The sequence below is a fragment of the Equus quagga genome, chromosome 11, assembly GCF_021613505.1.
Source record: "Equus quagga isolate Etosha38 chromosome 11, UCLA_HA_Equagga_1.0, whole genome shotgun sequence".
NCBI lineage: Eukaryota > Metazoa > Chordata > Mammalia > Perissodactyla > Equidae > Equus > Equus quagga.
The window spans coordinates 93,060,905-93,199,872 of NC_060277.1; the positions used below are offsets into that span (position 1 = coordinate 93,060,905).

The 138,968-nt window shown below is 56.7% G+C and overlaps 2 protein-coding genes across 14 annotated transcripts in view; one reads left to right on the forward strand and one right to left on the reverse strand.

The window, feature by feature from the left end:
* Positions 1-1,729: 1,729 nt before the first annotated feature.
* ARHGAP23 (Rho GTPase activating protein 23) lies at positions 1,730-70,627 on the forward strand. Of its 3 annotated transcripts, none has more exons than XM_046675308.1 (24): positions 1,730-1,847; positions 26,231-26,392; positions 29,076-29,103; positions 30,369-30,464; positions 30,666-30,744; positions 30,909-30,963; positions 33,970-35,137; positions 37,375-37,533; positions 37,761-37,872; positions 38,076-38,133; positions 39,373-39,516; positions 44,605-44,922; positions 45,987-46,048; positions 46,324-46,454; positions 47,052-47,173; positions 47,537-47,692; positions 50,929-51,007; positions 53,573-53,646; positions 53,918-54,007; positions 54,670-54,795; positions 61,293-61,334; positions 61,835-61,931; positions 64,054-64,085; positions 68,087-70,627. In XM_046675308.1, the coding sequence occupies exons 1-24, from the start codon at positions 1,785-1,787 to the stop codon at positions 69,131-69,133; spliced, it is 4,500 nt and encodes a 1,499-aa protein (XP_046531264.1). In that variant the 5' UTR covers positions 1,730-1,784; the 3' UTR covers positions 69,134-70,627. The 3 variants fall into 3 exon arrangements, with proteins under 3 accessions (XP_046531264.1, XP_046531263.1, XP_046531265.1); XM_046675307.1 differs by lacking the exon at positions 1,730-1,847 and adding an exon at positions 22,230-22,587; XM_046675309.1 differs by lacking the exons at positions 1,730-1,847; positions 26,231-26,392; positions 29,076-29,103; ... (1 more) ...; positions 30,666-30,744; positions 30,909-30,963 and adding an exon at positions 32,711-32,894.
* An 11,441-nt stretch (positions 70,628-82,068) lies between these two features.
* SRCIN1 (SRC kinase signaling inhibitor 1) overlaps positions 82,069-138,968 on the reverse strand; it is a 56,911-nt gene continuing 11 nt past the window's right edge. The window contains exons 1-23 of one of the 11 annotated variants that reach the window (XR_006890841.1): positions 136,208-136,226; positions 122,928-123,229; positions 119,697-119,795; positions 113,092-113,115; positions 109,255-109,450; positions 108,430-108,628; positions 107,899-107,992; positions 106,517-107,391; positions 105,327-105,419; positions 105,045-105,088; positions 104,567-104,754; positions 103,373-103,548; positions 98,522-98,652; positions 98,221-98,368; positions 97,637-97,883; positions 96,934-97,168; positions 95,175-95,329; positions 94,682-94,834; positions 93,971-94,093; positions 91,095-91,667; positions 90,019-90,165; positions 89,105-89,198; positions 87,291-88,079 (exon numbers count right to left, since the gene is read on the reverse strand). Coding sequence is in view for 7 of the 11 variants with exons in the window: in XM_046677561.1 (XP_046533517.1) it covers positions 90,756-91,667; positions 93,971-94,093; positions 94,682-94,834; positions 95,175-95,329; positions 96,934-97,168; positions 97,637-97,883; positions 98,221-98,368; positions 98,522-98,652; positions 103,373-103,548; positions 104,567-104,754; positions 105,045-105,088; positions 105,327-105,419; positions 106,517-107,391; positions 107,899-107,992; positions 108,430-108,628; positions 109,255-109,450; positions 113,092-113,115; positions 119,697-119,795; positions 122,928-123,206 (4,371 nt within the window). In the remaining 4 variants the exon portion in view is untranslated. Of the gene's footprint in view, positions 83,143-87,284; positions 89,199-90,018; positions 91,668-92,729; positions 94,094-94,681; positions 94,835-95,174; positions 95,330-96,933; positions 97,169-97,636; positions 97,884-98,220; positions 98,369-98,521; positions 98,653-103,372; positions 103,549-104,566; positions 104,755-105,044; positions 105,089-105,326; positions 105,420-106,516; positions 107,392-107,898; positions 107,993-108,429; positions 108,629-109,254; positions 109,451-113,091; positions 113,116-119,696; positions 119,796-122,927; positions 123,230-136,207; positions 136,227-138,945 lie in introns of those variants that run through there. The other 10 variants (XM_046677558.1, XM_046677560.1, XM_046677562.1 and 7 more) reach the window with 10 other exon arrangements.

Consider the following 138,968-nt stretch of genomic DNA (forward strand, 5'->3'; position numbering starts at 1 on the left):
TGCACATGACCTTGATGAAAAGAGGTGGGAAAGGAAAAGGAGTCATTAACTGCCACTCCATCACTGTAAAAGCATCCTTTTCCATTGACTTCCAGGGGATTTGAAATAAATTAAATAAAGCATAAGATTTTAAAACAAGTCAGTATCTCCTTCCTCAGGCTCACAGGAGTAGGGTTGGCCTGGTGGGGTCTGGGCCGCTCTGCCCCCTCCAGGACCTGAGTCCCTGATCCTGATCAGAGATGAAGGGGTGGGGGTCTTGGGCTGACTCACTGTCAAGAGTCTGGGTGGTGGGGGTGGGGGTGAAACAAACAGGTTTTCCAAGGTCTCCTTGTCCCAGAGCGGGTGGGTGACTCCAGTACATGGCTGGGCTTCCCACTTTCTTGCCTGCCTTATCTGAAACATAGTTCTTTTTTTTTTCTTTTTTTGAGGAAGATTAGCCCTGAGCTAACTACTGCCAATCCTCTTTTTGCTGAGGAAGACTGGCCCTGAGCTAACATCCATGTTCATCTTCCTCTACTTTATATGTGGGACGCCTACCACAGCATGGCTTGCCAAGCGGTGCCATGTCTGCACCTGGGATCCGAATTGGTGAACCCCAGGCTGCCGAGAAGCGGAAGGTGCGCACTTAACCACTGCGCCACAGGGCCACCCCCAAAACATATTTCTTCTATCTGTGGCCTCTGCCTCCCTTTCTTCACAATCTGGGTGAAGGAATACAGGAGCCATAACACTTCAAGAAGGCCTGGGAAAGAGGTGAACATAGGCTGTAGGAAATAGGAGGTAGGAAGGGTGTTAGATCGCAGAAAGAACTTTTCAGGAGAAATGAAGGACTGAGGGGCTGTCCCTTCCTGGACTGTCAGAGGATGGGCTGGAAGGATCCTGCTTGGGAGCAGGGAAATGAGGAACTGGCTCAGGACCCCGGTGACTCTTTGGGCCCAGCTCAGAGTGAAGCTGAGAAGGGAGCTTGTGACTGGGAGGCCTGGGGGCGGTCTCTGCTCTCACGGCCACCCACTACAGAGCTGGTCAATGGGCTGGTCCAGAGGCCTGAGCCACAGGCTGGCTGGTTCGGAGACTGGTTGGGGTACCTGCCAGCCTCTCTGGTCCAGCCTCCAGTCTCCGGCCTCTGCCTGGGAGGGGGGCCCTAGATGGAGGGGTGCTGAGCCCCCATAGGCATCACCATCTCTGCCCTTGTCTCAGCTTCCGTGAGTCTCTGGAAGGAAGGCTCCCTAAGCCTTTTTCTTCCTTTCCCTGTCTTCCATCTTGGATCTCTTCATCCTTCTCTCTGACTTTCTCTGCTTCTGTCTACTCTATCTCGATCTTGTCTCTGCCTCTCCCGGGCTTTCTGTGTCTCTCCAGGTCTGTTTCGGACCATCTCTGGCCGCGTTTCTCTCTGCTTCCCTTTCCCTTCGTCTCTTCCTCTCTCTGCGCTAGTTCTGGTTTTTGGCGCCCTTGTCCCCTTTCCTCGGCCGGCCCGGGTCACCGTCTATCTGGGCCGGTCCCCTGGAGGCCCCTCCCCCTCCAAGATCACCTCTCTTCCCCAGGCTGTGTTCTGCCCTCTACTCCGCGGCGAGCGCAAACCCTTGCCTCAGCCCTCTTCCCGGGTCTGCTGCCTTAGGGAGCAGCGGCCAGCGCGCCCCGACGGGAGCGCGGCGGGAGGAGCGAAGGGGGCGGGCCCCGGGGAGGAGGCCCCCAGGCTCGGCCCCGCCCCCTCCGGCCCCGCCCCTCGCGGGTCCCAGCCTGCGCCCCCAGCAGTGCCCTGGCCGCAGAGCTGCCGCTGCCGCCCGATGAATGGAGTCGCCTTCTGCCTGGTCGGGATCCCGCCCCGCCCGGAGCCCCGGCCCCCCCAGGTGAGGGCGCTGGGCCAGGGGAGGGGGCGGCTCCAGGCTCTGCCGGGGAGCTGGCGGCAGGGCCGGGGTCGCGGCGCCCGCGCTCGGCGGGCACAGCCTGGGGCGCACGGGGCGGACAGCGCGGGCACGCCTGCGGGGAACATCGGCTGCTGGCGAGCTGGGGAGGGGGCCAGAGCGAGGGCTGCCCTGGACAGGGGAGTGGGAAGGAGGGAGGTAGGCATGGGGCCGGGACGCTCACAGGGTTGCCAGGGCAGGGGGCACCGACCGGGGCGGCGGTGCCAGACCCCCGGGGGCTGGGCAGCGGGGGCGGGAGGCCCGCGCCTTTTGTCCGGGTTTTTCAGGCGGGGCGCCTGCCGCCGTTTCCTCTGCCCGAGTTTTCGTTTTCCGTTGGCGAGGCCCCGGCACAGCTGGAGGGAGAGAGAGTGGGGGAGGGGGTTCCCGGAGAGGGATGTCCTTGGCCACAACGGCCGGACACCTACCTCCCCGCACCACACTCGCCCCCTGCCGGGCCCGACCGCGCGACGAGCTGCGGGACGCGGATCCGCCACCCTTCTGGGTCCCGGGGAAGAGAAACAGGCCCGGCACCTCCGGCCCTGCAGGCGCAGCAGCCCTCCCCTCTGTCCCCTCAGGCTGGCTGTGGGTGGGTCTGGGCACGGGGTGCCAGGGGCATTACTCAGCGCTGGGCTGCTTTGCTTGGGTCCTTTCATCTGCCAGCTGCTGAGGCTGGGGAGGGGCCAGCAGGGGCCTCGGAGCCCCATGGGGCCAGCCCCCTACCTCTGAGCCTGGCTGCCCAGTCCTGTTGGAGCACCCCAACACATACTGCCCCTTCCCAAGTTGAAAGATGGAACACTCTCAGGCCAGTCGTTTTCTCAGCTTGGAAAAAAAGTTCCCTGGGGGTCCAGGTTGGGGTCAAGGCCTGGGCTGAGGCCTCCTCCTCTTTTGACAGTGCTGGAGGACTTAGGAATGCTCCTCCCCAGCCCTCCCCCCAGTGCTGGAGCTGGGGTCTGGTGCTTTGTAACCTCTTCCTGACACTAGTGTGTTTCTCAGGAGCTGGCTGTATGCTCAGCTCTCCCTCAGTCTGCATCTCTCTCCCTGGATTCCCTCTCCATCTTTCAGCCAAAGCGTTTCCTAATTACAAACTTGAATTTCAAGATGGACAGGGGGTGGGGGTGGAGGTCATTAAGCCTGAGTCTTTTGGATTCTCCCCCCAGACCAACACATACCTCATCTGCAACCCCCACCCCCACCTGAGGCCCTGCTGGGGGTGGATGCATTGGGTCCCACGTGGTTCTTCCCCTGGCCAGGGCAACAACCCCATTCCCCAAAGTGGCAACTCTCACTGCGATGTGCTCATTGGCATGCAATTTGAATCTCGATTACATAACCCATCATTTCGCCTCCAAACACAGCTCACAGGCCCCCAGCCCCAGCCTCTTCTTCCACTTGCTCACAAGGTGGTTGGGTCCACCCCTAGGTGGCTGAGAGCTCCAAGTTCCTGCATCTGAGACCCCACCCTCCCCTTGGGAATGATGAGAACAGTAAATTCCTGACCTTCAATGCTGGGTTTGTGGGCCTCAAAAGCCCAGTGAGTGGGCAGGGGTGGGGGTGTTGGGGGAGCTATTAGAGTCTGAGACTACACAGAGATCGTGCCAGGGCTGGAACCCGGGTCTCCTGATAGGAGTCACAGTACAAGATGAAGCTTTGTGGAGGCGAGCATTATTAGGAAGGTGGCTTTGGGACACATGGGGAATGGGGCAGGCTTTTGAGGATCCCAGCCCAAGCAGAGAGCGACTGGACCCAGGGAATAGGCCTTGTGTTTGGGCAGCCTGGATGGGGACCTCTGTCCCCCCTCATCAGGCCAAACTTGAGCTCCTGGGGAATGGAACCAGAGGCCTCTCTGGCCCCCCGGGGGTGCAGCATTGTTGGCATGGGTGGGAACGGGGATGAGGGAGGGTCCCGGCTGCAGATCAGGGCAGATCAGGGAGTGGGCAGAGGCATTTATTGCTTTCTCCTTCGTTGCAGGGATCCTTAGACGGACTTCATGATGTGTAAGGTGAAAAGAGAGACTACAGAGGAGAATGGAATAAGTTACAGTAGGAGGGATTGTAGGTAGCTATTTGGGAGAGCTTCTAGGGCGAGGCTTGTGAGCGGCAGCATCCCAGGCTAGCCTGGAGCATCACGCAGGGAAGTTCCCTCCGGTATAGTGGTTTAGGTAGATTCTTTCTTTCTTTTCTTTCCGTTTTTTTTTTTTTTTTTTTTTTGGCTGAGGAAGATTTGCCCTGAGCTAACATCCCTGCCAATCTTCCTCTATTTTTTAGTATGTGGGCCTCCAGCACAGCATAGCCGCTAACAGAGTGGTGTAGGTCCATGCCCAGGAACCAAACCCGGGCCACTGAAGCGGGGTGCACCAAACTTAACCACTAGGCCTCCAGGGCTGGCCCTAGGTAGACTCTTATGATGTTGGAGTCCAGTGTAGGAATCTGGAGAGATTCATGGCAGATGCAAATATGTTCAAATGATCACATACATTAGTGCCTGAAAAAAAAGCATTTTTAAGGAGGAGGAGTTGCTTTAATAGTATAGCTGCTAGTTAAGGCATAGATGGCAATTATTCTGGGCCAGGATTTATGTAAGTTACCACATTTAATCCTCACAACACCACCGTGACGTGGATACGATTACTGTCCCCATTTTACCTTTGAGGACACTGAGGCACAAAGAGCTAATAGCTTGGCCGAAATCACATGGCTAACAAGGAGCAGAGCCAGGGGAGGAACCCGGTAGTCTGGCCCGTGTCCATGCTCTCACCCTGCTATCCTGCTCAGGACCTGCTTTGTGCCGCTGTCACTCCCACCCCAAGTCTGGGTTCATCTTGGACACAGTGCAAGATCAAGGTCGACGTCTCACTGGATTGGAGCTTGGTTGCTTGTCTTTCTCACGGCTGGGGACCAGAGGCCACGGGGTGGTGAAGCCTCAGGTGCCCGTCCATGTTGCTGGGTGGGCAGTCAGCTCATTTACTCCTCCAAGCTCGCATCCCACCCTGTGCCAGTCCGTAGCACTTGGGCAGTGGCTTGCTTCATTGGTGCTTTCCTTCCAAAGGGGGCGTCAGTCCTGCTCTGTTGGCTGCAGGGGTTCAAAGGTGAGATATTGGCTTGGTCAGGGGTTTGGACAAAGCCTGGTTTGAATTATCCTGCTCTCTCTCCCTCCCCGGAGAGAGCCATGAATAGGGCCTGTGGGAGCTGGCTCTGCCTTTCCCCTAGCACCCCCCACCCCCTTCAAACAACCCGCCTTTAGATCCAGGCCCCCCTGTTTCATGTGAAATTGTGCCAGCTCATCTGCAGGGCAGTGCCAGTCAGTACCAGGAGGCATCTGCTCCCCACTGCCTCAGTGGGACGTCAGGCTGGGGTGGGTTTGGCACTGGACTTCAGGGTGAGTTTAAATCTCTGTGGGGGTGGAGCATTTTCATCACCTGTCAGAGCCGGTCCGGACCAGAGTGGTCATCTTGTCCAACTCCCTCATGCTACAGGGGGGAAACTGAGGCCAGAGAGGGCACAAAATCAGGTAGCCTGTGAGTGGTGGATGTGAACCCAGGTGTTCTGACTCCCGGGCTCCCAGGCTATGCTTTTCCTCACATGCTTCTGTCCCTGGTGTCCCCCTTCAGTGCAGGGCTCTGGGACAGGGAGGGAGAGGGGAGGGCGTGGAGGAGCAGGGATGAGTGGACAATGTGTCCCGTTCTTCTCTGTGTCCCCAGTGACCAGCACAGCGCCTGGCACAGAACAGCCCTCCGTAAATGTTTGTGATGTGCAAGTCAGGGAGCAGCCCTTCCCCTGGCCTCCCGGGGTGCCCTGTGCTCAGCTCTGCCCCCGGCGCTGTGACGGTCGGTCTGCACGTCAGTCTCCCCCACCAGGCTGGAGATATTTGAGGGGAAGAAGAATATTAATAGCAACTACTTCCATAGTGCTTACCACGAGGTAGGTACATTAACATCATCCCATTTGACAGATGAAGAAACTGGCACAGTGAGATTACGTGGCCTCCTAGGGTCACACAACTACTAAGTGGCCGAGCTAAGGAGTTGAGCATGCTCTTAACCTCGTTCCAAGTGGCCACAGAGATGTCAGGTTTATCCTGGTATCCACAGGGCCTCGCACGCAGCCGGTACTCAGAAACTGTTGACTGACTGACTGACAATGTATGGAAAAACCACAGAATCCTGTAGTCCAACCCTTTAGAAGTCTCTGGGATTGGGGTCTTGGGAAGGCAGCCTAGAGGTGCCTCGCTGTGTTATGGATGCCAGGAGGGCCTGAGGCAAATCTAGAAAGGAAGGGAAAGCTCACCCACATCCTGTCATGACTGCCCTCTAAGGCTTAACAGGGGCCACTGGGGCCCCGCAGTCTCCTGGCTTCTCTCCTGCTCTCCCTCCCTCCCTTCTTCCCCAGAGTTCCAAGGGAATGGTGCCGAGCAGCGGGCACGTGGGAAAAGACTACAGAGGCCTGTTCTTTTCATCTCTCTGGCCCTGAGATGTTCAGCCCAGAATCCCCCTGGTGAAAGATTCTGTGCCTTTCAAGTTGAGGGGTAGACAGAGTGTCTGGTTTGGAGCAGGGCCTGTCACAGCTCTTAGTTCTCCATCTTTCACTGGAAGGTGTGTTGGATTTCCAGCCACTTCCAGTCTAAAACCTTCGGCCGAGGGTCGTCTCCTCCAACCTCCTCAAACCCTTGTGCCCCTGGGCAGGTGCCCTCTTCCCCTCTGACTCCCCCTGCTCCCCATTTGCTGGTTTGAATGAACATCGGTCAGTCACTATCCCCAGACCATACTTCATCTGCTGACAAAGCCTCGGGGGGAGCTGGCTGGGAGAAAGAAGACTGAGTGCGGGGGATGCAGTCTGCCTTCTAGCACAGACAGGCAGCCGGGGGAGAAGAGAGGCCCGGGCCTGGTGTGGCCCCTGCACACTGGGAGGCAGGCTGGGTGTGCGGGCCCTGCCTTCAGCCTGCTGAGGTCACATTTCAGCTCTCCCCCTTATTCACTGTGCCACCGTGCCCAAGGTACTTAATTGTTTTTAGTCTCAGTTTTCTTATCCCTGAAATAATCCCTTAAAATTGTTGAGAAGATTCAGTGAGGTAATACAGGTAAACTGGCTGACATTTGGTCATCTCAACAATTAGTAGCAACTATTATTAAACAAACAACAGTCAATGGATGGGAATGAGAACACCACGCTTTGGGCTCAGTAAAGAGAACCCATTATGGTTGAAGTAATCTGAAGAAGAAATGGGAAATGGGCTGTCCCTGGAGGTAATGAGGCTGCCATCAGTGGAGGTGAGCAAGCACAGGCTGGGCTAGAGAGAATGCAGGCATTGGATGAGGGGTTGACACAGAAAACCCTAAGGGCCCTGCTTTGGGATCAGCACCGTGTGGTAGAAAATGAGAGGAGCGGGTGAGAGCTGGTTCCCGCTGCGGGGACCTGGGAGGGGAGTGGGAGCGGCTGCTGTGGTTTGGGCTGTGAGGTTCCTCTGAGGAGAGGGAGTCCTGATAGGCTGCCTGGAGGAGGCCTGGAAGGATGGCTGTGGCTCTGATGGGTGGGAGAAGGTGGGAGGCCATGGCAGGCCAGGGAAGGGCTTGGTGGTTGAGGGGCACCTGGGCTGCTGGTGCTGAACTTGGCCCTAAGGCTGCCTCCACGTCCTGGCTGCCCAGGGGGGTTGGGTGTATGGTGGTGGTGGGCAGGAACTGGTGGCTCCCTGACCTCCTACCCGCCAGCCCTCCTGGAGGAGGGGTGGAGAGCCAGGCCCTGTAAGGAGCGGAACTGGAGAAAGAAAGACTTCTTATGCCCGTGCATTTGGGGGCGTCTGGGGGTCGGGGGAACAGTGGGGCCTTTGTCCCCAGCCACCGGGAATCTGGCCGAGGAGCTGGCCCTGGGTCTGACTGGGCCCTCGGCAGGCAGGTCCTCTTTGAAGTGACCCTTTCAAAGCTCAGCCTGAATCCCTGGGAGGAGAGAGCCTGGGGCGGGGCATGGGGATGACTGAGACCCACAAGCCAAGGAGGGAAACAAACCCAGGCTGGCTTCTTTGGGCGGGCAGGCTGGCAGGAGGTGTGTGGGCCAGAGGAATGTAGCCAGGCTGGGGGGACATGTGGGAGCTATGTGGGAGGATAACCACTCTAGGAGTCTTGGCCCCCAAGCGGGGGTCAATCTGGGGAAGGGCAGAGTTCATTTTGGCCCCGTGCCTGGTTTCTATCAGTCCCCAGCTTGAATTCTGTCCGGCTCTGGGCTCCTAAGTCTGGGGCTTCTTCTTCCTTTTTCTTTTCCTCAAAGAGTGTGAGAGCTCCCTGGAGAGACTCGAGGGTGGATGCAGGACTTAGAGCCCTCGATAGGTGGGAGAGCTGGAGATCTGGGCTGTTTGAGTTGTTCCTGCCCCTGAGAGCCCCCGAAAGGCTGGAAAGGGAGGCTGAAGTGGAGACTCCTACCCTCCACCACGGTTTCCCTCCTTATCACTGCGGCGGAAACTGTGTCCTTCTTCAAAAGGGAGGGAGGAAGGGAGGGAGAAGCCCCCAGAGAGGGAACATCTTTCTAGATTTCAGCTGGAGAGGGACCGGGCCGGTGGCGCAGCGGTTAAGTGCGCACGTTCCGCTTCGGCGGCCCAGGTTCACTGGTTCGGATCCTGGGTGTGGACATAGCACCACTTGGCACGCCATGCTGTGGCAGGCATCCCACGTATAAAGTAGAGGAAGATGGGCACGGATGTGAGCTCAGGGCCAGTCTTCCTCGAGAAAGGACAATGCAGAGGAGAAGAGGCAGAGGGATGGGACAGGCAAAAGAGGGAGGATGGAAGCCAGATGAGGGGGCCCAGTTTGCTGAGTTATAATCTGAGGGTGGTGGAGAAGTGCCCATAGTCTCTTCCACTGACCTGCTGTGATTCCATGGAAGGAGGGAGGGAGGAGCGGGTTTCAGCTGGCAGGTTTGTGGACAGTGGGGGCTTGGCAGCCCAGGTGAGAGCCCTGCCCCACCCTGAGGCTGTTTTCTAGTTGGCGCCCCCACACCCTGTTCTCTCCTTGGTGTCATGGCACTCTCTGGACTTGGGAAGATTCTCCTAAATCTCCCTTTCCTCTTCTGAGGGTGTGGCCCCTGCTTCCTCCGCAAGAGACGGGGAGGAGGGAGCTGAGGACCCAAGGTCCTGCATGCTGGGGGGCTGCGGGCGGTTCTGGGACTCTCCCATATCTTGCACTGGCATCTGCAGAGCTGAACCCTCATTAGCTCTAATGAAGCCTTGGCACTGTGCCCCCCTCCTCCCTGCAGCACCTGGTGGAGGTGAGACGGGGGGAGGGGGCAGCTGAGGCTGGGCCCAGAGCCTGGGAGGGAGGTGGGATATCTGCAAGAGGGGAGGGTAGGAGTCAGAAGATGGGGACCATGCAACAAGGCCGGGGCTGCTGATGGGATAGAGAAATAGGCCCCCTTCCCTTTCCCACCGGGACCTTTCCCTCCTCCAGTGGCTCCCAGATGCTTAGGTTCCCACAGTGCTAGGGAAGGCATCATCTGAGAGACCGAGTGTGGCCTGGGGGCACGGAGGACATTCCCAGGGCTGGTTGCTCAGTGTCCCTCCTGCCCTCTCCCTAATTTCAGCCTGGGGCAGGAGAAGGACCTGACACCAGAAACTGCAGGTTCAGTGCCTGGGAAAATCGGGCAGCAGCCAGATCTTAATGCAAACGGGCCTTTGTTCATTTGGTGATCATTTCTGGGTGCCCTCTCACTTCCTGTGTCTCAGCCCCTCTGTGGGTTTTGGGACCTGGATGAATAAGACTCAGCCCTGCCCTCAAGCGGTTTCTTGTCTGTTTTTCCTACTACCCGAAAGCTCCACTAAGATTTTATAACCATGGGCTCTGAGATTTGGCTCTACGCTGCCTGCAAGTCCAGAACACCCCCTTGCAGCCCCCTGCCAAAAATGTTAAGATAAAAATGGCCTGGCTTAACTGGAGGAGACAGACCTGAAGCAGACACCCGCGAGTGTCTTCACTGTGATATCATTCGAGTGTGAACATGGCCACAATGGCGGGAACAGGGGTTTAAAGATGGAAACGGTGCCGCTGGGTAGAATCACTGTAGGGATTGGTTAAAAGCCAGTTGGTGATACGATTAATCTCCTTATCTCCTGCTTCCAAACCTATCGTCCAGTGGATCGTTCTTTAGTGAAACTTCTTTTGATCCGTTTTCAGGGGCCATCATGAAGTGGTTGAATGTTTACTGATACAAGAACTGAGACCCCGATAGGGTAAACAACTGCGCTAAGCCCAGCATCGGACTGTAATCTGGCTCTTTCTGAATTCTAAGCTTGTCCTGTGTCACTGCTGCATTCCCTGACAGGGCAGAGCCTGGGAGGACGCCCCCGTCCCTGGGAAGGTAGCCTGTCTCCCTGCCCGCAGCTGAGCCTGGAAGTCCAAGCAGGGGTTGGCATAATGAAGGAGGGTGGTGGATATGGACAGCACGGTTATGTTCTGCTCCTCTGTGACTCTGCTGTGCACAGGGACCCCCTGGGGCTGCCTGGAGTCTGGGTCTGCTCTTGAGTGGTGTGGAGGACCCCAGGGCTTCATAAGGAAACAAGGGCCGAGCCCCTGCCGGCTCTAAAGACGCTCCAGCCCTGAGAGGAAGAAGGCTTCACTGAAGAGGCGAGGCCTGCCCAGGCTTGCCAGAGGTCTGCTGGGGCAGGAGGGGGTGCTGGAGAAGGGAGAAAAAGGCATTCCCTACAGAAGGACCCAGCACGAGCAAAGCCCATTCCGTGTGAACCAGCCTGGCCTCTTACAGGGTCAATGAGCATGAGATCAAGAGTAGCGGGAGAGGAGATTGTCAAGGCCCATGAGGGCTGGATCCTGCCCCTCCCCTCCCCGCTCATGGTGGACCCCTCATGCCATACTGAGGGACTTGACTTGCTCCCATAGACACTGTAGAGCCATGGCAGGGTGTTGGGCAGTGGCAGCAGCAGACCAGGTGAGAGGTGATGATGAGGGCTGAAACTGGAGTTGGAGATGGAGAGGACGGGATAGGAGTGGGATGCATCACCCTCCTCCCCTTTCCAGAAATTTGCCACACCATCTCTTCCCCTTGTCTGATTTAGCCTTCCCTGCCTTCTCCATTTCTCAAACTCCTATTCATCCTTCAACGCCCAGTTCAAATATCCTTCTCTGTAAAGCACTGCCCCTCCCCCCCAATTTTCTCAAATATATGGGAACTTCCTCCTCTGCGCACTAGACCTTAAGTCCCATGAAGGTAGGGACTTCTTCCTATTCACTGTTCTATTTCCAGCTTCTAGACCAGGCCCTATTGACTGAATATTACTGACTAATGAAATGAACCTTACCAAAGCACTTGGCCCTGCATTGTGAGAACCACAAAATAATAACAATAGGAATATTGGTTGCAGTTAACGTTGCCGTGCTGAGCACTTTACACACACTATCTCTTTAATCTGCACAGCAACCCCATGTGGAATAGATTATCTCTATTTCATAAGTGCAGAAACAGAAGCTCAGAGAGGTTAGTAACTAGTCCAAGGATACACAGCCAGGAAGTGGGACCAAATTGGGATTCAAACCCAAGTTCCTCTGAATCCTGTTAGGAACTTTTAAACACTATGATCTGCAGACTATTTGTTGCATGTCTATCTCTTTATAAAGTCAGGGACTGTTTTATTAATTAAAAAAAAATCCTTTGTGGACTATCGAACTAAGATTTGTTGAAAAACTCCTATGTGCCAGGGACTCAACACTGAGTCCTCTCAAGGACCCATTTACAGCTGAGGAGACTGAGGCTTGGAGAGGGAAGAGATTTGACGGGGATCACACAGCCGGGACTTGCACTCAGGTCTCTTTGACTCCTCTTTTCCCAGTGTCACTCAGAGCTGGGCTCTGAGGTTGCCTGACTTGTTTAGGGGCACACAAAGGGCAAGACTGGGCTGCTGACTGGGTCTCCTGGCCCTAGCCCAGTGTGCTCCCCTCTGCAGTCACTGATGGGGAAGGGGGATCCAGAGGCAGGCACAGGGCTGTTGCAGTTTCCCAAGTACTCAGCTGTCTGTCAGGCATGTGAGCCCCAAGGAGGCGAGGCTGACCTGGCGCTGGGGTAGGCAAGGCTGGTGTCAGACGGTGGCAGAGCCTTACAGGGCCTTGACAGAAGAGGATGAGAGGCCTTCAGTGCACAGCATCAGTGGGATTTCAGCCACGGGGTGACCCGGGGGACCTCCAGGCGTGGGCGCGCAGCCGCCTGGGTGGAGGCGGGTATGGGCAGGTGCTGTGGGCTGGGTATTTACTGCCTCTTGTTGAGGCGCAAGTTCCCAGACCGACAGAGATCCGCCAATCGGATACGCCCGTCGCTCCATATTTGCATTTCATTTACATGGCCACACCCCTTCGCTCCTGCCACTCAGCCTCCGCCCCAAGCGTGCCTCCTTGGCCTCCGCCCCATTTCAGGCCCCTGTGCTGGGCTGGCGTGGGAGGATTGGGGTCGGGGGCTGCGGGGCGGGAAGGGCAGACCTGGGCTGCCAGCCTGCCCGCACTATTCATAGCTCAGAGGCTGGCGTAGTTCGCATAGTTGGCGTTTCTCACGTCTGGCTGGCCCAAGGCTACCGCCCCTCTGCGCTCTCCCTGACTCCCTCCTCTCCTTTCCCCTTACCCCCTCCTCCCTTTGCCTCCTGCCCCACCTTGGTCTTCTCAGCCATCTTCCTGAAATCTAGAGAAGGCCGAACCCGCAGGAGGAAACTGAGGCCTAGAGAGGGGGCGTGTCTTTCGGCCGGGCCTCGAGGCAGAAACTGGTAGTAATGAGGCGTGTAATGAGGTGGCTGAGAGCCTGGGCTCTGCCGGCAGACAGACCTGGGCGTGAATCGGAGCTGCCGCTATCTGTGGGACCCTGGCAGGTTCCTTACTAGCAGTCCATGAAGCTTTTTGGAAACAGTCAAGCTGAGACCTGGAGGATAAGGGATCAGTTAAGGGAAGGTAGGGGAGGAGAGACAAGTGTTACATTCTAGGGAGAGGGATCTGTGGATGGGGTGGGCCAGCCCTGAGGGGATGAGGGCTTGGCCAGCTGCGGTGAGGGCACAGAGGACACTGCAAAGGGGATGGAAGCAGCTTCCCCTTTCTCTCTACCCCTCTCTCCCTTATTCCAGCACCCCCACTTTCTGGGTCTGGTTCCCAATGAGCAAGGCATGGGGTGCAAAAAGATAAACAAAGATCTGAAGCAGCCCCTGCCCCAGGTAGACCCCTGCTAGGGACCAGGGCCCTGCCACCGTGGACTCTGAGGAGAGACGAGCATCCACCCTGTGCCAGGTGTGTGCCAGGAGCTGAGGATTTGACTCCCAGCAAAGCAGACATGGTCCCAGCTTTCTAGAACTCACAGGGGGATGTTGGTCAAAATAACTTCATAAAGTTATAGACACTTACTCAAGAGTGCTATGAGAGGGTGCCCAGGGACCTGACCTGATCTGGGGCCCAGAGGAGGTGTCTCTGGGGAAGTGACTTTTTTGCTGGGAACTGCAGGGTGAGTAGGAGTTAATTAGGGTGTGGGTTGGTGAGGCAGGGAGGGAGCTGGGGAAGAGAGAACACCATTCCAGAAAACAGCATGTGCAAAGGACCTGAGGCTGGAAGGGTGCCTGGTCCTCAAAAGAACTGGAAGGAGGCCAGGGTAGCTGGAGCACAGAGGAAGGGGGTGTGGTGGGCGTGAAGCTTAGAGGCATGTCCCACAGAGTCTGGTGGCCATAATATTAAAACAATTAGTCTGGACTGTCAGGGGCCAGAGCAGTGATGGTGTCTTGCAGCAGAGTGGTGGATATGGTGAGGTGGGTAGACTCAGGAATCAGAGTCCACTCTCTGGTGGGTAGGATGTAGGCTCCCCCCATAGGGGGAGCCACACCCAGAGGCCATAACGCCTCCCATTTATAGGTTCCCAGAATGCTTTCCTAGCAACTAGCTTCATTTTGTAGCTGAAGAAATAAGAAAACCTGTGTGAGCTTGAGGTCACACAGCCAGAAAAGGGCTGGGGCCAGTACCAATGGCAAGTGTGACCCTTTTTCCATATCGGCCCTCTTGATGCTGGGACAGTGATCTCTCACCAGCCCCCATCCCCCACCCCTCGGTTCCCCCGTGGGTGAGCCCAGCATTTCCTACCTAGCACCAGACTGAGTGGGGGGCCAAGGGGTCCAGGTGGTGGGTGGGTGGGTGTCACGCTTACCCTAAGAGGCTGCTCTGCTGTTAAATGAGGTAACGCATGCCCAGTGTGCCTGGTGTCTGGGGAGGGCTCAATAATGTTCATTACTGCTGTTGCTTTTACTGTGTCCCCAAATGCAGGGCCAGGCAAACTGGGGAAGGGTAGGATCTGGGGCTGATGGCGATGGCATCTGTCTTCTGATTACAGAGCCCAGCCCAGAAACCATCCCAGCTCCCTCATGGGCAGGAGCCAGGGGGAGGTTGTTTGTCCCTGCAGAGCCACCGTCTCCTCCACCCTTCCAGCTGCCTCTGGGGCATCATGGGCGGGATTAGGGAGAGGTTCAGCTCCTAGGCTGGGTGAAGGGCTGGCCTGGGAGGGTTGGGCAGGGCCTGGGGTGAGGGGGTGGGTGGTTTCAGGGGTGGAGCTGAGCCTCTCCCTGCAGGGAGCCCCATGTGCCCTGGGGGAGACTTTTGGAATCTGCTGAGACCTGCCCTGGGAAGGGATGTGGTCTCTGCTTGACTAGAACTGAGCTCTCCCCTGCAAGAAACCAGTGGGTGCACCTGTTGTCTCTGTCCAGGTGGTCAGACAACAGGAAGAACTTCTGGAGAGGGGTGCATGGGACCATAGAGGGAGCCAGTTCCAGAGTTCTTCCCATGTCTCCTCTGAAGTGAGCTGTTCAGTGTGGAGTCAGAGAATGGATATGATGGTCTAGAAGAGACATTGCGGGCATTCTCCTGCCGCCAGGAATGACTGCCCCTGGCTCTGTCTTGTCTGAAAAGGGGCTCTGGCCTCCCTGCCGTACTCCTTGACCAAAGGGAGAGCCTTTCTAAGGTCCCACAGTTGCTGTGTCCTTCTGCAGGGGACTGGGACACTGCTTCTCTGTAGGAGATGGGGAGGGGTGATCCTGGGGCGTGGTTGGGGGCTGAGGGGCCTGGAGAGTGCGATGCGGGAGGTGGGGTGGAGGGAATGAGGGCACCCTGCCCACTCTGGGCAGTGGGGGAGACGAGTGCCAGACCTGGCCAGCAGGGGGCTCTGCTGCACACGGGACCTGTCTGTGTCCCTGACAAGACCGTGCCACCCTTCAGTGTGTAGGCATGTTTTTCTTGGAATGTGTGCGTGAGAGAGCATGCGAGAACGGAGACTCGCCTCTGTGTGCACACGCTTGTGTGTGTGTGTATGTTGCGGGTGGTGTGTACGCATGTATAGACTGGTGTGCTGAGAGGAGTCAGGCCTCAGGGAGCAGGAACCCCACATGTAGCCCAGCTTTGCTAGGAAAACTCTCCCAGGGTCCTGACACCTTGGGATGTGGCATCCCAAGAATTTGTGTACCTGTCGATCTGGCCTCTGATGGATGGTAGGTCCTCGTCGATGCCAAGGACCTACTGTGTGCAAGGTTCAGCCTCCCGTGGCCGCCTGACGGCTCCCCCTGGGCAGGGACTACTAGGGCCCCAAAGAGGACAATAAGGGCTCTGAGAAGGCGCAGTGGAGAGGGGTGGGAGGGAAAGGTCCTCCAGGCGGGAGATGCTCAGCTGTCCTGGGCAACCTCTCTGGGCAGAGCCTGCTCCTGGGCCCCAGTGGGGGGCCCATTCGTTTGTTCCACCTTCTTCCATCATTTTTTTTAATTTGAATTCTGACTTCTCCATTTTTTATTGTGGTGAAATATACATAATATAAAATTGACATTTTTAAGCGTCCAGTTCAGTGGCATTAAGTACATTCACATTGTTGTGCAGCCGTCACCATCCGTCTCCAGAACTTTTCATCTTCTCAAACAAACTCTGTACCCATTAAACAATAACTCCTCATTCCCCTTTCCCCCAGCCCCCGACTCTATTTGCTGTCTCTGTGAATCTAGGTATCTTGTATAAGTAGACTCATACAATATTTGTCCTTTTGTGTCAGGCTCATTTCACTTAGCATAGTGCCTTCAAGCTTCATCCATGTTGTAGCGTGTCAGAATTTCTTTCCTTTTTAAGTCTAAATAAAATTCCATTGTGTGTATATACTACATTTTGTTTATCCATTTGTCCGTCGATGGACATTTGGGTTATTTCCACCTTTAGGCTATTGTGAATAATGCTGCTATGAACATGGGCGTACAAATATCTGTTTCAGCCCCTGATTTCATTTCACTTCTTTTGGGTACGTAGCTAGAAGTGGAATTGCTGGATCATATGGTAATTCTATGTTTAATTTTTGAGGAACTGCCATACTGTTTTCCACAGCAACGGCATCATTTTGCATCCCCACCAGCCCTGCACAAAGGTTCCGATTTCTCCACATCCTTGCCATCAACAAGTAATTCTTGAGAGCCTACTTCGTACAAAGCACTCGAGTAGCACAAATCCATTTCTGAATATTCAGAAATGTTGTCCTTAGGAAGCTCGCATTCTAATGGGGGAGACTCAGGCCATGCCCTTGAGCAGTCTCCAGTCCGAGGGTAAAGACACAGGCCATGACCTCTGGGAGACCCTAGTCTGATATGGGGCAAAACCCCCCGCTGTCAGGGAGCTCGCAGTCTGATGGAGGAGACATAGCCCCCTCCCTTTGGGGAGTCCCCAGACAGGCCCAGAGCCCAGAACGGATACAAGGAGGGCATGCATTGAGACAGTCAGGGGGCTGCTGAGGGGAGTAAATGGAGGGCTTGTGGTGGGCCCTGGCCCACGCTGGCCCACGGTTGCCTAGGCAATGGGCTGGCTGTTTACTTTGTGGCTGGCTCCAGACTCACCCTTTTCTGCAAGTGCTCATTTCCCACCATGAGGAAAGATGCTCATCTTTAGTCTCCCCTCCCTCTGGTGTCCCTGAGGAGGGCACTGGCGCTCCTGCTAGGCGGAGGCCCTGCCAGCCTGGCACCTTTGCCGTGCTCCTTGCCTGCTTGGAGGAGGCCCCATCCTGGGGTCTCACATCACCCACCCCTTGCCCACTCCCAAAGGACCTACAAGCCAAGGCCCTAAGCCTGCCAAAGTTCTGCCAGGGGAGAGGGGGCTCCTGTTGACTCCTCCCTGCTTGGGGGGAATTGGGGCATGTAGGAGCCTGTAGGTGGGAGGTGGTGGTGATGACCACGTGAATGGGTTCACCTGGGTCTGTATAGACCTCTGTGAGTGTCTGCATGTGTCAGTGTGTCTTTGTGTACAGGTGGCTGAGTTGTCTGCATGTCTGAATGTGAATGTGGCTGGGTGTGTGAGTGAGAATATTCAAAAGACAATCAAACAGCTTGCGTTGACCTTGAGGGCATTATGCTACGTGAAATAAGTCAGACAGAGGAAGACAAATGATCTCACTTATATGTGGAATCTAAAAAAAAAGACCAAGCTCACAGATACAGATTGGTGGTTGCCAGAAGCGGGAGGTGGGGGAGTGGGCGAAAGGGGTGAAGGGAGTCAAAAGGTACAAACTTCTAGTTATTTATTTATTTCTTGGAGGACGATTAGCCCTGAGCTAACGTCTGCTGCCAATCCTCCTCTTTTTGCTGAGGAAGACTGGCCCTGAGCTCACATCTGTGCCCATCTTCCTCCACTTCATATGTGGGACGCCTGCCACAGCATGGCTTGCCAAGTGGTGCCATGTCTGCACCTGGGATCCAAACTGGTGAACCCTGGGCCGCCAAAGCTGAACGTGCACACTTAACCGCACTTAACCGCTGCACCACTGGGCGGGCCCAGGCTTTCTTTAATTCTTTAATTTACTTACTTCTTCTAATAACCTATGAGGTGGAATTTAGTGTCATTCCCATTTTATTGGTGAGGAACCGAGGCTCAGAGAGGTTAAGTAGCTTGCCCAAGGACTCACAGCCAGCAAGGGATAGAGATAAGACTCAGACCCAGAAGTCGTGGGCTCCAGAGGCCCCACAGCCCTTGTGCTATCCCCTGAGCCATGCTGCCGCAGGAAGAACTAGGGGATTCTGTGCTGCTTGGGATTGCGTTGGTCCCTCCTTGAGGTGGCACTGTTTCCTCCTCCCTTGTCTCTCCCCTCCCCTCCCCCGGCCTCCTTGGTTCTGGCCCAGTTTGAGGGTGGGAGAAGAGTGCCACAACCACTCACCTCAGGGCAAGATTGGCCCTGGAGGGGGAGAGCACGGGATCTGGAGAGACCCTTTGACCCATGTCCTGTTCGCAGGCCAGAGCGAGTGCCGGGTCCCCAGGCTCACAGTGACGCAGGGTTGTCTGCACAGTGAGGTGTTGGGGAGACGCAGGCTTGCTTGGCCAGCTCATCGGCTTGGCCTGTCGGGACACGTGAGGACTGCACACAGTGGTGCTGGGAACCAGGCATCTGAACAGGGTGAAAGGGTGGAGGAGGGCCGAGGGGGCGGCTGCCCTTGAGGGAGGAGACAGGGGTCAGGGGCCCAGGCGCCGGCCAGGTGGGCATGCCTTGGGGATCGCATTGCCTGCGTGCCTGGGATGGACGGGACTGACGGTCGATTTGCTCTGTCTGTGTGTGAGGTTGTGGGGTGGTTATGGGTCTGCATTTGGTGGTGTGTGATGGGTGTACGGGACCAGTCGAGCTTCATAAATGCCGATGATTATCTTCGTGGGGGCGGCGGGGGTGGAGGTGGGGGGCGTGGGCGGGGGCATTGTTTGTCACGTGGTTTGGGGCCTACATTCTGGGAGGAGGCGCTAAGCAAGCCAAAGGAAGGAAAAGCAAACGAATTGACCCTGGGCCCCTCTCTCTCACTTCCTGAACCACACGCCCTTCAGCGGCGTCAGTTTCCCTCCTTCTCATATCCCCTGACCCTTGGGCCCAGGACACTCTCCTGTTCCCCAGTTCTTGATTGTCAGCCTGGCCCCTGTGGTATTCCGATCCTCCACCCCAGGCTACCCTCTAACCTGGGAGTTAACCTGGGGGGTCCCTGACCCCTCCCTCAAACAAACTGTCCCCACCCAGAGAGAAGAGGCCCCGAACCCCTGACATAGCGGCTCCCTTGGTATGTGGGGGCCTCCCTGGGTGGGGGTGAAGGCAGCTGGCTTGGGCCTGAGTCTGGAACTTGGGGACCTCTAAAGCCTTCAGGAGCTGGGACTCTGGTAGAACTGCAAGTGCCCCAAGGGCAAGGTCTGCACTTGTCTTCTTCTCTGAGGTGTCCCAGCCCCTGGCACAGCACCCTGTGAGACCCCTGGGATCTGGTCCCAGCTTAGTAAAAGTGAGGCCTTAAACTAGTCACTTGTCCTCTTTGAGCCTCAATTTCTGCGTCTGAAAAGTGGGTAGAAAAACAACCCCTGAATATCCAATAATTAGGGTAAATATCAAACGAGATAAAGTGAGAGTGCTTTCAAACAATAAAGGATGATTATCTTATTTGGAGGGAAGTCTGGATGCCCTTCCCTTGAGTTGGAGCCCCCAAGCCCTGCCCTGGGACCCTCAGGAAGATGAGGTTGAATGGATTTTGCAAGCTGGTCAAACTAGAGGATGATGGGAAGGACTGCTCGGTGGGGTAATTCCTGATTTGGGGGGAGGAAGCTGGGGAGGGTGCAGGGAGGAGGACTCGCACTAGGCAGGAAGCCTTGGAATAGACTCTCAGCTACGCCTGGTATTTCCCAGTCCTTGGCCCCCTCCCCCACCACCCTCGGGGCCCACCCCACATTCCTTTCCTGGAGGAAACGGGGGAGGGGGCTGAGAGGTTCCCCAGGCCTAGAGGATCATTTGTTCAAACCTTCCAGGCCCTATGGTGTGCACCCCTTTCCTGAGGTTCCTGTCGAGGCAGCTGGGGTGGAGTGACGGCATGAGGAAGGTGCGGGTTTGTGGTGGAGGGGGCTGGTACCTCCTTGGCCAGGCCTTGTGCCCGTGCCAAGTTAGAGAGCAGAAGATGGACATCGTCTGTGGCCTATCACTTCCCAGGTCTCTGCAGCCCTGGACACAGAAACCCTGTGCTGCTTCTCCCCCTCTCCTCTCTCTGCAGCCTCCAGAACCCTCAGCAGTTTTGAGGGAGATGGAGTCTTGATCCAGACATACTGCAGCACCTGTTGGCCCTGAGAGGCTCTCTGGGGTATGAGAGGGGAGAGTCATCCCCTTTCCTCAGAACCAGGGACTGGACTTGTAGCAAGAAGAAAGGAAGTTAGTCAGCTGGAGGGACTGGCTCTTTGCTGGGAGAGCAGGCCAGACTCTGAACGAGGACATCCCCGTGGCCGTTGCCCTCTGCTTGGGGCCGCACACAGATTCTGACATGGCTGAGGACATCCTGGTGGTGCTTCCAGCTGGTCTGTGAGAATCTGACCTTTGGGGATGTGACAGGGGGGCGCCGAGCAGGCAAGGGCAGGAGTGGAATTGACCAGAATCCTTGGTTTTCTAGTGACTGAGGGGTGGGGGAGGGTGCTGATGGAGATGCCATGCATTCTGCTCCCCTGACTGTGGTCCTTTCCCACTCTGCCCCTAAGCCCTCCTGACTCAGCGCTGGTGGCAGCCCTGCTCTTCCCGTCTGGCTTCCGCCAGGGTGGGGGTGGGGGTCCAGCTCCTGCACAGGGGGCCCAGCAAGCGACAAACAGGAAACAGGAGAACAAAACCGCTCCCTGGCCCCCACACGCCCCCCTCTCCCCCTTCCTCCTCCCTTCCTTCTCCTTCTCTCTCCCTCGATCCTGCCCACCCCCAGGGTCCTCTATTTCTCCTCCCTCTGCCCTTAGGCCTCCCCTCTCCTCCCGCTGCCCCTCCATCTCCCTGCCTTTCCTCCCACCATCCACCATCTGTGCTATCCTTGCTGTGGAGAGCAGGTGATGGGATGGGCAAGGAAGGGGAAACTGACTCTTCTGCTCCATTCTCACTTCTGGTGGCTGCCCCGGAAGGTTCCAGCCCTTTGACTCTTCCTTTCTGGACTCCCAGATTTGGGAGCAGGGTTGGGCTGGGGCTGCTCCTGTCCACCCCAGTCTCCCTTCCCTGGCTGCTGGCTAGAATTTGGGTATAAGATCGAGTTGGAGTGAGGGGCTCTGGGCTTGGAGTCCCAGTACTGCCATCACAAGCTGGGTGATCTTGGGCCTCAGTTTCCTTCTCTGAAAATTGGGTCATAGCAGTGGCCCCAGGCCACAGTGAGTGGCTGTCGTGAGAAGCACACTGTGAACAGTCCAGTGGGATAGAAGTGGTGGTGGTGATTACATACATACCTAGTAGCCAAGGCCTCTGCTGGCCCCACCCGGGAAGGGGCCTGGGAAGAGAGAGCCAGGAAGGGGAGGAGGGCAGGGTCTGCCATCAACATGGGCTTCCTGTCTGACTCACATACTGGGCGTGGGGTGGGGGCCAGCGTGGAGTCCATTGTCAGCTTGGTGGTGGCCCCTCTGGGTAGAGCTAGTGGGCAGGGGGTCCAGGAGGAGAGGGTTGGTCACGCTTCCCCACGGGTGGTGCTGGGGACTCCACCTGTAGTCATGCTTAGGGTACAGCTTAACTCTAAGGTGGGGCATTGTGAGCATGAGCGCTGCCCTCTGTGCGGGTCAGTGTGTGTGTGCACGTGTGTGACCCGAGGGGCACGGCATCCATGCACAGAGTACGCATGCTGGGCAGTGTGTGTATGGCATCTCTCTGCCTTCGTGGGGTCTGTGGGTGTCTGTGGGGTGTGTGGAATCTATGGGTGGGTATGTGGGGGGGTCTGGTGTGCTTTTAGGGGCACAGAGGGTATGCTTGCAAATGTGTCTCTGTGGGGTGTGTGGACCATATACACATGGGAGGGTGTCCAAAGTGTGTGTGCATGTGGAAGGGAGTCCACACACTGTGTATGTGAGGGGAGTAGTGTGTTTCTGTGGATATGTGGACAGAGGGAGAGTGAGTGTGTGTGTGTGTGGATGGGAGGGTGTGGGGTGCATGGTGTGTGTGTGTGGTGTGGGTTTGTACAGAGTGGGCAGTATGTGTGTTTATGTGTGTGCATCTCTGTGAGGGACATGTGTACACGCGTGAGTGTGTTTTTCTCTGGGGCATGAGACTGGATGCTCGTGTGTACTGGGAGTACACGTGTGCTGGCGGGGGGACAGGGTGAATGGGAGGGTGAGGGTGTGTGTGTGTCTGCCTGTACAGGGTGTGTGGTGTGTGACTGCGGGGGAGCTGTAGAGTGCCTCCTGTGTGTGGGTGGGTGTGAGTGTGGGATGGGGCGGCCGCGGACAGGGGCCGCCCCGGAGGGGGAGGCGTCTGCCCTGCGCGACTCGCCTGAGTGTCCAGGCTCGGGCGCCTTCAGCGGGAGGTGCGGGAGGCGCGGAGCCGCTCCAGCCGTCCTGCCGCCGTCCGCGCGGCCCGGCCGTCCCCTCGGGGCCCCTGGGCCCCGGGCCCGCGGCTCCGGGGGGCGGGCGGGGACACCCGGGGCCCGCCAGCCGCCCAGGGGGCCGAGGACGCCGCCCGCCGGGCGCCGAGGAGCGGCAGCGCGCCCAGCTCCGGAAGCCGGGCCCGCGGCGCGCTGGGGCCCGGGCGGAGGCCGGGCCCGGGGACCCCCGATGGCCGCGGCGCTCGTGGGCAGCGCCGTGTGGCGCGTGGAGCGCGCGGGGGCCGGGGGCTGGCGCTGGGAGCGCGCCGTCGGCGTGGACTGCAGCGCCCCGGAGCCGCGCTGCCTCTGGCTGCCCTGCCTTGGCCACAGCGACCGCCGCGCGCCGGGGCCGCGCCGGGCCAGGGTGAGCGCCGCGGGGTTCGTGGGGCTGGTGGCAGGGCAGGGGCCTGGGCAGGCCTCGTCGGGGGGTGGGTGGGACTGGGCCTCCAACTCTCTGCCATCTTTGAGCCGAGATCTTTGAGCCGAGTGCGCCCTGCACTCAAGGACCTATGCCCCGGAGTGGGTAGTGACTGAGGAGCTGGAGAGATGCCGGTGAGGGTGGCAGGATTGGAGCTGAGGGCTTTTCCAGGGGTCCTGAACGACGACCCCCAGTCTGGGTGGTGGCCTTCAGTGGGTTCAATCTCTAGGTTTACAGGCGGTGGAAGGATGGAGGGGACCAGGTATTTGAAGAGATGCTGGAGCATCTAGGATCCTGGGGAGTTTCGGCGGGCAGGGACCCTGAGCCAGAGGCAGGCAGGGGTGCCACTAAATGGAGCAATGGGCGCCACCCTGTCCTCTTGCTGGTAGGGGACCTGGGTACAGGGGCACACAAAGGTTTCCTGGTGGGTAAAGGAGGCTGACGTGGCAGAATGAACCGGAGCAGGTAGTGAGAGATCTCAGGGTGAGGACTGACACGGCTGGAGAGAGGGGGTGGGGACAGTGTTTCTGATGTCCAGGATCGACCGGGCTGGTAGGGCGTGAGTCACAGTGGGCGCCATGCCCAGCATGAACGCTGTGCTCCCTGCAATGACCTCTTTATGCTCCGGGGCTGGGGGTGGGGGGAAGCAGAACTCCTGGATTCTAGTTCATGTGTTGCCACCCCACCACGTGTCGAGTTCTGTCTAATTTGTGACCCTGGGGCCATCTGCCCTTCTCCCACCATCAGTTGGTATTTCTGGATGTCTCTTTCCTGACGTGAGGGTGAGAGCGTTTGGAAATAGATCTGGGCCAGGAGAGCGTTAATCAGTGATATCCCTGTGTCCCCAGAGCCTCTCTCTTTCCATCCCCTTGTTTCTGTGCCTACCTCAGAGAGCAGAGTTGGGGATGTGTGTGAGCTGTACCCCTTCCCAATCTTAGCACCTTTCTGATCCTCATTGCTGGCTCCTTCTCTGTTTCTGTGTCTATCACCTCTCTCCCCCTCAAGATGAGAGCAAAGACCCAGTATTGTCCCAGGTCAAAGGGGAGAAGAGGAAACATGCATGTGTAATAGCATGAAGGAGTCAGGTTAAACCCAAGGAAGAACTTCCCACAGGGGAGCCACCAGATCTGGCCCTTGGTGGGGGCTGCAGTGTCTCCTCTTCAGACAAGGGTGTGGTGGCTGTGGCAGGGGATTTGCCACACTGCCATTCTCAGGAGCCTAGTTAGAAGGGGTGGGTGAAGGGAGACTGGAAGGAAGGAAACGAGGAAAGGGAGAGGCAGGGATGAGGGAGGGGTCGCCGTTGGTGCCTGGGTGAGGAGGGGACCTGAGAAGAGGCATGCCCACTGCTCTGGGTTAGAAGCAGGCCCCCAGGGAGTGGCACCCCCAGGCAGCTGGCAGCTCCAGGCAGGATGTGCGCTGGAGGAGGGGTGGGGGGCAAGCAGAGACCTGTCCCAGCCACTTCTCGTCACTGGGGCAGCTGGTGGCTTAAACCTTAATCCAGGACACCAGGAAAACAATGGGCCCTGCAAACAGCCTCAGCCCAGAGCCCGAGTGGAGAGCATGCAAGGGAGGCAGCCCACACTGGGGAAGAGCAGAGGCTTCTGGTAGGAGGGGGCAGTGGAGGGTCCCCCGAGGCCCTCCTCTCCCTGATCAGTTCCTTGCCAGGTCAGCAGAGATAGGAAATCCAGGGGATTTCAGACCTCAGCAGAATTCCCAGAGGATTTTCCCTTCTGGGCTCCTCAAACCGTAACAGGGGTGTGGGGTTCATCGGAGAGTCCAGGCTGTAGCCACAAGTGGAAGAAGCTACGGGGCCATCACTGGTCCTCCAGCCTGAATCTGTAACCCAGCTCAGGCCTCCTGGACTGGGGGTGGCTCAGCTTTTCCTTGGACCCTTGCAAGGACAGAGAGCTCACAGCCTCATCCGGGTAGTTTTCCAGATACATGTGATGAGAATGGTCTCCAGGGCCTGGAGCTTCACTCAGCCTCCTTGTGTATTCCGCCGGCTGTGCCCTCTGGGACTGTATGAAGCAAGCCTATTGCCTCTGTCACATTTTTCTTGAATCCTCTGAGATTTGAGGAAGATGCCCTCCCCCAAGCCTGCCATTCCATAGAGAAATCCCTAGCATAGGTGCTGGGCCCAGGGCCGCCTCCCTTCCACTGGGTGTGTGAGCAGGAGGGCAGATGTACATGTCAAGGAACTTCTTAGTATCAGGACCTTTGAGGGGCAAATTTGAGCTTTCTCCAGCTCTTAGACGAGGGGAAAGTGAACAGAAATAGTGAAGCAGGAGCTCCTCACCCCAGAGCTGGTGGGCTTCCTCCCTCTGCACACAGCCCCACCTTTCTTTCTGCAGCTGAAGGCTCCTGCCTGGTGCCAAGGAGGAGTGAGGGGGTTGATGACTTTTGAGGGTGCCAGTGGAGGGGCTTCTTGCCCTCTGAGGGGCTTGGATTAGGAGCACCAGGTTGGTTAGGCTGAGTGAAGTAGGGGGCTGAAGAGCCCTGAGGGAGGCCTCCCGGCTTTTCACGAGGCAGCCTGCCCTCGGCTCCCATCTTCTCCAATCTGCCTCCCTGTGCATACATCTCTCTGACGCCCTCCTGTCACCCACTTTCCCTCTCTGTGTCTGCGCGGGGGACTTGAAGGGAGCCCTCTCTGAGGCACTGTCTGTCCTCTTCTTCCTCTTGCCCCAGAAATGGGCCCATGTGCCCCCAAACCCTTGTCTTCAGATGCCCTCTGCCATGTCATCTTGGTGAATCCCAAGTATTCCAGCAGGTGGGCCAGAGGGCAGCGGGGTGTCTCCCTCACACCCACCTGGATCCCCACTTCGTTCCGGTGAAGCAGCCAGGCCCCTGGGCTGGGCCCCAAGCCTCGGCAAGCCCCTTCAGTTGCCTGCTGTCCAGTCTGCTCCCTCATGACTCTTAATGCCCTACTTGTTTCTGCTGCTGCTCCTGAAGGATGCGTGTGTGTGCCAGTCTGTGCATGTGTGTGTCTGTATGTCTGCACCGTGTGCTATGTGCATGTCTGTGTGTGCATGCAGGTGCTTGCGAGTCTGATAATGTGCAACTGTGTGTGCACATGTCTGTGTGTCTATGTAAGCGTGCGTGTGTGCACCTTTGCACATGAGTGTGCTTATCTGGGTGTTTATGGTGTGTTCTGCTTGGATGAGTGAATGTGGATGTGTGTGTGTCCACCTAAGTGTGTGTGTGTCTGTGTGCATGTGTGAGATTGTGCAGCAGGCACTTCCTGGGCAGAAAGGCTGTGTGCCCCGTCCCAGCACATAGTAGGTGCTCAGGGACCATTTGCTGAGCTGAACTGAGTGAACACCTGGCTCACTGCAGTGAGTTATTTCCCTAGAGGCAAAGGTGACATGAGGGGATTGAGGGGAAAGAAAGAAGGAAGAGGCTGTTGGGCTGATGAGGGTGGGAGGGAAAGGAAGGAGTGAGGAGCCCTCAGGGGCAGAGGAGGGTGCCTGGAGCCCCAGGACCCATGGAGCTTTCCGGTCCCTGTCAGGTCCTCTGGGCTGTAGGAGGCAGTGTGCAAACTCGGGAGTGTGGCCACAGGGCCGCTCAACCCTGTCTTCCTGTGCCCCCACAGCTGCCACTGGGCCCAAGAGATGGGTGCTCTCCCGGGCGCCCCCTCCCCTGGCAGGGGCCACGAACTCTGCTGCTGCACAAGAGTCTGCAGGACGGCTTTGGCTTCACCCTGCGCCACTTCATCGTGTACCCACCTGAGTCAGCGGTCCACTGCAGCCTGAAGGTACACCAACTTGCCCGCTGCCCTCGCCTGTTCTGAGGAAGCGCTAATGGGAGGAAGGGAGATTCCTGTGCACTGTCCCCTCCACGGTCCTTCTTCTGTGGCCTGGGGAGGAAGTCACAGAGGCAGGAGCAGCCCTGGCTGGGTCATTTGCATTGTGTGATCGTGGACAAGCCCCCTAACTGCTCTGGGCTTGGTCTTCTCAGGAGAAGGGGCTGGGTGGCTGGCTCAGGGCAAGGAATGTAGAGGTCGGGGAGCCAGGATGCTCACTACACCTCCAGACTCTTGGCCTCTGGAAAGTGAGCAGCCTTCTCGGAGAGATGGGGTTTCTGGGACGCCTTGTCCAGTGGCCGCTTCTGAGCTGGGTCTGCTGCCCTGTCTGCAGCCTGAGCTCTCGGGGAGTCTGTCCTAACACACCTCTGGGAGCCCCCCCCAGAGTGCCCCAGGCCCATGCTGGCCTCACCTCTGTGTGCTGGGAAGAGCCCTGGGCCCGGATGAAGGAGACCTGGGTTCTGGTGCTGGTACAACTCATAGGTCACTGTGAAGCTTGGGGTGGTCTTACCCCTCTCTGGGCTCCGTTTCTCGTGCTGTAACCTGAGGGCATTTATCTATTTGACCTCTATTAGGCCCTTCCAGCCCTAATATAAATATCAAGTTCTCTGGATCCAGGAACCAGGGCTGCTCAGCCCAACCCACAGGGTGGGCCGAGGGGAGGCAGTCCCCAACAGTGAAGCAGGTGTGCGGGAAGACAGGAGAGGGCCTGGGCAGGAACCGGGGCTCCCCAGGAGGGCCCTGCTGCCTTCCCCCACCTCTCTCCCAGCAGAGAAGGAGACAGGTTTATTTTGGAGTCAATGAACCCGTTTCTCCCCTTCCTCCAGGGCTGGGACCAGCCTACACAGCTGTTGGGGGACTCTCCCTTGGGGAGCCTGGTCCCACCTGCCAGAGAACCAAGGCATTGGGTTTCAGTGCCTGTGTCTGTGTGCTTGCATGCTTCTCTTTGTGTGCACATGTGTGGGCACAGTATGTTGGTCATATATATCTAGACATCTAGACGTGTGCATATAGGTGTCTGTAAATACATGTTGTGTGCACACATCACTGTGCACCCCTCATATCCCTGTCTGAATCTGGGGCACCTGCATGAACTATCCTCATTGGTTGCAGCTGTGCTTAGGAGTGTACGTGGGGGCTGATGGTGTGTGGGAGGGGTGCTGCGCCACCCCTTGATGCCCAAGGACAGCAGCCCCTGGTTCCCTAGACTGCTCGTCCTTCTGTCCCTCCTCCCATAGAATGCCCTCCTTCCTGGCTCCTGCCACCTTCTCTCAGGGGACCCCGCTGAGGGGTGACTGGGGCAGAAGCAACATGAGTGGTCTAGGCTGGGTGGTGGACCTGTCTCAGAGAGATCTTGCTCACACAGGGCGCTGGAAGACCCCAGGGCAGGGCCAGCCAGGGACAGGCCCCATCCCCTCCCCAGAACCTGCCCAGGGCGGGGAGCCTGCAGGGAGCTCAGTTGTCTAAATGCATCTCCGAATGCATCCGTCTGCCCCTGCCACCCGCTCGCCGTGCTGTCAGCTCGTATCAGTGGCACGCACCCCGCACAGGAGGGCAGGGCAGAGGGACTGCTCTCTGGCAGTGCCCAGCGGCCTTCCTGTCCAAAGGTCAGGAAGGGTGCCGAAGAGTCCTGCGTTCCAGCTCTGGCTCTGCTCCGGAGCCTCTGAGTGGCCCTGGACAAGTCAAGCCCTGTCGTCTGTAAATGGATGATCTGTGGAGAAGGTTGGACAAGGCGACACTGAAGGTCCCATCCAGCTCTGAAATGCCACATGCTGCTGGGCTGGCCTGTCTCTCTGACCTTCTCCTTTCCCTCATTTCTATTTCCTCCCCAAATCCAGTGCCCATCCCTCCTCACTCCCCAGGATGATCCCAGAGGCCTCCTCACTGGGTCTCCTCAACTCCATTTCTCAGCCCTGCACCTAGAGGCCAGAATCCTCTTCCCTAACTGGTATTTTCACATCCACTCTCTCCCACTCAAGAACCTTCACTGGCTCCCTCTTTCTTCCTTTGCAAACCTCTTCCTTTCTCCCTTTTCCTTTGCTTTAGTCTGACTTCTGTCACTTGCTGGTGTTGACTCTCTCCTTCAGCTCAGCTGATCCAGTCCCACACGTGCTTGCTTATTTCTGCCACCAAGCACCTGTGCACTCCACTCCCCTCACCCAGAATGGCTTCTCCCAGCCATCCCGAAACTTGCCTTAAAATCCCCTCCCCCAGGGGGACACTAATCAGGCTTTCCCTTCCCATTCTCTAAGAGGTGATAGCCACTGTTTGCACTTGTCATACCTGCTTATCTGTGTCTGCCTGAATCCTCTCTGTGGTTAGTGTGTTTGCGCTCTCCATCGGGCTTCAAGCTCCCCAAGGGAAGGGATCGTGGGTCCCCCACTGCATTGGGGGCTTTCAGACAGCTGAGATGCTGACGTGGCGGGTTGGCAGGCATGAGAGAGGGCTCATGCCGCTGAGGAACGTTGCCTGGGACTTGAAGTCCCTGTGGACACCCCTCCCGCCCCCTCTGGCCCAGGGCGCTGGGCTAGTTGAAGGAAGATAAGAGAGGAGGCCACTGGGTGTGGGAGCTTGCAGGGGCCCGCCCAGGTGGAGCTAGACTGAGGGCCCACACCCACCTCTCTGTCCCCTGCAGGAGGAAGAGAATGGAGGCCGAGGAGGAGGTAAGGAGTGGCGGGGGGTGGGCACCAGGGACTGGGGCTGAGCTGGGACTCATCCTCCAGCTTCTCTTTCTCCTCCTCCCCTAAGTTGTCCTGGGTTGTGCTGTGTCCCCGACCCTTGACCGCTGTTCCTGTCTTGGCTCTTCTCTGTGTCCACTCCGGACATCTGGTCCCTCTCTCTCTCTCCTCCCTTTCTTTTCTCACATTTGGCTGCCTCTGGGCCTGTCCATTCCACACTGGGGTGGTGCTCTGGGGAGTCCTGGGTTCCTAAGACCTGGCCCTGCTCTGGAGTTACTCCCAGTGCAGACTGAGGTGCGGGCTGGGGGCTGGTGGGAGGGTGCAGCTGATCAGGGGCTGTCCTGGGGGATAGAGACACTGGGGTTCTGTTGGGCGTAAGGGGGGCCCTGAGGCCTTTCTCTTTTCAAATGTGAACCCAACTCCCCTGGCTGTCACCCTTGCTGTCCCAAAGGGCCCCTCCTGGCACCCAGGGTCCCCTGTGTATTCAAGGCAGACCTCCTTGAACCGGTAGCCTTCCTTCTCTGCCGCTGGGGCTTTTGCTGGGCAGCCATGGGGACACTCTTCTCGAGTCCCCATCGCATCCTGTGGTGGAGGCGGAGCCAGCTGACCTAGAACAGGCCCATTTCTCTGATGGAGACAGTTAGCAGTGGAGGAATATTGCTGGGTCGTAACGTGATGTCATGAGGGGGTGGGTGCCCTTCCTGGGATCCTCAGGCCTCTGCCTGGAGTCCCCCTGACTCCGGGGAAGGGAGTGGGGTGGGAGGTGTGGGTGTTGGGTCCTGTGAGCTTCAGGGCCTCTCTGCAGCTCTGCCCGGGTCTGTGGGTGTGGACATTCTCTGTGTGTGTGGCTGTCTCTCCCTGCTGTGTATCTTTAGGACTTGATACTGGCCTCTTTTGTGGCACCCTTTCCTTTGTCTTGTGACCTGTGTGTGTTTGTGTGTGTGTGTGTGTGTGTCTGCCCCACTAGACAGTGAGCTCTAGTAGGACAAGGACCATGTCTTTATCCGTCCTTTTTCGTCTCGTTTCTAGCATGGTGCTGGATGCAGGAGGCATTTAGGGAGTGACTCTGTGTGTCCGTGTAGGTTTTCCTTCACAGGAGTGTGTCCTCTTGTCTGATCCTGCTCATTGCATCCCTGCGGATGTGTGGGTCTGTGTTTGTGTCCATGTGAGTGTGGTCCTCTGTGTGTGTAGCTGTGCATAGGTGTGACCTTCAGCAGTCACCCCCAGCTAACCTGGCTGATGCTCACCAGGACCCTCCCCCCGGCACCGCTTGGAGCCCATGGATACCATCTTTGTCAAGAATGTGAAGGATGATGGCCCTGCCCATAGGGCAGGGCTTCGCACAGGTGAGCTGTCCCAGTTACCTGCCTCATCGCACCTCTCTGGGTCTCTTCTCCCTGCCCTGTGGTTAGGACGGGATTCTTGGACCTGGGTATTGGGGAAGCTCCTGTCCCCCCACTGTCATCTATACCTGGTAAAGGGGTTCTCAGGTGGGGCCATTGACACCCCTTGGTCTGCTCACACATGGCCCTGCCCCTTGTCCCCAGGAGACCGGCTGGTGAAGGTGAATGGGGAGAGCGTCATTGGGAAGACCTACTCCCAGGTCATAGCTCTGATCCAGAATAGGTGAGTGTCCCCTGCCTCCCTTCTCCCATAACAGCTCCCAACCCACTCACGGAATCCCTGCACACCCACCCCCTTGGCCCTGGGGCTGCCCTGGCCACCAGGCTCCCTGTTCTCCCAGACCCTGTTGCCTCAGCCTGGCCTGAGCCCCTGCCCTGTCTCTGTAGTGATGATATCCTGGAGCTCTCCATCATGCCCAAGGACGAGGACATCCTCCAGCTGGTGAGTCCTGCCCTGCTGTCTGAGGTGGAGGTCCCCTGGGGCCTGGGGGCAGGATCTCGTCCCTCTCCTTGGGCCTCCCTCCTGCGTCGGCCCCTCTGGGAGGCAGAGAAGAGAGTGTAGGGGGCAGCACCAGCCCGGCATTGCCCAATCGGGATGCCAGGCCCATCCCTGGGCTGGGGCTGGTTGTTGCTTCACTCAGGGCTGCTCTGTGCTGGGGGATGGGGGGGCGCTGGCCTTGGCAGGCAGGATTCCTGCCAGGGTATCGGGAAGGAGGGTGGCCCAGTGGGCCCTGCCAGACTGGCATGTTCTTGTCGGCACCCAAAGGACGCCTGTCCCCTGCACCCCTCCCTGCTTGACCTCGAGTGAGCATGTCTCCTGTAGATGTGTCCACACACACACAGCACACCCCACCCCATCCTACTGTCATGTGCTCCCATTCACACAACACACCATGCACAGCCCAATACACAAGCAGAACATGCCAGATACACAGCCGCACAACACAACCCTGCAGCGCCACCCTTCATCCAGCACGCCATACACCGCACATGTGAGAACACACACAATGCACCAGACACGCCACAGCAGGCACATGCCACAGTGCACACAACCCCTCAGTGCTGCACACAGGCACCTGTTACCACGCATACCCCGACACACATTGCAGTTCACCACAAACATCAAAACAGCACAACACACTCCTCAGCATCTCACTTCCCCACCACAGCAGTGCCACAGCGGATCACAGCACACACACTCGGACTTCTCACCACCACCACGTGAACGCTCATTGCAAATGCTGGCTCTGTCACAACACGTGTGTCCACAAACATCACGGCAAGTGCTAGCCCAACACAGGCGCATGCGCTCACCCATATCACAATAAGCGAAACCCTCACAACCTTGGTGCCCCTCCCCCACGGGCACTTCCGCGCACCTGGAACCCAGCATTCCACCCGCCACATGCAGCAGGCGCCACAGACACTGCCTGTAGCATACATGTGAACCCCTTTACCCCACACACTCTGTGCACATGCACACACACATGCCATCTCTCTCTCTGTGCCAGCCCTGACCCAGAGCCCAGGGCAGTCCTCTGAGCCCAGTGCCCAGTTTCTTGGTCTCATGGATCCCAGCCAGATGCCAACTTGCTTGCCCCCAAAGTCACTGCCCCTCAGAGGAGGGCTGAGGGCCAAGCCTGGGAGCCCTGGGAGCCGCTGTGCTGGCTTCTGCCCTGGATGTGTTGTCATAATCACTGTAATCACAGTGCCATGCTTGGCACCATGCCCCTCTGGGAACCTCCACCCCCTGACCTCGATTGTCCCCTTGCCCTTCCTGGGGAGGGGTAGGCAACGATGGGGGTCCGGAGAGGTGGATGGCTCCCACCAGGTCTCAAAGGCCCTGCGTGTACTCCTCCCCCTGGCTGAGGCGAGGCTATGGGGGGTGACTGGAGGAACCTAGGGCGTCACCGCTTTCTCCAGCTGGAGGAGGACAAGGCATGGGGAAGGCAGCAGCCCGGAGCTCTGCTACCCAGGCTGGGGTGGGCAGGCAGCCCCAGATGTCAGCATCTGGGGGCCTCCACTGGCCCCTGCCATCCGCGCCGGCCAGAGGGTGGGGCCCAGGCATTCCTGTGGTTGGGAGCCAAGGCTGGAGGCCAATAGGGCCGCGGCAGCTGCTGACGCCACCGCCGACGCGGCGAGGCCCCTCCACACCCATCCTTCCCTCCCTCCTCCTCCCGCCAGCCGAGAGAGCCGGTGGGGGCCGAGGGCAGCCGCAGGGCGGGCAGACTGGGGGCTACGGAGGCCAGGGCCAGCACAGTGGTCAGTGGGGGTTAGCCGGGGGCGGGGGGAGGGCGGAGGCGGGCCGGGATGCTGCCGCCACCGCTGTGATGCGGGGAGCCCCGGGAGCCGGCAGGATGGCAGGAGGGAGAGGTATGTGAGTGTCTCTGGCCCCGTCTGTGTGAGTCCAAAGGGGGCTGAGTGTGCAGGGGTGTGGTTTAGCTCGTCTTCATCACATGATATGTGTGCCTGGAACTGGAGGTGTAGTTATTTGTGTGTGTATGTGTGTCTCATTGTGTTTCACTATGTGTGTGTGAGCATGTCTCGGGGTGTGTATTTTCCTGTGTCTCCTTGTGGTGTGGCATATGTGTGTGTGTGTGTGTGTCTGTGTGGTTTTAGCCTCCCACCCTTTGATACTTCTCCCTCAGATAGGCCCCTGGGTGGCCCATAAGGGCCAGGCTAGGCCAGGGCCACAAGGCCGCTGTCCCTGGGGGCCGCCTCCTTTTTTGGCCGGGCCTGGGCACCGGCCCTGTCACTCCTTAGCAATGCAGCGTCAGCCTCAGCTCCCAGTGCCAAATTCCAGGCCTGGGGTGGCAGAAGGTGGCCCAAGGCCCCTCAGCCAGTCGTCCCCTCCCCCAGGCCTGGTCCAGAGGGAGCAGGAGCTAGACAAGTTCCTTCTCACCCTAGAGGCCCAGGAGCTGGGCCCCGAGCTCCCCGTCCAGGGGACACAGAGACAGCTGGGCTCTCCCCGACCGCGCCCATCCCCAGCCCACCCTGCCCTGCACACACCCCTTAGCCGGCTTCCTTCGCTGTCATCTGCCACCTTGACTGGTCTCTGGTGGGGTTTCCCAGCTCCGCCCGAGGGTCTGTGGGCACCCTTGGACGTAAGGAAGCAGGGAGGCGGCTGAGGCCAGCATGGGGGCAGGAGCCCAGAAAACAGATGTTGGAATGTTTGTGGCTAAAGGCAGTCCTTGTCGTAAGTCTTAGAGAACTCCTGGCTCTTTTTGGAGTGTGTGTGTGTGAGTGTGACTCTCAAAGGCCTCTTATTTCTTTGTCCTCCCTCCTTTCTTTGGAGCGTGCTGTGCCACCCCCACCCACTCAGGACTCCCCCTGCTTGGTCCTCTCGCTCAGTCCCCTTCTCTGGGGGCCTTGATCTCCTAGGGCTGCTGTAACCCTGCCCTGTGGGGCCTGTTCGGCTCTGCTCACCTGCCTCTGTGTCCCTGGCCAGGCCTACTCCCAGGACGCCTACCTGAAGGGGAACGAGCCGTATTCTGGAGAGGCCCGGAGCATCCCAGAGCCACCCCCACTCTGCTACCCCCGAAAGATCTATGCCCCGCCAGCCCGGGTCTCCACCTGGGCCACTATGGTGCCTGAGCCACTCTCAGCACTACCCAGTGACCCCCGGAGTCCTGCTGCCTGGAGTGACCCGGGGCCCCGAATCCCATCAGCCACCCGCGCCCATCTGGACAACCCTTCCTTGGGGATGAGCCAGCCCCGCCCCAGCCCTGGTGCCTTCCCCCGCCTCCCCACGGAGCCCCGGACGCCCCGTGCCTTCCCGGAGCCTGGCAGCCGGGTACCCCCCAGCAGACTGGAGTGCCAACAGGCTTTGTCACACTGGCTGTCGAACCAGGTACCCCGCAGAGCGGGGGAGAGACGGTGCCCCACCATGCCCCCCAGGGCCCGCAGTGCCTCTCAGGACCGTTTGGAGGACGTGACTGCCCACCGCCCATGGCCCTGCTCCACCTCCCAGGGTGCCTTGAGCCAACTGGGCCAGGAGGGCTGGCACCGAGCTCGCTCAGACGACTACCTGAGCCGGGCCACCCGCTCAGCTGAGGCACTGGGGCCAGGGGCCCTGGTATCGCCCCGCTTCGAACGCTGTGGCTGGGCTTCCCAGCATCCGTCTACCCGCACCCCTGCCTGCCCACCCAGGGACTTGCCCGGGCCCCAGGCCCCAGCCCCGCCTGGCCTACAGGGCCTGGATGACATCGGGTACATCGGGTACCGGAGCTACAGCCCATCATTCCAACGCCGGACTGGACTCCTGCACACACTCTCCTTCCGGGACTCACCCTTTGGGGGGCTGCCCACCTTCAACTTGACCCAGTCTCCTGCACCGTTCCCACCGGAAGCCTCCGAACCACCCAGGGTTGTCCGGCCAGAACCCAGCACTCGGGCCCTGGAGCCTCCCACCGAGGATCGCCGAGGCGATGAGGTGGTCCTGAGGCAGAAGCCTCCGACAGGCCGCAAGGTCCAGCTGCCCCCTGCAAGACAGATGAACCTTGGGTTTGGGGATGAGTCCGCAGAGCCCGAGGCCAGTGGGCGAGGAGAACGCCTGGGCAGGAAGGTGGCCCCTTTGGCTGCTACTGAAGACTCTCTGGCTTCCATTCCCTTCATCGGTGAGTGATGGTGCAGGTGGCTGTCTTGGGAGGCCTGGTGGTCTGAGCCTTGTTGTGCTTCACCCACCTGTCACCGTGGGCAAAACTCTGGGTTGGGTGCTGATGAGATCCACCTGTTTCTCTGTCCATCTATCCATCTGGCCATCGCATCCATTCGTCCATCCATCTACCCATCCATCCTTCTTTCTGTCCCCTCTTCCATTCTTCCATGATCCTTCCTCCCATTCATTTACTCTTCCACATATGTTCTCGTCTTCCTTCCTTTCTTTCTTCCTTCCTTCCTTCCCTCCCATCCTCCCTCTTTCTCCCCTCCCCCTCCTTCCTCCGTCCTTACTTTCTTCCACCCATCTACTCATTCATCTATTCTTCAGCCCTCCTTTCCTCCCCACCCTTTCCTTTGTTGGTTTCCTCCTTCCTTCCTTCCATTCTTCCATCATTCTTTCCTTTCAGCCTTTCTTCCATCCTTCTGTTCTTTCTTTCCTTTGTTCCTGTCACTCTATGTTCCTTCCATCCACCCTCCATCCAACAGATATTTGTGTCAGGCACTGTGCTGGGTTTCATGCTCTCCTGGAGTGCGTGGTCCAACAGAGGGATGGACGATCAGACAAGAAAAATCCCATGGGATGGGTGTGTGATAGGCGTACAGGAGCTCTAGGAGACACAGAAGGGCTCCACAGTCTAGACGGGAGAGCGTGGAAGCCGGGGAGAGAATCTTGGAGAAAGGAGATTTCAGCTAAGATTTGAAGGAGTTAGTCAGGGGAAGAATGTCCAGGGAGAGAGAATAGAATGTGCCAAGACCCTGAAGTGAAAGAGGCAGGATTCCCTCCCAGGTCATCGGAACAGGTCTGGAGGGGCCTTGTCCGCTGCTGGGGAGTCTGCACCTTACCCCGAGAGCAGAGGGGCTACTGAAGGCTTGCCTCCTTTAGAACAGACAGAGCATAAGGGGGAGGCGAGAGAGTGCAGAGGTCGGGTTGTTCCCGGTTTCTGGCCTAGCCAGAGGGTGGTGCCCCACCTCTGTTTTGAGAATGAGAGGCAGTAGGGCAGAAAAGGTTGAAGGTTTGCTGAAGAAGAAGTGCCCAGGAGGGAGCAGGACGGGCTGGGCTGGGTCTAGGGCTTGGGAGAAAGACCAGGATGCAAGATCGTGGGATTGGGAGCCAGGAGCCCAGAGGTGGTACCTGGAACCGAGAGCAGTGAGCTTACCCTCCGGTAGCCGTGGGAGTGAAGGAGAAGAGGCCTGGGCCAGCGAGAGGGGGCACAGCCCTGGCCATCCCCAGCCAGCCTGCCGTCTGAGAGGGCAGACAGCCTCTCTCCTTTTGTTTTTATTATTTTGTTTCATTTTATTTTATGTTTTCCAGCTTCACTGAGATATGGGTGACTAGAATTGTATACATTTAGTTTGTACAATGTGATTTTTTAAAGATGTACAAATGATGGTTTGATACACATATACATTATGAAATGACCAAACCAAGCTAATTAACCCGTCTATCACCTCGCAGTTACCTTTTTTGTGTGTATGGTGAGAACACTTAAGATTCCCCCCTTAGAGAATTTCAGGGATAAAATACAGTATTGGCAACTGTAGTCTCCACGCTGTGCATTCGATCCTCAGAACTTACTTCTCTTAGAACTGCAAGTCTGTACCTTCGACCAACATCTCCCCACTTCTCCCACCCCCGAGCCCTGGCAGCCACCGCTCTGAGACAACCCCCTTTCTTAGTAAGCTCACTGTCTGAGGGGGGAGGTAAAGTCTAGTTTCAGGGTACTCCCAGTCTGAGGGGAGTCATGGCACCCACCCTCCAGGAGCCTCCAGCTGAGGGGAGAGATGGTCCTTATCCTCAAGAAGCTCTCAGTCTGGTGGGGGAGACACAGTCCTTGCCCTCAGGAAGCTCCAGTCTGATGTCTGATGGAGGAGACAAACTCCATGCCCTCAGAGAGCTTTCAATCTGAGGGGGAGACACAGGCCCTGCCCTCAGGAGCCAGCTCTAAGGAGGGTGGCTCCACCCACTCCTGGGTGCTGGGTGCCCTCGGTGTGATGCAGGAGGCAGGGCTGAACCTCCATGACCACAGTCCGGTGGGCCCGTTACCCTTGGCAGTGGGCACATGGCCAGCAGGGCCCTGGAGAGCTGGCGGGGCCTTGGGGGTGTGGTCTGGGTTCCGAGGCAACGCTAGGGGTGGGGGTGTGGGCAGGTTCAGCCTTCTGCCACCTTCACCCACCATTCCCTCCGCTTGCGCAGATGAGCCCACCAGCCCCAGCATTGACCTCCAAGCCAAGCATGTCCCTGCTTCTGCTGTGGTCTCCAGCGCCATGAACTCGGCCCCCGTCCTGGGTACCAGCCCGTCCTCCCCAACCTTCACCTTTGCCCTTGGCCGCCATCACTACTCCCAGGACTGCAGTGAGTGCTCCCCGCAGCCCCAGCCCCACCCGCTCCCTTGCTCCCCAATCCCCAGCGGTCTTCTTGGGCCTGCTGCTTGATGTCTGGCCACTTCCAACTGGCTTCTGCTCCTCCTGGGGCCCCAAGGGGAGGGTCACCTCCTGGCCCTGCCCAGATGGGAGGGCTCCAGGGAGGCCCCCGGTCATCTGCCCTGCTGACCCTGGGGCCCGATGTGGGTGGCTTTGCAGGCAGCATCAAGGCCGGCCGCCGCTCCTCCTACCTGCTGGCCATCACCACGGAACGCTCCAAGTCCTGCGACGACGGGCTCAACACCTTCCGGGACGAGGGCAGGGCTCTGCGGTGAGGCCTTGTCTGGACGAGGGGAGGGGTCATCACCACCACCCTGGCTGGCTGCTCCCTCGGCCCTGGTGGGGCTCTTGGCCTGGGGTCCTCTACAGACCGGGCAGTGTGCTGCCCCCCTGGGAGGCCTCTGAGGCTTGGGGCCTACAGGGAGGTCCCAGCTATACTTCCCCCATCCCTCACCCTCCGCCCTCGCTCCTCAGGCGCCTGCCAAACCGAGTCCCCAGCCTGCGGATGCTTCGAAGCTTCTTCACTGATGGGGTGAGTGGCAAGTGTGTGCGGGCGAGGGTGTCAGAGGGCTGCGGAGGGGCCCAGCCGTGGTGTAAGATTCCGGGCCTGTGGCTTCTGGGATCTGAAATGGGCTACTCCACTCCTGTCTCCCCCTTCCTCTCTACACCCCCGCTCCCTCGTGTCAACCACGTGACCCACCCTCCTCCATGGGCTCTGTCATCACTTAAAGATGGCGTGCACCCTCCCACCCGCAGCCTTTGCACTCGTCCTCCCTCCGTCTAGAATGCCCTCCCAGAGCCACATGGCTCACTTTTTTACTTTCTTCAGGTTGTTTTAGGCCTTCCCTGAAATTTCAGCCTTCACCCCTGACATTCCGGGCCTCCCTTCTCCACCTCATGTTTTTCTCCTCAGCACTTCTCAGGTTATAAATGTAATAAATGTGTGACCTGTCTCCATCCTTGCCTGTGTCCCCTGCCAGAATGTAAGCACTGAGGGCAGGGAGTTCATTTGGCTCGTTCACTGCTTGACCCCTCTGGGTCCCCTGCACCGGGGAGGCGCTCGGTCAGTATTTGCATGATCTCTTCAGGGCACAGGGAGACGCAGGGTTGGGAGTGATGGGGAGTCTCCAGCCTCAGGACCTGGGGAGATGTAGGGCTCGTTCTGAAATGGCCTTACCTCTTTTTGGTTATGGACCGACTAGAAAAGCCATCTTGATTTCCAACCCTCGATAACTTCGATTCATTTAACACCTTGATGGTATTGTCATCTGGCTTATTCCTTATCATTTCCTCTGCTTACTTAACTCTCCCTTGACATGTCACCTCTGTTGCTGGAGTCCTGTTGACACTATCACTTCCTCTGTTTAACTCCTTCTGGACATGACTACCTGCTCCACTAACTCAGTCTCTGTTGATGTTCCCACTTCCACTGTTTATTTAACTCTGTGTTGACACATGATTTCCTCTGTTTCCTTAATTCCTTCAAGTCTATAAAGTTAGGGAAGGTTCCAGATTGGCTCTTCTAGCGTGGCGAGGCATGTGGTCTGCAGGTGATAGCCTTTCCTTCTCTCTGGCTTCCCCATTGTATACGTCTCATGATCTCAACACAAGTGGTTCAGAGAGGGCAAGCAAGGCCCATGAGGACACACAGCACTTTGGAGCCTGGAACAGGCATACACCAGGCCTGTGTGGCTGCAAGTGGTCCATGGGGTTCCTGAGATGCTGGCACTGTGGCAGCCACCCTAAATTGCCCTCTGTTGTCTCACTGCAGTCCTTGGATAGCTGGGGCACTTCTGAAGATGCTGACGCTCCTTCTAAGCGACACTCAACCTCAGACCTCTCAGACACAACCTTCAGTGATATCAGGAGAGAAGGCTGGTTGTATTATAAGCAGGTCCTCACCAAGAAGGGGAAGGTAAGATGGCTGGAGGAATGAGATGGAGGTGGATGGAAGCTGGCTCCTGCAGACCTCTCCAGCCTCTACACACACCTACAGCCTCTGGAGCCAAAGAGAACCAGCTGAGGCTGTAGCATGAGGGGTAGAGATTAGATGCTAGGAAGAACTTCCTGGGGGACCTAAAGAACTCATGAAAAAGAGGTTAACCAGAGAGGTGGTCTTTGCTGTGAGATGGATCTGGTTAAGTTGTGCTTGGAATTCTGACAAAACCATCCCACAGTGATCCTTGCTTGACAGATCACCCCAAAAATGGCCACTGGGGCTCATGGAAAATGAGGTAGCAAGGCCAGGGGAGGGGAGCTGAGGCCCCCAAAAGAAAGCAGAGGTCAGCCTTTCCGGGGCCAGCGAAGGTTTTAGTCTTTATCCTAAGGGCAGCCGAAAGCCCGGGGCTCTTTCAGGAGGGAGTTACAGCTTCAAATACCCAGCTGGCTTCCTGGGCAGTGAGCTAGAGGGGGCCCAGCTAGAGGCAAGAAGACCGGTTAAGAGCCACCACAGAGACCCAGGTGGGAGATGCAGGGGGCTTGCGCCAGAGAGGCAGTGTGGGGGGAGAAAAGCAGGATCCCAAGGGGACAAGGCAGGGTCCACGGAGTAGGAGCCTCTGGTTCCAGGCCGGCACTGTGGCTGAGGAAGAGGGGGAGAGGGGGCCCCCCTGCTGTCCCCTGCTGTTAGCATAAACCTGGGCTCGGCCCTCCACTGTGCCGAGAATCGCTGGCGGAGCTTCAGTGACTCACCTGCCCATGACTCAGTTTCCTCGTCTGCAAATGGAGCTAATAATAAGCCCTGGCTCACTCCCTGTTGCTGAGGATTCTCTGAGATGATCTAAGCAGAGGGTTTACCCAGCGCCTGGCATGGGGCAGCTGTCCTCCTGCTTACTGCTATTATTTGAATTTTCCACCCAGCCTTCTAGGGGTCTTGTGCCTGGGCGGAACATAAGCTTTGAAGTCAGACAGACTTGGAATTCCTGCCCAGCCACTTACCAAGCACATGGCTTTGGGCAACCCCCTTAACTTCCAAGCCTCCCTTTTCTGATCTGTCAGATGGGGCCAGAGTTATTCTCCTCCACGGGCCAGCAGCAGGTGGAGGGACGTGTGCAGCCCAGGCAAGGCCGGCGTCGTCATTGTGCCCTCAGCCAGTCTGCGCATAATGACTAAGGGCCTGCTTGCTCTGTTCTGTCCTCATTGAGGTTCTGGGGACCTCGTGGTGATGGAGCCGGGCCAGTCCTGCCCTGCTGGGGCTCACGACGAGCAGAGAAACACATGTTGTATAACAGTGTCCAGAGCATGACTGTTATGATGGGGAGTCCGGGAGCAGCATGGAGTGGGTGACCCCGACCTCGGCGGGGCGGGAGAGGATATCGAGAAGGCCGAGGTGTGAGGGATGTCTGGGAATCCACAAGGTGGGAGGGAGGGGCGTGGTCTGACAGGGGAGAAGCCCTCCTGCACAGGCTAGGAGAAAGGTGGGGAGGGGGTGTTGGGAGGCTGCGGGCCAGGGCAAGAGGTGGGAGTGCGGTGTGTTGGGTGCCTGCTGCTGCACGTGGGGCCTCGTCACTCAGGGCACGTGTTACAGGATTTAAATGGGAGGTGGGAGGTGCGTGACGCTGGGAGGCAAGTGTTGCATCTGTGACAGCAGGAGACAAGGCCATTGCTCTCGTCCAGTGAGCGAGGGAGGGGACCCTGATCAAGGTCGTGATGTAGAGCCGAGGAGAGGGGACAATTTAGAGAGAGATTCAAGGGGAAGGAAGGCCTGGGCTGCTGATGGCTGGGAGGTGCGGGAGGATGGAGGAAGTGGCTCTGGGTCTCCGGGCTTGGGCTGTGGGGGTGGTGGGTGGTGGGTGGTGGGACCCTCCCCTGAAGCCAGAGGGCACTGGAGGAGCAGGTTTGGGGAGGGGAAGCCAAGAGGTTCCTTTGGGGCCCTGTGGAGTCTGAGGGCCCTGAGACATACCCCCCTGGAGGCATCTTAGGGACAGAGAGCATTTGTCCATCAGGGTCCATGGGCACCTGCAGCCACAGGGGCGGGAGCGCTGAAGGAGAAGGCAAGAGACTAGCTGCACCTTGGGAGGAAATGGGGGATGGATACCAAGGAGGAGAGCCAGCAAGATGGCAGTGAAGCAGGAGGGGTGGCTTAGGAGGGGCAACAGGGCTGGCTCTGTGAGCAGAGGAAGGGGAGCCAGGTGTGCACAGACGTTCCTGCCCCACATCTGAGCCCCTCTGAGGCCTGGGGAGAAATGCTGACTCCCGCCTGCCAGGTAGCCTGTCCCCCAGCTCTGGGTGGCCCTGGCAGGCCAGCCGCAGTGTCTCCTGGGCAGGGAGAGGAGCTGGCTCTTTCTCCTTCCTGCCTACCGACCAGTTCTGAAGGACAGGAGCTTCCACTCCCACCCTGGTCAAAACCCCATTTCACTCGCTCCCTCGGTGCCATGGCCTGGGAGTTAGGAGAGGTGTCCCCAAGTCAGCTTCAGGCACTTGGTCTGTCCGGGGTCCTGATTGACAGCCAGATGTCTGTTCCAGCAAGTCCAGCCTCTCCTGCCCCCTCCCCACCCAGCCCCAGCCTCCTTCAGAGACCCTTGACTGTCAGGCACAGGAGGGGGTGGCGGGATGTGACAGGTCCCTGCAGCCACAGACCCAGCATTTGAGCTGGATGCAACCTTAGAGACCAGCTAATTCACCTCTCATTTTGCCAACAGAGAACACTGATGCCAGGGGAGGGGGCTTGATGTGTCCAAGGTCACCTAGCTGGTTCAGTCTCAAAGGGCACCCTTGTCACCACCTCACTCTGACACTAAGCTTCTCCTGGAGAGCCTGGCTGTCTATTGCTCTGAGCGCCCCTGCTGGGTGCAGCAGGTCTGAGGGGATGGGCGGGGCTCGTGGCAGACATGGCTGTGCTCACCTGCCAGCGTGGAGAGTCCCCGTCCGGCTTGGTCTGAGGCAGAGGCTTGTGCTGGGCATGGGGTAGTGGGTGGGCCACCAGCCAGAGGAAGGGAGCCTTTGGTCTGACAGGGGAGATGGAGCCCCTGCCCTCAGGGTGCTCCGAGGACGATTCCTTCATCTATTCAGGAAATATTGCCAAGCACTTACCCTGTGCCCATGAGGCTCCAGGCTCTGGAATAGGGAATTGAGACAAGCTGCCTGCCCCAGGAGCTTACCATCTACTGGAGAGATCCACAACCGGGATAACCTGAGGGTGCGGTCAGCACTCCAGGAAAGTGATAGGGGCGAGGTGATGGCCTTCAAGTCGGGAGGGAGGGGGGAGCTGCCTTTACGGAGAAAAACATGGTCAGAGAAGACCTCGCTGGGGAGGTGATGTTGTTGATATTGGAGCTCTAGACCTAAGGGCCAGAAGGAGGCAGCCACACGAAGAAGTAAGAGAAGGGGCTCTGGGCAGAAGGAAGAGCAAGTGCAAAGGCCTGGAGAAAGGCAAGGCTTGGCTTGCACTGGGGAAGCTCCCCGTGGCTTGTCAGAGTGAGAGGGAAGGAGGGAGAGAGGCAGGGAGCAGATGACAAAGAGCTGAGATTTGATTCCAAGGGTGGCGGGAACCCATGAGGGGTGCTGAGCAGGGGACAGACGCGACCCCCTTTACATTTTTAAGTGATGGCTGCAGCTGCTGGGTGGAGAATGGATCACAGGAGGTGAGAGGGGACACTGGAATGGTTTGGGCAGTTGTCCAGCAAGAGGTGTTGATGGTATGGACGAGGTGGCAGCAGGAGAGATGGAGACAGGTGATATTTTGGAAGCAGAACCGTTGTGGCTTCCTGGTGGGCTGGATGTTGAGGGGGAGGAAAAGGGCGGAGTCAAGGGCAACTCCCCGGTTTCTGGGCAACTGGGTGGATTTACTGAGCTGGAGAAGATGAGGGTGGCGGGTTTGATGGTGAAAGTCAAGTGCTCCACCGTGAGCAAGTAGCATGGGAAGTGCCCGCGGGGCATATGAGTGGGGGAGCAGGACTGGACTCAGGAAATGCTGGGCCAGGGCACACTTGGGAGTCGCTGCCAGCAGACAGAGGGGATGTGAAGCTTTGGGCAAGGATGATGCTATGGGGGAGGCATGCAGGGAGGGGGACCCAGGACAAAGTTCGGGAACTCCCCTTCCTTCATGGCAGGGTCTCAACCTCAGCCTTATGGACATTTGGGGTCAGATGATTCTGCTGTGGGGGCTGTCCTGGGCATCGGGCATATTTAACAGCATCTTTGGTCTCTGCCCACTGGATGCCATATCCCTTCCCCAGGTGTGACAACGAAGATGTCTCCAGACAAATGTCCCCTGATTCCCCAGTGGTTTGCCTGGTTGGGAACTACTGGTTTAGAGGATGGTGGGGGGGCGAGAAACCAGCAGAGGAGACTGAGAAGAAGCCTGTGGAATTAGGAGGAAAACCAGGGACCGTGGGGTCCCCCATGCCAAGAAAGGGTTTGGAAAGGGAGGAAGCAGCCCGCTGGCTCAGAAGCCACTGAGAGGTTAAGGAAGGGCTGAGAAGGGCTGAGAAGCCACTAGTGGTTTTGGCAGCTTGGGGGGCCTGGGTGCCCTTGCGGGAGGCTTCTGGGGAAGGGGGCACTGAGTGGAGTCTTGAGAGAGAGGTGAAGAAGTGGGGAGAGCAAGTGTGGCTGACGGCTCTTGACAGGCTCTGCTGTGAAGGGGAGCAGTGTGTGGACTGGCAGTGGCTTTACAGGACTGCAGAAGGAGGCTCACGCTGGGTGGGGGGCCTGATTGCCCGCCGCAGAGGCCCAGCTAGCCCTCTGGGCATTGCCAACGCCAGATGAGTGTTGATGCTAGTGTTTACAGAGAAGGTTGGGGACCCTCTGGGGGGACTGAGAAAGGTCACACAGGTGTCCAGGCAGACGAGGGGCTGAGAGAGTTGTTTGGGGACTGTGCGCCGGACGCTGCGCCAGGTTCTGGCAGGGTTGGACCAGGGGGGCTCCTGGCGGGCAGTGGGATGGGGGTCCCCGCTGCTGTCCACTGTCTGCGGCCTCTAGGGCCCCCTCCCGCTCTGGGGGCGGGGAGGGCAGGCCTGGCTTCTCACACCATCCCCCTCCGTCTCTCCCCTCTCGTGTCTCCCTGCAGAAAGCGGGCGGCGGCCTGCGCCAGTGGAAGCGGGTGTACGCCGCGCTGCGGGCGCGCTCGCTCTCGCTGAGCAAGGAGCGGCGGGAGCCCGGGCCGGCGGTGGCGGGGGCGGCGGCGGCCGTCGCAGGTGAGGACGAGGCGGCGCCCGTCTGCATCGGCTCCTGCCTGGTGGACATCTCCTACAGCGAGACCAAGAGGAGGCACGTGTTCCGGCTGACCACCGCTGACTTCTGTGAATATCTCTTTCAGGCTGAGGACCGGGATGACATGCTGGGCTGGATCAGAGCGATCCGAGAGAACAGCAGGGCCGAGGGCGAGGTGAGGGCCCCGGCGCCCCGGCCGGGCCAGGAGGGCAGGGCGGGCCCCAGGGCCGCCTCTCACCTGCCGCAGACCTACCTCCCTTCCGGCCCTGAGCCTCAGTGCCCGCTTCCATAAAATGGGCTCACAGGAGCCCCCCTGGCGCGTCCCCACCCAGGGTTTGGAGTGAAGAGAAAATGCACGGCTCACAGAGCACCTGGCGTCCCTAGTGTGCCATGACTGGCAGTAACAATAATAGCTATAGGAACGAGAGTAATTATTATTATTATTGTTATGACTGCCTTGGGCAGGCTCTGGCACAGAGGTCAGCTCCAGGCCAACCTCGGCTTCTGGCTGGGGGTCTCATTACAGAATGAGGTGCCCCCGTGCCAAAACTGTGGCTAGCCCTTCTAACAGGGCTGACCTGTCTGCAGGGGCAGCCGCCCCCGACCTTGGGAGGAGGCCAAGAGGATTGGCCTTTGGCAGCAGGCGGCTGGGGTTGAGCCAAGGGCTTTGGCAGGGACTTGGGGAGAATTTTTTAAATGGCGCCCCCTCCTGGGCAGCTGCAGTTGCACACCAGGGGCCTGGGCTGGGCTTGCCGGCTCTGCTGGCTCTGTCCCCCCCAGGACGTTGTTTTCCTCACCACAGGGAGGAAAGTACCTGGAATCTGGGGAACCTGGCTGGGCTGTCCCCAATAGGGCACAGTCCAGAGGTCCCAAGTCACCTTCATTATTGCAGTAGCATGCACCTCATGAGACACCTCCTCTGTGTCTTGCCAGGACTGTCATGAGTGCTACGTGCATAATTCTGCACCCCAACCCTGAGGTCGCCATATTATCTCCTCATGTTACTTTACTGCTGAGGGGACTGAGGCTCAGAGAGGCTAAGTGGATTACCTAAGGTCACACAGCTGGTGAGGGCGTGCTCTGGAGTCCAGCCCTGGTCTTCCTCGCTCCAGGGTCTGTGCCCTCCAGCTGGCAGATGGAGGAGAGGGGAGGCGAGGCCGAGGCAGGGGCCAGGGATGAGCCCTGGGTGGGCTGGCCATGGGCACTGATGGGGTCTGCTTTCTCTTCCCTCTCCTCCAGGACCCCGGCTGTGCCAACCAAGCTCTGATCAGCAAGAAGCTTAATGATTACCGCAAAGTGAGGTGAGGCCCAGCTCTCATGGAGCAGTCCTGGCCATGGGGTGAGGGGGATTCCAGGCAGAGGGCATCCTCCTGGCCCACCTCCAGGCCTGGGGCAGCCCCCGAGTTACCCTCTGCTGGGGGCAGGGAAGGCGGCAGGGACATTACAGCCTCCAGTCCCCAGAAGGGCATGGAGGGATTGTCCAGGGATGGAGGGGCTGTCCGGAGTGGTGAGCGGCCAGGGCAGGTGGTGTCCTGGCCCACCCGATGAAGACCTCTCTCCCCCTTCTCCTCCACAGCCATAGCTCTGGGCCCAAAGCCGATTCCTCCCCCAAAGGCTCTCGTGGCCTGGGGGGCCTCAAGTCTGAGTTCCTCAAGCAGAGTACAGCACGTGGTCTCAGGACTCAGGACCAGCCTGCCGGGAGCAAGGGTAGGAAGGGGGCTCCTACCGGGGTGGGGGGGCTGCCCAGGAGCAGAGGGATTGTGTGTGTGCCTGTGGGTGTGTGCTAGTGCTGTCCTGGCGTGTCTGTGCACGTGTGTTTGCCTGTGAGCACCTGGGGCTCTCAGGGTTTCAGGGCTGGAAGGGCCTGGGGCCTCATTTCCCTCCAGGACCTCTCAGCTGGGTGGTCCTCCAGTCTCTGCTGGTGTCCCTTCAGGAGTGGGAGGCTCATCCTCTCTGGAGGCAGCCTTTTCCATCTTCACACAGTTTTGGCTGTTAGAAAGTTCTTCCTTTGGTTGTACCAGAATCTATGGCTCCTGCCTGGTAGTGTTAGCCCTTGAGGCCATACAGAAGTCCTTACAGTACTCTGAGGCTTCTCTCCTCTGGGGCAAACACCCTCATCCTTTGGCCTTCTCTCTCAGTATATAATTTCCCATCGGCCCTCAGCATCCCAGGTGCTTCTCTGATGGAGTCCCCATGTGTCCAAACATACGTGAATGTGGCGGTGAGTGTGTGTGACCAAGTGTGGTTGCTGCCCCTCTCCGGGCCCCCACCTCACCCTGGTTCTCTCTGCCTCCTCCACCCCAGATGACAGTGCTGCCACCCCCAAAGCCCCCTGGGGCATCAACATCATCAAGAAGAACAAAAAGGCAGCTCCCAGGGCGTTTGGAGTCCGGCTGGAGGAGTGCCAGCCAGCCACAGAGAACCAGGTGGGCCCCTCTATTCTCCAGAGTAAGGAGGGAGACCGAGGCACAGAGGGTCAGAGCTACACGGGTTTGGAACCAGCTCTCCACCTCGTCCTACAGACACAGCTGGGGAAACAGCCCAGGGAGGGAGCAGCAGAGCTGAGGCAGAGCCCGAGTCCCTGACCCTGGCCGTGCTCCCTCTCAGCCCATGGCGAGGCTTCGGTGTTATTTCTGCCCCCAGACTGGAGGCAGCAGGGTCCTCTTGTCCCCGCCATGGGGTTCCTGCTCTGGCCCTGCGCTGCCCCATCCAGGCCTCTCCACTTCCTCTGGCCCACCAGTGGAGAGCGCTTGCCTTCCCTAACACCCCCGCCCCGCCTCTGTCCCCAGCGCGTCCCCCTGATCGTGGCTGCATGCTGTCGCATCGTGGAGGCACGGGGGCTGGAGTCCACGGGCATTTACCGGGTGCCAGGCAACAACGCAGTGGTGTCCAGCCTGCAGGAGCAGCTCAACCGCGGGCCCGGTGACATCAACCTGCAGGATGAGGTGGGTGAGGCTGGGGTGTGTGGAAGGGGGGCCCAGGTGGCTTGTATGTCTATCATGTTCATTGTACCCTGCAATGTACCCGGCACTGGGCCAGGGCACCAAAATGGGCAAGACGAGACCTGTCCTTGCAGGCCGGCCCTGGGGACTGGCACCACCCCAGCTGAAGTTGAACAGACAGATGCGGTTGTGGCCTGGGAAACCCAAAGCAGGGGCTCATGGACAACAGTTTTCTGGGCCTGAGGACGAGTAGAGTCCACTAAAAGCCAGTGAAAGCCAGGAAAGGGCGTTCCAGGCAGAGGGCATGGCCTGGGCAGAGGCGTGGGCTCTGCAGGTGTGCCAGCTGTCAGCACACTGTCTATGGAAAGGGCCCGGCAGTAAATGTCGTGGGCTTTGTCACCACACGGACTCATGTATGTCGTCTTCCACTGCCTCCTTCTTCACAATGCTTTATAAATGTGAAAAGCATTCTTAGCCCAAGGGCTGGACAGAAACAGGCCGTCGGCTGGGTTTGACCTGCTGGTGGTGGTTTGCAGACCCCTGGCTTAGAAGAAGGGGAGGAAATGGTGTTTTCTGGAGCCAGCGATTTGGGTGGCTACAACATGGGAAGAGAAGGGGTCGATCAGATGAGAGAAGACCAGCTCTTGAGGGGAACTGACAACCACACTTAAGAGTTTGCAGCAGGTTAAATGTCAATTCTCTCTCAATAAAGCTAGAAAAAATATCCAAATAAATATTTCAATATAAAAACAAGAGTTTGCGGCAGGACGAGTGGTTCTCAAACTGTGTTTCCCAGAACCTGAGGGCCCCCAGAGGTGCTGAGGGAGGCCAGGGGCAGGGTGGGACCCCCAGCCTTGCTTGAACTAGAGTAACCTGCTTTGCTCTGGCTTTTTTATGTCAATTTTTTTTCATATTGGGCTTTCATGTATGGGTTTATTTGACAAAAGGGGGCTCTGGTGAGAAATGTTTTGGAAAACACCCACTGGGAGGGTGAGGCCTGGCACAGGGGACAGAGGGCTTTTAATGGCTTCACTGAAGCCTTTGACCTTGATCCAATGGACAATAGGAAACCGTGGATGATTCTTCAGCTGGGGCGGAGGGTGGGGGGCGGTGTAAAAGAGAATGGGTTTGAGAAAGACTAGTGCTTTAGCTTATGCCTAAAGGATGTGAATGTGGGAGGCCCAGGGCAAGGCATCTAGGGAGGAAATTACTGATATGTTGGAAGTTCCATGGGTCAGGAGGACTCAGTGGTCCCAGGGGAAAGAGGGGGCTGGGAGCAGCTCTAGGAGTTGGCTGGAGGAGAGGGAGGAGCCAAAAGTCTGAGCTGGGGGCTGGGGACATCTGTCACTGGCAGATACTGGGGAGCAGGGCAGGAGAGGGAGGAAGTGTCAGGTAGTGGCCTCATTGGATTTGGGGTGATGGTTAGTCACCCACATGGGGGTGATGGCATAATCGGGCACCAGACAAGAGTGGACTGGAGAGTGGGTGTGGGGTCGTGCTGGGGCACGGAGGTGCGACCATGGAGGGAGCTGCTATCTGGGGAGAGGGTGGCCATCAGGAGTGTAGGGGCCGGGCTCTGAGTGGGGCCAGAGAGGGGAGCTCAAGTGAGGCCGGGGAAGAGGAGCAGATACTTTCGCATAGGAGGGGTCAAGGAGGATGGGCAAGGCTTGGTTTTGGCAGCTGGGAGATGAGAAGAGCCCATGCCCCAGGGCCAGGAGGTAATGGAGGGAGGTGGGCAGGAGCTGCTCTGGGTGGGGGTGGGGGGTGGGGGGTGTGCCCCGAAGCACATTAGCTGGCCCTTAGCCAGGGTGCAGGCGTGCCGAGTGTACTGGGCGTGTGGTTTTGTCTTACACAGCACTCATCTCATTTGTTGGGGGAGTGCGGGAAGTTAAGTGTTGTGTACAGGGTGAATCTAACTCCTGTTGAGTCTGTGGGGAGGGTATTGTTTGTGGAATTGTCTGGCATTAAGCTGCGGATCCACTGTAATGAGCACGTGTTGTGTGTCTTTGTTGAGGGTATTATGTTGCTTTCTGGGCATGAGTTACTGTGAACCGTTCCTATCAACTGTGCGGGGCAATGGTGCCCCCTGGTGGACAGAAGGGACAATGCCCCGGCCATTCGTTCATTCATTCAACAACCCTTCATTTAGACCAGGGTTTCTCAGCCTTGACATATGGGGCAGAATAATCTTTGTTGCAGGAGGTTTTCCTGTGCACTGGAGGAAGTTTGGCAGCATCCTTGGCCTCCTCTATCCACTCGATGCCAGTGGCATCCCCTAGTTGTGAAAAACAAAATGGTTCCAGACATTGCCAAGGTTCCTGGGGGACAGAATTGCCCTGGTTGAGAACTGCTGATTGGGACCATTTAAGTGCCAGGCTAACAGAGCTGGCCAGGTGATAGGAACACAGTAGGGGGTAAGACAGGATCCCTGCCCCTCCTGGAGCTTACAGGCCTACCAGGGAGCTAGGTAGGGAAAGGAAATGAATGCATACAATAATGATAAATTGTGCTGCGTGCCATGGAAGAAACGAAGTCAGGGCTGTGATACAGATGACAGGGCAGAGGTGATCGTAGCTGCCTTAGCTTTGATGGTCAGGGAAGGCCTCTCTGGAGGCGACATATAGACAGGGTGAGGAGCCAGTTATGTAAGGGGCAGGAGGAGGAGAGTTCTGGTGGAGGAACCAGCAGGTGCAAAGGGCCTGAGGCAGCAGGCGCCAGGTGGATGAATGCTGTGTTATGGGGAAGTAGAGGGGGTCCAAGGATGAGACTCTGCTAAAGGAGAAACACTGGGAAGCAGGAGCTGGCACTAGTAGGCCCAGTGGAGGTCCAATGGGCAGGCTCACGTGGAGTGAGTCTCGTTCACTTCTGTCTCCCACAGTGCCTGGACCAAAGAAGGCACCTGGTACTTTCTGTGGATGGGCAAATGTTGGGGACCACTGGGCTGGCTGGAGCAAGGAGGGGCTGGGGCCAGGTGGTCAGGGGCTAGGACCTGGCTGGGGACTCTGTTCTGCTGCCATGACCCTGATGAGTCCTCTTAGCCCAGAGATCCCTGGTCTGGGCGGAGCTTGGTGTGAGTGGAGCCCAGGGAGGGCCTGGGGTGGCCTGGGTTCTGGAGCTGGCCTAGCTTGGAGGCATGGGTATCTGGGCTGGGCCTGGCTGGCCCTGGACCTGGGGGCATGGAGGTTTGGGGGCATAAGGCTGAGCCTGCACATGGTCTGACATCTTTGCCCCTTTCCCAGCGCTGGCAAGACCTCAACGTGATCAGCAGCCTGCTCAAGTCCTTCTTCCGAAAGCTCCCTGAGCCTCTTTTCACCGATGGTGAGCAGGGTGCAAGTGGAGGATGGGAGCGGGGGGACATGTGTCTGTGCAGTACCCGACCACGTTTTAAATTGGATTCATTGGTTTTACTTTTTGGGTTTTTATTTTAATACAAAAGAAACATGTACTTGTAAAAAACTTAGGTAATACAGACAGGAATCAGGTAACATGAAGGTCCCTGTCATTCTCCCATCTCCTGTCCCCAGAGGTTTGACTAACACTTTCTTGGCATTTATTATGGGCCACGCACGACTGCCTACAACACTCCGTGAGGTAGGTACTATATCTCCTCTTTACAGAGGAGGAAACTGAGGCACAGAGAGGTTAACTGACTTGCCCAAAGTCACACAGGTTGCAAGTGTCAGAGCCAGGATTCGGCCCCAGGCATCAGGCTCCAGAGCCCAACTCTTGACCATTTGCCGAGCTGCTTATTAGCAGTTTGTTGTGTTTCCTTCCAGACCCTCTTACACGCAGGACAAAGACACACATACATACATAGGGTTTGGAGCTGGGTGAGTTCAGTGGTGTGCTGGTACATGTTCAACAGCTGGCTCTCGAGGGAAAAAAAGCCTTGATTTGTAGCGTTTTCCAATTTCCATGGTATAAATACTCCCGCCATGGCTTATTTCAAGCTCCCGACGTGCTGTCACCTACATGGAGTTGGGGAGAGATGCACACGATCGGCTCTCAGGAGCCCGTGTGAGCAGTCTCCAGCAACCACTGGGTGAGCTGTTCTTAACAGAAGGAGGCTTGTAATTCTGAGATTCCCTCAAGTCAGTACAAAGAGCTCTCCCTCATTCTCTGTTTAAATCAACCACGTAGTACTTCATAGTCTGGAGAGATTATAATTTATCTAATCGCTCCCCTATTGATGGATTTTTAGGTTGTCTTTAAATTTTTGCTATTACAAAACACGTTGCAATGACTTTCCTGGAACGTGTCCTGCACACCTGCATCGGTGTCCTCCGGGTCGATGCCTAGATGTAGAGTTGCTGGGTTGAAGTCCTGGTAAACATTTTTGAAAGCTCACGTCAAGCTGCGCTCGACAAGACGAAGGCGCTAGTTCACAGTCCCACTGACGGCACCAGAGAGTTTGCGTCCCACACCCCATCAGCACTGGATGTTAGCCGTATTTTCAACTTTTGCTAATCGGAGAGGGGAAATGGCACCTCATTATTGTTTTCTTTTTCATTTCCCTCATTTCTGGGGAGATTAACTCTCTTTTCATTAGTTTATTGGTGTTTTCTGTTCCCTCTGTAATTGTCTGTTCAGACTATGTGCCCATTTTTCTGTTGGGTTGTTTGTCTTTTTTTGTATTGATTCGTAAGAGACTAGCTCTTGTGTATTATGGATATTAACCCTTTGTTACTTTTTGCAAATATTTGCTCTTGGTCTGCCATTTGCCTTGTAACTTTTCAGTATAGAAACTGAAAACAAGTATAGTCAAAGCTGCTAATCTTCAATGGATTCTGCATCTCATGTTTAGGAAGACTTTATGGTTATAAAAGTATTTTCTTATTTTCCTCAATCTTTTAATAACTTTTCTATTTGGCTCTGTAATGCAGTTAAATTTGTTTGTGTATTGCATGAGTTAGAAATGGGTTTTTTTTCCCCCAACAAGATAGCTAATTGCCCCAGGGACGTTTATTGATACCCGCAGCTTTCCCCGCTGATTTGCATGCCGCCTTTATCACCTAGTGAAGATCCCCACAGCCTGTTTCTCTCTTTCTGCCTTATCCTCATCCGCCTTCTCTACCCGTTCTATCTTTTTAGTATGTTTCAGTATCGGGTAGGGCAAATCCTCCCTCATCATTCTTCCTTTAAAAAGTAATCTTGGGGCCGGCATGTTCCGTTTCTCTGCGGCCCGAGGTTCACCAGTTCGGATCCCGGGTGCAGACATGGCATCGCTTGGCAAAAGCCATGCTGTGGTAGGCGTCCCACGTATAAAGTAGAGGAAGATGTGCACAGATGTTAGCTCAGGGCCAGTCTTCCTCAGCAAAAAGAGGAGGATTGGCAGTAGTTAGCTCAGGGCTAATCTTCCTCAAAAAAATAAAAAGTAATCTTGGCCGTCCTTGTGCATTTACTCATCCGGCTAAGTTTTAGAATAAACTTATCACGTTCCATTTCTTAAGGTTCCCCATGGACTTCTCCTAAAGGGAGTTGGGGGAATCCTGACACAGATGGGGAGGGGTGTCTGGATGCTGAAAGGTCCCTCCCTCTCTCTAGGTGACCATCTCTTCTGACCTTGTGGTGTCCTTGTCCTGGAGACTGGGGCAAGGACCCCTTTTCCAGTATCAGCATGCAGCTCTGGTCTTATTTCTTCCCAAACGAACATGCCTGGGCTACCCCAGGTCAGGTGCACACCTGAGTGCAGCTGTGGTGGGTTTGGTCACGTGAACACAAGGCCATGGAGCCCCCCAAAACTGGAACAGCATGGGTGCAAACCACCAACCTGCCAGCAGGGCCTCCTCAGCCGGCCGGGGCCTTCAGCCTGAAATCAGCCCACTCTGATCGTGGGAGAAGGGCCGCCTCCCACCTCTCTAAGGAGTCTTCCTTGTGTTCTAGACAAATACAACGACTTCATCGAGGCCAATCGCATTGAAGACTCGAGGGAGCGGTTGAAGACGCTGCGGAAGCTGGTAAGGAAAGAGAGACGCACTTGGGCAAAAGGTAGATTGCACTGGAGAGCCCACTGTCCCAGGAGGCCTGGAGTCCAGGACCACCGATTCCCTGTGACCTTGGAGGAGCCCTTCTCCACTCTGGGCCTCAGTTTCTCCCGTGTACGAGGGGAACGGTCAGAGGGTAGATTCCAGACCCCCTGAGATAGAGCAGTGGGGACCCCTTTAGGGCTTGGTGGGGAGTGGGACAGGCCATCACGCCGGGTCTCATGCCCCTTCTCTCTCCCGCCAGATCCGGGATCTCCCAGGACACTACTATGAAACACTCAAATTCCTCGTGGGCCATCTGAAGACCATTGCTGACCACTCGGAGAAGAACAAGGTGGGTGGGGGCTGCGGCGTGCGGTGTTGGGGAGGGAAGAGGACCGGCATCTTCTCAGCATGTTCTAAGGTCCTCCGGATCAGATCCTCTCAAGCCCCTCTGGGCACAGCATCCTCCTTAAAGGTTGTTCTCTCCGCACCGCACCCGCGCCTGCCAGCCAGTGCTTCTCCCCGGAGAGCCATCTCCTGGGTTTCTGAGGGTCTTCCAGAGGCAGCCAGCCACAGCCCCCTCTGTCTGATGGAAATCTCTCCTCTGATCTAGCTTGAATCCCTTGCATTGCATTTTCCTAATCAAACCTCTGTATCTTATTCTGCAGCAGGGAAAATGAGGGGAGCTGTAGGATTTCTCCCAGTCCTGAAATACCCTTGGAACCTCCAATGGGTCCCCACTCCAGGATCTCCCACTGCTGGCACAGTATGGGTGTGCAGGTTGGGCACTGCCATGGCTGCCAGGCCTGGGGGTGAGTGGGGCTGCAATCTGGCCTGTGCTCTCCTCACCAGGCACCTCCATGCCCGTACAACGGGGTGTCCAGCCCCTAAGCGAGGGACAGATCAGGATGTGGTTGGGACAGGGGCCTGAGGGGCCGGAGTGAAGGAGGCCTGGGGACTGGAGTCTGGAGCTCCCAGGGTGTTGACCCTGACCTGCCTCTCTCCCTGGCCCAGATGGAGCCCCGGAATCTGGCCCTGGTCTTCGGGCCGACACTGGTGAGGACGTCCGAGGACAACATGGCGGAGATGGTCACCCACATGCCGGACCGCTACAAGATCGTGGAGACGCTGATCCAGCACGTAAGCAGCGGCCCCAGGCCTAGGCCATGTGCCCTGGGCACCTCGCTCCTGCTCGCCTGGGTGGGTGTGCTCGGGGAAGGGTGAGGAGGCTTCGGAAAATGCTGCCGGAATGGCGAATGCCCTTCGGAAGCAGTAGGCTGCGTGCCGAGGCCAAACAGGAAGGGATCCTAGAATCCCTGTGGCTCTGGGCTGTCTCATCCCCAGCAGGAGGATGCGGAGGCCTCTGAGCCTCCAAGTTGTGCGTGAGGGTCAGATGGAGGAGGAAGGTCAGGGAAGGTGCTCTGGGTTGGAGAGTGGAAGGCTTGAATGCAGGGGCGCCATCAGAAGGCGGCCCCCAGGAGAGGTTCCTGGCAGAGCTGAGCAGACGGCTGCAGGGCTGGGGTCAGAGCTCTGCCCTGCTGGCCCCACTGAGGCTTCAGGAGGAAATGGTGACGCCCCGGGTAGGGGGAGGTGGATGGGACAGGGCAGGGCATGGACTGAGGCAGGATCCTGCACTCGGGCTGCGTGTGTTTTGGGCTGGTCCACGTCCCTTCTCATGGCTGCCCGCAGGCGCCAAGAGCCCTGTGTTTCTGAGGATCCTTGTTGTCGGTGACGGGATGAGAAACCAGAGCAGCCAGCAGAGGGCGCAGGAGGCCTTGGTCTTCCAGACCCAAACCCAGGGCAGCACCACTCGCTTCTGGGGCGCTCAGTGGTGTTTTTATGAATCAGAGATTTTCTATTTCCAGATTTTAGTATGGCCTATGGTCTGGCCCACAAAGGAGGGAACCAGACCCCCTCCTGCTAGGAGAAATAAGATTGTCAGCTGGTCCAGGGAAGGGGAGCTTCAGCCTCCCCCACCTCACAGACACTCTAGGAAAGGAAAACCAGGTCATGTCACTCCCATTTTATAGATGAGGAAACGGGCTCAGAGAGGCCAAGTGACTTGCTCAAGGTCACACAGCTAATAAGTGGCAGCCCCAGGATTTTAAGCCACATCTGTCTGGCCAAAGCCTGTGCTTTCCTACCCACCTCCTGGGAGGGCAGACGCCGGTGTCTGTCCTAGAGCCGGCTTTGGAGTAAGGGAGGCTGGCCAGGCTCAGTGAGGGGAGGCAGTGCGGTAGACTTTGGTCGTGATGACTGGCCTTGTCCGCTGGTTTCCTCCCTTCACTGCGCAGTCGTGGCCCTGAGCCATAGGAGGGAGCATGGAGGCCTGTTCTCATTCTGACATTGGGACCATCAGCCCAGAGGCCACTCCAGAGCTGTCGGGGAGGCCGGGGCTGCCGGGCAGTGTCAGGGACGGACCCTGATAAGGCCTTGGTCTGGGGATGCTTGTCTCTCTTGGAAAAGTTCAGCTCCCCAACCCAACAGGAGCCCCGAGGAGTGTGTGCTTTGGCAGGGGGCGGGGGGCAGTGGAGAAGAGAGGGACACTGGCCCCATGACTCCCAGAGAAGCCCCTGGAAGCCAAGGCCTGTGGTCAGCTGGGGTGTCAGGCAGCCTTCAGGGAAGAGGGAGGCCAAAAGTGTGTCCATTACCCTGCCCCAGGGCCCCTAGGGGGAGTCCCCAGCCAATGGCAACCCCTCCTCTGGCCAGGCGGGCAGGAGGTGGAGCATATCTGTGTCCTTCAGAGGTGTACTCCCAGCACCAAGCCTAGTGCCTGGCATGTAGTGAACACTCAGTGTTTGTTGAATGAATGAATGAATGAATTGCTATTGAGGCTATACCCATCTGGGCTTTCCCACTCAGGGATTCATTCCTGGGAAGGAACTGAGCTGGTGACCCTCCATTCTCTGCCTCCTAGCACTTGAACATCAGTCCTGAGGATTGGCAGGTGAATGAACCACCTCTCTTGCAGACCCCTTGAGCCTATGCACCAGAGTCTGCAAGGCTGCATCCAGCCCAGAGGCCCTTTAGCCAAGGACCCATGTAGGCACGAGCCCAGGTTGGACCCGACTAGTGGCCAAGGCTGCTCTGGCTGTGGCTCTGAGCCCCTGGCCAGTCAGGGGACAGCTGGAGTTACTGGGCGACATGACTCCTGCTGGGAGTTCTAGACACAGCCATCACCTGCCTCCCTACCAGGGCCTCCATCATCCGGGGACCCTTGGACAGCAGAGCTGGAGGGGCCTTAAGGCAGCCACACTTGCCCTTGATCAGACAGACGGTGGAAAGGGAGGTGTGAGGAGGAGCAGGGACCTGGCCAGGGTCGCTCAGCAACATGGTGGCAGAGTGGAGACGAGCAAACTCCGCTGTCCAGCCTCCCAGCAGCAAGTCACCAACCAGCTCACACCGTGTTTGCTGAGTCGGTTGGACCCTGACCATGTCAGGCATTTGTCCATTTATTCGCTCAGCAGGTGTGGTGATACCTGGTGTGTGGACGCTGGGCTCTCCCCCCTCAGCACAGGTGACTGGCGGGGCTGCACACTTCTTTGTAGGAGGCTGTCCTGTGTAGCGTAGGATGCTGAGCAGCATCTTTGGCTAGATGCCAGGAGCACGCCTCCAGCTGAGACCACTGAAAGTGTCTCCAGACGTTGTCAAATGCCGCCTGGCGGGCAGAGTTGCCCTGGTTGAGAACCACCGGTGTAGCAGTTGAGGGCACTGGCCCTCGCTCCACTCCTTATGTTTGCGTGACCTTGGACAAGTTATTTACCCTCTTTGTGCCTCAGTTTCCTCCTCTGTAAAGTGGAGATAATAATAGCACTTACCTCACCGGGTTATTGTGACGGTCACATGAGTTAATCACTGGAATGGTGCCTGGCAGTTAGTGTTACATGAGAGTTAGCTATCCTCGTCGTCGTTGTCATCCTCGTCATCCTCCCGTGCCAGAGACAAATGCAGGTGCTGGGAACCCAGCGATGATGGGACTCAGGCCCTGCTCTGAAGGAGCACTGCCCAGTGAAGACATCACTTCTGCGTGCTCTAGGCGAGGCCCAGGGACGCCCCACAGCAGGACCCAGCCCTGCCCTGGGTGGAGGGCTGTGATGCTCTTCAGGGAGCTCTCGAACTGTCTTAAAAGACCACGAGGAACTTAGCCAGGCAGAGAAGGGAGAAAGCATTCCGGGCAGAGGGAACAGCATGTGCAAAAGCAGGGTGGCCTGAGCTACACAAATTCTTCCAGAGAGCCATGCACCACCAGAAGGTTCCTGTAGCCTTCTAGGTTCCCAGAGCACCCTTATGCACCCTCAAACCTGAGTTAAAGGCTGGCTTTTTAGGGCTCCTTCTGATTAGCCTGTCTCTGGGGACCACACCTTTCAATAATAATAGCTAACATTTATTATATGTTAACGTGTTGTACTAAATGTTTTAAGTACAGTATTTCTTTTTTTCTTTTTTAAGTTGAGATATAATTGACATATAATATTATATTAGTTTCGGGTGTACAACATGATGATTCGATATTTGTATGTTGTGAAATGGTCACCACAATATGTCTAGTTAACGTCTGTCACCGTAAGTGGATACAATTATTTTTTTCTTGTGATGAGAACTTTCAAGATTCACTCTCTCAGCAACTTTCAAATATGCAGTACCGTGTTATTGCCTAGAGTCGCCATGCTGTACATTACATCCCCAGGACTCACTGATTTTATAACTGGAAACTTGTACCTTTTGACTCCCTTCACCCGTTACACCCATCCCCCACCCCCCATCCCTGGCAGCCACCAATCTGTTCTGTGTATCTATGAGATTGGATTTATTTTATCTTTTTAATTTGTTGTTTTTTTTTTTTTTTTGGTGGAGAAGGTTGGCCCTGAGCTAACATCTGTGCCAATCTTCCTCTATTTTGTATATGGGGCACCTGCCACAGCGTGGCTTGACCAGTGGTGTGTATGTCCATACCTGGGATCCAAACCTGCGAACCCTGGGCCACCGAAGTGGGGTGTGCGAACTTATCCACTACGCCACTGGGCTCGCCCTGATTTCTTTTTTTTTAGATTCCACATATAAATGAGATCATATGGTATTTGTCTTTCTCTGATTTATTTCACTTAGCATAATGCCCTCAAGGTCCATCCATGTGGTCACAAACGGCAAGATTTCCTTCTTTTCTATGGCTGAATAATATTCCATTGTATATATCCACCACATTTTCTTTATCCATTCATCCATCGATGGACACTTAGGTTGCTTCCATCCATGTCTTGACTATTATGAATAATGCTGCAGTGAATATGGGGGTGGAGCTGTCTTTTTGAGTTAGTGTCTTCATTTTCTTCAGATAAATATCCAAAAGTGGAATTGCTGGATCATGTAGTAGTTCTATTTTTAATTTTTTCGGGAACCTCCATACTTGAGGAACCTCCAGAATGGCTGCACCAATTACATCCCTGTCAACAGTGCGCAAGGATTCCCTTTTCTCCACATCCTTGCCAAAACTTATTATTTCTTGTGGGGTTTTTTTGGTGAGGAAGATTGGCCCTGAGCTAACATCCGTTGCCAATTTTCCTCTTTTGCTTGAGGACGATTGTCTCTGAGCTAACATGTGTGCAATCTTCCTCTATATTTTGTATGTGGGATGCTGCCGCAGTGGGGCTTGATGAGCGGTGTGTGGGTTCATGCCCGGGATCCAAACCCGTGAACTCCAGGCTGCTGAAGTGGAGCACATGAACTTAGCCACTACGCCACCGGACTGGCCCCTCTTGTCTTTTTGACAATAGCCATACAGTATTTCATTTTAATCCTCCCCACAATTTTCAAAGTAGATACACATATTATGCCCATTTTACAGAGAAGTAAATAGAGAGGTAATCTGCCTCAGGTGAACTTGAGCCCGAGACGACTGACTCCACATCTTGCATTTCTTTCTTATCCTCTCTTACTCTCTTCTCTTCTCTTTCTTGTTTCTCTTCTGTGCCGCTCGTTTGAGTTAATCATGTGCCTGACTGTGACTGATGATAACTGAGGTTCATGCGCGTGGTCACAATCGACCTCGCGAGTCGCCCTGTGCTCCTCACCTGGCTTTGCCTCCTCCACAAGTACCCACTCTAACAGGTTAACACGTGTCCTTCAGCCTGCCTTCTAAATGTACGGATGCCCTTAAATGTCTATAATAGTCTGTGTGTCTGACTTTCGATCGGTGAGCTTAGCTCATTTACTTTATTGTAATTTCTGTACTGTTAGGCCTTATTTCTGCCATCTTAAATGCCATTTTCTTCCTTTTTTAAATGTAATTTTTCTTTTTACCACATTTTCATTTTATTCTCTTTTTTCGGTCTGCTCCACCTTGCTTTTGATGGATTGATTTTTATTTTTCTGATATGAAAATTGTACATGTTCTAAAACCTATACTTATATTTCATTATACAATTATAAAAGCCTATACTCATGTTTAATTTTTGCTATCAATTTCTCGAGCTTGTCAGGGTCCGTGTCCCCCTTCCAGCCCATCTAAAAGCTGAGTACTGAGTATACTGTCCCCTGTCACTGGTTTCTCCCTCTGCATTTGAATTCTAGGTTGTCATGGATATTCTCTGTGTGTTTGCATATATGTGCGTGTGTGTCATTGCTGGTTTGATAACAATGGCCTTTTATATACTATTATCCATCCTTCTCAGAGCTTGTTGCTCCAGCTGGATTCATTTCTTTACATGCTCACGTGCTCAGTCAAGAGCGTCTTTGGGTAGTAAACTCTCTGATGTCTTAGAATAACTTTAGATCACACTCAAATTTAAATGAGAGTTTAGCAGGGTATAACAATTCCAGGCTCAAAATTCTTTGAAATTTGTAGTCTAGCAACACATTGAAAATATTACTTCCGTGCCTTCTTGTGTCTGTTGCTGCTGAAAGCTCTAGTTACAAACGATACTTGTTCATTTGGAAGCAATCTGTTTTTGTTTTTCAGAAAACTTTTAGAGTTTTATCTTCAAGATTCTCAAATTTCACAAAATATATTTGAGTAGGATTTTTACTTTATTTTCTAGGCTGTTTGGCATTTATGAGAAAACTCTTGCCTGCCTGCCCCTCGGGGAGCCTCTTAACACCGCCCTCCAGGTGCTCCCCTTTTCTGGGCAGGGGCCCGGCGCCCCAGGTATCCTGTGGAACCCGGACCTGTGGGGTACACTTAGCTGTGGCCCGGCCGCCTGGTTCCTGCAGTGGACCTGGCTGGCACCAGATGGCGCTGCTGCCCCTGCTTCTGGCTGACACTGGGGTGTGAGCCATCATGTGAGCGCCGGACAGCATTTAGCGAAAAACAGGCAAAGAGAGCAGCTGCCCCGAGCTGTCATCAGTCTGTGCCCGAGCCCTCTCTACCTCTAGGCTGCGTGCCCTCCGTTTGCTCTCCCCAAGGGTTTCTCATAGTCTGTAGAGTGGGGTTCCAGGCTCCATCACCTCTCTCTGAGACCTCTCTAACAGCCCAGCCAGCCTGAGGTTTGTTGAGAAGAGGGGGGACCCCCTCCTGCCAATCCGGCGCTCCATCAGGCCCCTGGGTGGGTCCTCTGGACTGAGCAGGGGGTAGCCCGTGTCCCCCTATCTCCCCTCAGCCCTTCCTATGCTGATTTCATCACTTCCTTTTGTCTCCTCTGCAGTCAGACTGGTTCTTCAGCGATGACGAGGACAAGGGAGAGCGGGTAAGTGAGGCAGAGGGCTGTGGGCGGGGTCTGGTCTGAGGTGGGCCTCATCGCAGGTGTGTGTAGAGGGCAGCAGGCTCCTCCGATCTGATGGGAGACACGATCCTCACCTTCATGAGCCCCTCGTCTGAGGGGGTAGATATGGGCCTTGCCCTGAGGAAACTGAGTCCAGGAACAAAGGCGGTCCTCACCTCCCAGTGTTGTGTGGAGGACGCGGGGCTCAGGAAGGTCCAGTCTGAGGGAGGAGGCACAGCTCAGCTGAGGGAGCAGCTCGAGCCTTCGGGGTTCCATCAAGGTGTTGGGGAAGGCACCGAACAGCCTCATGGGGGACATGTAGGACTTGCCCTCAAGAGTGCCTGACTGGTGAGGGAGACAGTCCCTGTGCTGGCGAGCCCCAGCCTGGAGGAGGGACATGGCCCTGTCTTCAGGGTACTCCACTCTGTGGGGTCCCCAGTCCAGCCATCTGAGGATGTGCTGGCTGACCCTCCTTCTGTTTGCAGACCCCTGTGGATGACAAGGAGCCTCAGTCAGTGCCCAACATCGAGTATCTCCTGCCCAACATTGGCAGGACAGTGCCCCCTGGTGAGCCAGGTTCAGGTGAGTGCAGGGGACTGGGGAGTGGTGGGGGTGGGAGCTGCCTTCCTGAGGGTCCCAGAGGCCTGGCCAGATGCCCAGCTTCCCCGCTCCTGCCCCAGCGGGGCCCTTCCTGCCCCCACCTTGGAGACTGGGCTGTGGCAGGGCCCTTTCCCTCCCTGGGAGGTCCAGCTTGCCTGCGTGTCCGCCTCCTCGTCCGCTCAGCTCCCTCCACCCCGAGCTGGGTAGGAGCTTTGTCCGCCCTCCTTCACTGGTTTCCTTCCTGAGCTTTTTATTTCTCCCGGGCTGTGTCCTTCTGGGCATGTTCCTCTTTTTAATTTTTCTTCCTTTTCTCCTTGCACCCTCTGCCCCTCCTCCCTCTTCTCCCTGTGCTCTCCTCCCGTCCCCTGGATCTGCCCCTTCTCTTCTCCTCCCCGCCCCTCCTCCAGCGGACCTGTTGGAGATTTAAAGGGTACAGTGTGGCATCGCGGCCTCGGTCACTAACAGTGGCGGGTGATTATAAGAAGGCTGGGCAGGCATGAGGGGCAGGCAAAGATGTCGTGGGCTGTGAGGACCTCACCCTGACATACGAGCTACCCACGCTTGTTAACAGCTTACCCCCACCCCAGCCCCCTCCTGTCCGAGAGCGCTTTCTCAGGTGGAAGGAGGCCCTCGCTGGAGCCAGATCCTTTCCCCTTTCCAGGAAGTCTGGGCACCGTCTGGCTGTCCGCCTGCAGTGGCCCAAACTCTGTGGCCTCTCTCCATGCCGAGCCTGGCCACTTCTGGTTATCTGGGCTGGGGCAGGCCTGGCCATAATGGAACCCAGCCTCTCCAGACACAGCGATGCCCCCCGCTAGAAGCCTCCCTATATCTATAGCTCCTGCCTCAGTTTCCTCCGAGGACTGGCTCTTCCTGCTTCGGAAACCAGAGCGCCTGGTCACTCGGCCCCCAAGGCTTGTTTCCAGGCCTCTGGCCCTCTCATAGCAGAGTAGCCCAGACTCAAAGGAATGGCTGGTCCCTTCTTGGCTCAAGCCACTAACTCCTCCCACCCTGTGGGTGACCCGCCCTTGGTATTTTGACCGCTCCTGTCTGACAGAGGCGTACCACAGCACCCCTAGTTGCAAGAGTCATGCTCAGGGAGGGGGCCTGAGGCTATGGCGGGTGGGAATGGCAGAGAGGAGCCCCCTGTCTCTTCTAATCACCTGCCGCCGCTCCCCGCCCCGTGTGTGTTGCTGTGTGGTCAGCTGTCCGCTCTGCTCACCGTGTGTGGGGGAGGGCTGGGGAGGAGGCGTCTAACTTGCTTGCGGCAGAGTGTGGATTAAACGCACCGCCCACTGCCCCGCCCGCCCTGGGAGGTCCTTGGATCTACCTGCCCTCTCCCCAGTCCTGGGGAGGACACTGCCAGGACTTGTTTCTGGTTCCTTCTCCACCCCAATGCTATTAGGGGAGTGGGACTCAAGTCCCACTGATGTAATGATTTTACTCCCCTCCGTAACTGAGGTACTAAACCAGGGCCCGGCCGCATAAGGGCAGATTGGCTGCTGGTCTGGAGGTGGAGCCTATCGAGGCTCCAATCGCCAGCGCACTCTGCCTCCTGTGTCCCGCCCACTTCACGCTGCCCCTGTACACCATCATTTCCCTGGTTCCCTCTTCCTTCTCTCACTTCCTTCCTGGAAGTGGGGAGGGTAAGGGTGGATGTAGGGCCTCCACCTCTCTATGCACTGTGTGGTCTCCATTCCTCCAGAGCATCTGTGATTTGCTGTGTTTCATTGTTGTGGTTTCCGTGGACTGCATCTGATATTTGGCATTTTCTCTCCAGCGCTTCAGTGTCACAGGGACAGGAGGGGAGGGGAGAGGAGCTAGGCTCAGAGAAATGCCCCACCCCTTGCCCTTAACCCTGGGCAAATGAGGGTCCAGTGCTTGGCAGCCTGATGTCAATTCCTGTTGTAAAAGGAAGCGGTGATTGACATCATTCTCTGCTCCATCCTTATCCCAGAGGAAATGACATCAGAGGCCATCACACTCCCGGGGCCTGGGGACATCTCAGGTTTCTGAAGCCTTTGAGGAGAGGGAATTGTGTTCACAAGACTCAGCCTTCTCTTGCCTCAATCCAACTTTCAGTTTTCTTTCTGTCTCTCACCAACAGATTCTACCACCTGTAGTTCAGCCAAGTCCAAGGTAAGTGCCAAGGCAGTTCTGAAGGCTTTGTCCCTCTGCAAGCCGGCCCACTTTGCTTTCTGGTCAAGGGAATTGGGAGAATTGTGACTGGAGCCTGAGGAAAGTTGAGGGTCACTGGGAAGGAAGGTGGAAAGTACTGAGTGTCCAAGGTAGGCTGAGAAGTTGCCCGCCCTAGCAGTGCTTGGTGAACCATCTTGTGTGGTAGAAGGATCTGGCCTGGGAGTTAGGTGGTTGGGAGGCAGTGTTTCCCAGTGGTTAGAAGTACAGACAGTCCTGGGTCTGAGTCCTGGCTCCACCACTTAGGAGCTTTGGGACATTGGGCAAGTTATGTAGCCTTTTTTTTGCTGAGGAAGATCGGCCCTGAGCTAACATCTGTGGCCAATCTTCCTCTTTTTGCTTGAGGAAGATTCACCCCTAGCCAACATCTATGGCCAGTCTTCCTCTATTTTGCATATGGGTCGCTGCCACAGCATGGCTGACGAGTGGTGTAGGTCTGTGCCTGGGAACCGAACCTGGGCCGCCAAAGCACAGTGTGCCGAACTTAACCACTATACCACTGGACTGGCCCCTGTGATCTCTTTCTGATACTCAGCTTCCTGATCTGTAAATGATGACAATATTTATCCCTGTAAATGGGGTTAATAACAAATATGTCTGATACAATAACTATCCTTTAAGGTCTTTGGAGAGCCCAAAGCAAGCAGAAGGAAGGAAATAATAAAGATTAGAGCAGAAATCAATGAAATTGAAAACAACTGAGAAAACCAATGAAACCAAAGCTGGTTCTTTGAACCAGGTCTCACAGCCAGCTCAGTGCCTGCTCTGGAGCCTGCCCTCTGAGACAGAATCCGTTAGGCAAGGATGCCTGCCCCAGGTGGACCCTGCCCAGCTGTTAGCCTAGAGCTTGGTGGCCATTCAAGCTGTGATCACAAAATACCATAGGCTGGGGGCTTAAACAGAAATGTGTTTTCTCACGGTTCTGAGTCTGGAAGTCCAAGAGCAAGGTGCAGGCATGGCCGGGTTCTGGTGAGGGCTCTCTTCCTGGCGTGTAGATGGCTGCCTTCTCCCTGTGTCCTCAGGTGGCTAAGAGCGAGCGATGGAGAGAGCAAGCTCTCTGGCGTCTCTCCCTGTGAGAGCACTAATACCAGCGTGTTATGGCCCCACCCTTAGGACCTCATCTGAACTGCATCACCTCCCAAAGACCCCGTCTCCAAATACTGTCGCATTGGGGGTTGGTGCTTCAGCATAGGAATTGGGGGGGATACAATTCTGTCCATAGTAGTGGGTGAAATCAGCTAAACTTTGGCTGACAGAACTGGGCTTATTTCTGTCTGGGTCTCTAAGCACAGGCCAGGTCCCAGCGAGACCAGTGTGCCTGACACGGAGCGGGTGCTCATTATGTCAGCTGAACGCACTGGACAGAAAGAAAGAAGGCTGCTCTAGTCTGGTGCCGAGGTCCCCTGTAACCTCTCCATAGAGCCTCTGCCTGCACACCTCTGGTGATGGGGAGCTCACTCCATCAAGAGACTGCTATGGCAGAGAGCAAGTTCATTCTAGTGACCTGAGTCGCTCTCCACGCATTGCTCCTGCCAGCCCCCAGGTTTCCCATAGCCTCTCTCTTGACCTTTATGTGAATCTCCTGACCTCTGCCTTCCCTGCGAGTGACCGTTCCGACCTCCTTGCTTCTGTAACTCGCCAGGCTGAGAGGGTAATGATCATATGGTCCACTGGCCTCTCAGGTCTCTCAGAGAGCACTGGCCAGGGGAGAAAGCAGCACTGGCCACCGTGGGCCTCAGGTTGGCCGTCACAGTGCTGCAGTGTCGCATGACTCCAGGGGCAGCCATGGCCCAGGAGCCACATGCCTGTGAATCCCGAATCCCTGATGTGCCTGGCTTTATCAGAACTAACTGATGTGAGAGAGGGTGTGCAGGATGCGGTGGCCACACAAGGCATCTCTGTGACTCCTCCATTATTACACTGTGGCAGAAACAGGAGGTGGCCTGTGAGAAGGAGTCGAAGGGCAGGTCATTCCAGCCCCACACAGGGACCCATCCCAGCATCTGCTTCTCCAAGGCTGTCTAAGCTGAGGGGACTCCATTCCCCAGTGGTGCATTCACTTTGCGTTTATGGAGCACCCGTTATGGGCCAGCCCTGTGCTAGGAGGCCTGGAGGCAGACATGGAGAAGCACAGACCTTGCTCTCAAGAACTGAGAGTCCGATATAGATGGTGTGGAAACAAAGCTATTGTGATGTGAGCAGGGCCGGTGTCGGTATGTTTTCAGAGGGCTATGGGAACTGGGAAGGGATCGCCCAGCTCGGCCCAAGGGAGGGCTAGGAGGCTGCTGCGCAGAGGCTACTGGGTTTGAGCTGGGCCCAGTAGGAGGAGTAGGAGCTCAGCCAGCAAATAGGGCAGCGGAGACCACGGGCTGCCAACATTAAAGTGCAAATAATATCAAGGGAAGGGCTGGTGGGCCAGCATGGCCAGAGGGGAGGCTGTGCTGGGGTTGGGGTCAGGGCAGGGAGGGTGCTAGGCTGGGAGAGCTGGGACAGGTGGTGAAGGGCCCTGTGTCTGTGCTTTCTCCTAGTGGGGGTGGGTCCTGCAGAGTCCGGAGGTGAGCAGGGTGCTGTCTTGCCTTGGAAGGACTGACTGTTCTGGAGGAGGGAGGTCGGGGGTGAGGCAAGGGTGGAGGCAGGGAGTCCTGTTAGGAGAAGGCAGAAAGGCCCAGAAAAGGCAGACTGAGGGCCTGAAGGGAGGATGATGAGGATGAGCTGGCTTTGGGAGTTGTTTCTGAAGAATGGAGAAGAGAGAAGGTGGGGCAGGGGTAGGGAGCATAATGTGGCCCCAGATGGGTGAGTTCAGGTGCCTGCCCACAGCCTGGCAGAGAGGGATTCACAGCTGGAAGAAGAGTTCTTTCTGGAACCCACGAGATGGAGAGTTTGGTGTTGGACAGGGCAGCCTCGGGAAAAGGAGCCTTCAGAACGGTATTTCCCAGGGAACCTGAGCAGAGAGAAGAGAAAGGGGCTGAGACGGCGCCCTGGGAACAGGCTTCTTAAGGGGGAAGAAGAGCCCCCCAGAGGCAGAGGAGAGGCCGGAAAGGAAGGACTAAAATACCGGGTTGGAGGAGGCAGTGATGGGGGCGTGGGCTCCGCTGGAGACTGTGGAAGGCCAGGACCAAACGCCCCCACGGGGCTTAGCAGTGAGAACAGCAGCAGGACGCTGCCCAGCTTGGGGTTGGAAATCACAATTTGGGAGCAGCTTCAGTCCAAACCATCAGACTGTGCAGGCTCCTTTGGCCACTTTGGCAGCAGAGCTGGCGGTTGGATTGATCTGGGGTGGGGGGCTGGGGGCTTGGCTGAAATGCATGGCAGTGGGAAGTGATGGGAAAGGCCAGTGAACTTGGGCAGGTTGCCCTGGAGAGGCCTGTAGGTACTGGGGTGGAAATGCAGGTTTCCAGGTGGGAGTGAGTGGAGCTGGGGGTGGGGGCAGGAGCTGGGGTCAGAGAAGGGTCCCTGCCAGGCTCTGGTGATTACAGCCCTGGATGGTATATGTGAAATGGGTTCACGCTGTCAAGGGTTTTTCACAGTTGAGAGATTATTATCACCAGAGCTGTGTCTAAAGGGTTTACCTAGCGCTGGATATGGAGAGCGGAGTGGAAGTAGGGGTGGGGGAGGTGGGAGACCAGCCCCAGTTTACAGGAAAGAGCAGAGAGTCCGGATTAAGACCAGAGGGGCGCCAGGAGTCTTCAGGATTGGGAGGCTGCCGCAGGAGGAGTCTCTAGAGTGGAGAGTGACACTCCAGCTGGGACGGTGGTCGGAGGGAAACAGCCGGTGGCGGTGGCGTGCTGGGCTGTCTTGGACCTGTTGAGATCCGGTGCTATGGTGTGGGGGTGTCCGGGTGGGAACGCGGACGGCGCTGAGGCCCTCCTGCCTGGGGCTGGGAAAGAGGGCGGCGCTAGCGCAGGTCTGGGCGCCTCTTGCATACGGACCTGTCTCCCGCACAGGGCTCGTGGGCCCCCAAGAAGGAGCCGTACGCCCGGGAGATGCTGGCGATCTCCTTCATCTCGGCCGTCAACCGCAAGCGGAAGAAGCGGCGGGAGGCGCGGGGGCTGGGCAGCAGCACCGACGACGACTCGGAGCATGAGGCGCACAAGCCCGAGGCGGTGGCGCCGGCGCCAGGGGCCCAGAACCAGCCGGAGGGGCAGCTGCCCGGCGCTGCTGTCCCCGAGGCCCCCGGGCGCCTCAGCCCCCCGGCGGCGCCGGAGGAGCGGCCGGCCGCGGACACGCGCTCCATCGTCTCGGGCTACTCCACCCTGTCCACCATGGACCGCAGCGTGTGCTCGGGCGCCGGGGGCCGGCGGGCGGGCGCGGGGGACGAGGCGGACGACGAGCGCAGCGAGCTGAGCCACGTGGAGACGGACACCGAGGGCGGCGCGGGGCCCGGGGGGCGCCCGGCGCGCCGGCCCTCCTTCAGCTCGCACCACCTGATGCCCTGCGACACCCTGGCGCGCCGCCGCCTGTCCCGGAGCCGCCCGGACGGCGAGGGCGCGGGCGCGGGCGCGGCCCGGGGCGGTCCCCGCGCCGCCGAGCTGCCCGGCTCGGCCTCGTCCAGCAGCCAGGAGTCACTGCGCCCCCCGGTGGCCGCGGCGGTGGCGGCGCTGGGCTCGCGGCCCTCGCGCATCGAGGCGCTGCGGCTGCGCCTCCGCGGCACCGCCGACGACATGCTCGCCGTGCGCCTGCGGCGGCCGCTCTCGCCCGAGACGCGGCGGCGCCGGAGCAGCTGGCGCCGCCACACGGTAGTGGTGCAGAGCCCGCTGACCGACCTCAACTTCAACGAATGGAAGGAGCTGGGCGGAGGGGGCCCCCCGGAGCCCGCGGGCCCTCGGGCGCACAGTGACAACAAGGACTCGGGCCTCAGCAGCCTGGAGTCCACCAAGGCGCGGGCGCCGTCTTCCACGGCCTCGCTGCCAGCCGCGCCCGGCGACCCGGGGCCCTTGCAGAGCCAGCCCCCACGCCGCTCGGCCGCCTCCCGCCTCCATCAGTGTCTGTGACCAGCACCTCGCCCCCGCGCCGCTCGCCCGCCACCCAGAGCCCCTTTGGAAACGGGAGTCTTTTTTGACTTGCACCCCTCTTCTGTGGCCCTGAGTGCATCCGGGCGGAAGTGGAAGGGCGCTGGGGCCCTGTCTCTAGTTTGGGTGCTGGAATTGGTAGGGGTGGACAGAGGAGAAAGCCTGGGGGACAAAGAGTGTGAATGGGAGGGACGAGGCTCCGGAGGTGAGGAGGGGGATAGGCTGCTGGGGCTCTGCGCAGCTGCTGGAGGTCTCTGTTCCCTGGATAGGTGAGAGTGTGCCCTTCTGGGCCTTTCTGTGTCTGCACTTAGGGACCTTTGTCAGCCACGGGGTGTGGATAGGGAACCCCCAAGTCTCAGACTAAAGGAAAGACACTGAGTGATGCTGGCTTTTCGCTCCTTTCCTCTGCAAACCCCCCCCCCCCCCCCTCGCTCCTAGCAAAGAGAGGGGGGTTGTGTCTGTATGTCTGGGGAGAGGAGATGTAGGGTGGTGGGGTCTTGGGTGGGGGTGGGGGGTTTGTGTGTGTGTGCGTGCGTGTGTGTGTGGTTACTGTCCAAAGGTTTTTCCAGTAGCAGCTTCTGCCACTCCTCCCCCCTTCATCCCCTCCCACCACCAGGGCTCCCTGCCTTCGGTGCACACAGGGATCCAGGCCCCCTGCTGCTTGTCAGAGCCAGAGAAGGGGCTGGAGCCACTCCCCAGAGGCAGGACTGAGACTCTCACCAGGGCCACTCCCTTGCCCCCCAACTTTTGCCAACTTCTAAATCACCCCCCGAGCGCTTTGACCACGGGGAGCTGCCCGTTCCCCAGACAGTTTGAGGAGGGTCCAGGGCGCCCCCTGCGAGACCTCCCTTGCCCTTCTTTTTGTTCTTCCAGCTGTGCCTGCTTCTTCCACAACTCAGGCACACAGACCCGCGCCTTCTTCCCTTTAGGAGGGGGCGTAATAAGACATCCCTGGTCTCTCTCTCTCACACACACGTGCACACACGCACCGACTTACGGATTTATGGGGTCTGAGCTGGGCCGTTCCTCCAGGATGGGCGGGACCCAGCCCTCTCTTCTCCCCACACGGTGTAAATAGACCTCAGATCACCCACACACGCCCTCGCTCATTCCAGGGAAGCCCAGGTGGGGTGGCGAAGCCCACTGGCACGTCTATCAGTCCTCTTGTTTTATGCAAAGATTTGCTGTAAAGTAGATTTCTCTCTCCTCCCTCCCCTGTCCTTTTATTGTAAATATTGTCTCTAAATGTGTAACATATTATAAAGAATTTATAAGGATTTTTAAAGATGTTTTGCTCATTTAAAAAAGTGTTGTAACAGTGTTGGGTAAGCCTCCGGCCCCACGTCCGCATGTCTCCTTTCACTGTGTCCTTGACACACCTCTCTAGGCGACAACTAAGATTTCCTGCTTCTGAACAGTCCTGTCTTAAAAGTATAGTCTATATCTTGGAAATAAATGGCCTTCCTTGAGGCACAACTCAGCTGTCTCGCTTGTTTTGGAGGGAGGAGAGGGCCAGAGCGGGGCTGGCTGGGGGGAGAGTGAGGTACCTGGCCCGCGGAAGGAGGGCGGTGGGGGCTGGACCAGACGGTGGCAGAGTGGAGGCAAACCTCCCTCTCCTGGCGGCTGTGTAGGTGTCCGGGGAGACTGATGTCAGCAGACACAGGCATAGAATAGAAGACGCAAGGATGGTGACCCTCATTGCTGCGGGAGGTTTCCGTGCACCTGCTCTCTCTGTTCCTGTGGAGGCCAGGCAGGAGCACAGGCACCTTCCTTCTCAGGCCTGCCTGGACCTGCGGGATGGTCCAGAGGTGCTTCCCAGCAGACAGGATGTTTGGGCAGGCCCAGGCCACTGATGGGGCCCATCCTGGCCGGCTGTCATAGGCACTCTGGGCCCAGACAGCATCCTAAGAGGACAGAATGGCTTTACACCTTTGTCTTATTCACATGTGTCCGCTTACAGGGGCTGGGCTGCCCGCTATGTCATGGCTCTATAGTTGCCCCTGCCAGCTTCCAGGCTGCCTCCCCTGAGCCTAGTACCCATGTGTAGGAAAATCAGGTGAGAGTCATCAAAGAGAACCTAGGGAGGAGCCGTGGAGCTAGGAAGAGCGTAGCTGCTCACTGAATCCCCTTCCTCTACCTGCCCCCCAACCATAGGTTGTTTTTTTTGGGCAAATGAGCTAAGAGCTAGTGTTACTCTGGGCTCACACCAGCCCCAAGGGTTTTATGTGTCTTAAGACAATCCCCCAATACTTTTGAGCTCTGCATCATTATCTCCATTTTATATATGAGGAAACTAAGGCACAGAGAGGTGACGTTACTTGTCCACTGTCACACAGCTAGTAAGTGGTGGAGTCAGGATAAATCCAAGCCCAAAGAAAGGACTTAAGGACAGGGTTACCTGCCCACTGGCCCACCTTCTCCAGGCTGTAGTAGGCTTTGGATGAGAATAGAGATTTTGATCCTGTGCTCTCCTTCAAAAATAAAGGAGACCTGAAGACATCTCCATTAAAGAAAAAGAGAATTTGTCATTAATACACCTGCCCTATAAGAAATACCAAAGGGAGTCCCGCAGGCTGAAATGAAAGTACGCTAGATGGTAACTTGAATTCACAAAGAAAGAAAGAACACCAATAAAGATAACTACATAGATATTATGAAAGACAGTATAAACATTTTTATTTGTAATTTTTTTCTTTTTTGCCTCTCTTTGTGTTTCAAAGGCAACTGCATAAAGCAATAATTGCAAAACTGTGTTGATGGGCTTATAATGTATAAAGGTGAAATTTGTATGACAATAATAGTACAAAGGAGTGAGGAGAGAATGGAGCTATATTGAAATAAAGTTTTTGTGTACTATTAAAATTAGGTTAGTATTAATCTAAACTATATTGTTTTAAGTTAAGATGCTAATTGTAATCCCCAGGGCAACCACTAAGAATATAACTTAAAAAATATTGTAAATGAAACAAAAAGGGAATGAAAAAGATACACTAGAAAATATCTATTTTACACAAAAGAAAGCAGGAATCAAGGAATAGAGGAACAAAATAACCATAAGACATATGAAAAAAAATAGCAGACATAAATCCTACCTTAGTAATTACATTGAATGTGAATGGAATAAACACCCCAATCAAAAGGTAGAGATTGGCAGAACAGCTTAAAAAATATGATCTGACTGCATGCAGCTTACAAGAAATTTACTTTAGATTCAAAAACACAAAAAGGTTAAAAGTAAAAGGATGGAAAAAGATACCATGCAAAGAGTTACCAAAAGAAGATAGAGTGGCTATACAGTATGAGATAAAATAACTTTAAAGACAAAAATTGTTACTAGAGTTGAGAAGGACATTTTATAATGATGAAAGGGTCAATCTATCAAGAAGATAAAATGATTATAACTATGTATGCTTCTAACAACAAAACCTGAAGCAAAAACTAACAGAATTGAAGGGAAAGTAGGCAATTCAAAACAATAGCTGCAGATCTACACTTTCAATAATGGACATGGGGCTGGCCCCATGGCCAAATGGTTAAGTCCACACGCTCCACTTCGGTGGCCCAGGATTTCACCCGTTCAGATCCTGGGTGTGGACATGGCACCATTCATCAGGCCATGCTGAGGCAGTGTCCCACATAGCAGAGCCAGAAGGACCTACACCTAGAATGTACAACTATGCACTGGGGGACTTTGGGGAGAAGAAGAAGAAGAAAAGAAAAAGAAGATTGGCAACAGATGTTAGCTCACATGCCGATCTTTAGGGGAAAATAATGGACAGGACGACTAGGCAGAAGATCAACAAAAAAGTAGAAAACTTGAACAACACTGTAAACCAACTAGACCTAACAGATATCTAACAGATATCCAAGAAAGACCGCACCCAACAGCAGCAGAATACACATTTTCTCAAGTGCACGTGGAACATTCTCCAGGATAGACCATATGCTAGACCATAAAACAAGCCTCAATAAATTTTAAAGGATTGAAATCATACGAAGTTTGTTCTCCAACCACAAAGAAATTAAATTAGAAATTAACAGCAGAAGAAATTTTGGGAAGTTCATGAATATGTAGGAGTATAGAAGCATACTTCTAAGTAACCAATGAGTCAAAGAAGAAATCACAGAAGAAGTTAGACACTCCTTAAGATGAATGAAAGCAAAACCACAACGTATCAAAGCTTATGGGATGCAGCTAAAGCAGTGCTTAGAGGAAAATTTATAGCTGTAAATGTCTATTGGAAAAGAAAGAAGATTTCAGATCGATACTTAAACTTTCACCTTAAGAAACTAGAAATAGAAAAGCAAACTAAACCCAAAGCAAGCCAAAGGAAGCAAATAATGAAGAGAAGAGTGGAAATAAATGAAATAGAAAATAGAGAAAATTTAATAAGACTAAAAGTTTTTTCTTGGAAAAGACCAACAAAATTGACAAATATTTAGTTAGAGTGACCAATAAAAAAAGGGAGCTAAATATTTGTCAATTTTGTTGGTCTTTTCCAAGAACCAAGTTTTAGTTTTATTAATTTTATTAATTTCTAAATTAATTTTGTCTTTTTTTTTATATTTTTATGGGTCATTATGTAAATGTAAACCACAGCCACAATGAGATACCACTTAATACCTGCTAGGATGGCTTAAATCAAGAAAATAGAAAATACAAGTGTTGCTGAGGATCTTGAGAAATAAGAACCCTTGTAAGAACGTAAAATAGTACAACTGCTGTGGAAAACAGTTTGACAGTTCCCCAAAAAGTTAAACAGAGTTACCACATGACCCAGAAATTCCACTCCTAGGTATCTACCCAAAAGAAATGAAGACATATGTCCACACAAAAACATGTATATGAGTGCTTATAGCAGCATATTCATAACAGCCAAAAGGTGGAAACAGCCCAAATGTCCATAAATGGATAAATAAATCATTGTATTTGTTTATTTGTTCATCTACAATGAAATATTATTCAGCCACAAAAAGGAACAAAGTACCGATGTGTGTTACAACTTGGATGATCCTCAAAAAATATGCTAAGTGAGAAGCCAGACACAGAAGGTCACATATGATTCCTTTTGTGTGATATATATACAGAGTTGGCAAAACCATAGCGACAGATTAGGGGTTACCGGGGGAGGGGGGGGGGGGGGGAATGGAAAGTGATTGCTTAATGGGTATGAGGTGTTTTTATGGGATGATGACAAAGTTTTGAAACTAGAGAGAGCCGGTAGTTGCACGACATTGTGAATACCCTAAATACCACTGAAACGTATACTTTAAAATGGTTAATTAATTGCATGTTATGTGAATTTAATCTCAAATTTTTTCTAAACATTTTTTTTGAGGAGGATTAGCCCTGAGCTAACATCTGCCACCAATCCTCCTCTTTTTTGCTGAGGAAGACTGGCCCTGAGCTAACATCCATGCCCATTTTCCTCCACTGTATGTGTGGGACGCCACCGCAGCATGGCTTGCCAAGCGGTGCATGGGTCAGCACCTGGGATCTGAACCGGCAAATGCCAGGCTCCCGAAGCAGAATGTGCAAACTTAACTGCTGCACCACTGGGCTGGCCCCTCGAATTTTTAAAATTTAAATTACATATACTCATAAGTATAGATTGTATTAGAAATTGAAATGAATAATAAATTCGGAATAATTTTGGAAGATCTTTTTTTAAAAAAAAGAAAATCTCAGTGGGAATGTAAATTGGTACAGTCACTATGGATAACAGTATGGAGGTTCCTCAAAAAATTAAAAATAGAAATACCATATGATCCAGGTATTCTACTTCTGGGTATTTATCTGAAAAAAATGAAAACACTAATGCAAAAAGATACCCATGTTCACTGCAGCATTATTCACAATAGCCAAGATATGGAAACCAGCCGAGTGTCCACCATCAGACGAATGGATAAAGAAAATGTGGTGTGCGTATATATATATATATATATATATATAAAATGGAATATTATTCAGCCATAGAAAAGAAGGAAATCTTGCCATTTGTGACAACATGGATGGAGCTTGAGGGCATTATGCTAAGTGAAACAAATCATAGGGAGAAAGTCAAATACTGTATGATTCCACTCACATGTGGAATCTTAAAAAATAAATAAATAAACAAGCTCACAGATACAGAGAACAGATCGGTGGTTGCCAGAGGTTGGGGGGCGGGTGCATAATGGAGTCAAAAGGTACAAACTTCCAGTTCTAAAATAGATCAATCCTGGGGATACAGTGTACAGCATGGTGACTACACTTGATAATGTTGTATTGTGTATTTGACAGTCGCTAAGAGAATAAATCTGAAAAGGTCTCATCACAAGAAAAAGCCGTGTAACTCTGTATGGTGGGGGATGTTATCTAGACTCACTGTGCTGATCATTTCACAGCACATACAGGTATCGAATCGTTGTGTGTACACCTGAGACCAATATAATATTGTCTGTCACTTATACCTCAATAAAAAAAGAAAATCTTTAACACTCCCCCAATTTTATTTCTATAAGCAATGAACAATCTAAAAATGAAATTAAGAGGGGCTGGCCCCATGGCCGAGGGGTTAAGTTCACCTGCTCTGCTTTGGTGGCCCGAGGTTCACCAGTTCAGATCCCGGGTGTGGACCCAGCGCCTCTCATCAGGCCGTGCTGTGGCGGCATCCCACACAGAAGAGTTAGAATGACCTACAACTAGGATACACAGCTATGTGCTGGGGCTTTGGGGAGGGGGAAAAGAGGAAGACTGGCAACAGACGTTAGCTCAGGGCCAATCTTCCAAAAGTAAAAATGAAAAGGAAATTAAGAAAACAATCCTATTTATAATAGCATCAAAAATAATAAAATACCTAGGAATAAACTTAACAAAAGAAGTACAAAATTTGTACCAAGAAAACTACAAAACATTGGTGAAAGAAATTAAATATCTAAATAAGTGCAAAGCTATTACAGGTTTCAGAAGTCTTAACGTTAAGATGGCAATATGCCTTAAACTGTTGTAAAGATTCAACACAATCCCTATTAAAATCCCATCTTTTCATCTTTTTGGCAGAAACTGACAAGCTGACCCTAAAATTCCTAATGCAAGCAACCCAGAACAGCCAAAACAATCTTTTTTTTTTCAGGTGAGGAATATTGGCCCTGAGCTAATAACATCTGTTGCCAATCTTCATTTTTTTTTCCTTCCCAAAGCCCCAGTATGTGGTTGTATATCCCCGTTGTAAGTCCTAGTTCTATGTGAGATGCCACCGCAGCATGGCTTGATGAGCAGTGTGTAGGTCCGCGCCCAGGATCCCAACCCCAGGCTGTGGAAGCAGAGCACGTGAACTTAACCACTAGGCCACTGGGCCAGCCCCCCAAAACAATCTTGAAAAAGAAAATAAAGTTGAAAGTTCTTAACTTCAAAACTTACTACCATTCAAGACAGTGTGGTACTGGCGTAAGGACAGACATATTTCATAGGCAACATTTCTTCTTCTTCTTCTTCTTTTTTTTTTTTTTGAGGAAGATTGGCCCTGAGCTAACATCTGTGCCCATCTTCCTCTTTTTTTTTTAATATGTGAGATGCCTGCCACAGCATGGCTTGGTTAGCAGTGTGTATGTCCAGGCCTGGGATCCGAACCGGTGAACGCTGGGCCACTGAAGTGGAGTGTGCGAACTTAACTGCCGTGCCACCGGGCCTGCCCTGTAGGCAACATTTCTTTAGGAAAACTCCAAATCTATCTGAGTTGAACAACAGGAATAGGGATTTTTCCCTGCCATTCTGACCTGGGCAGGAAGAAGGACCATGATAGTGGCCTGAGCTACAGCAGAGCCTGGGGATTTCGGGTGAAATTTCTGGGATGGTGAGCAGAGCTATGGGATGGAGCTTCCTGCCAGGTGTTGTTAGGAGTGGTGTCAATCAGTCAGCAGCAGAGTGTCAAGGGAGCCTGTCGTCAGCTAATGGGCACGGTGGCCACAGGCCCAAGGCTCCAGCACTGTGAATTGTGTTCAGTCACCCTGTGAGCTCTGGGATCGCTTAAGCCACTCAGAGAACAAAGAAGAAGAAAATGCCCAGGGGACTCAGAGGAGATGTGCAGAGAGTGAAGAGAGATGATGGCTTCCCCAGGTTTCTATGTGTAAAGCAGTCCATTTCTCCTGTCAGTTAGGATCCGACTCTGAGGCCAGCCTGACGTCCATCACATCCTTGCTTTGCTCAGTCAGCCTTCACATCAGTCAAATGGAGGTAATAGTACCTTCAGCCCACGTCATGAGGACTAAAGGAACGCTTCATAAATGGTAGTAATGAGTATGATAAAGCATCAAGAAAGTGTGGCTGTTGGGAGGGATAAGTCCTGGGTTTGGATTCCAGCTCCATCACTTCATAGCTACAAAGCATCTGTGACTCAGTTTCCCATCCCTCAGCCATAGGATTGTGAGCGTTGAGTGAGTCCAGGCAGCCGCCGTCTGTACCTGCCCCTAAATGATGGCTCTGCGCTCGCTCCTGCCCGCCCCGTCTCTTCTCCACGCCGCAGCCAGAGGTACCGTCAGAAATAGTGTCAGGTCATGTCACTTTCTTACTTAAAACCCTCCAATTGTTCTCCACGGCTCCGAGAGGAAATCCACCTTCCTTACCACGTCCCACAAGACCTCTGACGGGGCTTCTGCCCACCGCTCCAGCCTCATGGCATGCCCCTTTTCCCCTCCTCACTCCGCTGGGGATTCATTCATTTTCTGGAACTCACAGATTACTTCCCACCTCAGGGCCTTCTGCCTGAGACACTCAGCCACCAGCTTCCACATAGCCACTCGTCATTCTGAAGGTTTCCACTCAAATGTGGCCTCAGGGCTGGGTCACCCTCTCTGAGGTGGTCCCCCTTACTCACTGCCACAACCCTTGCAGGCCTGCTGCCCTGTGGCACTACATGCTGTCTGTCACCGCTTTGCCCGGGTATTGCAGTCTTGTGTCTTGGCCGGCTCCTCTCTGAGATGCCGAGCCATAGGTGCGGGCAGGAGATGGGCAGTGCCTGGCAAGGAGCAGGCATTCCAGAGGCCTTGGAAGGATGGATGAGCGCCTGGCATAGTTCCTGGCACGCGGTTGATGGTCCCATTTGTTACTTGATCATGAACTGTCCGTGAATGGGGTGATTATGAGAGATGAGGGGGTTTTGGCTGCTCTCCCAGCTTTCTGGGAACAAGATGGGCAAGGGAAGGCAAGATCTGCTGACATTTAAAAAGGACATAAGGGATGAGGTCTGGCTGGCTGAGTCTGAAGGGCTGCTTGGCAGGTGGGTGACCCATGGAGTGGGCAGTCCCTGCAGCCAGTGAGCAGATCCTCAACCTCGGTCTCCAAAGAGGCTACTGGCTTTAGGTGGAGGACGTGAGAATGGGGTTCTGGTGAGGCCTGGAAGAGTGTGGCTCCGGAACACTGTCATTACGTCATGGGATAGAAGGGATGGTGTTTGCGGGGGAGGCAGAGGAGACCCAATAACACCCCAGGCCTCAGCCAAGTGAGAGCATGCCGAGAAGGGCAGCCTCAAGGACCCTTAGAACATGCTGGAACAGTGGTACAGCCCTCAGAATATCAGGAAAACCTGAAAAACCCAATCAGGACGTCTGGCCCACTCAACGGTGGGCAGGCTGGACTCCGATGTGGTAACCTGGAAGGCTTCGAGCAGCTTGCTGGCTACGGAGTCATGGTCCAGGGTCCCCACCCAACCAGAATCAAGTGTAAATCTCCTCTCAGGGGTCCTCCAACTTCAGAGGAGCCCATGGGGTAAAAGGGGCCAGCAGGCCTTTGAAGAGAAAGTGGAAATGCAGCATGTTTGGGGCTGAAACTAGACCTTCAGAAAAGGATTTTTCAAACCGTGGGTTTTGACCCATTAGAGGGTCATGAAATAATTCAGCGCGCTGTCACCAAAATGTTTAGAATTTAACAGAAAGTATCACAGCGCATTGTATGTAGGAAGGGCTGTGTCACTAAATATATGGGTGTTTGTGTGTGTGTCTAAATCGTTGAGATGTAAAATGTATTTCTTACTGTGAGTTACAGTTTTAAAAAAAAGTTTGAAAGCTGCTGTTCTTGAAGGACTGGCAGACACATGAAGGGTCATTCCACCCACAGAGCGAGCGGCCAAGAGCCAACCCAGGAGACTGCTGGAGGTAATCAGACTCCACTTGGGTCCGGGGGGAAAGCATTGGCTTTGGCGTCAAGCAGAGATGGATTCAAATCCGGACTCTGCATCTTACTAGTCGTAAGACTCTGGGCAAGACACCTGAGGCTCTGGCTTTGTCACTCGCAGATGTAGGTGATGGCAGTAGATCCCTCACGGGTGGTAGCAAAGTGCCTGCCAAGAGCTGGTACCCCATGAGAGTCCGTGGCGTTCCTCTCCAGCTTGATGGTGGTTCTCACGGGCCCTAGGGGGCAGCTGCAGCCCCACGGCCCGTTTCTGCCCTCCTCCTTCACGCCCTGCCTGCTAAGTTGTGGGGCAGTTGGCCACCAGGAATTTCCTCCCCTCCGCCCCATCCCGCCCGGCACCTTCCAGGGTGAGGGTGAGAAATAACGAGACAGCAGCCTAGAGGAAGGAGATCCAGGAGAGGAAAAAGAAACAAGTTTTATTTAAGCCCCAAACACTCGGCTAGAAAAACCAAAAACAAAAGAGAGCAGGGAGGTGGGGAGAAGAAAAAGGACATTAAAAAAGAGAGACAGAGAAAACACAGCAACCCTTTTCCATTTGAAATTGTCAAGTTACACTGACAGAGGTCACAGAATATCCACAGAAGCCATCACTGCTACACCAACACGGGCCCTACGGGGTGGACAGGGTGGGGTGCGGAGTGGGGGTGAGCCTCAGGGGGCCCCACCTGGGACCCCTCTCAGAGCCTCAGGCCTGAGGCTCCTGGGGAAACAGCATATTGTGGAAGGGGCGGGAGAGAAACCCCCCATGCGAGTAACACAGCACAGTGGATGGGGGCCAGGGGGACCAGGTACAGGGGTCCCCCCAACATCTTAGTTTTCTCTTGGTCAAGCACACACTGATGGACAGAGCATCGAGGCGCATGCAGCTGGGGGGGCACTGACGTGCTGCAGGCTTTGAGAGGACCGTGGGGATGGGGGCTTGGGAGGGGAGCCAGAGCGAGCGGTGCAGGGACGATGGAACACACACACAGGCACTCCCACACGCCCGGGTCCACACACACGTGCGCACACACACCCACACACACAGGTCACGTGCACCTCCACGCACACCCCTCTGTCCACACACACGAGTCTCTCGCAGCTCCGCACGTCTGCACACACACGTTACACGTGTTCTCACCCGCAAAGCTCCTCCACACCAACGTGCAGGTGGGCACGTGCTGATGCCCAAGCAGGTTGCATGCACCTGTGTGCACATGCCTCCCTGCGCACACGTGCGGTAGGTCACACCTGTGCATGCACATGCTTCCTCCACACGCCGGTAAGTGGACTTGGGTAAGGGGGCTTGCGCTGGTGTACACACACACACATACACACACACACACAGGCTGTGCACAACTCCATGCCAATACCTCTCAGCCCGTAAATGTGCAGGAACCAAGGTGACAGAAAGATGCAAATCCCACTGGGCTCCACGTGAGGGGGTGGGCGGGGCACAGGGCTCCCTCCATCTGCCCCCTCGTGGATGGACACCCCACACACCTCCTCCTCCCCCCACAAAGGGACATTCAACTCAGGACAGTGACAGTGGGGCACACATTCAGGTCACGGGGCTGAGGGTGGGAGGTGGGGGGGAGAAAACTAGCAAGCAGAGAGTAATGGAGTGGAGGGAGGAGGGGGCACCACTCCCCTCCCCTCCCAAGTCAGAGGGTCTCTGTACAGCCAAATCAACCAACCGTTTCACTGGACCACAGAAGCCAGGCCGGTGTGCCCATCCTCAGCCCCCCTCCCCCGCCAGAACAGCGGCCAGGGAGAGAGTGCCGTGGTTTCTTTTTTTTTTTCTTTTTTAAATATTTATATATATTTATATTACGTATATTATATATATATAATATGTAAATATATTTTTAAAACAATATAAAATGTTAAGACACTTCACTTAAATGTAAAGAGTTGCCTGCAATTAAAAGTAATTGCATCATTTATGAGGTCCTTTTTTTTTTTTTTCTATTTTCCAGGGTTTTTTTTCAGGAGGGATTTTTTTTTTCCTCTTCTTTTGTTATTTTTCAAAAAGGCTTGCTTGCCTTTGTACAAAAATGATCCAAAGCTAGAAAACAAGGATGAGCCAACAAAAACAAAACAAAGAAAAAGAAAGAAATGAAGAAACACAACCCAGGCCCCCCCCTCCCCCAACAGCTCCCCGGCTCTCCCCCCCGGCGCCCACCGTCCCCCCACCGTCCCCCCGGCCCCAGGGTCTAGGAGGCTGCGTCCCTTCAATGGCTCCTTCTTTCTGTGCTTACTCGGGGAGACTGATCCCAGGCCCCCTCCCCTGTGCTTACCCCACTTTGTGCTCCAAATAGGAATCGTGCTCCCTGGGGACCCCTACTCCATCCTCCTCAACCCCAACCACATAATCTCCCTGCTGGCCCCTCCCTGTGCCCTCTGGGAGGTCGGGCCGAGAACCAAAATTGGCCCCTCCCTCCCCCATTCAGGACCTGGCCAGAAGCCTGTGCCCACAGCCTCTGTGGGGCAGGCGTCCACGAGTCGGGGACACTGGCTGGCTGGTCAGGCCTCAGGGACCCTCAAGGATCTCACCAACGGTCACAGGCTCCCCATTTAAAACCATGTCTCACCCCTTCCCTGAAAACCCTCAAATCTCAAAGAGGATGGCTGAAGGTCAAGTCACCCCACCCGTGGGGTTCGAGCTGTCCTCACCACCCCCCGTCAACACCCTCTCTACTCCCCCCATTTCCCTCACAACCAGACCCTTCCCACCCTCCAGGCCTCAAAATCTAATTTGCTAGGCCCTTCATTCCTGCCCACCCTACCCCCTTAAATAAGTTAATGTTATTTAAAGTGCTAAATTAGGAAACTAAAAGTACCAAATACCCCTCCTCGGGGCTGCCCTCTCCCAAGGCAGGGTCCCCAGTGTCAGGCTGTCTGCTCAACCCACCGTCCACAACCAACAAGTCCAAAGGGTGCTCCCACCGCTCAGCACAGGCCGGCGGCTTCTCCCCACAGAAGGGCGGCCCAGGCAGCCAGCTCCTCTCCGAGGACACACAGATTCAACGGCCTCACACCCACCCCGAGGCCCCTCAAACTCTGGCCTCCCTCTCCGGCCCATCCAGCGGGACCCCAGGCCCACCAGGGCTGTGGAGGAGCAGAGTTCAGTCACGTCCTGAGGTCGGACTGGTGGGGCGCCTCCAGCGCCGGAGGCTCCCTGCGTCCCATTTTCCAGCCTGATACTGGGGTTGGTCCAATGTCCAGGTTTTCCTCCAGGAAGGTTTCCGAGGAAAGGGAGAGGGAGGTGTCTCGCTGCTCCAAGTCTCCGTGGCTCAGAGTTTGCTTGGAGCGCTCTTGGAAAGTTCGGGGGGAGGCAGGAAGGGTGGGCAGGATGCAGGAGCTTCAGCGTGGACTCGGGGTAAGAGCCGGGAAAGAGAAAACGGAGGGACGATGACAGGAATTGGGCCATTTGGGAACAGGAAATCAAGGGAAGGTGGTGTGTTTTGGTTTTTAGTTTTACTATTTTGCTTTTTAAAAAAAGATAATTAAAAGTGAATCGTTTAAAAAAACCAAAAACACCAACAGGTCATGGGTATAGAGAGCTGAGGAGGGCCACACTTTGGCAGACCCTTTGGAGGGTCTAGAGAATGGGATGGGGGTAGCGTGGAGATGAAGGGAAGAGTAGGAAGAGAAATGGCAGGGGTAAGGGACCGGGACAGGCTGGGGTGGAGGTGTGAGGGGGCTTCTAGAAGGAGATGGAAGAATTCCTCGCCCCAAAGGAAGTCAATACGGGGATAGAGGTTCTGGAAGCTGAGGGCTTTTCTGAGACTGGGCTCGAGGTCTCATTCGACCCGCTCATCTCTTTAGATGGTTTAGTGGCCTGGAAGAAAAACAGGGGTCAGGGGTCAGAGAGAGGAAGGGAGAGCCACATGCTGGCTGCCAGCTGAAGTCTTAAAAAATGAAAAACCTCCACAAATCCAAGAGAAAATTCACTGCAAAAGGAAGAAATCAGAGGGGCATCTGGAGAGAGTGGTCCCCTGAGACAGTGGAGGAGGGCGCCACAGCAGGGGCAGGAAGGGGGGACACACGGTTGGACCAGAGGGCCTGGGAACCAGGGTGGGAGGGTAAGTCCACGGTTACTGAGAGGAAAGAGAAAAGGTAGAAGAGAGAGAGCAGAGAAGCACAAGGGAGACCCCGTCCAGGAGGGCAGCCAGGGAGAAGGGGAGTGGGGAGAGGGCCGGGGAGGCGAGGAGGAAGTGAAATGTTAGCTACCACGGGGGTGCAGGGAGGCGAGAGGGGAGCAGCCCAGCTCTCAGTCCCAACCGGTCAGCCACCCAGCGAGGGCCCCTCCTGACCTCAGCAGGGGGCTGATTCTCAGCAGAAGGTCTTGTGGTAGCAACTGAGGCGTGAGCTTGTTCTCTCGAGGGAGCACTTCTCTTAAGAACCCCCCATACCCCCCATCCCCTGGAAGCTGGAGGAAAAGGGACCACTGCATCCAACCTCCCACTCAAGGCAGGAAGCCCACTGCATGCCCTACAAATGTTCCTCCTGCTTTGAGCTGGGCCTCCGGGTACCGGGAAGTCACTCCCTCACGACACGTCCTGCACTCACGGGTCAGTTCTCATAGTTAGAGCCACGCCCCTTCTCCACCTCCAGCAGACTCCCTGCCTCTGTACTGGTCCTGGAGGTTTGTATGGTTCCAAGCCATTGATGACAGGTCACAAATGCAGATTTCCAGGCCCCACTCCAGAGTCCATCTCTGGTGTGGACTCAGGAATCCACACGTTAGGCAGGCGCCCCCAGTGATCCCGCTGCACACTTAACTCTGAGGTCCACTGGGTTAGGGCTACACAGACGGGGTGTTCTCCCTGTCGCTGCAGTCACTGTCCCTCCTGGCCTTGCTTGGCTACTAGTGTGATAAGTGAATTGCCTTGATAGAAAAAGATAGGAAGAGGGCTGCAGACAGTGCTGGGGCACATGGCCAGAGACCTCGTGCAGGTTAGGTCTGGGGAGGTCACTCCACTGACCTGAGGGGATGGCTTGCAGCCTGACTGGCTGACAGTGACCCTGCCCTTGCAGCTGGAGAGCACCACGCCCCTTCTCCCAAGAGGGATTCACTGGCTTTGTGTCCACACTTTCCCCTTAATGAGAATTAAGGCCAGAGACCCGTCTGGGTCTTCTAACCTCTCTCCTCTTTACTGTGGCTGCTCATTCCTTACTCACAGAGGGGCCAGGGCCGCAGCCACAGGATCTCTGCATCCACCCAGTCCTCTGCCAAGCGCCACGGCCCCTGTTTGCGGGGTCCTGGTACTTGGACCTGGAGAAGACTCATTCAAAGGCAACTGAGAGCTCTCTCCTTCACTCCCTTGGGCTCTAGGCCCCTCCCCCACTGCCCATTTAGAGTTCTTTCTCCCAAAGCTGGTGGGAGGGGAGCACATCTGCTTTCTCCCCGTGTCGCTTCGCATCTCACAGGGTCCCAAGCCAGCACTGACTCCCTCCTGGCTGTCCTCTTTGTCCTCAACCCATCTCTCTAGTTAAAAGCTTTGTCTGTTCCTTCCCTTTAGCATTTGTCAGGGGCCCCAGTCTATTCTGAGCTTTGGTCTTTGGACCCCCTGCCGTCACGCTTGTGCCACCGCCTGACTCCTGTATTCACTCAGGTGACACATCCTCACCCAGGCCATGTCCTCCTTCTCCCACAGCCCGCGGAAGGCCTTTAAACGCCAGTGTGTGGCAGCGTCCACCGGCCGACGTGGACGCCCCCCACCCCCGCTTCACGGCGACCTCTTCCATCGCTCTGTGAGCACCGGTTTTGCACAGTCCTCTCAGGTCGTCTTTCCTCCCAGGAGACTGGCTGCAGCAGCATCCAAAATCCACTTTCCTGAAGCTGAGGGAGCATGTCCAACTGGGCCCTGTCCTGTGCTGCTCAGAGTTCTCGCGTGACACAGCTGCTGTCTCTGAAATTTCCTGTCACTTCCATTTCACCAGCCAGTCCTGCCCTGTTGCTCCCAATTATGTCCAGAGAAGCAGTGCTTTGTCACATTTGTGGCAAGGCAGAAACCTTCAGCTTCCAGCCGAGGAGACTGGAACCATTAGCCAGGCCCAGACGGCTGAGCTCTGACCCCTCTGCTTTCTGTGGGTCAGAGTCTAGCACCGCCCTATGCCCCGAGCATGCTGACCTGTCCCTCCATGCTATGACGCACAGATTTCCATATAAGTGTAGGTCATCTTGAAGTGGCAGATCCTGCTGGTGCCACCTCCCTCTGCCCGCACGCCAGTCCTCCTTGCTATTTGCCTGAATCAGGCACCGGGCTGTCAGGAGAGGCACGGCTTTCCCCCAGCCCGGGGTAGGTGCGTCCTGATAAATCTATGGTAATTTAGTAATGTCCTTCTCCTTGCCAGTGACTGATTTAGGAATGGGAAGAAGGGAGAGGTCAGATGGGGACTTCTGGAAAGGTTCTCCTGCTCCTAAAAAGATCTGTGTGCCTAGGACCCCTGGAATGAAGGCAGCCATTGTGGGAGGTTGAGGGGGCCAGGATGAGGGCCAACAGGACCAAAATCTGGAAGGAACGCAGATCCTGACGGCCTCGAGCCACGGACTGCCCCTGCTTCCAGAGTTCTTGTTTTGTTAGAAGCTACCTTTCCTTATTGTTCGAGCCATTCTGAATTAGTTTCCACTATTTGCAGCTAAAAGCATTCCAACTGACACATGTGAGGCCCACAGGTGCTCCCCTAACGCTCTTGTCAACAGTATTCCTGTCACATGTGCCATCTCACCAAGGCTTGGTGACACCCACGAGGTCACGATCCCTGTAAAGCAGTAGAGTCCAGCATTAAGACAGCAGAATCTATGTCAGGCAGACCTGGGGTTAAGTCCTAGCCTAACTGCGTGACCCTGCGCAGGTTATCTCCCTGGGCCTTCACGTCCTCACCTGCAAGCCAGGGACATTGGTTTCACATGAGATGACGTACACAGAGCACGGGGCTCAGTGCCACACTCAGGACACATACAATAGATGGCGGATATTATTGTTATTACCATATCGTTGTTATTTTAACATTTCAAGTCTGTTTTGTCTATTTCCATCTGGATTGGGCCTGATCCGTGGCAAATTCACCCCTTCAGTCACCTACCCAACAAATATTTACTGAGCGCCTGTGTATGCCATGCACTGTTCTAGGTGCCATGAGGATGGAGCAGTGACAAGATGGATTAAGCACATAAAGTTTAAGATATAAAGTTGTTATGAGGATTAAATAAGATACATAAACTTGGTACCTAAAAGGTGTGCCAGCTGTTTCCCATTTGCCTCTCCACTGCCCAGACGCAATTTCTGCCCTGCTCTGTGCCCTGGCTGGCCGAGCCCTGCCACGCCTGTGCCGACTGCCTTCCGGTTGGGTTTGGCCAAAGGGATTAGGGCAGAGTGAAGGGGGGAGGGGAAGTTTCTTCCCTACCCCCTGCCCCCTCGGCGCCCTGTCGCAGGTAGCAGCCATGCCGCTGTAACCACAGCTCCTGCCGGCTAGCTCTCACTGGCCTCCCTAAGCACTGCGATCCTTGCCCCTCTCCCCAGGGAGGTCACAGCTGCCTGCTCTCACTAGTCCCTCGGTGCCTCAACACCCCTTGTTTGTTCCCTCAACCCTCTGGGGCAGCACCTTCATTACAGTCTCTTCGCTTCAGCCGTCTGAGGAGATATGCTGGGTGTTCACCAGATTTCTTAGCCCCAGTGGGGTGTCCACGGCTTCACGTCTGCGCCAAGCCCTTGATCCTTGCACCCCAGGAATCTGGCTCCCATCCCACCCCTGGATCTTGAGCACAACATCCACGAGCTTTCTCTCAATCACATCCTCTGATTTCTCTGTAGTGCCTGCACTGTTGCACCCCCAACTCGGACTCCCCTCCGCCCCCCAATTTCTGTGTCTCTGATCCTGGCACTTCTATTCCTCTCCCCCTCATCATTGTCAAAGGCAGCTTCGAGCTCCGCGTCTTAGAACCTCATGATGAGGGGAGGCCTCTGCCTAGCCCTGTCCCTAACAAGTGTACAGTGCCACCAAGGACAATGGTGACTCCTTCCCTCTGTGGCTTTCAAAGCTCGTTCCCGTATCTGGCATTATATGACCTCAGAACGCACTGCACAGATGAGGAAAGAGCCTGCACGAGGAAGAGGACTTCGACCAAGGTCACAGACTGAGTTGGTATGGAGAGGTGTCCCCGGCCCAGAGGACGGAGGGCCAGGTGACCCAGGGTGGCTGGAGCAAATTGAGGGTGTGGGATGGAGGGCGCCGGGAGAGCTGGGCGGAGGGACCCGAGGCGGCTCATGAAGCGCTCTGGGCAGCATGTGAAGGACTTTCGAGCTTCTTACCCGGCAGGGGCTGGTGGGCACAGGTTTTAGGCAGGGGGAGTGACAGAATCAAATCTGCATGTTACCAACTCCCTCTGCACCCCGCAGGCCTGGGAAACAGGTTAGAGGCAACAGAAGTCACAGGGGACCTCAGAAAAGCATGCATTTAGGTAGCGAGGCATAAGATGATTTTTTTCCCTGCTTCTTTATAACTTTTCTTTACTTTAAAAATTTTTCACAAGGAACACGTATTACTTTATTAGAAAGAAGATGCTTTTTCAAAGAAAAGCTACTAGAAAAATGGAAGTGCCAGAGAGCCAGAGCAGTGGCAGGAGTGTGGGAAGAGAAGAGTTCTGCGTCTGTAGGAGGTGACGGAGAAGGTGGAGCTCGGAGACGCCCCAAGCGTGGGCGGATGCCTGGGGGTGGGTGACACTTCCTGGGGGGAAAGCAGCTGGGGCAGGCTTGAGCTCCGAACAGAGACCTGGAAAGGGACAGATGGTGCCTGGTACCCAAGGAGAGGAGGGTGTGGTGTGACGAGCAGAGAGGCTGAGGAGAAACCTGGGCACAGCCAAGTGAAGAGGCAGGCAGAGGAGAAACGCCCAGAAAGGAGTCAGGAGGGCCGGGGTGAGGGCTGACAAGGAAGGAGAGGATGTCAAGGAATGGAGGGTCGAGGAATACAGCCCCCGGTGTATGGGGGCAGGGTATACCCTGCACGTGCTGCGGAAAGGTGGGGAGAGCACCCCGGAGGTCGCTGGAGACCTAGCCAAGCCCAGTGGCGAGGCTGGAGGGAAGGCGGAAGGCTGAGGAATGAACGGAGGTGAGGGCCTGGAGGCGACCAAGCTGAGGACAGAAGGGAGGGCACCCTGCGGAGGAGCCGTGGGAGTTGGGAGTCAGGTGGGAGATGGCGGAGCATAAGTGTATGCACGGGGAGGGGGTCAGACAGTCCGGATTTGAATCCCACTCCACCACTTGCCAGTTATGTGACCTTGGGTAAAGGCTCAGTTTCCCCATCTATCAAACGAGGATAACAAGGACCTTCCTCAGAGTGGTGTGGTGAGTGGGAAATGAGATGATGTGTGTGTCTGGCAGAAGTGAACACCCCATAAATGTCAGCTGCTGTTCTGGACACAACGGAGGGACCAGCCTGGACAGGACGAGGGGAATTCATCCATGGTGGCGGCGGGGAAAAGAGCTGGGGGTAGGATTTGCAGGGTGTGGCTGGGAACCCATGAGGAAGACAGTGGGCTAGCAGGGAGCTAGTGAGGAGAGCCTGGTTGGGGGCGGGGGGCGTGCCTGGATGGCCCATCTCCCCTGGATTCTCCAGGGAACCAGCAGACAGGCAAGGCCCCGTGTGCCCAGGGCTGTTGCAGGGCCATGTGGTGGGAAGGGCTTTGGGAGCCCTGGGTCTCAGTCCTGGCTCTGATGCCACCTTGCTGTGCACTCTTGGGAACTCCCTTTCCTTCTCTGAGCTGTCCCCTCATCTGTAAAGGAGGTGGCTGGACTCACTCATCTCTAACTTCCTGCCTCTGAGCCTAGAACCTTCTTCAAGTCACAGCGTCTGGACATTTCATGGCTCCACTCCCATCCTGGCATGCAGGAGCTGCTCAGAAGTATTAACGAAACAAAAGAATACATGAAAGGTCTCTCTCGACATCTAGGCCCAGGGACCACCCTGTACCTTCTGACTGGGCCACACGGTGGGCCACGGGGCAGAAACATCCACAGATGGGGTTGTCTACTCTGTACACTGTCGCCAAGCCCAGTAACTAAATCTGAAAGAGGGTGCATCGCCTGGCCACTCCTACCCACCCCCCACCTGGGAGCCAAAGGCCCTCTCCCTCTTCTCCCCCCCTCACCCCGAATGTCAGCAGGGAACCCACTGAAACCAAAACACGAGACTGGAAAGCAGATGCAAAACTGGTTCCTCCCTCAGCTGGGAGATGGCCTAAGAGCTAAGAGGGAGGCTGAGAGTGGGAGCCCCAACGAGAAGGCGGGACCGAGAGCAGAGAGAAGGAAGCAGAGGAGAGGAGTGGAGAGGCAGGAAGACTAAGGGGGATCAAGGCCCCTTCCACACCCCAGGGCCGGCTGGACAAGGGGCCCAGGCACTGGGGCTGGTGGAGACATGAGTCCCCTTGCTCCCCCTCCTCGGGGAGCAGTGGGGGAAGGGCTCTCTCTGCCCTGAGTGAGGGGCCTCCTGATGGAAGCGGCCTCGCTGAGAACATATGTTCTAAACCAGACCCAGAGCACTGGGATTGGGAGAGCAAGGAGAAGACGGCTCGAAGGACCAATGGGGCAGTCCTGGCGGGGAGGCTTTCTCTGGGCAGCTGGAGGGAAGGTGGTCCCCGGAATACGGGCAGGAGATGGCCTGCACACAGCGGGAGCACATTGTTGGGGGGGGGTGCTGCAGTGCCCACGCCTACCTGCTGCTGGGCCTGGATCCTCATGTACTCGGCCCTCTGCTTGCCGTGCTTGCCTTTGTCGGGGCTGCCTGCCTGGCCCTGAGCCGCCTTCAGCCGAGAAGCCCCCGCGGTCACCACCTTCATGGGTGGCACGCTGCCACCGCCACTCTGTGGGAAGAGAAACAGAGTTGGGGTTGGAAGTGGGATCATATAGGACTCCTAGATACCAAGTGGAGCCTCTGGGGCTGGGACCTCCTTGGTGGGCCCTTTGAGACCTGGAAACCCTTCCCTGGCTCCACATCCCTGTCCAGGACTCCCTGGACCTCCACACTCTGAGGCCAGGTTTAAGGCCCCTCTGCAGGAGAGGGGACAGGGGCCCCCAGCCAGGTTCCCAACAGCTCCTGAGTGAGAATTCTTTGGTAATTTCCTTGAATAGCCCAGGGACAGCTGGTGACCTCCTGGGGGAGCCACTTCTAAAGCAAGTGTCCCTGGTAGCACTCCTACTCCTGGCCAGGGGCACCATCCTGGGCCCAGGAGAACATGTCTGAGATTTGGGGGATGGAGGGTGTCTTAATAAAGGCAGACAGACCAGGACTGGCAGCACCAGGCCCATGTCTTCCTCCAAATGGGAGGACAAGGGTGAAGTCTCCCTAGGGATGGACAAGTCCGGCCCCTTGAACCACCCCAGGCACCACGCAGGCCCAGAGGAGCCCTAGGATCCAGAGGCGCAGGCAGAGAAACAAAAGAGACAGAGAGAGTCAGACAGGAGAGGGGGAGGGGAGCGCAGGGATGGAAAAGGGGGAGAGAACTTTATTTGTTGGTTTACAGATACAGAGCAGAGGGGAGAGGCCCTGGTCCCTGCCTGGGCTGGCTGGGCTGATCCCTGAGTAGGCCAGCTTCCCAGCCTCCCTCAGGATCTGCCTGCAAACTCCACCCTGGTGCCAGGCTCCCAGGAGGGTGGCAGGAGCTGAGAGGAGGCCAGTGGGAGGAGGGGGCTGGCATAGTGGTCCTGCAGAGCCCTCTCCCCCCTCAAGCTCTGAAGACCAAGAGACTGGAGCATGAAGGCAGGAGGGGAGGACAGGGGAGGAGGCAGCCACCTGGGGACCAGGGGGCAGGGGCAGAGGGCTGCCAGGGGGGCCCGTGGCAGGAGCCGTGCCCATCTGGCTCAGGGTGGCTTCCAGCTCCCGGAGAGTTTCCTCTAGGCTGTCCATCTGCTGGGTGGTGGCACCCCTCACTGGGCAGCCCGGGCCAGCAGCAGGCTGGCCACTGCAGGATTGGGCATCATGTCCAGAGTCACTGTGGGTCTCCTCTGGGTGGGTCTCAACAGTGGAGGGCTCCTGAGCCCCGTCGGGGGCTGGTCCCTGAGGACAGGGAACCCCGGCTCCTCCCTCCTCTGGGCAGCAGCCCCCTATCCCCAGTCCCTTGAGAGCTGCCCCTTCCTTCTTGGGCATCAAGCTGCTCCTGGGCTGGGAAGCCTCGGCCACCATCCCTGGCGGGGCCCATAGGCCATCCCAGCCCCTCCCGCTGCCAGCCAGGGTCCGAGGTCGTGGGGTGGGGGGCGTCCTGGAACCGGGTTCCTCAAGCCTGGCCTCCAGTGGGGAGGGAGGGTTGGGGGCACACTCCGTCAAGATGATCCGGGGAACACAGAAGGTCCTGGGGCCTGGGGCAGCCTGGGGGGGAGAAGAAAGACAAGGGAGAATGTGATCCATGCAAACCAAAATGCTCCAAGCCGGGATGGGGGTTGGACATGGATGAGCCCAGCCCCTTCTTTTCATACATGGGGAAACTGAGGCAGGGGAGGGTCCTGACTGAATTTACCCAGCAAGTTAGGGGCAAAGCTGAGAGTAGAAGTCAGGCCTCTTTCCACCACACCCTATGGTCTCCCACTGTCCAGAGGAGACGGCAGTTTCCCCAGAAGCACAGACACGTGTGTACTTCTCATCACTCGTGTTAAGTCCGGAAGCAGGTCTCACGGGTGCTCCCACGAGTGTGCCCATCTGTACGATGGGGTGATGTGAGGCTGGTAGAGAACCAAGTGAGCTCACGTGGGCGTCTGCTTAGAACAGTGCCCGGCACGTGGTAAGTGCTCAATAAATAGTAGCTCTTTGTTGAGTTGGACTGAGTGACTGAGACGGGCAGCCCTGTGCGGGTGGAGACCGGTGTGGGTCTCTGGCCTCTGATGATGGGGCTGTCATCCTCATCTCAGGCCAGAGATCCTGGGCCCCCACCCCCTGCTTTCAGAGCTTTCTCCAAGGGCTTCACAGCCACAAGGGGAGGGGCTCAGCCAAGGCCCTCTGCTGCACACAGGCTCCGCAAAGCTGGAGCATTTGCTTCTGTGTGAGCATCCCCAGCTCTGGCTTTGGTAGGGGCACAGAGAGAGACCCCCAAACCCCCAGCTACCTCCAGTGAATTCTGGTCTAATTCTGAGCAGTCTCGTGCTGGCAGGATCACATATGTCTTCATCTTTAATCCTCACTACAACCCACACAATGGCTACTACTCTTATTGTCCCCACTTTACAGATGAGGAAGTCAAGGGTAGGGGTCACGTGATTCACCCAGGGTCACTTACTCACAGCTAGCTAGTGGCAGAGCCAGGATTTGAACCCAGGCAGTCTGACTCCAAGTCCAGTGCTCTTTCCACTAAAAGGAGCCATGGGGAGATGTGTGGAGGCCAGCAGGGACCCCAAGCCCCCTCCCAAGACAGCCCGCCCAGCCCTGACACCCGCTTACCTGGAGGTGGGGGTGCAGACTGGGAAGGCAGAGAAGTGACCCATGCCCGCTGGCTCCACTGCCTGATGGCACCTCAGGACGCAGAGGGTCAGCCAGCCCAAAAGGCCAGCAGAAGAGCTTGGCCCACTGGACCCCTTCAGGATTGGTTCCCAGGGCCAGAAAGGGGCAGGGCCTGGGCGCAGCAGGCCAAGGCGTTGAGGGCACAGCCAGCTGGGGGGGCACCCTTCCACACTGCTCTGTGCCCCCCTCTGCCCAGCAGACAGCACTGTCCACCTGTCTGGTGCCTGTCTGCTCCCCCTAGCCAGGGAGCCAAAGTGCCACCAGGCCTCAAGCCAGCCCAGAAATCAGGTGGCGGCCAGCATGGATGCCTCTGTGGGCCAAGGAGAACCAGACAAGGCAGGTGACATGTGTGTGCATGGGAAGCTATCCCCCTCAGAGCAGAGGCCCTCCTGCCCCATGCTGACTGGGCAGAGGGAGAGATTCCCAGACCACCATCCCCCAAGCACAGTCCCCTGGGGGTACAGAGAGCAGGTCCACCCCCAAATTCCCAAGAAAGAATAAAGAGGAAATAAGTGCAGCAGGACAGCAGCAAGGACTGAAGTTAGAGAGAGGAAGAACTTTCCAACACTGTGAGAGAGAACCAGCAGCCAAGGAAGGGTGTGGGTTTCTTCCATACCAAGCTCCCTGACCAGGTGGGGCCATGGGCTGGAGGGAGGCCGTCAGTGAGCCTTCCTCCTGGCGTATCCTGGCCCCCAGTGAAAGGCATAGATTCCAGTGGGAGAAACGGAGCCCCCACCTGGCACAGGCAGCAGAGTAAGGGGACCAGGCAGAGACTAGGCAAGGGTTCAGGCCAAAGTCAGGTTTGGAGCTGGACCTAAAGTAATGTAGTGAGCAACACCCAAACTCTAATCTTAGACCAAGACAAAACCCAGGCTTCGGGCCAGACCAAACTCGGGCTGCAGATTGGAACAAAATATCCAGGCCACCACGGGCCAGACTCGGAATCAAGCCTGTAAGAAAACACAGACCCAAGGGGCCACCAGATACCAGGCTGCAGGGTCTCCAGGAGGGAAGGGAGGGTTACACCTGTCCTTGAAGCTGGGGAGGGGGAGTCTGCGTGGTAAGGCTGTGGCTGTGGCAGTGGCGGGACTGGAGAGGTGAGTAAGCGTGAGAGGTGAGGAGAGGAAGCTGTGGAGGCACAGGCAGAGAGAGCGCCGTGAGAGGTGGGGGCAGCCCGTTACCTTCCATGGGGGGCCCGGGGCTGAGCCCCTGGGGGGCCCCAGGTCCTGGGGGGACAGCAAGGTGGGGATCAGCTGGCGGCGGGGCGTGGGGGGGAGGGAAGACACTGAGCTTCTCTCAAACACCTGGGGAGCAGAAGGTGGGGGCAGGTTTGGAGGAGAGGGCACAGAGAGGATGGGGGTGCTGGCCCACGGCCCAGGTGACCATGGGAAGGGGTGGCCTGGGCTGGCACTGGGACCCCAGGCTCACTCCTTGGACCCTTCCCACGGCCACTGGCCACTCTGCCCCCTAGAGGCAGAGTGTCCAAGGTCTCCAGCCACTTGGGGAGGGAGGCTGAGAACACTTGGTATGGGTGACCTAAGTACTCGCAGGGGCTCGAGGCACTTGGGTATGAAGGGTTAAAGTACTCTGTTCTCAGAACACTCAGCGATGGGGGTCTCAGAGAACAGGGGTCTCAGGGTATCTGGAGGGTCTCAGGGACTACAATAAAGAAACTCAAATCTGCAAGGAGGGACTCTAGACCCCCTCCCCCATTTTACAGTGGAGAAGAAATTGAGGCAAGAAGGCTGGGGTCCTGAACAGGCCAGCCTCAGCAGGTAGCCCGAGAGGCCATCCACCTGTCCTAGTCCAGCCACCTTGCCCTGGGGTCAGCTTGTCAGGAAAAGGGAGCCGGCCTGGTTGATGACTCAGGGCCAGGAGGGCCCCTGACCCACCTCCAGCTCTGCGATGATGCGGTCCTCATCGTCCTCATCCTTGATAGCAGAGGCCATGATGGGCGGCGTGGAGGCTGGGCGGGCCACCTCCGACACCGTCCGGCGCAGCTTCACTTGGGGCTTCTGCACCTCCAGCTCCTCAGACTCGGCCTTCTGCAAGGTGCAGGTCCCCGTCAAGACGAGGCTCTGTGCCCCCTCCAGCACCAGCTCACCTCCTAGGCCCCATCAGTTCCAGACCACCTCCCACCTGCCCCAGCTCCTCATCTGCCACTTCCTCTGTCCCCTGCCAGGATGGCCCCCAGTAGGCAGGGGCCTGGGTTGCAAGCAGGACAAATACACAGGGATCCCAAGCCAGAAGTGGTCACCATTGGCCAGCCCCCTTCTTTCCTTGCACTTCCCCTGAGAGAGGCCACCCCAGAGAGTCTCCAGAGGTCATCTCAGGCATGGCCCCCACTCAACTCCTCTTGTCCCCAGCCCAAGGTGGGGGTGGTACCTTGATGAAGGCTGAGTCCTTCTTGCTGGTGACCACAACCTCTCCTGTGCGTGTGGTGGTCAGGCCATGGGAAGAGGGAAAGCTCCGGCGGGGAGGGGGCGGTGGGGGCGACTTGGAGGGCTTCTCCGTGCGGTACCGGGGCACCGTCAGCTCATCTGTGGGCAGCCAAGGGCCTCACGTCAGAGACCTGTAACCCTGCAGTCTGCGCGCCACATCTGACTCCAAGGGGATAAACCTCGCTCCTTCTTCCCGGGAGGAGGGGAGAGGAGAGCTCAGGGGAAAGGACACAGGCCCCATCCTCCTTCTCCCCCACCTCCCCTGCAATTCAGCCCTGAGCCCTGTCACTCCTCCTCTTCCAGCACTCCCACCCCTTGCTATCCAAAGTGTGGCCCATGGACCAGCAGCACCGGCAGCACCTGGGAGCTTGTTAGAAGTGCAGAAGCTCAGGCCCACCCAGAGCTACTGAATCAGAATCCACATTTTTGCAGCTCCCTGGGTGACTTGACGCCCACATTCAAGTCTGAGAAGTGCTGCCATAATCCATCTCTTTCCCACCGCCCCCCAGCCCCCGCCCTGGCACACATCCTCATCCTTTCTCCATGAAGCGAGAGCAGTTACTAATTGCAAGAGCCTGGCCCTGCACACCAGGCTCTCCCTTCCCCCAGTTCTTTTGGGGGTGGGGGCTGTTTCCAGGGCAACCTGCAGAAAAGTCCTCACACTTGACACTCCTCAGCCTTTGATCCCCCAGTGGCTCCCCATTACCCCAAACCACGTCCAAGCCCCTTGGCCCAGCACCCTCCATGCCTGCCAATCTTTCAGCCTCAGCTCTACTCACTACGCCTGGCCTGAACCCTCCTCGCCAACAGCACACACCTCTGGGCATTTGCTCTCAATGTTCCTCTCCCTGGAATGCCTTCTCTCACTGGCCTACTTGTTCTCAAGACTCCAGCACAAAGACCCCTCCTCCAGGAAGCCCTTCCTGCCCTCCCAGGGCCTCCTCTAGGACTGCACAGCATAGAGCTCCTCTCCGCTGCTGCTTTTAGCACCTGCGTCCTATTCCTGGTTCACACACTAGGCATGGCCTGGGGCAGACGACTTAGCCACATTGAGCCTTAGTGTCCTCATTTGTAAAATGGGAATGATTCCTGTATCTGCCTCCTGGGGTTGTTGTGAAATTATAAGGATTAACATATAGAAAGTGTTTGGAGCAGTTCTTGTCACACAGTAAGCGCTTGATAAGCATAAATGGTGGTATTATTCCCCCACTAGATTTTAAGCTTCCGGAAAGTGAGCAGCGTCTTCTCTCCTTATCCCCAGCACCGAGAACGCAGTAGGTGCTTAGCAAATATGTGTGGTAGGAATTAATAAATGAATGATGACTGCCATTTCTGGTCTGGATTTCTGCCCTCCCTGTGAGCTCACAGGCTCCAAGAGCACAGGAGCCACATGCGTATGGATCAGCACTGCCTGTCTGTATGAATGCAGACCCTGTCTGGACTCACTCATCCTCCCTATGTGGTCCTCTCAGTAGCAGTCAGGGCAGCGGAAAGACCCTGGATAGAATCCAGTTCTACCTTATCCTTCTGGGTCTACCTTTAGTGGCTGAGGGTTGGGCTGCTGACGGCCCGGCACCTCCCTGCTCTGGCAGCCTGATCACAAAGATTCTTACCCCCTGTGCCTCCCCCATCAACCTGACAGCTCCTGGGGATGGGGCTCCCCTCCTCTGGGCTCTTCACCAGCCCCCTCCCAGCCCCCATACCTGAGCCCCTCCTCCCACTGGGTTCCGTTCGGGGGGCTGCCTTCTGGCCATGGGGGACCTTGGGGGGCTTGTGGTCAGGGGTGGGGGCCGGGCCTGGGTGGGCCTTGCTCGCACAGTCCAGGTCAGGGATGGCCTTCAGCAGCTCTGCCTGTGTCTCTTCCAGCAGCCGGTTGATGTCCTTGGCGCTGTACTGAGTCAGGGCTGCCCGCTTCTCCTCCCAGTCCCGCTCGGCAGCCTTGAGAGGAGGGGGCAAGAGTCAGGACCAGAGCAGGTGCCTGCTGCTGGGCCTCTGCGGCCCCAGTCCCCCACCAGCCACACATGCAAGGAAGGGAAAAGGAAGCCTCACATCTGGTCTGGCCCCTGGAGGACCCTCAAACTTCTCCTTGGGTATTACATGCTTTCCCCAGGAGTATAGAATGTCACCTTCATTATATACCACTCTCTTGATATACTTGGACCTGTTTGGGGACATTGTATTCTGTTTCATTGACTACAGAGTCTATTCTTATGCAAACACCACACTGCCTTAATTATTATAGCTTTATGATATGCTTTTCTGTCTAGCAGGACTAATGCTGCCCTCAATATGCTTCTCAGACTTCCTTCTCCCCCAGAAAAAGCACCCATGCGTTGGCACTTCTCAACTTAGGATGGTGTAAGAAAGCATGGGCCTAGCTCATGCCCCCCGTCCCAGGCCCAGCACCTCAACAGACACAGCCTTGTCCACGCTTCTCTTGCCAGGAGTGTCCAGGCCTTTGGTGGGGTTGCCCCCCTTGGGGGTGGGAGCGGCTCCCTCGGTCGGCCCACTCAGCTCATGGATGTTCAGCGGCGGGCTGGGCGGCGGCATTTCGAAGTCCAAGCTCTTGTTGAAGTCAGTTTCGGCCGTCACCTTCTTGGGGGACTGACTCAGGAGGCTGTTTGGGGGTGGCCACACACCCTCGTCCACTTGCCTGGGGTTGGGAGAGTTAGGAGGAGCTGTGAGGCCAGTAAGGTGGTGGCCCCATGGGAGGAAACCTGGCCTGAGGGAGGCAGGGTGTGAGGAGGGCTCTGGGATGTGGCAGGACAGGTGGAAGGGCCCGGGAGGAGTGACTGCATCCAGCGTAAGAGACAGCCAAGAGTACAACACGCGAGGGGTCACAGGTCAGAGTTGAGGTGCAGATCCAGTTGGCACATCAGTGACCTTTGGGGAGTCAGGCTAAGGAGTCAGGCCCATCTATGGATCTGGGCCCGGTGTGTGACCCCATGGGAAATCGGAGGTCAGAGATAAGAGGTCAGGGATAGAATGACCTTCGGATCTGGGCCAGCGTGTCTGTGACCCCACGGCAGCGCTTGAGCAGCCCGTCCAGGCGCTGTGGCTCCTCCTTCAGGAACTTCACGGCCTCCACCTCCACGCGCAGCACCACCCTCATCTTGCTCTGCAGACCTGGGAAGTGAGCTGAGGGGACAGAAGGAGTGAGCTGGGGAGGGGGCAGCTCCGAGGACTGGGAGGCTGGGCAGCAGGGAGGGTAGTGCCTGGGGCTGGGGGTTGGGGTGCAGCAGGGACTCCTGCCCTGGACCACGTGCCACACTCGCTGGTCCCCCGGCTCACCCTTGAGCTCAGTCAGCGTCTCCCCAAGCTGCTTCAGCACCAGCGCCTTCTCCTCCAGCTCGGGCCCAGGCACCAGCCGGTGGTTGTGGGACATGTCCCTCTGGATCTTCTCTACCGACTTCTCCAGGTCACTGCAGCCACAGAGAGACCCTCTCAGCCCCTCTGGCCCCAGCCCAGCCCCCTGAAATTGGGCAGCTAGAAAGAAATCAGGCCACCAGTCAGATCAATGTTAGAAGTTATCCACCAGGCCAATGGCCAAGTGAAATCAGAAATGCCAAACCTCTGAGATGAGACCTCAGAAGAGCAGCCTAACAGGGCCCTGGGTCCCCCCTTTGAAGTTCTGATCTTAGCAACATCAGTGCAAATTTCTCTCCCTATAACTTGCATCCTCTGATTCTCATTCTGCCAAGGAAGCAGCAGAGAACTTGGCAGCCTTTCAGAGAACAGAAGGCAGCTGCGCGTGCCCCTAAGAGGTCTCTTCTCTTGTGCGGTGGCACTGCCATGTCCATCTACCTTTTCTCAAACGCTCCAGACACTCAGCCTCTTTCCTTGAGGACAAAACTGCTTTCAATTTTCAGCTGGTTTACGATGAGCTTGTTTAAAATCCCACATCTTTCTAAAATGTAAATCGGAACAAGTCACCACCCTCTGTGTTGAACCCTAAATGGATCCCATCATTTGGAGGCTAAAATCCAAACTCTTCAATGCAGCCAAGAAGGGCAGGAGGGTAGGAGTTGAAAATTTGGCTCTAGAGTCAGACAGAGCCCAATTCCAATCCCAGCTCTGCCTGTTCCGGTGGAGAGATCTTGGACAAATTACTACTATCTCCAGGCCTCAATTTCCTCATCTAGAAAATGGGGGTGGTAAGAGTTCTTCCCTCCTGGGGCCACAGTGAGGATTAAATGAGGCTATGCAGATGAGGAAGGGGTCAGGCCCTGTGGGCTGCTTGGATTTTCCCTCCAGCCACATCCCCTGTTCTCATCTGGCTTGCTTGTTTAGAACCATCCAGAACTTCTCTGAGGTCCTTGCATGTGCTGCCCTCTCTAGGCCTTTATAATACCATTTCCTCTGCCTAGAACACTCCATTCACCCATACACATGAACACACGTATGCACGCACACATGCACACGTGTGACTAATTCCCACTCATGCTCAGGTCTCAATGGGAACCTCTCCCCAACTCCCTACACTGGGGTCGGGGGTCTGCTTCCAGCTCCCCAAACCCCTGTTTGCTGGGCTGTGCAGCTCCAGGCAGGCAGGGACCACATCCTCCGGATTCATCTCCGATTCTCAGCACCTGGCCTGGTGCCTGGAGCAGAAGAGATGTCTGGTAAATAATTGTGGAATGAGTGAATAAGCGAAAGAAATGAACCGCTGCCCAGGTAGGTCATCTCAGTTCTGTGCCGGAGTCACCGACATCCCTGACCCACATGCCGGACTTTACATCCGTTCCTGTCAAATCTCATCTGTGGGATTTCAGTTCAACAATCCAGGTGGGAACGACTTCCAAATCTCAGTCCTACTATCCAACAGATTTGTTCCCCATCAAAGCTCTGTGTCATCAGCAAATCTTATCAGCATGCCTTACACATCTTCATCCAACTGGCAGGGGAAGACAGACGATGTTGGAGCCAAAGACAAACTCCTATGACTCAACACCACCAGTTCAAGAGCGATCTTTTACCGAGCACTTGCTGCCTCCCAGGCGCCACATCCAGCCCTTCATTGCTATTACCTTAGTTAATCCTCACAACAAATCCTGTGAGTGGGAACCATTTTTACTTCCAGTTTACACATTGACAAACAGTAGCTCAGACACTAAACCACACTTCCCAGCCTCCCTTGAAGTTAGAAGTGGCCATTCGAATCAGGTCTAGCCAACGGAATATGAGTAGAAGGAGGACCTGCTGCTTCCAGGCCTGGCCCATAAAAACCTCCCTGGAAGCCCCTCCATGCTCTTTTCCCCTTCTTGTTGATTGAAAGGCAATGATCTCGTGGGTGATCTTGGAAGGCACATATTGAAGATGGCAAAGCCGCCATTAGCCTGGGTCCCAGAATGACTGCATGGAGGAGGGCCACTCCACTAACCCACCCAATACTGTGCCACGAGAAAAAAAGATCTGTCTATTACTTTTGAACTATTACACAATTTGTTATAGCAGCTACCCCAACTAATTAATTAGCTACCCGAACTAATACAACAGGCTTTGGCATTAAGGAAAAAAAAAGAGGCTCAGGGAGATTAAGTAACTTGTCCAAGGTCATATACCTATTTTGTGGCAAAGCAGTATCTACTCACGTCTGACTTCAGCCATTGGGTTCAGCTGCATCTCCTTCCACACTGGACTAACATCACCCCACACCCACCCACGGTCCCACCCAGCCCTCACTCCGCCACATGGGAAAGAACTCTCCTCTGCTGTGTGTGACACCTGACTGGCTCAAAGCGTGCCTGTGTGTAAAAAGGTCACTCCCAAACGTCACTTTGAGGGAGAAAGGACCCTCATTTGAAGGAGGACTCAGGTAGGCCTTCAGGAGGAGACAACACTGCAATTCTCAGGCCAAAGGGACGAGGCCTCCCTTAAGCTCAGTCAGCACCTGGATTTTCTGACCGTGCAATCTGCTAAAGTTTTAGAGCCCCTAACTCGGGCAGGCTCTGCAAATGAGTCCCAGACCAGCCCAAGTCTAGACACTGGGATCAGAAAGTGTCCTGGAAGGGCCGAAATGGGAGGGTCAGGACAGAACCAGCTATATAATTCGAAGAAGATTCAAATGAAGATTTTGCCCCTAATTGAAAAATTATTAAATTATTAAGAATTTCAAGACTGCAATAGCAGAGCATTAAACCAAGCCATGGGGCCCTTACGAACTTACGGACTGTGTGGGGCCCTGCGTGACTGTGCAGGTCGCATGCCTACAAAGCTGGCCGTGGCTTAGGCCAAGTTAGGCTCCAGAGGCCAAAAGGTCTCAATCAGCAGAGGCTGCCTCTAGGGGCAATGTCTAGACAGAGCTCAAGCGCTTGGCTAAAAGGACAGGTGAGTGAGCTAAGCTGAATAAAGCACAGAATCAGCCTTAACTTACAGCAGGATGCCAGGGCAGGAGGAACGGGCAGACTGTAGCGAGCAAGAGCAAGCACACAGAGCAGGGGTAAAGATAGGCCTGCTGGTCGACCTAACTCCTGGGGAGGCTATGAGGGCTGGGCAGGGAGGGCCCTCATGGCCAAGCCGGTGCCACTGCAGGGCTGGTGTGCAGCCAAGCGCAGACCCCACCCCAAAAAGGCAGGAGCCCCCTTCAAAGTGGATGCAGAATCCTGCCAGAAGCAGCATATCAGCACCAAGCTCTCTCAAGTGAGCATTCTGAGTAACAGGTTTGATAACAGGGCAGGGGTGACGACTACGCGTTCCTGAAGAACTGAGGTCCCCAGGAAGCTGAGGACCAGACACTCATATGACAGAGCACAAATCCGTCCTTTCATCTCTTCTGCCTCTGTGCTTTTATATTTCCTTTTATTTTCCTTTAATGTCTCAGGAAAGTTCCTTTTGAAAATTCCAACCCAGCTCTTCTGCACTGAGTGAAAAGGGGCAAGGAAAGGACAGGAAAGTTGGGTAAATGGAATTCCCTGGGGGAGGAGGATGGCAGCTGCCAGTCTACTTGGAGATGTGACTGGAGTTGTCACCAAGCTTTCACACCTGGAGTGATAGGGTGGCTGCTGCGGGCTTATTTCCAAGTGGGATGGGCCCTTATTTTATCTCAGCCACAAGGGGTCATGTGAATCCTTGCCTTGTGCCTCCCTGAAATGCACATGTACCACCAGGCTGTGTGGGCCCCAGGCTGAGGAACAGGGACCTTTCTCAAGAAGCCTCTTTCAAGAGGTACAACCCAATATGACTTGGTGAGGAAGGTGGGCTCCTCTGAGCAGCCTCTCCTGGTCTCTGGCCAGTAGAACCCCAGCTCTCTCTGGAAGGAACTGCAAAAATCCTAATACTGGGCACAAATGATAAAGCCAACGAGCAGGGAAGGGCAGAAACTGCCCTGATCGTACAGCCTCTCAGTGCTGGAGATGGACCTCGGGTCCCCTTGTGCCCTGTGCCACCAAGAGAGAAGCCAGAGGAAGGAGCAGACCTCTGTCTCAGACCCCAATGACTGACAAGGCAAGGCTGCAGCAGGGTGGGGGCACTCACTCCGAGGAAGGACAGTGAAAGGCAGCTTCTCCCTTCAATGGTGCCAGACAATCGAATCTTGGCCAGACAGCCGCTTGCTAAATTTGGATCAGAAGACTGTCTTCTGTTAACCCTTCCGTGTCTAAGCATTTGGGGGCTGGCTGTTCTCTGAAAAAGCTAGAGCCCTGTTTGAGCTGCACCAGGATGGGAGGAGGATTTTCCTTGGTTATACCTGGTCTCAGAGCTCAGGGAATTGGAGCGTGGTAACTGTGGCTGGTCAGCACCGAGCTGACCAAGCTGGCAACACCTAAATGCTCCACCCAAGGGTCAGTTTGCACAGATCACAGGCCACAATGAAAGCAGGCAGAGGGCAGAGTGAAATCCGGCAGCTGGCCACCTGAGAGTAAGGCTGCAAGCCACGAGGAAGCCAGACTGTGGACCACTAGAAAGCAAGATCATAGCACAAGCAGGCATCAAGCCAGAAAAAAGAACTCAGGAATTGTGCCAGATGGTCAAAGGTTTGTGGGTCACAGAGAAATCAGGCCACAGAGAGAGAAATCAGGCTTCAGAACAGACCCTTTGGTCAGCTGTGATTCAGAAGGAAGGGAGCTTCGCCTTCCAGTGAAACCAGGCTGCAGGCCCCCCGGGCCGCACCCCTAGCCCTCCCTCCGCAGCCGAGCCCAGCCTCACTTGAGCTGCTGGGTAATGAGCTCCTCGTCGTTGAGGTAGCGCAGCCGCTCCTCCTCCACCAGGGTGCGCTGCCGCTGCAGCGGGTCCTCCTGCCGCCGCGCCGCCTCCGACACGCGCATGCTCAGCTCCGCCTCCGTGCCCTTCAGCAGCGCGCGCAGCGACTCCAGGTTCTGGAGCTGCGGGACGCAGATGGACGGATGGACTGGGGTGGCAGGGAATGGGGGCGCGCAGCAGGGACAGGGCCGGGAAGGGAGGAGGAGCGCAGAGGACAGCCCGGTGCCGGGCGGGCTCCACAGAAGATGCAGCTGCTCGGCTGTGGCCGTGAGCAGCAGCGCAGGGCTGGGATGGTGGGGGGCGGAGGACAAAGTTACGTTCTGGGAAAATATAGAGGCCGGAGAAGGGGATGGGAATATTTGGGGGGCAAAGCGTCGCCCTATGTAGGGCTCTGCCGATCATGCGGTTGCATGGCTGTGGCTTCGATGATGGACTCAAGCACTGGGGTTTGATAGGGTTTCCGTGGCTGGGACGGGAAGACTAACAACGCTTGAACTCAGTTCTAAGGCCGAGTTGGGGCAATGGGTGGGGTGGGGGGAGCGAGATCTTACCCGTTGCCCAGATGGCAACTCTCTGCCTCCTCTCCAACCTGTCTCTGCTCATTATTCTCACCTGACGGACCTTGGGGCCCTCTTGAGGAGCGGGCATAGCGATGCCAGGCTCCTGACTGGTGGGACCATCTGCCAGGAGGGGCAGGGCGGGGAAGACTGTGCGGGCTCAGGAAGGGGGAGCCGAGGGGATCTGGGAAGGGCTTCCGCCCAAGGGACGGGGAAGGGGAGAGCAAGGCGGGGCAGGAGGGAACTGGGACTGCCCTGAGGGATACTGACGCGCGGCGGGGGGGCGCTCAGAGGGATGGACTGGGGCTCCAGGAGAGGAGGATTCAGGGAAGGGGAAGGAGGGCTCAGTGAGGGGGATATGAGCGAGGGATGGGGGCTTGGTTAGGGAGCAAAGATTCAGCGAGGGGGCAGGAACTCAAGGAAGGGAAAGAGGAGGGAGAGAAAGGGTTCGGAGAGAGGTAAGAGGGAGCAAGGGATGGGGCGGGACTTGTGGGAAGGGGTGTTGGCCCGAGTGGGTGGGTTCTGGCGGGGCCAGATTTGCGGAGGGGCTGGGCATGGGGAGAGGGCCCAGAGCGGGCAGTACCTGGAGCTTCCGCAATTGCTGCAGCTGGCTGCGCAGGTCACTGGTGCTGTTTTGCAGGCCACGCAGGTGTAGTTGCATCTGCAAACGGCTGATGGCAGTGGGCTGCCCCGCAGGGGTGCTGCTAGCCGAAGGTGGGGGAGGGCCGGACACTGGGGTGGCCCCGCTGCTCCTGCCGCCCGACCCGCAGGCTGCAGAGAGGGGCCACAGGGATGGAAGAAAGGGAACAAATCCTGAAGGGCCGCGGCAAGACCCTCCCCACTCCTGACCCCATACAGTAGCCAGAGAGGCATGTGGCTCTGCTCCCCTCCCCAACTGGTGGTCAGCCCTTCTGTGGGAGCAAAGCACCAGGGCTAAGGTGATCACTCTTATCCACTGAAGCCCAGTCACGTAGCTATTGTTCAGTCCCCATTTTACAGATTAGGAAACTGAGGCTTGGAGAAGGAAGGACCTGTGGGGGGTGGGGGAAAGGGTCACTCACGTGCTGAGGGGGTGGCTGCTCCATTGGAGCCTTCAATCTTCTCACTGTAAAAGATGGCCATCAGGGGGCCAGGCTAGCCCCAGACCCTCAAAGCTGGGTGAGACCTAACATAATCTCCCAGTCCTCTGTTCTCAGGATGGAGTCCCAGAGAAGGGAAAGGGCTCACCCAGGGTCACAGGGCAAGATATTGTCAGAGCTGAGCCCGGGGCTCCTGCTGCCCACTTCCCCTTCCTCTTGCCCCAACCACAAGCCCTGGCAGTGGTGTTGGGAGAACAGCCTCACCTGGGGGTCTCAGGCTCTGAGCCTCGCAGTAGGGCACTCTGCACCAGGCCTGTGAGGCTGGCAATCTGCTTCTCCATGGCCTCCATGCGTTCCCTGGGGAGGATGGGGGCTTTGAGCAACCCCTGCTCTGGGCATGGGGTCCCTCCTGCCCAGCCCCCACCATTCCTAAGATTGGCAATTAGATGAGATACCATTCCCTCCCCAGTGCCAGCACACAGACAGTTCAAAGGATCCCAATGCCTAAAGGTCAAGCTCACAGCCCCCGACCCAACATTGGTAAGGCCCTTCTCCACCTGACAGTCACCCTCTCCCTCTCCAGTCTCATCTCTCACCAGTGGCTCCCCAATGGGCCCCACTCAAGCCTCTCTGTACCTCTGCACATGTTTTCCCCTTGCCTGACGTGCCCTCCTCCCTACCTTCTCTTTGAGGCCATCCCAGAGTCCCAACAGCCTTGAGGAGTCCCTCCTCCCACAGCACTTGTACACCCTCTCAAGGGAAGTGCAAGTATTTCTTAATGTGTCTCTCCCACTACACAGGGCAGGAACAGGGTCTGCCCAACTTGGCATCGACAGTGCCCAGTGCAGGGCCTGGCACACAGGCCACAAGACAGCTGTGTGAATGCAAATGGCTTCTCCTCAGCAGCGCTGCCTGAGGGCAGAGGAGGACAAGTCAGTGCCCTGGTTACTTCCTCTGGCCCTGACCCTTAGGAGAGAGCTGAATGATGGGCAGGAGTCCCCCAGCTGGGAGGCTACCTAATGGAATGTGTTTCTCTGCCCATCCCTGTTTCTTACCAGTACCGCCCCCCACCCCCCACCCCCACCCATCAACTTCAGCCGGCCCTGTGCTGGACAGCTCTCATGGCTGCAAACTGAGCAGAACGGCACTAAAGAATGCTAGTTCGGCCTCAACTTTAGTTGGGGAAACTGAGGGTCAGGGAACGGATGCAAACCCAGGTGCCCAGAGTCCTTGACTGGGGCCCTCTTGTCCACCCTTCAGGACTTGTAGACGGAGGGAAAATGGCATATTCGTCTCTCCAGTGCCTTCCCCGCCACATCCAAGATACAGTACTCTGGCGACCCCTCAAGACTACTCCGGGTCTACAAAGGACTCCGGGGTCTCAGAGTCCGGGACACAATCCTGCCACAGACTCCAGAGCCCCCTTTGCCTCCCCCATCGCGAGCGTCCCTCACCTGGTCTCCGTGTCCTTGGCTGGCACAGGCGGCCCGAACCCGACGAGCGGGCGCTCCCCAGGTCCGGGGAAGAGCTCGGAGGGCGGGGCTCCGGCCGTCGAGGAACCCCCAGCGCTGCGGCTCTTGCCTCCGGGGCTCTCGGCGAAGACCGACGAGGAGCCCGAATCTTTGCGGAAGGACTGGCGCACCGGCGAGCCGCGGCTGGGCGGCCCCGAGTAGGGGCTGTGCGGCGGCTGGGGGCCCCCGGGGGGTGCCGCCACGTCGGCCAGCTTCTGCGGCGACGAGGGCGGCAGGCGGAAGCCGTAGCCGTCGCCGTAGAGCGGGCCACCGCCCGCCGCCTTGTACAGCGAGTCCTCCAGGTCGGACTGCAGCGCGGCGGCCGAATAGGTGCTGAGCGAGCGCACCGAGCCGCGCTTGTAGAGGCCGCCGGCGCCCGGGTAGGCGAACGGGTCGCCGGCGGCCGCGGCCAGGCTCAGGCGGCCCTCGTGGAGCAGCCCGTAGGGGTCGGCGTAGAGGCCCTCGCCCTTCACCAGCACCATGCCGCCCGCCTTGCCCGCCAGGTCCTCGTCCGGCTTCACGTCGCGCCGCTCCAGGATGGCGCTGGGGCTGGGGCTGACGCCCGGGGCGGCGGGGGCGCCCCCCAGCCGCTCGGCCGCGTGGTGCACCGGGCTGCCGGCGTAGGACGGCGGGCGCCCCCCGGCGTACGAGAGGCGCGAGCGCGACGGCGAGCCCGATGGCAGCCCCGACGGCAGCCCGGACGGTAGCCCGGACGGTAGCCCCGGCGGCGGCGAGCCGGAGGCCAGGTGCGGCGCTGGCGACAGGTTGTTGAGGCGCCGCGTAGGCGACGACTCCCGCGACGCATACACCATCTCTCTCTGCAGAAGACAGCCCCAGAACCCCATAGGGCTGGTCACAAAGGGGATCCCTTGCTCCTTGCTTGAGGAGCCAGCATCATCTCCCCCCTGACGCTTAGGAAGTCCCTTCTGTTTTCTGCCTTCCCTCGCTCCTGCTGCATCTTGGGCCCCTTTCTCATCAGAGTTCCCAGCAGGAGGAAGAAGTGGCAGATGGAGACGCAGCAGAGCGGCAAACCGCAGCCCATCTTATGGTGAGGAGTGGGAAGCAAAAGGGGAAAGGGGTGGTTCCTGAGCCAGGCTGTCTAGAGTATCTAGAGGCTGTTAGAGAAATTCTGGGCGAACAAGAGGGGAAAGTGGCAGGTGAGGGGAGGGACTCCATGACCCCACAATTAATGGAGGGCCCCCTCTGCTTCAGCCTCTATGTTCCCTTCTCCAGAGCTGGCCCTGGTCCCTGGTGACAAGTGACTAGACTGCTCCTGGACCCCATCTGCCCAGCCTCCCCAGTGCCCTGGGCATGCCCAGCCATACCCGGAGGTCCCCGTTGGTGAGGTGTGAGCCAGGGAAAGCGGCGTAGAGCGGCTCCTTCCTATAGATCTTGATAATACTGCGGTCCTGGATGTCCCTGGGGGGGGAGGGGGGAGGTACAGAGGGTCACCATCCCCCAGCCCTGCGATGAGGATGGGCAGCTAAAACAGGCAGAGGGGAGGAGGGGTGGTAAGGGGCCAGGAGCCTCAACCCCTTCCTAACTACTTGCTCGGTGGATCTCGTGGCTCAGGCTGCCTGTCACCAACACACACACACCTAGCAACCTCCACCCTGTCCATCTCCCCCTCACGCACCATTCTCAGGTTAGCTCAAGCCAACGTGAACCAATAGAGGTGGATGCTCTGGAGGGGAGGAGGTGGGGCTGGGACGATCGGGGAAGAGGGCGGGGCGGTGGGGCTCTGGGAGGAGAGGGTGAGGGGGTCAGTACAGGGCTGGGGAACGGCCCCGCGGACTCCAGCCGGTTCAGAGTAGTAGTATGGGAAGCCCGCCCCAAGCCCCCGGGGTCACGCCCACCGGACGTCCTCCAACTCGTAGAAGACGTTGCGAGCCTCGTCTTTGATGAGGATGGCGGTGTTGGGCGACTTAAGCATGCCCATGGTGAGCTTCTGCGGGAACATGTGCGCGATGAGTGCGTGCAGCGTGTCCAGGCTGCTGACCTCGTGCGTGATGTGCACGCGCCGAGTCTCCTCCCCGAACTGCAGGAACAGCACCCCTGCGAAGGAGATGCCGCCCTCGCTGCCAGTGCCACCACCACGTCGCCAGCCGGGGGAGCAAGGGGGGCTTTCAGGAGCCGCGCTGGCCCCGCAGAGGCAGGGTCTGAGGCCGGATGCTGTCCCGGAGTGCAGGTGCACCCAGGCACTCCTCATGCTGCCGGCCTCTCAAGGTACCTCCTTGACCCCAGACAGGTTGGAGCCTGGATGAGGAAATGGAATTGGGGGCAGGAGCAGGTGGGGCAGAAACTCAGAGGGAGTCGTTGCTGAGGGGAGAGAGGTGAGAGGAGGGGATGAAGGAAAAGGGGCTGAGGAAGGGGGTGAGAGAGGCCTAAGGGAGAGAGGAGGCTTGGAAAGAAAGGGGATGCTGAGGGAGAGAGAGGGGTGGGAGAGATGATGGAGAGAGGTGAGGGGAGAGAGAGATGGAGGAGGGCTGGGAAGAGAGAAGCTAAGGAGGGAGAGGAGATTGCTGGGGGTGGGGAGATGGGGAGATGGGGAAGAGAGCCAGAGGCTTCAAAAAGACGGTGGAGGAGAGATAGAATGGTGAAGGGGATGAAGAGGGTTCCAGGGGAGCAGAGCAAAGGGAGGAGCCAGGGGCCAGGAGGAGGATGGATCGGGTGAGCAGTACCTGGCGAGCGCAGCTTGGTCTGGCTGGCGGAGCGGGAGAGGGGCAGGCTTTGTCGGAAGCGGTTCATCCTACTGAAGCCCAGGGGCAGCTCGGCCTCCGACATGGTCTCCAGCGATTCCGCAGAGGCGTATGACAGCTTGGCAGCCTGGTCTGCCAGCCCGGGCTGGGCTCCCTGAGTGTGGCGCGAGCTGCGGGTCTGCAGGGGCAGGGCGGGCCAAGAGGAACCAAGCATGAGCCCCTTGGCTCTGCCCACTGCCCCCATCCAGGCCCGGGGAGCCTCTGCCAGCCAGTGACACACACACACAGGAGGGTCTCCTGGGTTCCAGACTCGCTGTGAGGCTGCAGGAGCGTTCCCCAACCTCTTGGGGCCTTGGCCTGGCTGGGACACCCAGCAGGTAAGGAGTGGTCAGAGGACTCAGGCACCCTGGGAAGCCAGACAAGAAACCATCTGAGCAGGAGCCATGGGCACGCCTGCTATTTTAAGCTTCCAAAGAACAACAACAACACAAATTTGTCACCGAGGTGAGCAGCAGAATCGTTGAGCAAATTGGGGCATTAGTTCCAGACATTAATTAAGCGGCGGGTTTGTGAGCAGCGAATTTATCCTTCGTGGAGTTCAGAGAGTTGGGGTGGGGGCGGGAAGCAGGGCCCAGGGAGAAAGCAGAGAGAGCTAGGGACCCCAGGATCCCTCGCAGGGCTGGGCACAATGTCCTTGACTTAGAGTGACTGGGAGAACCATCCCTAACCCCCCAAAGCCAGCTGGACCCCAGTTTGAAAGAGACTACCTGCCTAGTACATGCAGTGCACATGCTAAGCCCGGTGTGATCCACACGCGCACATGGTGTTAAGTGCCAGGCCTACCCCACCCTGCAAGACACATGCTGCCACACAGCCATCGGGCCTGGCTAGCCTCCCGGAAGGCCTCCCCAGGGACCCAGCGGGGCAGCCCCTCGACGAGAGCTACAGCTGAGGGTGGTAGCTGCTGGGGCTAGGGGAGGGTGTCACCCAGGGACAGTCCCTGCCCCAGGAACAGCTTGATTACCCTCCGTGGGGGAGGGCTCACCATGATTTCAATTGCACTTTAAGAGCCTACTTTTGGCTGAAGGCTGGGACTGTCACTCAGGGCTACAGTTCCTGCCATTCTGCCCCAGCCCCGCCCCTCACGCCTGGTTGCTGTCAGAAACTCATTTTTTTAAGGGAGTAAGATAATGAATCAGATTTACATCATTCCATGTTATGTACATTATATACATACATGTATTATATATACATATATTATCAGGAAAAAAATCACATTTCCCAATTGTATTTTTCTATAAAGTAAGTTGCCTGTTTTTGACAACAAATCCCTCAAAACCATTAACATGGGTTATCTAGGGGCTAGGAGTGAGCTTTCTCTCTTTGCTTTATACATTTCTCTGCTGGGTAAATTTTGCACAATTAGAATATATCATTGTCATAATTTTTTTAAAAACAGTAAAAATATCTCTGAAAAGGAATCATTTATTCTCCTCCTCAGCTCCCTCCTTCCCAAAATCCTGGTTAACCCCAAATTAATCTCTATCTTCTGTATTAACTCAATTTACTGTTCCAATCGGATTAGTACTCTTGAAAAGAGACAGCATCTTCCTCTATCGGGCGATGTGCCCAGCTGTCCCCAAAGTGGCCTCGAGGGCTTGGGGATGTAGAAGGTCATATTTGGGGACCTCAGAGGGCATCCAGCCTCAAGCACAGTGCCTTGAGCAGTGGGTGGGCATGGGTGAGTGAGGAGGGAGGCAGTGTCGGACTGGGTGCACCTGGGGACACCTGTGCCCAGACTTTGGACCCTTTGGCTCAGATCTAGGCTGATCACCAGTACCAACCTGTGCCCCTCTCTCTCACCTCAGCCCCGTGGCAGTGTCAGGAGCCAGGTCTGAGCTGGTGGTCATGGGGGTGCAAGGCAACTGGAAGGTCAGTGGTTGCCAGGCTGGTGTGGATGAGGGGCTACAGAATTCAGGCAGAATGAGCCAGCCAGCAGGGATGAGTAAGAGTGGCCACAGTGCTGGGGGGCACAAGGGAGATGCCAGTAAGAAGATGGAACAGGGGCCAGAATGATGGGGGACGGGGATGCCAGGGGCTGCTGACGGCAGAGAAGGCAGGAACCTGCCCAGGGAACCCTGGGAGAAGAGCTGCCCACACTCCCTGCTCCGCCAGTTCCTGTCTCCATCCTGGTCCTGTGGGCACCTTCCCCTCCTCACAACCTTTGTGGAAAACCCTCTTGAGAAGAGAGAAAGCACCTTAGTGTTCTCTCCAGCCCTGGGCTGAGACAACAGGGCAGAGAAAAGTGAGACATCCAGAAGGACTTCCTGACTACGAGGGAGATGGCAAGAGAACAAAACAGTAATTCAAGCGGAGCTCGCCAAAGACAGGAAAGGGGCTCCCGGGCGAGGCAGTGAGCCCCTGTCCTTGGAGATGTTCCACAGAGGAGCTGATGACTCCTGGTCAGAGATCAGGCAGAGGGAACCTTGAGCGGGGGCGTCAGGCTAGTTGCTGAGGTTCCCCGTGGCTGTCCACAGACTGGGGCCGAATCATGTGGGAGCTTTTAGAAACATTCTTTCCAGGACCCCACATTCACTGAATCTGAATCTCTGGGGTCTGGGGCCTGAGGCTTGAAACTTTTGCCAGCTTCGCAAGGTGATTCTGATTTGGGAATCAAGTCAGAGCCTGTAATTCTAAAAGCTAACGAGGTAAGCTACCACGGAGGGTTTGCTAGGAGCCAGGCACTGTGCTCAGGACACGCAGTATCTCATTCCATTCTTTACAACAACTCTATGATACAGATATCGTCGTTCCATTTTACAGAGGAGAAACTGAGGCCCCGGGGATTATGTAACTTGCCCCAGGTCACCGAGCTAGTTAGTTAATAGCAGGCTGGAATTCACCACGGGCAGCCTGGCCCTTGGCCGGCTGTGCATTGAACTGCTTCCTCCGCAAAGGCCATCTGCCTGACGCCATGATTCTGTGATTCCCCAAGTCCCTGATTCAGGGACTTCTCTGTGGAAGAATGCATGCAAAGGAGATGCTTGGGGTGAGCTGACGCCCAGGTTGTCTGGGATGAATGCCTCCCACCCTGTCATCATGCCTGGGACTTGAGGGACCGAAGACTCCAGGACACAAGCAGTAGTCTGACTTGGTTCAGTTCTAGGCCCGGGTGCCAGAGAAGATGGAGGAGGCACCCGAGGGTGCTCCCCCAAGGGTCAGCAGGATGCCCTAGACAGCTCTCCAGCTGTGGAAAGTCCAGACTCTCCCAGGAGGCATGAAGGCACCCCTCCCTCAGCTTAGCCCTCCACTTGGGCAACAGGTTTGGGGGTGCAGGGCTATGAGTCTTGCCTGGCACTCACCAGCTCCCCATAGTGGAAAGTAAGGAAGGGATGAGGGACCCATCATAGTCACAGGGCCTCCCTGGAAGATGACATCTGAGTTCAGAGAACAGGGCCCTCAACAAGATCATGGGGTCTAGGTCCCTGCCTCAGAGCCAGCAGTCTCTCCAGGCTGGCGGAAATGTCAGGCAGCCTCTCATTCCCAAATGCCCCTCACGGCCTGAGGAAGCCTGAGCATTCCCAGCCCAGATTCCCAGCAGAGGCAGCCCCAGCTCCTGCACTGGATCCACAAGCCCCTGGCAGGCCCACCCAGACTCTCTCAAAGCAGCAGCCACAGCCTGCAGCCCCAGGCCCACCGCCCGCACCAGAAGGTCCCGTGCAGACGCACACCGTGTGCAAAGCATGTGCAGGGAGGGGTAGGGGCAGGGATGGGAGAGCACATGCAGCTGTCACGGAAGCAGAAGCACCACGCACTGACCTTGAAACTCCAGTAGTTTGGCTGCTGATGGAAATAAGAGAAGAGATGGTTATACGGGGCTGGGAGGAGAGAGTAGGGGCAGGGGCAGGTTAGAGACCCTTGGAGCTCAGCACTCAACCCTGGGACATGGGCGCTCCACCCTCCCAAGAGCAGGAAGGAAACGATGCCTGGTACATGCCATTCTCTACTGAGGCCCAGGACGGCCCTGAGCCGGCGCCAGGCCGGCTGGTGGGGGCTGGGAAGAACCATTCCAGATGTTTACAAGCCATGCATTCTAGTCATGGTAACTGTCCTTAGAGAGTCACAGGTAGGAAAAGGCAAAGATGACTGTGATATGGGGAACCCACAAGACACTGGCAGAGATGAAGAAGAGCTGCAGGGTCAGAGAAATGGTATCTGGTTGTGGCAGGCCAGGAAAAACTTCCTGGAAGAGGTGGCATTTGAGCTGGATCTTGAAAAATGAGCAGCTGGAGACTAGGAGGAAAGGCATGCTGAGCAGAGGGGACAGCATGGGCAAGTGCTCAGGGGCCGGCAAGCCAAGAGTGTGTTGAGGGAATAGTCGATCGTCCAATTTGGCTGGGTTGCAGGGCCTGGAAAAATAGCAGATTAGGCTGCAAAGAGGGGCTGGGGCCAGAGGAATGGGCTTAAATGCCAAGTGAAAGTATTTAGACTTAACTGGGTGGATGAGCAGAAAGCATCAGAGTGAAGCAGAGTGGGATCGGAAGTGGACCCCGAAAGGGTTGATGGGGTGGGGAGTGGAAGAGGGAGGCTGGGGCCAAGGCCAGGGCAGGGACGCCTATGAACATGATGGACCTGGATTACAGAGAAGGGTAAACAGACGCTGTCACCTCACCGCACTGGGCAATAGATGGGGAGCCGTGGGCAGCAAGGGGAATTGGGGAGATTGGGAGCATGGGCAACATCCTATGGCCGGAGAGATGAAAGGGGAGGTCCCCTTGCACCCCTAGAATGGGGGCCTCAGGTTCCTCCTCATTCACAATAACCTAAGGTCACCCTGCTTCCCCTGGAGACCAGAAGGCCTTTCCAGATGGCTAAGGACAAGGAAGGAGTGGCCTGGAGGCTGGGTTGGTTCTTGGCAAAGCTGAGGGCACCCTGCTGACCGGTGCCAGCCTCAGCAGGAAGACAGAGGCAGCAGATGGCCTGGCCCTGGGGTGCCTGGCACCAGCAGACAAGATTCCCCAGGCCTCAGAGCCACTATCAGAGGGGAGAGACATTGAGGGTCTTCGATGGGAGAAGGTCACCATGCCAGGGTGTCCTGTGCCACCTGAATGCTTTAATGGCAGAGAGGAGTCAAGCGCAGTGGCTGAGTGGAGGGGCACTGCTGGGACAGAGGCCTTACGTGAGTGAGACCTGAGGGTCGGGGTGATGCCAGGCTAGGGCTCAGATGAAGAGGTTCACTCGCCAGGGCTATCTCCATCTGAGCCACAATCCCCACCTCTACCCCCAGCACTGGCTCCAAGAGATGCAAAAAACAGTCACATGCTAGCAAGGGAAGGGAACAGCAAAGTCTGTGCCCTAGCCAATGCCTAAAACAATCTATGGATACATGCCACCCCCATGGGTGCCAGGGGATGCCCACAGGTGCTGAGGGGAGGGGAGGGGCTAGAGTAACAGGCTCTAGCCACAGCTGCCTGTGACGGTGGGGGGGGGGGGGGGGGGGCAGAGGGAGTGGACACATGAGGGGCCGGCAGAGCCAGGCAGAGGGCACGGGAGAATTTATGATGAGAGCCATGTCTGCAGCCCTGGTGGTGATGGACAGCTCTGCAGAGCAGGCCGCGGTCCCTCATCCACCACCACCATTACACCATGTACACATGGGCTACCCACAGTGCCCAGCAACACGTGGGTCCCACACCACCACGCACAGACTCTCAGACATCCTCCGATAAGGACATCACCACAAACACACCCAGGGCAACAAAAACACACCCACAAAGGGACACAGCACTTGGAGAGAAGCCCTCCATGATCAGAAACAACCCAGAAACAAAGAGAAACTCAGAGACAGAGATATTCATACGTACACCAACCCCACTCATACACAAACAGGGCGCCCACAGGGCCCTGACTGGCTCACACACACTCCCACAAGCTCCACTCCAGTCACAGAAACACAGAGACACTGGCACCATTCACACACACCTTCTCCAACATCCCCCCCAGAGTCACAGAAACACACAGAGACATGGATACCCATTCACAAGTATATACACGTACACACACACTCAGTTGCAGAAACACAAAGCAGTACACAGACACACAAAGAGAAAGTCTCATCCCTCTTTCCCCCTACTAGCCAGATCATGGTGCCTCTGGCCACTTCAGCCACTGTCCCATGCGTATGATGTCCTAGACATCATGTGTCAGGTAGGGGAACTCCTGATTGAAAAGAGGCAAAGATGCCCCACCCCCACCCGGCCCCCAGTGTCAACACGGTGGACCGGATATGCGCAGATGCACCTCTCGTCTGAGAGAGGGAGACAGGGATGGGGCCCGGCTACAGCCACATTGGCTATGCCCTCAACATGGGCCTGCCTCAGGGCCCCAAGATTGGGCACATCCACGGGGCAGTCAGACCTGGAAGGGAGGAGTCCCTAGCTGGGGCCAGGGGAGAGGACTGGGTAGCATGAGTGCCCCAGGAAAGGCCAGCCGAACCCCATTAGAGGGTCAAGATGGAAGAGTCGCTGCGTCTGTGCCTGGTGAACTTGGAGAGGCTGAGAGCAGAGTCCTGGGACTTTTGGCTGTGGCCTGTAGAGCACACGGAGTGAATCCAGCCCCTCCGTCCTCTCTGGAAAGTGGCAAGAATGATCCTCTCTCATGTGGGCCCCACCAGGAATGAGACACATAGTCTCCTGGCAACTCAGTGTCCTGGGAGGGGGAAACCGTAATGGGGAGAGGTCCTTGGGGACCACCCCCTGTCTCTGCCTCCTTCCAGGGTGTCAAACCCATGAGACAGCCTTGGGTGACTGAGAGCAGAGGGCTCCTCCCCTGTTTGCTAAGGTGGGGCTCTCCCCTTCCAACCTCCAGTGCCCTTTACCTCCTCATCCTCTTCCAGGTTGTCTGTTCCCCCTGCCGTGAGCAACACAGCACCTGATATATAGCAGACCCTCAACAAATATTTGACCATGAATGAATGCCAAGAAAATTGGACCAGCCCACAGGAGGAAGGGGATGCCTATGGATACTCTTGTCTGGCACCACTCCCTCCATCTCCTGGCACCTAGCACTGCTCAGCCTTCTGGGCCTTTTCCCTGGGTATTTCCCAGCACCAGAAACCCCCTGGAAGAAGCCCAGCGGGCAGGAAGGGCCCAAGAGAGGTGTGGCTCCCCACCCCAAGCGAAAACCTCAACAGCAGTGCCAAGCTGTCTCCCTCCCCCATACTCAGGGAGGAGTCTCACCTTCCCAGAGGGCAGTGAGAAGGCAAAAATAAAGAAAAGATTGAGTAGGGGAGACCCTGCCAGGGGTAATCACTTGTAAGGAAGAATCCTACAGGAGCGGGGGCAAAATGAGAGGTGATCTGAGAGGGTAAGATGGAAGCCAACCAGCCAACCTCTAGGGACAAGGCTTTCAGAAATGGGGGAGGGAGGGCTTCTCCGGAGACCCAAGGAAGCCAGGCCAGGGAGTCCTCAAACTCCCTGGTGAGAAAAGGAAGCAGCTTCTTCCCTCTGGGAGCTGAGAAATTAACTCAGTCCCTCCTCCACCCTAGGCGCCCTCAGTAGGGTTCTTCCGTCCCCCTGCACCTGGTTCTTCCTCCCCCCAACGCCTTGCCCCGGGAGGGGCGAGGCCATGCCCCCTAGGATCCTAAGTCCCGCTGGCTGAGGTCTCTCCGCTCCTCTGGGCAGACGTCCCCTGTGGGCTACTTGGGTGCGTGACCCCTCCTTGACCTCGAGCCTCGACGATGCATCCTCCAGGGAGGGAGGACAGCCAATGGGTCGCACCCGACTCCTTAATCCCCTGGCTCCTCGTGCACCGGCGCACACGCCCACCTCTCAACTCTAGTGAACACGCGTCCACGTAAACACCCGGCCCCCAGGCCGAGGCTGCGTAACGTGCCCCCGGGGGCACCAGCCTCCCCCCGCGGCGCACATGCCCGACCCCCCCACCCCCAGCTTGTGCTCCACCTCCTACCCCTTCCCGATGCAGAGTGCGTGTGTGGTGGGGGGTGCTGTGGGACCTGCGCTGCGCCGGGGGCGAGGGCGCACCCCGGGAAGGTCATGACTTTCCGAGGTTGGAGGTGGGGGCGCCAGCCGCATTTCGGGGTGGGGGCCTGGCCCACGCGGAAGGCTGCGAGCGCTGTGGGGGAGGGGAGGGGGTGTCTCTCAGGCATCACAAACCGCAATGGCCTGCGCGCCCCCCAATCCGGGACGGCCCCTGGGAGCCGCGGAGCAAGGCTCCCCATCTCGGGGTCCCCGCCCTCCGCGGACCCCAAGGCGGCGACCCCGGCCCCCGCGGCCGCTCCTCCTTACCTGCGGCCACAGGTGTATGTGCGGGGCCCCCAGCCCCAGGTCCCACGTCGGGCGGGGGAGGGAGGGCGGCCCCTTACTCCCACCCGCCCGGGCTCTCCACTCCCCCGGCCGCCTCCGCAGCCGCCGCCGCCGCCGGTGCCCTTTGCTGCAATGCGAGAGCCGCCGCCGCTGCCGAGCCGGCCCGGGCCCCGGTCGCCCCGGTAACCGCGACTCCACCTGGCGCGGCGCGGCGCGCCGCCGTGCACATCCTCTCCGGCCCCCTCCCCGGCGCGGCCCCGCCGGCGCAGCCACGCCAAGGAGCGGCGGAGGCTGGTGGCTGCGTCGCCGCGGTCACCCGATACGCCCGCCCGCCCGCCCGGGACTCGGGTTGCAGGAGGGAGGGAGGTTAGACAGCCTAGTGGAAGCGGGGGAGGGGCTGCGGCTTGGAGTCTGGCCTCTGGTCCCTTCCCAGAGTCCTCTTCAGGTCCCTGCCCCCAAAGAGTGTCCTGCCTCCTGACAAGCCACCCTGGGAGCTCACAGCCTCTCCCCACCAAGGTCTCAGCTGTGCACCATTGCCCTCTTGGCTCTCCCATGACTCAATTCCCAGCCAAGTCTGGGAAGCCTAGGATGCCTGACTTTTCCTTGATGGCCTCTGATCCTAATCTGCTGTGTGACTCTAGCATTTGCTCAATGTCTCTGGTCTTGCACTTTGCAAAAAGAAGCCTCAGACTCAGCCATGGGGAATGGAAAGTGTGATAAGCACTAAGTATCAAGCGCTGACAAGATCCTGTGCACAGCCACTTTTCTCCATAATTACCAAGCCCTGGGTGAGGGTCCCTTCAAGCTCTCCCCCTTTCTCCACCAGAGCAGATTCCAGATGTGGACAGGCCTAGAACCCCATGACCTGGGACAACTGAGCTCACCAGGTCCAGCCTCACTCCTCTCTATCACCCCAACCATAGGTAGCCCCAAGACACTCCATCCGGGGAGGGCCTCTGTACCCCCCAGGCACAGCACGCCTCTCCTCTTCCCTATCACCATCCCCGTCCCAGCCCCATTTTCACCTCCACACGCACTTGGCCACTCAGGACAAGTCTGTCCCACTTGCCGTCCAGCCTTGGGGGCAGACACATCTTTGTTCCCCGAAGTTCAGTCAAGATGAGGCAGAGGGCCGAGAAAGGAAATGGGCTGAATGCCTTGTGCATGATGCCAAGTGTGCCAGTCTGTTGCTAGACATGCATTACACTCAGTTAAAAGGTCCGTACTCTGGAGGCTTGTCCTTTCCCAGCCTGTCATATTTTTCCTTCTTCTAACTCTCCTTGAAAAATCCAGCCTTGCTACCCCTCTCCAGGGAGCAGGGTGTGTGAGGAAGTGAAGCTGGCACCCACGCTACCCACTGGACTCCCTGCCCCTACAACTCCTCTGCCTCCTACAGCTGCCTCCCCACCATTTGGGCCTCAGATGCCTGTTTTTCTCCCATGGCAATGTCCCGGCCTCAGCAGGGAGCCCAAGCCTGTCTAAGTGTGCCCCTGTTTAAGCTGAGATCCATCTTCCTATTAGGGAAACTGAGGCTTGACGAAGAATCAGGAACAAGTTCAGAACAAATGGCTAGATGCCAAAGTCCCCTGAAAAATTTGAAACTAAGCCTTGAGCATAGCAAGAAGGGTGGAAGAGAGATATCATGAAGAACTTCCCGATGGTAAGACATCAGGGGAAGGCTGGGTCTGCTCAGAGATGGAAGGGTAGGGTGCGGATGGGGGAATGAGATGGTCTGCAGTGGGGGTGGGAATAGGGTACGGGGCATAAGAGACTCCTGAAAACCGATGTGGTGAGGGTGGGGGAGGTACTCCTGTTTACAGGAGAAAAGAATACAAAAACTTTTTTCAAAACCTGAGTATTCCTCCTCAAAAAGTTCCTTCTCCAAAGCCAAGCTTTGCCACAGGTTTGGGGAGGTAGTGGAAGGAATTAGACAATCAGGGGGAGAGCACAGGGCGTAAGAGTCTCCTGAAAATGGGGGGCTCCTACATAAGAGCAAGGGATGCAAAATAAAAATCCTGGATATCCCCCCTCCAAAAAAATCCTCCCCAAAGCCAAACTCCGCCATGGGCTTGGGGGGTGGGGCGGAGGTGGGTGACTCACCTGGGCCGGCTGGCCAGCCCCGGAAGGGGCGGAGTCGCCATGGAGGTGGGAGCAGAGGGAGCTGAGGAGGCACACGGGGTCCACGGTCCAGCCGCCAACCTGTGTGTGCGAAGGGGGGGACACCCCATTAGGGGGAGCGGGCAGGAGCCGCTGGGGGGCTGTGACGGGGCGGAGAGGGGCACTCCTGAGGCGATCTTTGGCACAGAACTCACATCGCAGAGGGACCCTGCAATGCTGGCTAGTCCCTTACGAGGCTGGGTCTCTAACTAGAGCCCTTGGTTTGTTTCTGGATGTTTCTCTCCTGTCAGACTTGGGGCTCCCTGAGCCCAGGGACGGGCCTTCCCCATCAGATACTCCTGCAGCCCTTTCTTCAATCTTGAACACCTCCCTGCGCACTCTGCCAGGGAGCTGTTCCTCACCTCTCCCCTCCTCACTGAAGATGTCACCTCCCACCTCACAGAGATGGGAACCATCGCAGGGGTCCTCACCCCAGTGTGCCTCTGTCCCCACCTCTTTCTTCCCTGCCACCTCAGAGGAAACGACGTTCTCCTGCCACCCCAAGGCCGCACCACACCTAAGGCTCGAAGCCCGTCCCTTCCTAATGCCTCCAGGACCCTCTCCCGATGGCCCCTTCCCCCTCAGCATCCTCAGATTCATCCTCTTCATTCATTCCATACACATTTCCTGAGCCAGCACTCTGCTCAGGCGCCGAGCATTCCACGGCCAGTGAGCCGGCCGGTGGTCCTATCCTCTTACATGCTAAGGGAGGGAATGAATGAGTGAAGGAAGGAAGCAATTTGAGTGAGTGGCTGTGCTTTGATTCATTTCCCAAGCATTTGCCGAGTGCCTACTCTGTGCCAGCAAACATGCCAGACGCGTCTGAGGCCCTCAAACACGCCCACATCATCTCTCATAGCCCTGCTGCCCCTTGAGGCCGCCATTCCGTCTTTACCTTTTTCTGGCCAAACTTCCCCAGACAGGTCTGCAGCCAGGTGTCCTGTTCCTTCACCACCTCCAATCTCCTCAGCCCTTGAAAGTGGCCATACCTCACCACACCACGAGAAGTGAGCTCTCCATCCCCTCTGGACCCCCAGATCCTCGCCAGCCCCCACGGCTGTTTCTCTCTCCCTGTCCCTCCTGATTTCTGAGGTGTGGGTGGCCCTCCTGCTGGGTCTTTCTCCTCTTCCTCACATTACTGGTCCCCCCCGCCCCTTCATGGTCATGGGCCCTCTCCCCTTGCAGACTCCATTCTGCCTTGGTGACCATGCTTATACCCCGGCTCCCACTTCCATTCTGCCCTGATCATGCTCAAGCCTCCTCCTGAAGCTGAGGTCCCTTCAGAGTCTTGAGCTGAGCACACGGTGCCTCCTGGACATCCCGTGACTGCCCTACCCACTCCTCAGACCTATCTCCCATATTCCTGACCCCCAAACGTTTCCCTCCCAATCCTCTTATTTCTCCCCAAGGCACCAACATCTCCCTGTCACCCAGGTTTTTCTGTCTGCCTCCTAGGTCCAGGCAGCAAACAAGCCTCACTGAGTCTTCCCTCCGACCCCCATCCTTTTCCCTTCGCTCTCCCTGATGCTCTCTTCCGCCCCTCCTCCTGCCTCCAGCCCCGCTTTTGTGCCCTCCTATTCACCATCCAAAACCAACCAGAGCCCTCTTAGCCACCAGCATCTGGCCCCACTTTTCCAGTCTGCCCCCACACCTTCCACTGCCCCCCACCCTGAGCCTTCTGCACAAGCCAGGTGGATCTCTGTGCCCGTCCCCAAACCAACTCAGGGCTCTGCTCACCTTCCCTCCCCACCTCCTCAAACAACATTCTCTTCCTCCATGCCTATTCAGATCTTTTTATCCTTCTAAGCCTAGTTTAGCTCCTCCTCCTCCAGGAAGCCTTCCTGATCAGGCCTGTCCACCTGATCTCCCCTCCTCCAAACCCTCTCCCGACTGACTGTGCCCCTCATACTTAAGTTTAACCATCCTTTTATCCCTTCTAGATCACAAATGTCCCTTTCCCCTCCTCCCAAGCCAGAACACACAGAGGGAACCCACTGAGAGGGAATCCCTGAGGGTGGGGCCGTATCTCCTCCACCTGTGACTCTCCCTTATCCCAATGGCAACTCTGCTCCCAGGAGGACTCTGGAGCTCAGAAAATGCAAAAGCCAGACGGTGCAAATAAGGTATCACGGGGCAAATAAGGTATCAGAAATGTGCCAGCGTGTCCTTGTTCCCTGCCCTGAGGATGGAGTAGGAACACTCCTCCCTTTCCCAGCCATTCCCAGCAGTACCTGGGAAGGGGGAAGAGAACAAGGCAGGTGTGGGAGCAGGGACTGACATCCCAAGGCTCCATTGAAAGGATGTGGATGGGATGTACCACCCTCCCCTCGGTCCCTTCTCCCAGAGCGGATAATGCCTGAGTCTTAGCAGCCTGCAAGGTACCTCACCAATGTGAGACTGGAAGCAGAAGGCTAGTCCCAAGAAAGAACTTTCCTACAGACAAGAAGGTCATACATGGATGGAGAGATGCATCCAGGAACCCAAGGCTCTGGGAGAGATTTAAAAGGGAAGCATCCCACTCCACACAGAAGGAGACAGGTCCTGGTCCAGAGGCAGGAGCCCTGACTCCCCTCTAAGCCTTACTGATAGCAGGAGAGAAACCAAGGCACAGAGAGAGGAGGCCTGTAGCTCAGAGTCACACAGAGAGTCTTGGGGGAAGGAACAGGAGAAGGAGGAGAAAGGCCCAGGAGTCCTGGACTCTGTTCTTGCCAGGGCTGGGACACATCAGACCCAGCTCTCTGAGCTCCCAAGGCCTCACCTTCCCTCAGGGGCCACATCACAGAGGTGCCGACCCCAAGGCCTCAACTCCACGCCTGGAGGGACCCTCAGACTCCGAACAGTCAGTTCTCAAGCCTGTCCCCTCTTCCTTCTACCCCTCCCTTGGCCTCCAGGATACACCTTCCTGCGCTCTGCCCAGTCAAACAGCCAGAAGGTGGAGGCTGGGCTCTCTGCCCAGTCTCCTGCTCCACATTCCAGGGCTGCAGGCAGAGGTCAGGAGGCTGGTCCTCCACCCTCTTCCTCACCAGGCTCCAGAAAGGCCAACCAACCGGGTAAATCCCCACTTCCCCCATACCCCCTCTCGGCCCCAGACGCCTCTCAGAACCGGGATGAGCTTGGGGGCAGGGGAGCACAGGGTCAGACCCCCTCCCTGCCCGCAGCCAGGCCCCCACTCACCTGCTCTCGCATCCTGTCCTGCTGACCCCGCAGGGCCAGGGCGTGCTGCGGGTACTTGCTCTTTAGGTGGTCCATGAAGGCATCGCGCTTGCGGTCGGCATCCGCCTTCTGGAGCCCGCTGAGCGCCTCCAGGCTCTGGGCGGCGATCACCGTGTGCCGTCGCTCGGACGTGTGCACGAGCCCCACGTTGGAGAAGCGCCGTCCCCCGCTGCCCGCGCCGCCCCCGCCCCCCAGGGTCCGGTACTCCCGCGGGTATTCAGCATCATCCGCAGACAGCATGGGGGGGCTGCTCCGCTCTGGATCTGCGAGAGGGGAGAGGGGGCACGGCGGGGGGTCACGATGCGTCTGCCCGGGCTGCCCATCCCTCAATGGGGGTCACTGCCGGGAGGGGAACCTGGGTGAGGCAGGACTGCCCACCCCTCACTAGGGGACAGAAGGAGCAGAAGGGGCGATGAGGTGGAAAGCGAGCCTAGAGCTCCAAGGAGGGTGGGGAACAAGGGCAGGGTCCAGCTTCTTGCTCTCCTGCGGGTGGGTTTGGAGAGACTGACTGTGCAGTGAGGTGCTGTCCTTTGAGGCCAAGGAGGGGGTGGAAACAGGGGTCCTGGACACCTCTTTAGCCACACTCCCCCCCATCCTCCTTCCTAAAGCTAGTGTGACCAGGTGAGGGAAGGAGAGTCTTCTTTCGGATGCTCCCTGAAATATGTGGAAAGGAGCCTGCACCGTCTTCCTTTCAAGAGCATCTGCTAAGGGGGGTGGGGTGGGGCAGCTAGCCTCCTCCCTCAGACTAGCATGTCCAGGATACACTTGTCCTAAAGGCTAGGGGGTGGCTTAGAAAGGGGCCAGGACTAGGATACGTTGTGGGGGTCAGGGCATGAGGGCAAAGATCACACTCCAGGCTTCCCTAGGAGATGGAGGCCTAGGGTGTGGGGCATGGGACCCCCTTCCTCCTCCCTCCCCAGAGACAGACAGATGGACAGACAGGAGAGGCTGGGCACAGAGAGGACAGTGGGAGATGGATTTGGGACAAACTCAAAGGAAAAAGAAAGCAACAGAGCAGCTCAAGCCCCCCACACCGGGACCCTCCTCTGACCTCTCCCCTCCCCTTCTTCCTTACCCCTCCCAACACACACACAAGTTCAAGACCTGTAAGTAACACACAGGGGACAAAGGACAGTACAGAAGCAAAAAAAAAGAGAAGGCCGGGGGTTGAGGTCCCTTCCCCACATGCCCACCAGCCCTGAGCTCCTGGCGTCCCCAGGCCCATCCCTGCTGTCTCCCACCCTCCAGCCTCAGAGTTGACCTTCCTGCAGCCCAGCAAGGGACAGTGGTTCCAGAGTGTCACCCATGCCAGCGGCAGGAGGAGTTGCTGGGGCTTGCCTCAGCCATATTCCTGGGCATAAAACAGATTTGCCCTCCCTTGTCCCCAGAAGTCACTCTCACTGGGAGATAAACACATTCTCCCTGGCACACCCCCAGCCCCACCACCCTCAAAGCAGCCCCCCGCCCTGAGTGGAGCCTAGGTCTGGGGGCATCAGGCCCTGAAGCAGACACATGCACCCCAATGCCAGGTTGACTCCCAGGGCTGACTGAGGCCAAGGAGGAGGAGGCTGGGGATCCTGGGACCCAGCCAGGTTCCACCCAGCCCAGCCCCTCGTTGGCCCCTCCCCCCATACATCCACTGCTCATCAGGCCCGCTGCCAGGCCTCAGCCACCGCCTGTTCAACCACAGGAGGAAAGACGAGATTGAGCCACATTTCAGGAAAAGCCACTCCTCGCCCAACACACACACACACACACACACCCCGACACCCACACACCTGTCCCTGGGCTATGGCCAAGCCACATGGACCCGGGTGGCAGAACCCTAGAGGACCCAGCACCTTCCACTAAAACCAAGGGAAGAACGGCTCAGAGTCCACAGCTTCCAAGGGCCTGACTGACGGCCATCATCATGGCCTGGAACCTCCCAACACCCTGCTGGGGAGTGTTACTGTAGCCCCATTTCAGAGATGGGGCCACTGAGGTCAGAGAAGTCCAGTGACATGCCCAAAGCCTCAGTGAGTGGGAGAGGCCAGATGTGACCCCAATACCTATTAGGTTTGTGTCGCCCGCTCCCACCGCACTTTCCTCACCAGATGACAATTGTATATTGACAAAACAATGACAATACCACATTGCACTGGGTGCTCTTCCTTGTCTACCTGCTGTCTGCCCATCTTGGCGCTGGGCCTGGGGTCCCTCCCTCCCCCTCCCGCAGGCATCTGTCCCCCTCATCACCACATCAGGCATCATCACAGTCACCACCCTCTGTTCTGCTCCTCAAAGTGAAGTCCAGACACACAAGAGATGACTTGGGAGGAACAGCATTTCACAGTTTTGTAGTTGTATCTTTACTTTCATAAGGATTAGAAGAAACCCACTAGAAGGTCCAAGCACTGACTTCACGGGTCTTGTTCCTCGGGCTGGGAGAGAGAAGGTTTCCTTTTAAGAAAATTTATTTAAGTTCAAAGTGAGTTAATGAAACATATTGAGTTCACACAGCGCCAAGGTTCCCCAAGAGGGGGGAGATCTGTGAAGGTGGCCCCTGACTGAGTGAGGCCGGGAACTTGGCGCCATCTTCACAAGGGCCCAGTCCCTGCCCTTGAGGAGCTGGTGGCAACCTAGGGTGGCAAGTGAATGTGGCCAGAAGGGAGTGACCTGGACAATCATCCAGGACAGGATGATGGGCTGGGATAGGGGTGCTCCAGGCGCTGGAGAAATAGCCCCAACCAGAGTCAGGGGGCTGCCTCCCGTGACCCTTGACCTCCCTCCTCCACTCACCCTCACCACCAGCTAGAGGTTTGCAACCTCATCGGGTACAGCCGAGCAGGAGAAGACCCTCCACCAAGGGCCAAGGGCCCTGACTCTCTGTAGTCCTCTCTTTGCCCAGGTGGGAGAGATTCTGCCCAGGGCCTTGCTGCTGGAAGCCCAGCTCTAGAGTTCAGCCCTGAGCCTGCCTGAGCCCGAGGGACCTCTCCCCTTGTGCCAGACAGCCAGGCTCATCACCCTCCTAGGGCTCTGCACACGCACAGGTGCATGGGGTCGGGTCTCCAATTCTCATCTCCCCCCTGGCCCCAGAAGAGCTGCTCATCCCCATCCCCACCCTCCCTGCCAGCACTTCCCTCCGTGGCTCCTAGGGTGGAGACCTCAGTCCCGTGTCAGGGGTGGGGCACACGGTATACCAGCCTAAGGGAGGCAGGGACTCTGGGGTCACCCAGGCTCTCCCAGGTCCATTAAAGGGGCTGAGGAGGGACTGGCAGGAGGCGTGCCGGCTACTAGAGCAGACATGGGGAGGGCGGAGTGGGAGCAGCTGTGGACGGTGGCCGTGTGCTCGCGCCCTATTTAGGACTGCAGTCCCATAAATCTCACACGGGTGGGCGGGGGTGGGGAGAGGGCTGCTGAGCAGGTCTGAACAGAGCGGAACAAGGGCTCACTCCTCCCTGCCTCCCTGAGGAGTCTCGGACTCACCCCTCAGGTGCCCAGACATGGTTGGAGGGAGGGGTCAGGGGTGAGGCGGGAGCCCGATTCTAGGGGATGGCAGAGAGAGGAGGGGGCGGGAGAGAGAATCTGCCATCTCTGAGGGGCAGTGGGAAGGAGGGGCTTTGATTTGAAAAGCTTTAGCATCTGTTTAAGAACCTTCCAGATTCTTAGCTTTATTTCACAAAGGCAGAAACTAGGCTGGGGAAGAGGGGAGGCATCTGCGTGACCCAGGTGTCCTAGCTCCCTGCTCTGTGTATTTCACTCCTTCCTGCGGCCCCCGGGGGGCCCGGGAGGATTCACCTGGGCTTCTGGGTTGGGGGGCCGTGGGGCTACCCTGAGGGCTCACACAGGAATTTCTCTCTCTGAGCCGCCCCGCCTCGGCACTGAGGTCAGAGCACTGGGAGAAAAGCCCCCAGACCAGAGACCCCTTGGGTTTAGAGTCAGCTTCTTCCCTGAGGGAGCTGAGGTTAGCCATTCATATCAGTCAACTCTCCAGCCCGAGGGCACTAATCTGTAAAATGGGGGTGTTAACCTCTAAACCCTGCCCCTGGGCACTGAGTGAGAGGCTGGCAAGACAATGGAGGAGAAAGTACATTGTTCTTTGTTTTGTTTTTGAGGAAGATTAGCCCTGAGCTAACTCCTGCCAATCCTCCTCTTTTTACCGAGGAAGACTGGCCCTGAGCTAACATCCATGCCCATCTTCCTCCTTCCTCTACTTTATATGTGGGATGCCTACCACAGTGTGGTTTTTGCCAAGCAGTGCCATGTCTGCACCTGGCATCCGAACCGGGGAACCCCGGGTCGCCAGAAGCAGAACTTGAGCGCTTAACTGCTGTGCCACCAGGCCGGCCCCCAACATTGTTTTGAATTAAAGACTTTCCTGGCACACCGGCCCGTGGACCCTCGCAGGGCAGCCTTCCCATTGCTCCTGCCCCTGCTCCAGCCGCCACCAAATCCTCGAGTGGCCCTGACCCGGGAGACCAGTTCCAATCTAGTGCGCAGCCTGCACTGGGCACCGCGGCCCGGAGCAGATCAATGCTTCCTGCTCAATAGCAGGGGGGCGGTGAGGGATCCATCTGGGCAGGGGTCTTGGGCGGGGGGGAACGAGATGGGACAGGGAGGCCTTGAGGGTGTAAGCAGGACTGGGTTTTACTGGGGCAAGGACGTGGGAATTAAAGGACTCTGCGGTGGAGAGGCAGACACAGGGCGCCCTGGGGGAAGGGGAAAGGTGGGGAGGCCCTGGAAGGGGCAGCAGAGCTGGGGTACTGGCGAAGGGGCATAGGGGATGGGGGTTGGGGGAGGCGGAGAGATAAGCTGGAGGGTTTGCCATCTCTCCAAGGACCCTCAGTGTGCAAGGCCCACCATAATTTCCAAGTCGGAGGTGAAAGGGCCCCGGACTGGTGCAATCCAGCTCAGAAGGAGGGGAGGGGAACGCGCCCGAGGCTGGGGAGACCGGGAGGAGGTGGGCGCCCCCGAGTGGCCAGCGGAGGACAAAGGCGCAGGTGCTTGGGAAGAGAGCCACATAGTTATTTGTTCCACCAATTCTAAATTCCACGTTTATTTATGAGCCTGATTTATTTTTATCCTCCCCTGCATTCTTTTACATGAGATCACTGTAACTCATGATGAGAATTAAGATCCCCAAGTTTTAGCAACACCATCTCGTAAGCCATCAGCCCATCCCCACCTGGCATCTTTACCCCAGATGTCACCATCTACTCTGTCCTCTGGCTGACGCTGGGCAACATTTACACATGACATCATCTTCAGAGGAAGAGAATGTGGAGGAGAGGAGGAGGGAGAGGGAAGGAAGGGGAGAAAGTAGAGGGAAGAAAAGAGAGGTCTCTTTCTGGGGCTCCTGCTGTGAGGACCCCCAGCTCAGGACCTGGAGTTCAGGTCCTTGTCTCCAGGAAACTGAGAGGCTGCAAAAGGTCCCTCCCTTAGGGACCTGAGAGACCTCACAAGTGTGCCCCCATCCATTGCGTGGGCAGAGCTGCGAGCTGGGTACCAGCTCAGAGAGCCCATAGGCCCTGGGCTGGATCTCAGTGAGGCCGGCAGGCAGGGCAAGGGGAGGGGTGCATGGAGATCGCTGGAAGGGTGAGGGGCCTGGCTCCGACCCCAGAGTGCCTTGCCCACACGCTCACACTTGAACACATGCAGCTCGATGCTCCCCAAGTCCCACCGTCTGCAGCCAAACCAAGAGGAGCCCGAGTCACCCAGGAGGAGCCCCGAGGCGACTGCCACCATCAATTGTGCCTGACAACTCCATCCTGCTGGGCGCCTGCCCACTGTAGTCAGGAGGCACACTGTGCTGGGAGGTCAGAGATCAGAGGACAAGGTCAAGCTTGGCAGAGGCTGTGGGACTCTGGATCAGGTGAGGGGATCATCCCTTGTCCCACCCCCCATGAAGGGTGTGTCCGTCTTTGGGTGCCCCTGGCTCTGCATTCCTTGTGTGCCGTGCCCCTCCAGCCCTACTGTCTGTCTATGGGTCCTTGAAGCAGAAGCCCATCTGTGTCTGTTTTCTAAAACCATCTTTTCCGCCCCATACCACAACAACCAAAGTCATTTTCCGGGCAATTGCCTTTCTGTAAACATTCCTGTGTAATATCCCCCCAAATTGCTAATGCCCAGCGCCCTGTTGAGTGTCCCTGTCACTCCAACCACAGCCTGAGAGGTGGGGTGGGTGGTGGGAGAAAAGGCAATCGGAGGGGAGGAGGCAGCTGGACTGAGAGTTAGGGACAGGGACTCATGTCCAGTTCCCGGCACAGAGTGGGGCCCCACACCTGCCCCCATGTCTCCCCATTTCCCATCAGGCCAGCACCACCACACAGCCCCCTCAGGAGAGCCTGTTTGGGCAGAGGGAAGACAGAGAGGAAGGCAGAGGGGAACCCATGGGAGGGAGGCGTGGGGGGGGGAAGGGAGCTGACTTCAAAGCATGGGGAGATGGTTAGACAATAAAGGTGACTTCCCGGTGACTGGGAGCAGGGATACTAGGAGACAAGGGCAAGGCCAGGCAAGCTGTCATCACTGGGCCCCCAGGGAAGGCCAGCTCCCCTCCCTCCTAGGTGTGAGAGGGCACATAGAGAAGTGGGAAGATGCCAGGTAGAGCCCATCCCCCCAGGATGGACCACTACCTGGGCCCTGCAGTGGTGGGGCAAGGTGGGCGAGGCAAGAGGGTGTCAGAGGCAGTGTGGTCCTTGGCTGCTGACACAGCCGATGCCCCTTCCCAGCCCCCAGCACTGATCTACAGAACCACTGTGGAGAAGGGCCTGGGGCAGGTTGATTCTCCTGGAAGTACAACAAGGGAAACCGAGGACCAGGGAAGTGATTTAACAAGAGTCACCGTGTGGACTCCCTCCCCTGGGGCTGGGGGGGAAGACGGGGAATACGATTGTGGCCCATGACCCCCTGGTCTCTTCCACCCCCAGCCCCCAGGAAGCTGGGCATCTAGACTCAGGTGGGGTGTGGGGCAGGGAGGCCCAAGCCCCGAGGGAGCCAGGAGGCAGGGGAGGGTGCAGGGCACTGCCAGTCACAGCTTCATGCAGGCAGAAAACACAAACCAATTTACGCAGATTTAAAACCCACCAAAGGCCACTTAGTTGGTAAACGAGTCGGATTCTAATTAAAAGACCTCGTCAGAGCTGGGGGAGGGAGAGCTCACCTGCCTAGGAGGAGCTTCGGGGCGCAGGGGGGGGACCTGGGTCCCAGTAGAGCTGCTCCCAGTAGAGCTTCTGGAGTTCTCCCCAGCGAGAGAGAATTTGAGAGAGAGAGGCTGTGGGGCTCCCTGGGGTGGGCAGGCATTGCCCCAGCCAGACGCTTCCTCCGCCAGCCCTTCCTTCTCACCCATCCCTAGGCCAACTCTATCCTGCTGATGCCGACCACTCACTCAGACTGGGAGCACCCCCAGGGCAGGGCCCATGTCTCCTCCCTCAGACTCGGGGCCTCCTTGATGGCAGAGGTACCACTCCGTCCAGATTGGGGGGTCTTGCAGGACAGAACTGGGTGGGATGAGGAGACCCACAAGCCACCTGAGCAGCAGAGTTGGGGCCCAGGGACAGTCAAAGATGCCAGGCTTGGCCTGGGTGCCATCTCCACTAGCCACCCTGGCTGTGCGTGGCTGTGGACTCCTTGCTTCCTTCTATTGGCTGCCCTCTCCTCCCACCCCCCAACGTCCACAGGCCACGCAGCGGAGCAGCCCTCTGACCCCAGTGGGGAGGCCTCCCTCCCCTCAGCTCTCATCTCTGAGGCAGGCAGGACTGATGTCTCAAAACTCTTCTGCTCAGCCCTGCCCGCATCTCAAAAACATGTCTGCTCTCCCTCCCGCCGAACGCCTTTCACAGGAAGGAAACAGAGGCCCAGAGAGTGAACCTGACCCAGTCATACAGGAGCTGGAGGCAGAGCGAGAAGTGGAGCCCAGATGTCCTGGCCCCCAGGGACAAGGATTTTCCATTCCATTATGCTACTTCTCAGAAAGCAATCACCAGGGGAGCCCCTCTCCAGGCTGCCAGCCCCAGGAGGGCACAGACTAACAACCTCCTTAGGAGGAATCGGCAGCGAGGTGGAAAACATGCCGCAGCACCCTGGGCCCAAAGCAGAGAAAAGCCGTGGGCCACGGCCCAACCACACCCCTGGTCCCCTCCCAGCCCAGTGGATGCTCACCACATGGTCATCAGGGTCCCCGTGCAGCGTCCTGACCACACTCCTCAGACGAAACCCCCCCAACCCCACTCCTTGCAAAAGGGCCAACAAGCCAGCCCCTGCCCTCCTTCTCCTCGCACCCCACCCTCCAAGCAGGCAAAGCCATGGCATTACCAAGAATCACTGACTTTGGGGGTGAGAAAGGTCTGTTCAAACCCAGCCCTGCCACTGACAAGTTGTGTGACCTTGAGCAGGTCAGCAGCCTCTCTGAACCTCAGTCCTCTCATTTGTTTTTTTCAAAATAAGCTAATAACGCTCAGACAGGCGTGCAGGTTGTGCACTGCACAAAGGCACTGGCCTAGGGAGCAAGTGGGGGAAAGTTTCTTCCTGATCTGCCCAATCGCCTGATTTCCTTTCACTCCACTGTCAGAGTTTTATCAGATCTAGGACTGTAGGGTTTTGATTTTTAGCTACTAATGAAGATCTGCCTAATTGGCTTTCTCAGGAAGGAGGGCGGACATGTGGAGGGGAGCATGTCACCCCCAGTCTGAAGTTGTTGTTGGAAAAGCTGGGAACAGCCCTGGCGTGTGCCCACACAGTGTTGCATTAACAAGCCAACTCCTGAGTGGCATCTCCACCGTCACGCACCCAGGGAAAGTGTCCTGTTGGCTCCACATCTCCTTGGAGAGGCAGCGGAGAGGAACACAGGCTGTGAGGACCGGAAGGAGCGAAGACACGACAGTGGGAAGGGAGGGAGGCAGAGGCTGTCCTGCCGGCTCTGCCACCACCCCGAGAAGCCGCCAGAGCTCCTTCTATCTCAGGGGGCACTGGAGCCTCAGCGTGCTGCTGCCGGGGCAGTGGATGTGGGCAGAGGGACCTTTACCATGCCCCCCCAAGCTGCCTCAGGCTGAAAACATGAAATCAGAGGGAGATATCCTGTTCCCAGGGGGAGAGACCCCAATCTGTTGGAAGTGAGGGGTGGAAGCCCCACCCATCACCCTGTCTCACCACAGAGAAATGTTGTCAATCCCCAGTGTTCATCGAGGGCCTCATAAATGCCGGGCAGGAGCCTCGGCCTTGCTGGACCCCTCCAGAGCCTCCTCAGACACCACCCTTCCTGGGTCAGGCTCTCTCTAGGAGGCCTCTTCCCTGCCAACCCCGACAGCTCAGCCATCAGAATCACCAGGGTCCTGGGGCCTCCAGACTCCATGACACACTCGATTGCTTTAGCTCACTCACACTTCTGTCGTCATACCTGTGCACCATGGTGCACACCCACGTACCCAGCACATGTTCACCAACACACATCCTGTCACAGACTGCCTCTCCTTCACCCACCACAGGCATTTACATGCAGAGGGGCACACCCAGGCCCAGCCAGGACTGAGGCCAACACACAGACACCACCCTGACTCTCCACTCTGCCATCTTAGATGCCATGTGGACAGGGCGTTGTGCCCATGCACACACACCAAGTGCATTTCAGACCCCCTGAGAGACTGCAGTGCATCTGAAGGCTCCCTGAAGCGCCAGGTTGAGGCGCCTTCAGCTTGGGGTGCAAGACAGCGGGGATCCCATTTGCCCATCCTGAGTCCAGATACACCTTCTCAGGGAGGCAGCTTCCTTGCCCCTCTCCTACTTTGCCAATTTCAGGGTTTCCTTGCTGAAGTGTTTACATTCTGTCTTGAAATAGAGGGATGGGCCCAATGACCTCAAGGCCGCTCCTCTCTGACCAATATTTACCCAGCAAGGCGATGCCAAGGACTGAGATGCTCCTCTCGGACCTGTGCATCCCCAGCCCTTGTTCTGCCTCTGCAGGGGTGAGGGGCTGGTGGGCCTTTGACCCGCTTCCACCTGGTGCTGTAGGTCAAAGGCCAGGGCTGCTGGGCTCCAAGGCCCAGCCCCCACCTCCCAGGTTAATCACTCTACTGCCTGCAAGCCAATGAGAACCAACAGTCAAATTGGCACCCCTTATTTTCCCTCCCTAGGGAGGCCAAGGTTAGTACCACTAGAGACTCCGGGGGATGGAGGAGGAGGGAGCCCGCAGAAGGCAGGAGGAGACTCAGCGAGTTTCCTGCCTGACAGCTGGGTCCAGGCTGACCTGGGAAGCCTGACCAGATACCAGGGGCATCTTTCGGAAGTTCTCTCTGTTGTCTAACCTGAACCCTTCCACCAGAGCAGGATCCGGGAAGGTGGAGCACAGCTGGAAGGCAGGGAGAAGAGTGGAACCTTCCCCTCCATCTGGGGTGCTGAGGTTTAAACTCCGCACCAGGCTTGCTCGATGTCGTGGGAAACACGGACCAGCCATGAACGATAAGCCCCCTACCCATGACACTCTACGAGGGCTCTTAGAACCAGTACTCATTCGACTCTCAGAGTCACCTGGTGAGAGATACAGGTGAGGAAGCGGAGGTTCAGGAAGGGGTGACATGTCTGAAGTCAGAATTAATAAGTTGAGGAGGCTGATCCCAACTGTGGGGGTTCCAAGCCCAGATCCCCCTCCTTCCCCCCACACCCAGCTGCCCCTGAGGAAGATGCTCATTCCGCCACCGAGGCATCCCTGAGTCTTTGCCCAAGCCATGGGGCCAGAGCCCCTCGCAGCCCCTCAGTCTGTCCCACTCCCTGAGAAGGGAGCATTCAAACGACCCTCCTCCCCAGGGAAGCACAGAGACCCTCAACCCCATCCTCTTGGGGAAGGCCTCCCACTGGAAGAGCAAAGGGACCCCTCCCCAGGGCGGGGCTGAGGAGGATGGAGGAGGGGCAGGGAGCAGAGCTGCCCCACGGCCACAGAAGCCCAGGCCAGGAAGGGGGTCCCACAGTCCTGAAAGAACCTCCAGGGCACCTACCTTTCCACAGCCCTCTTCTCACCCTTAGCTGGGTGCAGAGTGCCCCCAGCCCCTGCCCCAGGCTGTGCCGAGACAGGAGAGCGACAAGCCCTCCCTATCTCAGGATCGCCCCCCAGCCAGGGCTTGGATACTCCAGGAATGGGGAACTCATTACATCCAAGGCATCCATCATTTTGTGGGGCTCCTCTTTCCTTAAAATGAGCCAGAGTCTGTGCCCATGACCCTTAGTGGGGCCCAGGAGCAGGTCATGACCTCTTCCTTTGGAGCAAAATGGAGGCTCCTAAACCCAAATCTTCTTTCCTGAGCCCAAAACCTCAGGTCCTTCCTTCTGTGGCCTGGCTTCAGCCCCCCAGCCATCTGCACTGCCCTTTGTTGGGTGAGCCCCATGTTGTCACCACCCTTCTTAGTTGGTGGCCTCCAAAACAGCTCCAATGGTCGAGATGAGGTCTGAGCAGCCAGGTGACCTCACTCTGCTTCAGCCCTCGCGGCCCTCCTGCCTGCAGCACGGATACCAGGGGAGGCAAAGGCCCAGGGCATGCCCAGCCCTGCTCTGGGACCAGAACAGACATTCCTTGCCTCCTGCTCCTAACTCTCAGGCCTCCCCTGACCTCGGGCCTGGGGGGCCACCTGGACTCCTGCCTGGGATGGATAACTCTCCTGGCAAAGTCAGCTGAACCTGTCTGCTCCTTCCAGGCACTTCCATCTCCCTCTGGTGCCTGGCCTTGCTAACGTCATTCAAGGAGTCTGCTCTGGGTCTTAGTTCCTTCCCAGCAACTATGTCCCTCGCAGCCCCAGCAAGGCAGATCAAAGCTCCAGGCACGAAGGACTGTGTCCAGGAGTCTAAATGGGCAGCCTGCTCTGACTGTCACTCTCTGGTTAGTGGCCTGAGGCCCGTGATGTCCTGTCCGGCAGCCAGCCATCTCAGAGGTATGCCCAGCCACTTTGAGGACTGAAAAACCACAGCCCACATAATAATCGCTGATGCATATTAACCACACAGTGCTTCCTCCTTGATAACCTACTTCCTCCTCCCCAGTGCTGACCCTGCCCTGCGGCCAGAGGGGCTCCAGGCTTGGAAGAAGAGGCCCTGTCACCCATCAGCTGCTTCTCCACACTGTGCCCCGTATCTGCATCCCAGGCTCGCGTGGCGGCTAATTCTGGCATCTCATCAGACAGTAATTGTGGGGGAATCAGCAGGACTGTCATCTCTGCAGCTCAGCACCTGTCACCACACCACCATCCCCAGGCTGCTGGGCTGGGACCGGAAGCTGAGGGAGGAGGAGTGCGCTGGGGTGAGGGGCATAGTTGCAGCCTTTACTTCCTTCAACCCTACCTCTCCACAGGGTCTGTGATGCACGTCTACCAGGTGGCCACTAGCCACACAAGTGCTCCCTGTCACCCAGGGCAGGTACTGGCTGCATGTGTCATGTGTCACATGTATGCATGGCCATGACCAAACAGAGCAGGAAGGACACAACAAGCCAAGGCTCAAATCTTGCCTCGTCCCCTTCCCATATGTGTGACCTTGAACAAGTTCTTTTACTTCTCTGGACATCAGTTTCTCCAATGGCAAAATGGGGAAAACAGTGCCTACCTTGGGAAGATGGGAAGAAATAAAAATGTAAAGTCTCTAGCCCAGTGCCAGGCACATGTATGATCATGTATTCACTTAAACAATTAGTATACACCTACTATGTGCTAGGCAATGTGGGGACGCCATGATAAATGAATCCTGGTTTAGTAAGGATCACATTGGGGCCACACTGGGCCACAGGCATTTTGTTTGGCTGGTGGTGTTTTGTTTTGCTTTGTTTCTTTGAATTTTAATGTCTTTAAGGAGCATATGTACTCTTCTCCTCACCACAGTCCCCACCCTTCCCTATTGTCCTCATCCACTGCTTCACTCATTTCCTGCCCCTGAAGGCACTGAGTTTGCTGCCCCCAAAAGCAAAAGTGGACTAGTAGGTTCAGTTGTGTCCAGAACCACTGGCCATGAGAGATTTGACAGTACCATGGGAGCTCAGAGGGGCACTTCAGGGAGGAGCAGAGATGGGAGGTGACAAAGGGAAGGTGTCTGTTTCCTGGAAGAGGAGTCACAGAAGCCAAGGTTCACAGAGAGGGGAGGCCAGGCCCAATGGGAGCTGATGGAGACAAAGAGAGCTCAGGAGGTCCTTCCCGGTGTTGGATCTCCAGGCCCCAGGCACCTCCCGCTCCTCCAGAACTGCTTCCTAGGTGGGCCTTATTGACAGAGCTACCCTGTAAGACCACCTCCCTTACCTCACAGCCAAGCAGCATCTGCTGTCACAACCAAGTCATTGAGTCACTTCCCTGTCCCCATGCTCTTTTCCCAGGTTGAGAGGAACTCTGCCAGAACCGAAAGGAAGTCTGAAAATGGGAACTCTCTAACCTCCAGCCCCCCACTCCGCCCCCCCACTCCAGGGTCTGGGGGCCCCTGAGACTCCCCAGGGGGAACCAGGAACTGGGGTGGAGGAGGAAAGTGGAGATGAATCTCAGTCAATTCTCAGTGGCACAAACCATGAAGGAACCCTGCCTATAGGAGCACAGAAAGTGGGGCGAAGGCGTACCACTCAACACACAGCCTGAAGGATTGAGGCTGGACCTAGGATAGGCTCCAGGTGGAAGGCAAAATGGAAAGAGGGGCAGTAGGGCTGAGGCTGCCATGATGGATTATCTGTGTGGCCCTGGGCATGTCACTTAATCCCTCCGGTCTGCCACCTCCGCCGGAAAACAGAGACAACAGCATCGAGCTCACAGGACGCTTGGGAGGATGAAATGAACTAACACATGTACCGAGCCTAACCCAGCCTATGGCTCATACATTATTGAAGAAACAGTCAATAAATATTCGTCACTAGTATTTTCATTATTACCACAGACGATTTTTTTTCAAAACTCAGCAACGATGAAATGACAGCCCCCTTTGCCAGCCCTCCACTCCCTCGCTCTCTCTGAGCCCACAGAGGAGCACAAAGATCTCTTCTAACAGAAACCAGAGTCAACAGTGAGAGGCTGGTCCCACTGAGCCCACCTCCATGGAGCCTCTGGCCCCTCGAGATACCTCCCCCACCCCTACCGCAACCCCAGGCAGTCTAATAATCCTTCACAGCACTTTTCCAAAGCCCACCCACATCTGACTCCACTCTGGGGGGTCAAGCAGGAACGTGGCCATTCCTCCTCCTTACAGACGTGGAAAGTAAGTCTTGGAAGGGATGGAGCTCCCTGCGTTTGGGAGTATTCCAGAAAAGGGTGGATGAAAGAGGACAGCATTCAGGACCCCTCCCTGGTTCCCCACCCCGAACTCACCCGGAGGGTGAGGGCCGCTCTGCTGTTTGTGTGGGGAAGGGGCTGGTGGCCTGGGTGACAAGGACAGGGGCGGAGGGAAAGGGCCGCAGTCCCCAGTCGCTCCTGCCTCCTCCCAGCAGCAGCCGCGGAGCGGGGAGCGAGGGGAGCAGCATCGTTGCTCTTTTAGGAAAACGGTAATTTTAATTAAGGGCAGACAAATGAGCGCTCTGCAGATTGTCTCCGAGCAAAGTTATTAAAAAGCCATCAAGGCGGCAGCAGCCACAGTGGCAAGGAGGGCTGCCTCCCTGAGCTGCCCGCCGGATTGGGGCTGAAGCACCTTCAGACAGCTGGAGAAGGCTGGAGGACGTGGAGCCTCCAGCCAATGCCAACACAGGATCCTGCAGCCCCTCTCCCAAGGCGGGGCAGGGGCCGCACCTAAGACAGTGCCCAGGGCACAGCCTGCCCAACCCAGGGCGGGGACAGAAAGAAAGCCAGCAATCAGGCAGCCCCCGCGGTGGGCCAGGCTCTGTACCAGCTGCTGCTTCTCCTTTATTCTTCTCAGCAACCCTGCCATTTTAAAGGCAAGAACACTGAGGCTCAGAGAGGGAAAGTGGCTTGTCCAAAGCCACACCACTGGGAAATGACTTAAGTGACGATTTGAACCCAGGTCAGGATGACTCTCAAGTCCAGTGCTCCAGGCCGCTAGTCCTGGGCACAGAAGAGAGGGTGGCCTCCCAGCCTGGGCTCCCTGAGGCCCTCTGAAGGGGCCTCAGCACTGGACCAAAAATGCTACTCACAATCCCAGGGTTGCCAGGGACTTGGGGCCTCAGTCCCTGCCTGCTGGGCAGGGGCACACTAGGAGAGGGGCGCCATCAGGTCAGGGGACACTCTTCAGGGACATAAAGTACAGAGCAGCTGCCAGCAGGGGGAGCAGGGGCGGATGAGTGCATCAGTGGGCACAGTCACAGCCCTGGGGTGAGGCCAGGTACTCGATGGCCCGCTGGCCAGGCCACATCTGGTGAAGCCCCACAGCTGGTGAATTCAGCCAACCCCTTAGCCTCTATTTGCTGACCACTTAAGCAATGAAAGAACCTCTCTGTCTAGGTCACTGTTGGACTCTGAGCCCAGCCCAGTGCCTGGCACAGAGGTGTTCAATAAATGTTCACTGAATGACTGAATGAATGTACGAGTAAATGATTGAATAAATGAAATGAGATCACAGGTTTGCAAGTGCCTATAAACTAAACAAAGTTGAGCTTGGATGCAGTCCCATCTTCTCCCATCCCCCACCCTCTGGCCACGCTGGAGTACTGGCTCCCCGCCCCCCCGCCCCCCCCACCCGGGGAGGAGGGCCCCTTGCCTCTGACTCCCTCCCCAGGCCCCCAAGTCCCTCAGCAGAGGGTTCCTGCCTCCTCCCCCTCCCCAGCCCCGATTACATGACAGCCTTGCAGCCAGCACACATATACATGCACACGTGCTTGTACACACACACTAACTCACATGCACACACGTGCACACACAGACACATTCTCTGCCAGGCCAGGTGCCCTCCCCGGAGTCAGGTCTCTGCTGCCTCCTCCCCTGGCACAGGCCTGGGCCCCCCAGGGATTGCCCCCTCCCCCATTTCCAGCCCTCTAGGCTGGGGAGGGGCCTCTGGCTAAGGAGCAGGGGCTGCGGGATGGTGGGGGAGGCCTCCCTCCTGGCTTACTAACCTGGAGACTTTAAACAGAGGGAA

Coding starts and splice junctions, on each gene's coding strand:
- ARHGAP23 (XM_046675307.1), top strand. CDS start 22,414: ATGGCCGCGGCGCTCGTGGGCAGCGCCGTGTGGCGCGTGGAGCGCGCG. Junction 38,134..39,372: donor GAAGCTTCTTCACTGATGGG/GTGAGTGGCAAG, acceptor GTCTCACTGCAG/TCCTTGGATAGCTGGGGCAC. Junction 51,008..53,572: donor TGAGCCTCTTTTCACCGATG/GTGAGCAGGGTG, acceptor CTTGTGTTCTAG/ACAAATACAACGACTTCATC.